Raw genomic sequence first — 142,456 nt, 5'->3', positions numbered from 1 at the left:
TACAGGCGCAAGACACAAAATTACAAAAAAAGACACAAAATGACAGAAAAGGACACAAAATTACTTAAAAAGGACACAAAATCACCAAAAAATACACAGAATTACCAAAAAAGACACAAAAGTATTTTTAAAAAGACCCAAGATTATTAAAAAGACACACAATTATTAAAACAAGACAGAAAATTATCTCCATGTGCATCAGGATATCGTGTGGGGAAGTTGTGGAAATAACGCTGCAGAGTTCTGCTTTTTTTCAGTTTGATTCAGAACCATGTTTATCAGTGCAGCTTGTTGTTTGTGTGTGTTTGATAAAATGCTGCAGTTGTTGTCGTCAACATGTTTGATATCAGTTCAGTTTGACTGATTATTTGTTGGTCAGTCTGAGGCTTTGACTCATTGTGGAGAAATAAAAAGACTGAAGTCAGATGGATTTTCTCTGATTGGACAAAATAATTCTTGACTGAATTTAATTTAGTGGACAGTCACATCCCACTCACACACACTCATATTTATATTAACGTCAATCAAGAATGTGTGTGTGTGTGTGTGTGTGTGTGTGTGTGTGGTTGTTAGAAACAGAGACGTTAGAGTGTAACAGGACTGAACACATGCTGAGCAGATGAAATCACCACTAATCCAACTGTAAATCTGTCTGAGAGAACAACAGATCCAGACTGAACCAGGAGAACATTACAGGAACATTACAGGAACATTACAGGAACATTACAGGAACATTACAGGAACATGATCTCTGAGAGGAGGAAGGTGCATTCAGAGGTAGAAGAATCTTATAGATCAGGGGTCTCAAACTCAAGATACCTGGGGGCCGCTGGAGGCAGTATCAGAATCACCAAAAAAAGACACAAAATGACAGAAAATAGATACAAAATGACCAAAAGAGACACAAAATGACAAAAAAAAAACTAAATTACTTAAAAAAAGACACAAAATGATAAAAAAAAAGACACAAAATGACCAAAAAAGACACAAAATTATTTAAAAAGTCACAAAATTATTAAAAAAAGACACTAAATTATTTTTAAAAAGACACAAAATGACCCAAAAAGACACAAAAAAGACACAAAATTACTAAAAAAGACACAGAATTACCAAAAAAGACACTAAATTATTTTTAAAAAGACACAAAATGACCCAAAAAGACACAAAAAAGACACAAATTACTAAAAAAGACAAAAAATGATTACACAATTACTAAAAAAAAGACACAGAATTACCAAAAAAGTCACAAAATTATTTAAAAAGTCACAAAATTATTAAAAAAAGTCACTAAATTATTTTTAAAAAGACACAAAATGACCCAAAAAGACACAAAAAAGACACAAATTACTAAAAAAAGACAAAAAATGATTACACAATTACTAAAAAAAAGACACAGAATTACCAAAAAAGTCACAAAATTATTTAAAAAGTCACAGAATTATTTAAAAAAGACACAAAATGATCAATAAAAGTAATTAAAGGGACCTTCCACACATAACAGGGTAAAGTGCCATTCATATAAAACTCACATTAAATATTTCATATCAAGGTGGGGGCTCTAAAGAGACGTAACGGGCTGGCCTTTGTCCCTGAATGCAGACGAAGTCCCTGTAGGTGAGTTATGTAATGACGCTGTCCAACAGGAACCAGATGAGGCTTTAACACTGAACAGACCGCCAGACGTATGGAAGCTCAGCAGGGACAAACACACATCTCACGCTTCGTTTCCACTTTTCAAACAGCTTCCAGTCTGAACTTCAGTTTCTCTGATTCTGAAGTCTAAACAGTCTTTTACCGGCCGTTCCTCGTCTATTTTTTATGTTTCTTTTGGCCATTTTATGTACTTTTGGCAACCTTTTGTTGGTCATTTGTGTATTTTTCTGATCATTTTGGGTTTTTTGGTCATTTTATATCTTTCTTTGGGTTTATTTTATGCGTTTTTAGCTAATTTTGTGTCTTTTCTTGGTCATTTGGTGCCTTTTGTGTTTCTTTTGGTCATTTTATGGACTTTTCTGGTCATTTTGTGTTTTTTTTAGTCAATATATGTCTCTTTTGATTATTTGGTGTCTTTTTGACCTTTTCTGGTCATTTGTTGTTGTTTTTTGTTATTTCGTGCCTTCTTGTGTTTCTTTTGGTAAGTTGATGTATTTTTTTTAATTTTGTGTCTTTTTCTGGTCATTTTGAGTTTTTTGGGAGGATTTTATATCTTTCTTTGGTCATTTTGTGTCTTTTTATGGGTTATTTGGTGCCTTTGGGGGGTAATTTTTTTGTCTTTGTTTGGTTATTTGGTGCCTCTTATGTATTTTTTTGATCAATTTGTGTCTTTCTTTGGTCATTCTGTGTCTCTTTTGGTTATTTGGTGCCTTTCTTTCTTTCTTTTTTGGGGTTTTTGGGTCATTTTATATCTTTCTTTTGTCCTTTTATGTATTTTTTGCATGAATTTGTGTCTTTTTAGGGTAATTTTTGGTCTTTTTTTTGTCATTTGGTTCATTTTTGTGTCTATTTTGGTCATTTTATGTGTTTTTGGAAACTTTTTATCTTTATTTTGGTCATTGAAGTCTTTTTCTGGTCATTCTGTGTCTCTTTTGGTTATTTGGTGCCTTTTTTGGGTCTTTTTCTGGTCATTTTGCGTCTGTTGGAGTTTGTTGGAAACTAAATGTACCGTTAATTATCGGTGTTGATTGAAAACGTGACAGCTCTCCAGCCTCATTTACAGACACGAGTCTCCAGAAGTCAAAGTGATTCACTCGTTAAATACAAACCTAAGGAACGTGTGATTCATGTGTGAAAACTTCATGTTTTTGTTAAATAGATTCATTCATTTCCTTTTAAATTCCACTAAATTGACTTGACTTAACACAAAAGTAAGATGGAAGTGATGTGAAGCCGTCAGCTGTGAGTCTGATAAGAGAGAAGCTTGAGGGGAAACTCTGTTTACAGTCCAGCAGCAACAAGATAACAGATCAATGATTGAAATCAGATTTATCTTCAGGTCAAACAGAGACAGGAACGCTCACTAACAGACTCTTTATCCTCCTAAAGATTCTCTCAGAAACTGTAAAAACAGCCGTTATCTTCACAGTCTGAACTCTCCGACGGTCCTTTAACGCAGCTATTCTCAACCTTGGGGTCCCAATTGATTTCTGGGGGTCGCCAAATCATTCTGGAAGTCAGCTCTGTCTCCACTGTGTTAAAGTGTTCATGTGTTAATGTGTTTTAGCCTTTTTGGTCACTTAATGTCTTTTTTTGGGGTAATTTTGTGACTTTTTTGGTCATTTTATGTCTTTTTAGTCAATTTGTGTCTTTTTGGTCATTTTGTTTCCTTTTTTTGGTCATTTTGTTTCTTTTTTTTGGTCATTTTGTTTCTTTTTTGGTTGATCTGAACTGTGCGTGTGAGATTGTGTTCAGTGAGTGGGGGTCGCGGACAACATGCATGTTAAATTGGGGGTCGCGACTCAAAAAGGTTGAGAACTACTGTATTAGTGGATCATTGGGTACGAAAGTTTCTGTTATAAAAAGTGACCGTTACTTGTGTTGAATGGTAAATGTTCCTGCACTTATTTAACTCTTTTCTAGTCTTTGCGACCACTCAAAGCTCTTCACACTACAGACTGACTCATTCACCCGTTCACACATTCATCCTGGTGGCAGAGGCTACCCTAACGCTGCCTCCTGCCACCAGCAGGAATTCATTCACACACCGATGAACACAGCATCGGGAGCCATTTGGGGTTCAGTATCTTGCTCAAGGATACTTCAACATGTAGCTGCTATGGTCGGGGATCGAACCACCAACCCTCCGATCACTGGGCGACCGCTCTACCAACTGAGCCACAGCCACCCCTAAATGTTGATATTAGTGTCAGAATCTCTTTATTTTAAATACATTTATTCTAAAATTTGTTTCTTTTTTTGTTAATTTAATGTCTTTTTTGGTCATTTTTTACGTCTTTTTGAAATGGTGTGTCTTTTTCTGTAATATTTTGTGTCTTTTTTTGTCATTTTCTGCCTTTTTTTGTCATTTTTACATCTTTTTGGGTCATTTTCTGTCTTTCTTCGGACATTTTGTGTCTTTTTCTGTAATTTGGTGTCTTTTTTGTCATTTTGTGTCTTTTTTTTGTCATTTTTACATCTTTTTGGGTCATTTTCTATCTTTCTTCGGACATTTTGTGTCTTTTTCTGTAATATTTTGTGTCTTTTTTGTCATTTTCTGTCTTTTTTTGTCATTTTTACATCTTTTTGGGTCATTTTCTGTCTTTCTTCGGACATTTTGTGTCTTTTTCTGTAATTTGGTGTCTTTTTTGTCATTTTGTGTCTTTTTTTGTCATTTTTACGTCTTTTTGGGTCATTTTCTGTCTTTCTTTGGAAATGTCTTTTTTTTGGTGATGTTATGTCATTTCTTTTGGTCATCTTTTTTTGTGTGGGAACTTGGAAAAATGTTAATTTTAATAAATTCAGTTTTATTCCAATCTTTTAAAATATGTTTCTGTCATTCTAACTGTTATTCTGCTCAAAGACTGTTTGACTTGTTCTGGTTGATTCCACAGAGCTGCAGGATTTATAGAGATTATAGAGATTTTATATATTACAGAGAAAAATGTAGAAAGATAAAAACACCCTGAAATCAAATATTATTGTATTACAAGTAAGAATTCAGGTAATTATCAGTTTGTTCAGGACATTTTTGACATTCAGTCTGTCAACTTTTGAACGGTTTAACTACTTTATTGCAGCTGTAAACTCTTATTTTCAGAATATGTTTTAGTTTTGTGGAGTTTGGTGAGTGATGAACTTCCATACATGACTCTGACTGCAGCTTTTATCTCCCAACAGCAGAAACTGAAACAGCTTGACAGAGAAAGAGAGAAAACTCTTCAAAAGAGCCTGAAGAACAAAAGAAGAAGAAGAAAGTGAAGCATGGAGGATGGGAGAGTCTCCATGTGTTTCACATCTAGAACGATGTGAAGAACTCCGACTGAGAGGAAGAACCAACTGTTAGAGCAGCGTTCTGAGCTTCAGCTTACACTCTCTGCTTTATGCTCATTTTCTATCTTTCTTTGGTCATTTTTTGTCCTTTTTTGGCCTATTTTATGCATTTTTGGGGTATTTTTTTGTTGTCTTTTTTGTCATTTGGTGCCTTTTTGTGTCTCTGTTTTAGTCATTTATGTATTTTTTTGGTCACTCTATGTCTCTTTTGGTTATTTTGTCCATATTTTGTGTCTCTCTGGTCATTTTATGTATTATTCTGGTCATTTGGGGTTTTTTTTGGCCATTTTATATCATTCTTTGGTCAATTTGTTGTTGTTTTTTTGTCATTTGGTGCCTTTTTGTGTCTCTTTTTTAGTCATTTATGTATTTTTTTGGTCATTCTATGTCTCTTTTGGTTATTTTGTCCATATTTTGTGTCTCTTTTGGTCATTTTATGTATTTTTGGTAATTCTGTGTCTTTTTTCTGTTCATTTTATCTATTATTCTGGTCATTTGGGGGTTTTTTTTGGCCATTTTATATCATTCTTTGGTCAATTTGTTGTTGTTTTTAGGTTATTTGGTGCCTTTTTTGCATAATTTTATGTCTTTTTGTGGTAATTTTTGTGTCTCTTTTGGTCATTTTGTGTATTTTTGGTAATTTTGTGTCCTCTTTTTAGTCACTTAGGACTTTTTCTGGTCATTTTGTGTCTTTTGTTGGTAATTTTGTTTTGTTTTTGATCATTTTATATCATTCTTTGGTCATTTTTGTGACTTTTCTGGGTTATTTAGTGACTTTTTTTGCGTAATCTTATGTATTTTTGTGGTATTTTTTGTCATTTGATGGCTTTTTTTGTGTCTCTTTTGGTCATTTTATGTATTTTTCTGGCCATTTTGTGTCTTTTGTTGGTCATCTGAGTCTCTTTTTTGTTATTTGGTGCCTTTTAAGGTCTTTTTCTGGTGATTTTATGTATTTTTCTGGTCATTTGGGTTTTTTTGGTCAGCTTATATCATTCTTTTGTCATTTTTGGTTATTTTGTGCGTATTTTGTGGTAATTTTTTGTCTTTTTTATGGTCATTTATGCATTTTTCTGGTCATTTGTGTTTTTTTGTTGGTAATTTTTATCTTCTTTTGTCATTTTGTAATTTGATGTCATTTTGGGGTAATCTTTTGTCTCTGTGAGCTTAAAATCTTTGCTTTGTAATACAAAAAAGTCACAAAACAGAATGCATCAATTTCAAAATGCATAATCACAAAAAAATAAATTCAGCATCAGTTTGAACATCAAATTACGATATTAAATGTAAAATATCTCGTCTTTGTTCTGCATTCAATTAAACGTCAAACTCACAAAGTCAGTTTTTATTTGCGTCCCAAATCCTTTTTTACTTGCGGTTGTTAGTTGTTTGTATAAAGTTGAAACAATTAGTCAGTTGAGTGACAGAAAAATTATTTTTCTAACTAAACAATCATTTTTTTAAAAACTTTTAAAGCAAAAAAGCCAAAACAAGCGGAACATGTGCTGCTTGGAGCTGCTCAGAAATGATGATTTACTGAACATCTTTGAATTTTTTTGGACATTTATTCCTCCACAGACAGCAGGAAATACCATCTAAAACTGAAAAACTGCCAGAAACAGACTTATGTAACATATAATGATCAATAATTAAAGTGCAGCAGCCACATGTTTTACTGAAGCTCCTTCAAAGTAAAGTTCAACTGCACCAACGTGCAATAAAACATGAATCTATAAACTTGTTTTACACCTTAAATAGACTCTCAACAGTAAAATATTCTGCACTTAGTTTGTAATTACTCGATTATTTCCATTTTACAACACTTCACACTTCACACTTTACCCCTTATCATCTGTCAGCTGCAGACACTCTGCACACTCTGCATGCAAAACATGTGATAAACTCTTAAAAATATGCACCAACATTTATGCACAAAGTCAAAACCAAAACTATTCATACGTGCAAATCAACATTAAATTAAACACGTTTTTTGCAGCGTAGACGGACAAACACACACAAGCTCCAACAGGAGAAACAGACTGAAACAGCTGGATCTGATCCCTTAACTGGTGTTTTTACTACATTAATGAAGCATCCAGGTGAGTTACAGTGTTCAGGTATCAGCAGGTAACACGTCTCTCGCTCTAACAAACTCCCTGACACACTTCCTGCTCTCTGTTTTAGTTCATTCATGCAGAGTGAAGAGTGAAGAGACTTACAGGTCTACTGCTCCGCGTCCGTCCCTCTGCAGCTCAGCACTAGACTCCTGCAGCCATGTAGGGAGGTGCAGCTGGCTCCTGCAGGAGGCACCTCCCCTCCCAGCCCGCCACTCCTCCCACCTCCTGCAGCCTCCTCCTGCAGCCTGCAGCACAAACACACAGACAGCTTTCTGTATCTGGTCATTAACCTCTTGACTCGTCTCATCCTGCATCTATTTAAACTTTTAAAACCACTTTTAAACCATGTTGGTGTCAGAGAGAGGAGGAAGAATAATTAAAAAAACATTTTTAGTCCTCATTACAAGTTGTGTTTTATACATATATATTAAAATGAAGCATTGAAAAAAAAAAAAAAATAAATAACAATAATTGTAGATTTTTAAACGTCTACTTCTCCGGCATAATTTCACCTAGAGACTCCATTTAAACTTTAAACAGTAGACACAAGTCTTGTGTATCGGTGTATTAATCCACGTTTTGATAGGTCATATAGTTTTTTATCAATCCCTGTTCAATGACCATGATCATTTTTGGAGAAATTCTGAGATTATAATGGGTGTGTATTGCACGGAATATTCGTGTCACAGTGTGTGACATCATCACCAGAGTATAGAGGGAGAGAAAAAACTGTCAAAAAATAAATTTGTAAACTGCGCTCCAGGCCGCAAATTCCACTCTACAGAAATAATTTATACATAGAAACGTAGGAAAATTAGTCTTCTCCCTCACAATCCTCTGGTAAAGCTGTCAGAGTTATAGTTTGGGCGTAGGACGCACAGATGATCCACCAACACCACCAACAGCCTCATTGGCTCCCATATTAAAAACGCAGGAAGACTTCTGTAGGAAATCATATTTTACAGTTTCTCAGATCGCTCTTACAAAGCTATTTCTTAATTTTTCTTCACAAAAACCATATGTAGACGTTCAGGAAGAACTCAGGACGCTCAAAGTGAAGTCGGATCAATGATAGGTATTATGGTTTTGCCAAAAATGCTTTCTGTTCGAGGCCAGAAATTCCAGTCTGTCCACCTCTGGCTGCTGTCACTGTTCCAGGACATTCTACAGCTGCAGTTAATTCTATTGATTGCTCTGCTCTGATTGGTCGGCACCAAACCCTTTGATCCTTTCATCCTTTGATGTATCTCTCACAGAAAGAGAGAACCAGACAGACAGACAGACAGACAGACAGGTAACTTTATGTGATTACAGTTACACACACATGCGTAAGCGCGCACACTCCTCCAGATACACATGTTTCACACACACACACACACACACACACACACACACACACACACACACACACACACACGCACGCACACACAGACACACACCGGCAGTAGCACCCATGGCCCTTTCAGAATTTCCCCAGAGGATTTTTATTTATTTATTATTATTTCAAAGGTTTTTAGGTCTTACATTTTAAATGTATTTTTTATTTTTTAAAGATTTTTTGGTAAAAATTGTTTGAGGTCCATAACTTTTTATTTATTTATTTTAAAGGTTTTTAGGTCTTACATTATTTTATATATATTTAAAAGGATTTTTAGGTGCTCAACATTTTATTTTATTTTATTTTTTTAAGGTTTTTAGATCTTACATTCTTCCAGTCGGGCCAGTGTGTGTGAAGCTCCTCGCTGTGTATAAAAAGCTCTTCCTTCTCCTGTTTTAATCAGTGAATCTCATGTTATCAGTTGATCCTGAAGGAAACGCCCCTCGTTGGGCTCTTGGTGCCCTGTGCGAGGCCACACCCTGTCCAGGGGCCCACAGGAAACTGGTCCTGGACCAGTCTCACTGCAGATAACAAACACTGTTCAGGTCCTCCGGATATTTATCTGTCCTCAGGATTTACATCACAATTATTCACAGCAGGAGAACAACATTAACCCTCTGAACGCTGGAACAGGTCGTCTTTAAAGGTCGCAACTAGTTCATCTTTTACCATAGAAATAAACTGTAAAGACAGACATTAAGGTCAGTTAACGCATCATCAGTTATGAATGTTTCAGTTATAAAAAGTGACCAAAACTTGTGTTAAATGTTGATATTTGTGTCAGAATGTCTTTATTCTCCATGTGTCATTTAAAATAAAGCGTTTACACAGAGCAGAGAGGAGAGGACAGGAGAGGCTGGAAACATGACAATTGTTCAATATGTACAATACGTGGACTTTTTTTGTTGGGTAATTTCACGTCTTGTTTCGGTAATATTTGGGTAATTTTGTGTCTTTTTTGTCATTTTGAGTCTTTTTTGGTAATTTCTGTAAATTTTGTGTTGTTTTTTTTAAATTAACGTTGTTTTTGAGGTAATTTTGCAATTCTCTTTTTCGTCAATTTGTATCTTTTAGGGTAATTTTTGGAAATTTTGTATCTTTTTCGGAAATTTTGTCGGTCATGAGACAAATATTCACTGAGAATCTGTTTACACAGAGCAGAGAGGAGAGGACAGGAGAGGCTGTTTACACAGAGCAGAGAGGAGAGGACAGGAGAGGCTGTTTACACAGAGCAGAGAGGAGAGGACAGGAGAGGCTGTTTACACAGAGCAGAGAGGAGAGGACAGGAGAGGCTGTTTACACAGAGCAGAGAGGAGAGGACAGGAGAGGCTGGAAACATGACAATACTTCAATATGTAAACTATGTGGATTTTTTTTGAGTAATTTCACGTCTTGTTTTGGTACTTTTGTGTCTTTTTGGGGAAATATTGTGTATTTTTTGGCCATTTTACATCTTTTTTGTTATTTTACATCTTGGATCGGTAATTTTGAGTGTTTTCTTGTAAATTTTTGTAAATTTTGTGGTTTTATAAAAAAATTACGTCTTTTTTGTGGTAATTTTGCAACTTTTTTGTCATAGTAACTTACTCTTCTTTACTGTTATTTGACGGAAAGTGTTTGGAAACTTTTGCTGTTTTTATGCGGTAAAACATGTAAAAGAAAATCTGATCATATCAGAGTGTTTTTACATACGAACATGTCTGGAGGAATTTAAACATGTTATAAAACAGATGTTTGAGCTGCTGGGAACAGAGTGTGTGTGTGTGTGTGTGTGTGTGTGTGTGTGTGTTTATTTTGGCAGAATGAACAGACATTGTGGCTGATATCTAGAGATGTGAACATACAGGATTCTTTATGGAAGAGTGTTTGGATTAGAGAGGAGGAGGAGGAGGAGAGAGAGAGGAGGAGGAGGAGGAGAGGAAGAGTTACAACAGAAAATGTGACGAGTGAAAGATTTAATCCTTTAGAGGTTTTAGAGTCAGAGGGTCGCCGGTTCGAATCCCGGTCTGACAGGTCAACCACTGAAGTAAAGCTTTATAGATAAATATAAAACACTGTTTTACCTGATAAATATTATATTTATTGTCAGCTCAGTGCTTCTTATCATCACATCAGACAGTGTTACTCTGTATCACCTTATCTTGATATCTGTATTAATCACAATATAAAGCCAATGACAGACGATCAATGACTGAATGGAGCTCCAGCTGGCTGTGAGTCAGAGGTCGTTTCTCCTCCACGTCTGATAAACAAACTGGGAAATCTCCATTTACAGTAATATCTGCATCCATGTTTCAGCTGTGAATCACCTCACTGACAGTCAAAACAACCTCCAGATCACTTCCTGCTGAGTCAGCCAGCAGAAACATCTGTCCTGATGTTTCTATCAAAGACCACAGAGGGTTAAAAACCAGGAGCATCTTCAGCTCCTCCTTCAGTCTGAGGAGCAGCTCAGTTAGAGGAGGAGGTCAACTCTCTGGAGTCCATGAAACTTCCAAGTATCGGCTTGATACTCTCTATATATTTGATATTAACATAAAAAACTAGATGTTATCCTCATTTTACGTCTTATCTGTAATATGTGCAACGTGTGCTGAGATTTGCAACATTTAAAAATTATTTACTGAGCATGATTGTGTTTTGTACGACGGCGTATTAGGGCCAAGTATGAAAAAAAAATATTAATATGGATCAGGTGGAAGGGGGTAATATTTTTAGAAAAAACTTGAAAATTCACAAGATAAAAGTGGCCGATCTATGAGAAAAAACTTGCAAATTAACAAGATTAAAGTGGCAAATCTGCGATAAAAATGTCACAGATTTAGGAGAAAAAAAGGGGCAATTTTTTTTCCATACGTAGTTTTGAAAGTAAAGAAAAAGTATTTCTTTAATTCAGTTTTTAGTTTTTATTGATCTCCTTTGAGTTTACAGAGTATTTCTTGTAAATGTAACACTATAATCCCAAAATATCAATTTCCCCCCACAATTTTACCACTTTGATCTCTGAGATTTTAATTACTTTTTTTTAAAAACTACTTTTCAAAAAGAATTCTTGGAAATTTACCTACCACTTTAATTTGGGAGCATTTCTATGTTTTTTGTCTTGCAAATGTATAACTTTATAATCTCAGATAATATTCAAGTTATTCTCTTGTAAATATGTGAGTATACTCACATAGAGGATACTCTATAGCAGAAAGTCTTCCAGCTGGTTCTGAGCTTCACTTATCAAACAAACGTGAAAGATTAAAAACCATGAAGTGGTTCAACAGTTTGGTCTAACAGCAGCCAACACTGTCGGCTGGCTGAGGGGTCAAAGGTCAGCTCATCGTCAGGTTATAGGAGCGAGCTCACAGAATGACATCATGTGAATTTATAACTTTTACAGCTTCATATGCAGTAAAACATCATTCTCTGACGTCAGAAACGTTTGTTACAGTGAAGAAAAACTGATTATTAACACATGTTCACACAGTAAAAACCTCAACAACAGTTTAATGGATAACAGTACAGTGTGTGTGTGTGTGTGTGTGTGTGTGTGTGTGTGTGTGTGTGTGTGTGTGTGTGTGTGTGTGTGCCCCCAGACCCCCTAGAGCAGGGGTGTCAAACTCAAATACACAGTGGGCCAAAATTTTAAACTTGGACAAAGTCGCGGGCCAACATTGATATTTATTGAAAAAATGGACCTAAACAAGTTCAAACGAAATGGAACAAGCAAAGCTTGATATAACTTAATATTGCAAACATGCAAAATCAAATATCAAATAAAACAAACAAACAAACACATCAATGGCATTCATTTCTTGAATAAAATTTAAATAAAAATCGTATGTCCCTTTATTTTATATGCGGCCTTCTTTAAATTTCTTTAAAAATCTGGGATTTGTAGTATTATTTGCGCTGTGTAATACCGGCTGGCCAGCTCTGGTTGTCATTTGGTATTTCCTCGCGGGCCAAATATAATTATACTGCGGGCCAAATTTGGCCCACGGGCCAGAGTTTGACACCCCTGCCCTAGATGGTTCTGTGCCCCCCCCCAGACTCTCATGAAGTCATATAAAACACTGGCATAATATCACGATATTTTGCATGGCAATAATATATTGATTCCTTCAGTTAGCTCTGTGGCAATAATGTGTGTGTGCTAACAGGCTAACAGTTAGCTCTGTAGCAATAGTGTGTGTGTGCTAACAGGCTAACAGTTAGCTCTGTAGCAGTACAGTGTGTGTGTGCTAACAGGCTAACAGCTAGCTCTGTAGCAGTAGTGTGTGTGTGCTAACAGGCTAACAGCTAGCTCTGTAGCAGTACAGTGTGTATGTGCTAACAGGCAAACAGTTAGCTCTGTAGCAGTACAGTGTGTATGTGATCACAGGCTAACAGTTAGCTCTGTAGCAGTAGTGTGTGTGTGTGTGCTAACAGGCTAACAGTTAGCTCTGTAGAAATAGTGTGTGTGTGCTAACAGGCTAACAGTTAGCTCTGTAGCAGTAGTGTGTGTGTGCTAACAGGCTAACAGTTAGCTCTGTAGCAGTACAGTGTGTGTGTGCTAACAGGCTAACAGTTAGCTCTGTGAAATAGTGTGTGTGTGCTAACAGGCTAACAGTTAGCTCTGTAGCAGTACAGTGTGTATGTGCTAACAGGCTAACAGTTAGCTCTGTAGCAGTACAGTGTGTATGTGATAACAGGCTAACAGTTAGCTCTGTAGCAGTAGTGTGTGTGTGCTAACAGGCAAACAGTTAGCTCTGTAGCAGTACAGTGTGTATGTGATCACAGGCTAACAGTTAGCTCTGTAGTAGTAGTGTGTGTGTGCCAACAGGCTAACAGTTAGCTCTGTAGCAGTAGTGTGTGTGTGCTCACAGGCTAACAGTTAGCTCTGTAGCAGTACAGTGTGTGTGTGCTAACAGGCTAACAGTTAGCTCTGTAGAAATAGTGTGTGTGTGCTAACAGGCTAACAGTTAGCTCTGTAGCAGTACAGTGTGTGTGTGCTAACAGGCTAACAGTTAGCTCTGTAGCAGTACAGTGTGTATGTGTTAACAGGCTAACAGTTAGCTCTGTAGCAGTACAGTGTGTATGTGCTAACAGGCTAACAGTTAGCTCTGTAGCAGTACAGTGTATATGTGATAACAGGCTAACAGTTAGCTCTGTAGCAGTAGTGTGTGTGTGCTAACAGGCTAACAGTTAGCTCTGTAGCAGTAGTGTGTGTGTGCTAACAGGCTAACAGTTAGCTCTGTAGCAGTACAGTGTGTATGTGCTAACAGGCTAACAGTTAGCTCTGTAGCAGTACAGTGTGTGTGTGCTGCAGCAGGATGTGTTGAACACATCACTAAACTAACAAACCGTGGCTGGTCCATGAACACAGAGAGATGAACAGAGGATGAATCTGTGATCGTTGAAGCAGCCTGCAGTCAGACTCTGGACCGACATGCTCAGCGTTCTGTCCAAACCTCACATGAAGCCATGAAGTTCTGCCTCATAAACAATCATTAAAGCTAACAGACTGATAAATGGTCTCTCCTGGAGGACAGAGAGGCCACCGGGACCGGGTCCCGTCTGTCTCCTGCAGATGTTTGGTTTCTCTGCCAACCAGGAAACATGGAGCAGCTCAGACAGGCTGAAGGATTATAATAAACCGGCCCAAAGCCTCTTTATTTTAACATTTAATTTAGGATTTAACTGTCTTATGAGACATCACTCACATCCTGCAAGAGGAGGAGGATTCTCAACAACTTAAATCTAAAATAAATATAAAGACCTTTATAAGACCGTTATGAATCCATTTTACAGCCACACAGACAAAAAAAAGTATTCTGTATTAATATGAGAGAGAGAGTCCCAGAATAACTTAAATCACCAATTGTGGCCCTAATGACGATATTTTGTGGCCCCCACCTTGATATGAAAGTTTAATGTGAGTTTTATATGAATGGCACTTTACCATGTTGTGTGTGGAAGGTCCCTTTAATTACTGTTTTTGGTCATTTTGTGTCTTTTTAAAATAATTTTGTGTCTTTTTAAAATAATTTTGTGACTTTTTAAATAATTTTGGTAATTTTGTAATAATTTTGCGTCTTTTTTTAGTAATTTTGTGTCTCTTTTGGTCATTTTGTATCTTTTTTCTGTCATTTTGTGTCTTTTTATTATCATTTGTGTCTTTTTTAAGTAATTTAGTTTTTTCTGTCATTTTGTGTCTTGTTTTGGTCATTTTGTTTATTTTTTTTGAAGTAATTTAGTTTTTTCTGTCATTTTGTGTCTTTTTTGTGTAATTTTGTGTCTTTTTAAAAATATTTTTGTGTCTTTTTTTAAATAATTTTAAATTTAGTGTTTTTTTCAGTCATTTTGTGTCTTTTTTATTTTAGTAATTTTGTCTTTTTTGGTCATTTTGTGTCTTTTTTTGGTCGTTTTGTGTCTTTTTTTTGGTATTTTTGTGTCTTTTTTTTGGTCATTTTGATACTGCCTCCAGCAGCCCCCAGGTAATTAGAGTTTGAGACCCCTGACTTAAAGTGAATTATTTTATTCATATTACCAGGCCAGAATAACTTGTAAAGTGTATAAATGTATTCCAACTACCAGTCTCGTTAACTCTTCACCTCTTCACAGCCACTCGACCTTTTTATTGCTGCTCTCCTGTAATGATGTTCAAGTTTATTCTCTCTGAGTCTCAGTGGAGTTTCTCTTAGTAACACTTCAATTGATTTGGTATTACAAAAATGTCCATTTCCTGCCAACTGTTGGGCTTCGTTGGCAGGAACTCTGACTGTGTGTGTGTGTGTGTGTGTAGTGCTGTCTCTTCTTCTTCTCAATAAAACTAACAGTTTACAGTCTCCTTCGACAATCTGAGGCTCAGAATCCGCCTTTTTTAACCCTCCAATGGATAGAAAAATAGCAATTTTTACTACTTTTCTCATGTTTTTTCTTGTATATTTACCACTTTATTCTTTTCTTGCAAATTTATAATTTAATCATCAATAAATGTGTGACTTTTTCTTTTAAATTAGACACTTTAATCTAAGAGAATATTCATTTTTTTTACCCCACGAATTTACAGCTTTTATCTCAGAGAATGTCTGCGGATTCCTCGCAATTTTGTGATTTTTTTTTTCTACTTTTCCATTTTTTTGTCTTGTATATTAATCACTTTAATCTCAAACTTTTTTTTCTTGCAAATGTATGACTATCATCTCAGATAATCAAGTTTTTTCTTATACATTTTCCACTTTAATCTCAGATAATTTCTATGTTTTTTCCTTGCAAATTTATAATTTCATAATCAATACATTTGTGAGTCTTTCTTGTAAATTAGAGTCTTTAATCTCAGAGAATATCCATTTCCCCCCACCACAAATTTTCCACTTTTATCTCTGAGAATGTCTGCAGTTTTCTCGCAATTTTGTGACTTTTTTTCTACTTTTTTCTTGTATATTAACCACTTTAATCTTTTTTTTTTTATTGTGAATGTATAACTTTTATAATCCCAGATAATATTCAAGTTTTTTCTTAGAAATTTGACACGTGAATCTCATAAAATATGTAAGAATTATGAACCAGACAAACAGAGAAACCATGTATGAGGGTTTTTCTGCAGTCTTTGTGAAAGCTGATGAAAGTGACCCACCTCCCTCCTGGGAACTTCTGGGCCCTCCCATTGGCTCGGGGAGCGGGGTCCTCGGGGCTGCTGGTGGACCGTCTCAGAGCAGAACTGATCTGTGTCGCAGATTATATAATTTTCCCCATTTCACTTTTTCACAACTGTAAAACAATGAAACTAGAATCACACAGCAGTTTTTTGTAACAACATTTAAAACTTGAGTACAATTTCAGAAAAGTGTTGTTTCAGTACATTACTTTTGGTCTATTTGTGGTCCGAGGAGTCAGAGACTGGAGAACTCTTTTTGGTTTCCTGCGAGCAGCTTTCACCAGGATCCCTCTTTAAAATATCCAGTTTCCTTTATACTTCCATGGAGTTACTGCGGAGAGCTCAGTGACTGGAAAACACTCATAAGAGATCCTAGTTTTTAGGAAATTTTATTACTGTAACTGCCAATTTTTGAGAAGAGAAGCCCTGACCCAACATTTCCTCTTAGGACATGTGTGATCAGGCATTTAAAATAAAAAAGTTAAGTTGAATTATTAAGAATGGTTGTTTTTTAAAGCAATCTAAGCACTGACAGGTGGGAAAACAGTACCAAATTGCCCCCAAAATACCCACTTTATACACTTTAGTTGTAGAATTACAAACGTCCCTAAGGAGCATTTAGGAAGCCATCTTTTAGCTTGGAGGCTAATGTGGCTAATTGATCGTTCGCAAAACTCCTCCCCCTAATGCTCCTCGTCCAATCATAGCCTTCGCAACCGTTACTAAGAGAAGAAGGTCCGTCAAGCTTTGAGCTCTGAGCAACAAGGTGAACCGGTCTGTTCACAAGGTGAACCGGTCTGACCAGGTACCCTCAGAGTTCAGAGGGAGGAGTCAATTTTTCCCCTTTTCCAAAACTCAAAAATCAACTCCAATTTAATATCTCAGAAATCAAGAGACTCACATAGGTCTGCTCCGAGTTAAGCTGCTAGCTAGCTAACGATTGTCTAGTTGTTAGCTGAGATAACCCAAACCGGATTTAACAGCTGTGGTTCCTGTCAACTAGTTTTCTTACCACTACTAGTGCAGAACAAATCCAACAAACTGAAATGAATCACCATCTGTAAAATGAGCACGCGAAGCTAGCTAGCAATGTTGCTAGGAGCTTAACATAATACAAGGCTGTACAGAGCTAATAGCTAGCATCACTGTATCCCACATTGGCCGGCTATTGGCTAACAGTCTATCAAGTGTTCACATTAACTTCTAATATAAATGATCATGTTGTGTTTCCAGTTAACTATAGAGACTGTATCCCAAATTAGACACATCTGCAATGCCGCACTTTCCGGTGTTTTCACAGTCATTTCAAATAAAATCGCCACCACCAGTGTAGGTATAATTGATTTTTACATATTTACCAATCTACGTGTGAAATTTCATTTATGTACATGTAGATTTACATGTCTAATTACAATATGAAAGTAACTTTGATGAGAGAAAGCATTAAGAAAGCTGTGACACTCAGGCTACGATCTTAAAAGTCCATCTGTATTTTTACTGTTCTGTATTTTATTCTGAAGGACAGAAGTGTGGTCCGGGTGTGTTGATTACGATGGTTGATAACGGTGATATTTATTTGGCTTACCCAGAAACATCCAATTTACCCCGAAAAACTCAGCAGCCCCCATTGTTTTATTGTTTGTATTATTGTTTTATTGTTTTATTGTTTTACAGCGAGGAGATCCAAGTGTCCGATTTGGGATACAGTTAGCACACAGCTAATTCACCGTCGTTAGCGTTCTTTAGCCGACTCTGGTAAACCCGAGGCTAACGTACACGGTTAAAATAATATATGGTTCGAAAGATAAGAAGTTAGTTTCACACCATTTCATTAATTGGAAGCATAATATGATCATTTATATTAGCAGTTAATGTGAAATTTTGATAGAACCTTAGCCGAACGGTGTCCGATTTGGGAACCAGTTACGCTAAGTAGTGTGAAACTAGAGTCTAACTTCTTATCTTTCAAACCGTATAATTTTTTAACCGTGTACGTTAGCCTCGGGTTTAGCAGAGTCGGCTAAAGGACGCTAACGCCAGTGAATGAGCCTAGCGATATCATCGTAAAACAACAATGAGCTGCTGATTGTTTCTGGGTAATAATAAATATATAATAACACACCTGGTCCGGTTCAGTATTCATTCAGTCCTTCAAAATAAGTCACAGATCAGTTAAATCACAGATGCACTCTGTAGCACCAGTGCTATAAGCAGAAAGAGTTCATGTACAGCCCTGTACTGTATATATCAATGTTGAACATAAAGTCTAGGCCATTATTAACCTATTTTATTTGGATCTTTTTAGCATTTTGTGAATGGGCAGCCGACCTCACAGAGGTATTAAAAGTAAGTAAAAAGGTAGTAAAAACACTCGCTAACACATCGCCGGTCAGCTCCATGGCTACTGAAAGTCCTGGAAGCTTGTCGGACATAGCAACAGTAACTAAGGGGGCGGAGGTTTTTCCAACGGTCAATTAGCACCGCTGACATTATCAGCTAACATTAGCAGCTAACATTAGCATTAGCTTGTTTGTTGCTGTTAGCTGCTTAGCTACAGCAGCTCACCAACTGTATCAGGAAAACACACACAAAAAATGAATTTCAGATGATTTCAATACTACAATACGATAAATAGCATAACACCACAGCCGCTTCATGTCATCAGTCAACATTAGACTGTTAGCCTGTAGCTTAAGTTAGCCACAGTTGCTAATGTAGCTTGTTGCTAGGCAGATTTAGCTGCTAAACTAGCCTTATCCGTTCACCAATCTCCATTAAAATACCAGAGGTTTAATGTTGGATTTGTCACCAGTGAAGCTAAACACACAGCAGAACATTTCTCAACATGTTTTTTTTGTTGTTGCCCTTTTTCATAAATCGGCATACATCCAGTACAAAATGCACTGTCGAAACGCCTACATCGTCCTTTCACTGCACCTGTCTCCATTTAAAAAAACAATGATTTAATGTTGGATGTCTCAACAGTGTAGCCATACACAGAGCAGAATAGTTTTTGGCAGCTTTTTTGATTCATTATGACCCTTTCCATAAACTGGCATACATCCAGTACTAAAAAAACAGTTTGAAACACCTGTAGCATTTCAGTGCACCAATCTCCATTTAAAAAGCGGTGGTTTACCATTTGTCTTCTCAACAGTGATGCTACACACATAGCAGAACAATTTTTGGTAGCTCTTTTGATTAATTATGACCTTTTTCATAAATCGGCATACATCCAGTACATAAAAAACAATTCTGATTGAAATTGTTCATTAGATTAGATTATTATCAACAAACTATATGTACTTAAGTAAATTAACAAAAAAGTAACCGAACTAAATGTACTTATTCAGTGGTGGAAAGTAACTAAGTACATTTACTCAGGTACTGTACTTGTAATTTACTTCAGTATTTCCATTTTATGTAACTTTTTACTTCTACTTCACTACGTTTTAAGGCAAATATTGTACTTTTTACTCCACTACATTTAGCTTTAGTGACTTTTCAGGTCGAGATTCAACATAAAAACATGAACAATTTAAAATGATTGGACTTGTTTTCAAAATTAAATCTTATAAAAGTATATTAAGTGATTAAATGTGCCCTGCCACACATAAAAGCATCAGTACAAATAATCCTATAATATATTTAGAATATATAAATCAATCTGAGTGGGTCCATTCTGCATAACGAGTACTTTTACTTTAGATACTTTAAATACATTTTCTGATACTTTTGTACTTTTACTTCAGTAAGTTTTGAATGCAGGACTTTTACTGTAGTGGAGCCTTTTCACAGTGTGTATTAGTACTTTTACTTCAGTAAGAGATCTGAATACTTCTGTTCTGAAGTCCGGATACCTGCAGCAGACTTTCTAATTTAAGGAATTGGCGCCACCTTGTGGCAGACAGACAGCACTACAGGGTTCAGCTGTCACTGGTTACTTTGGTGAAACATCATTTTTAAGTCTATTGTCTATTGTTGTATTGAATTGTCAAGAGATTAACTTTGCAGTGATGACCGGTTAGAACAATCCTTGATATAAATCATGTGAATGTTTGTGATGGACAGACGACGGCAGACAAGTCTTCAGTTTTAGTGTTATCTGAAAATGTACGTTTTAATCAGAAACAAGTTAAAAACAGTATAAAATGATAGTTTGTTGCAGCAGAAATGTTTCTAATTCCAGATATACCATGTGACCTGAATTTCAATACTCCTGTTTTCATTTGTTTTTGTTTTGGCTACAGTTTATCTAGTTTCAAAAAATAGCACCTGAACTCATCAAGAATGATGAGAAAAAAACCTGAAAGAAGAAGTTCAGGTCCCTGTGGAGCCCCAGCCAAGACCAGCAGAAGGTGGAATCAACAGCCAAAAAAACCCCCCAAAACCCAGCTTAAAGTGGATTTCTTCTAAAATATGGTTATCTTTTTAAGGAAAAACTACAACGGCGTATAAGGGCCAAGTATGAAAAAAATTGATAATAATAGGGATCCAGGGGAAGGGGGTAATATTTTGAGAAAAAACTCACAAATTTACAGATTTATGAGAAAAAAAGTCTGAAAAATAGTGTTTTGTCTTTGTCAAGGAAACCTGAACAGAAAAAAAGTGGCAGATTTGCCAATTTTAATCTCATATACCTGCAACCTTTTTTTTGTAGATTTGAAAAAAAAAAATCTCACAAATCTGCAACTTTTTTCTCGCACATTTGCCACTTTAAATCTTGTAAATCTGTGACTTTTTTTGTAGCAGATTTGTCAATTTTAATCTTGTAAATCTGCGACTTTTTTCAGCAAATTTGCCACTTTTAATCTCGTAGACTTTTTTTCTCGTAGATTTGTCACTTTAATCTCTTAAAGTCTCTTTTCTCAAAATATTCCCCCCTTCCCGGATCCGTATTTACGCCGCTGTAAAAAACTCTACATGCATGTTCAAGGAAAGGAAGTGGAGGCAGCTTCTGATGCTGTTTTGGTTTGCAGTCTGCAGGTGAATAGTGTCATTTTTCACGATGAAACTTCCTCAGTTTGTTATTCACATTAAGACAATATTTTTCTGCATTTGCAAGTTTTCTGAAATTGTATTTTTGATATGCAAATGAGGTATGAACTCATCAAATATGCATTCATTTGACTGAATTTATAGTCAAATCTACAGTCACGGAAAAAATGATTAGACCATTGCTTTCTTCAGTTTCCTATTCATTTTATTGTCTGGTTCAACTAAAGGTACATTTGTTTTGACAAATATAATAATAACTACAAAAATAGCTAATAAGAGTTTAATTTAAAAGCTGATATCTAGATATTTAACATGGTTTTATTGATAATAACCAACATCGTGTTAAAGCTCTTAAATTAACCTCTTATCAGCTATTTTTGTTGTTATCAAACAAATGTACCTTTAGTTGTACCAGGCATTAAAATGAACAAGAAATTGAAGAAAAAAATGGTCTAATAATTCTTCCACGACTGTATATCACCATGAAACTTCCCCAGTTTTTGCATTTGCAAGTTTTCTGAAATTGTATGTTTAGATATGCAAATGAGGTATGAACTCATTAAATATGAGTTCATTTGCACAATATTTCCAGGACATAAGGATAACTTTGACTGAATTTATCGTCAAATATGCACCCAAAAGTTTTCTAAAAGAAGACATGTTATGGGAGGAAAAAATAGCCCAAAACTTTAAAAAACTGACCAGTGCATGAAAAAACAAAACAACCTGTAGACTCTCGCCTCGGTACTTTTCCGTGAAGATGCATGTGTGTTTCTGGAACATTTTTCAGATTCTCGTTCATTGTAAACCAGCAGGCCGGCGACGCAGCCCCGCCACACCTCCTCTTCTTCTCCATGCTCCTCTTCCTCCTCTGGCTCCTCGTCCTCCTGCTACGGCTGCTAATCCACTCGTGGTTGGACAGATTTTCTCACATTCTCCTTTAGTCTCAAATTGGTTTTGGTTGCCGCCGCAGCCGCTGTACCAGAAGGGAGAGCAGCGGCCCTTATTCCTGTCGAAGGACCACTTGACGGAGTAGTTCCTGCAGCTGCCGGACTCCACGGGGAGGAGACAGACGGCTGGACGGAGACAGAGAGAGACATGATTACATTATTACATGTCATTTCGCTGACTTTTGTCCAAAGCGACTTACAATAAGTGCATTCAACTTGGTAGTACTAGCCTCAGACCACAGGAACACAGGAAGTGTATAAGTTTTAAGAGCCAACTGTAACCGCGACAGGAGTGATTTATAAGTGTAACGCAATGTGCTAAAGAAGATGAGGGTTGTTGTTTTTTGTTGTTTTTTAATATTAGCGACCATGACTTAACCGAGGTATTGTTGGAAGATGTCCAGGCTGTCTGAGGTCCTGGTGTTGGTAGGGAGCTCCTTCCACCATTTGGGAGCCAGGACAGAGAAAAGTCTGGAGGTGGTTTTGAGGCGAGTTGACCCTCGCTGGGTGGGGGTCTCCAGCTGTTTGGCTGATGCAGAGCGTAGAGGACGGGTAGGGGTGTAGAGTTGGACCAGGTCCTGGATGTAAGCTGGACCTGAACCGTTAGCAGCAGAGTACGCCAGAGGAGGGAGGGAGGAGGTGCTGGTTGAAGACCAATGGAGCAGCTGCATTCTGGATGAGTTGTAGAGGTCGGAGGGCTTTGGCAGCAGACCTGCCATGAGGGAGCTGCAGTAGTCCAAGCGTGACTATCTCTCTCTCTGTAATTACTCCTCCTGCTCATTCTGGCCAGGAAGGCCAACTGTTCTACTTGTTGTTACTGTTGTTTTATTGATTTTATTGCTATGGTTATGGTATTGGCATCAACCTGCCAAAGGGACTAAAGATGGAAATTAGCCGTTGGCTATAATCTTGCATATTTACATGTATATGTTCAATAATATGTATTGTCCCTGTTTTAAATAAATAAACTCAACTCAACTCAAATGACCAGGACCACGACCAGGACCTGGACCAGGACCTGAGCTGCCTTCTGGGTGAGAAACGGGCGGATTCTCCTGATGTTTTGCAGCAAGAATCTGCAAGATCTGGTGGTGGCGGTGATGTTTGTTGAGAGGGTCAGTTGGTTGTCGAGAGCCCCACCAAGGTTTTTAGCGTCACGGTGGAGGAACCACTGTGTTCTGGACAGTGATGTGGAGGTCAGAGGTCAGAGCCCTTCCCTGGGAGGTAGAGTAGCTCAGTCTTTTCCAGGTTGAGTTTGAGGTGGTGTGAGGACATCCACTGGGAGATGTCGGCCAGACATGCAGAGATACGTGCTGTTGCATGTGTTTCGGACTGGGGAGATGAGGAGGATTAGCTGGGTGTCGTCGGCATAGCTATGATAGGAGAAGCCATGCGAGTGGATGAGGGAGCCAAGGGAGTTGATGTAAACTGAGAAAAGGAGTGGACCAAGGACAGAGCCTTGAGGGACCCCGGTGGTGAGTGGACAGGGTTCTGAAACAGAACCCCTCTAAGTTACAGAGGAGGTGCGGTCCTTGAGATAGGACTAGAGCAGAGACAAGGTGGAGCCAGATACTCCCAGGTGGAGAAGGGTGGAGATGAGGATCTGATGATCAACAGAAAGGTCCAGTAGAACCACCACAGAAGAAGAGAGGCCACCTTCGCCTTGTGAAGCTGTTCAGTCGCAGCGAGAAGGGCAGTCTCTGTTGAGTGGCCCTTCTTGAAACCAGACTGGTGAGGGTCAAGGAGGTTGTGCCCATGCAGATAGGAGGACAGCTGATTGAAGATAGCCCGTTCCAGAGTTTTGGAGAGGAACGGCAGGAGAGAGACGGGTCGGTAGTTGTCCACTAAGGATGGGTCGAGGGTAGATCTCTTTAGGAGAGGATTCACCCTAGCTTCCTTCAGAGAGTTAGGAAAGCAGCCAGTAGTCAAGGAAGTGTTGATTAGATGGGAAGGGGTGTGTGTGTGTGTGTAAAACAACAGAAATGATCAGAGCGGTTCTGTTCTTTTCTTTTCTTACATTTCGGGTTGGAGCTGGTCAGTGGCGGCTCCGTCAGGATGTCTGGGTCTGTCAGAGACGAAGGACAACAGAAAAAAATTGTACGATTAATAAGCTGTTTTTTGAAAAAATTGGCACCACAAAAATGTTTAGAAAATCACCTGAATTATTATTCAATTTTTGTGTGTGTTTGTGTTTGTGTGTGTGTGTGTGTGTGTGTGTGTGTGTGTGAACAGATAATTTCTTTAAAAATACAGATAATTTACAGTTAATATCTGTTTTTTTAATACATATATCTGGAGAATAACTAAAGTTTCTTTAATTTTATTATGACGGCAACTTTTTATGTCAGACCTATTATGGTTTTTTAACGTTTCTTTAAAAAAAAAAAATTACATTAAATTTAAAGTTCTACTGTAAGAAAATAGAGAGTTGCCTTAAGTTTACATTCAGCAATATGCTGTGTATGCTGTGCCCATTATATTAATTTACAGATTTCTACTTTTATTTTATGGTTAAAATTTGAAATAAAAGTAATTTATCTTTTTTTATGGCATTTGCACTTTGCACAAAAAAACAGGAAAAACCCTGTAAAATAATAAAGAAAATGATTGTGTTTTCTTTTTTACCTGTTAAAAAGGAGAGTTATTTTCCAAAAATGTACTGTATTATTTTACAGTTTTATTTGTTTTTTTAAATCATAAGGAAGCTGTAAAAAGTCTGTCAGAAAACATTTAACTGCATATAAAAGTAAAACAAGAAAAAAACACATTCTACAGAAATATATTTATATATATTTAAATACAGATATTTACTGTATATTATCTGTATTTTAAAGAAAAAAAATCTGTAATATAACTTACGAACATGGGATGAAAACGAACAGCTTCCGGAGTTCAGTAGAACAACAGAAATGATCAGATCGGTTCGGTTCGGTTCTTACCTTTAGAGTTGAAGCTGGTCGGCTTCGGCTCCGTCAGGATGTTGGGATCTGTCAGAGACGACAACAGGATTAGATTAGATTTTATTGTCCCCAGGGGGAAATTCATTTTCACAGTACTGTACATTTTAACATATACCACAGACGATCAGACTATTTCACCAGCAGCAATCTGTCTGATCTTCCTGAGGTTTTATAACAATTGTTTACTGACTTCACACCCAGCTAAGTTTCCTGTCACAGTGATCTGAACGTCACCAAACACCACAGAGAGTTTTTATAGACAACCTGGATTAATAAAAACTCTAAATATCTGTTTGATGTACAGTTTGTACTCCTCCCCCGAACGCTCCTCGTCCAATCCTACCTTAGCAACCAATACTAAGAGAAAAAGGTCCGTCAAGCTTTGAGCTCTGAGCAACAAGGTGAACCAGTCTGACACCAGGTAACTCAGAGTTCAAATCGAGGAGTCGATTTTTCCCCTTTTCCAAAACTCAAAAAACGAGGAGTGTTGCTCGCCGTGGATTAAACAGTGTGGTAGAGCCCACTCCAACTTAAAATCTCAGAGATCAACAGACTCACAAATGTCTGCTCCAAGTTAAGATGCTAGCAAACATGAGCTAACTAACGATGGTAGCTGCTAGATGAGATAACCCAAACCCAATTTAACAGCTATGGTTCCTGTCAACTAGTATTCTTACCACTACTAGTGCAGAACTAGTCCAACAAACTGATGTTAATGATACCATCAGTAAAATGTGCACGTTAAGCTAGCTAGCAATGTTGCTAGGAGCTTAACATAATAAAGGGCTGTACAGGGCTAATAGCTAGCGTCACTGTATCCCACATCAGCTGACTATTAGCTAACGTTCTGTCAAACTTTGACATTAACTACTAATATAAATGACCATGTTGTGTTTCCAATTAATAAAGTGGTGTTTTATCTTTGAATCTTTTTAACCATGTACGTTAGCCTCGGGTTTACAAGAGTCAGCTAAAGGACGCTAACGCCAGTGAATTAGCCGTGTGCTAACTGTATCCCAAATTGGACACTTGGATCTCACTGTGTGTGTGTGTGTTTATCTGTGTGTGTGTGCGTGTGTGTGCGTATGTGTGTGTGTGAGTGTGTGTGTGCTACCTTTAGCTGCTGAGAGGAAACTCTGCTCTCGCCCTCCGACCAGCAAAGTGTCGATGACATTGTGCTGTTCGATCTGAGTCTGTCTCTGCTCAGGAAAGCTCGAGTCGCCCAACTCGAGGAAGTCAGCTGACCCCTGACTGGACACACACACAAACACACACGCACTCTCACTGACTCACCATTTCATATTTTTTCATGGAATCATTTTTCTAAGATTTCTTTCCTGCCAGATCACCATTAGCTTCGTCTCATTTTACCAACATGTCACAGTAAAACAATGTTTTTTAAGTGGGATATATGGGCAGAATGGCCATAGACTCCAAAGGATTAACTTGTGTGTAAATCTGTAGAAAATCCTATTTACCCGTTTGTTTCCTCTGGTTCAACCAGATCGCCGCACGTCCGTTTCGTAGCAGGAGGAGGATACGTGTTAATCCCCTCTGAAACAAACAGATACATTCACACAGTGATGGACAGGTATTTACATTTTAAAATACTCCACAACAAGTAAAAAAGTACACAAGCATTTTTCAGTAAAACAAACAAACAAAGTGTCAAAAGTGAAAGTACTCATGAGGCAGAATGTGATGTCATAACATGTGATATTATAATGTCATATTAAAGGATTGTTGTTATTATAACAGATGGTTCATGATGTTTAACTAACTTGTTTTGAAGGATGATTTTATATTTTGTGTGAAATCTTTACACCAGGAAAAAGTTTCCGTAGCTGTCGAATAAATATTTAACAAAAAATGTAATGTCCTTCTGGAAAGTTGAATTATAGAAGTCAAAGTACAAACATGAAAATTTACTTTTTTAAGTTTCTTGCTGCTTAGAAACAATACAAACGACTTAAAATATTACTTCTAGCGAGTTCATTTTGTCAAGGAAAGTAGGAAATGTTTTTTACCTAAAAAACATTTCCTACTTTCTATGAGCAAAAGAAATCTAAGGATGATTTATTATATTGTATGTTTTGAAGAGAAAGCTCTGAGGACAGACAGAGTCTCTGTGAGTCTGTGTGAGTGTGGTCTTACTGCCGAGGGCGGAGAGGAAGACCCTGAAGAAGCGCTGTGTGTAGCCCTGCTCGTCGGCCTTCAGTCGGTCCACGTGGATCAGGTGCTGCTGCAGAGGCAGACTGGCCAGCTCCTCCACCTGCACCCGGTCGTAGCGCTCGCCGACCGTCACCACGAACAGCGCCACGCCCTCACACTTGGCCTTCTGGGAGATGTAGCGCAGCTTGGCTCGGTCCTCGTGGGCCGTCTTGGTCCCCACCACGGTCAGCATGGCCTTCCTCTTGCGGGGCTGGCCGGCCTTCAGGAGCACCTCCTTCAGGGTGTACTCCAGTGTCCGGCCCAGCGCCGAGGAGCCGTCCTGCTTCGTCATGTTCCGGATCAGGTGCCTCCTCATCTGGTTGTGGTTCTGGTAGTGTCCGAATCCGAACTCCACCTTGACGGCCTGGGTGCCGCTCTGCTGGACCACGGCCACCCGGGCCTGGCTGCCGGCCCTGCGGGGCTGCGGGCTCACGGCCAGCTGCTCCACCACGGAGCCCAGCAGCTCCTGTACGCCGGTGTACTCATCAGCCTTCACCTCCCTGGAGCTGTCCAGCACCATGACCAGGTCCAGATCCACCTCCTGAGGCGGCAGAGGGTTCGGGATGGCAGGGCACATCTCTGAACTCCTGCAGGGGTCTGAACAAACAACAATAATCACAGAGAAGTCAATGAGCTTGGTTTAACTAGCAAACATTTCTTACAACAATGAGGAACTTCTGATTTAAACTTGGAAGAAGCCTTGTCCAACTCTCTGGTAAAGGTCAAACAAACTGAGACACAGAACGCTCCGGATATACAGACTGGCTGGTAGCTCCCATGTTTCAGAAAAGGACTCTGGAGAAGGAGGCTCCAGCTTCTGCTGACGTACTGAAAAAATGACTTTTCGGCGATTGTGGATCTCCAAAAAAGCAATGCAGAGTTTGTCTTTATCGTAAAACAATTGTCTTACTTTTGCACGGATACTGCGATGGTTCTTCAGGGTTCATGTTCTTTGTGTTTGGGGAGGATCCTGATGGTGTGTTGGCTGGTCCTGCAGGAATAAGGAGCTGGAGCCATTTGGGGACTCTGCTTGAAAATGGCGTATTGCAGCCTTGCAGGTTTGGAGTGCCCCAAGCGAAGCTGGAGTATCCTGGGGTCTTGGGGTCAGCAGTGATGTTAAAGGTCTTCTTGGCATGTCCAACTGGTATTAGGTCTGAGTTCACCAGAAAAAAGCTGGGAAACATTGCAGGGAAGAAGGACGCCTTGAATACTTGATGGATGGATCCAGTAAGTCGAGAGGGAGGGTTAGACCAAGAGTGTTTCTTGTCTCCAATTTAGTTTTAATTTTCTTGGACAGAACCTGGTTCAGGTAAGTGTCAGTAACGTTTTTCTGCCAACTGACCTCTAGTGTGCACAGGAACAAGTGGGTGGTTAGAAGTCTCTGGTGTGCTTGAAACAAAATAATTGTTGGTCCGATGGTGTTTAAGACTGAAGACTTCCTTCTTGAAGACATTCATGGTGTTGCATTTCGTTGACACCAAAAATTAATTGAAGTTGTAGGTTAAGAATCATAAAAGAAGAAGAAGTTCAATCCCTGCTTGCTTTCACACCTCTAACCTCGACAAAGATTGATTTTGAAAAGCCGTAAAAATGATCACTCTGCCACTCTGATCTTAAAGTTGGAAAGATGTGGGAGAGAAGATTTCAAGAAGCATCTGCTTGATCTGACAAAGCACTTTGTTCAAAGCACAGAAACCCTGCAGACAACTCACATTTAAATACTATTACTGATGCCTATTAATGGGTGCTTACCATAACAGATGATGCAGTTCTGGACCTTCTTCAGGTCAGCGGCCTGGTCCTTCCCAAGCACCGTGAACACGGAGTTCCTCGAGTCGTCGAGCTGAGGAGAAGCAGCAGCTGTTGTTAGTTATCCATCTCCAGACTGAAAAGTACATCATTTCTTGTCTGTGTTCTCCAAGATTATGATTTATTTGTCAGTGAAGACACATTTTTGACACCAGATGGTAATTTTAACTGAACAGGAAGACTTGAAGGATGTTGGAATTAAGCTCTGTGTTTGAAGGCCAAACAAGCTGCCAAAAACTCCCTTTTGCTGCTATCAACGACTTCTAGTATTTGTTCTCTGATTCTGAGGAACAGAAGCACAGCTTTCACCTGTAAACGTGGAGAAACACAAAGTGATTATCTTGGAGGGCGAACATGTTGTGCGGTCTGATATTTGGGTTTAAAAACTGTCCTGGCGTCTGAAGTTTGAGGCGATCGGTCAGTTGATTGACACTTCTGACAGCGTCTGGTGTTCTGATGAACAAAACGTACCTCAATCGCTCGCTGGACAGACGCAGCGTTCCTCAGGGAGATGACCGCCGAGTTGATGCTGTTCGCGCGGTACTCCATCACGGCTGTGACCACGTCAGAACCGTCCTGCGACTGCCCGTTGGAGAAGAAGACGGCCACCTTCCTCATCAGAAGTCCCGCTCGGACGCGCTTGAAGACGTTCTGACCCACGAAGCGCATGGCGGCGCCCAGCTGGCGCCGCTTGGCCGTCCTCTCCAGGGCGATGTTCTTCACGGCTTCGATCAGCTGGTTCTTGCGGCGGTAGTCCTGGAAGCGGATCAGGTACTTGGTGTCCTCGCTGAAACCCACCACAGCGACGCGAGCGCCAGTCGGACAGTTGCTCTCGGAGATGGTGATGTCGTCCAGCAGGGACAGCAGGGCGGAGCGCTGCCGCTCGAAGGCCACCGGGGTCACGTCCTCCGACATGTCCAGGCCGAACACCAGCTCCGTGGGGAAGGCCGGGCACTGCAATTCACCTGCAGGAGGTAGTGAGGAGAAACAAACTCAGAATGGGAATAAAAAGGAATTCATGTATAAACACTTTTCCGAGTGCCCACAAGTGTCACGATGAAAAACAAACACAAAATTTCCCAAAAAGGCACAAAATGACCCAAAAAATATGTAAAGTGACCAAAAAAGACACAAAATGGCCAAAAAAATATGTAAAGTGACCAAAAAAGACACAAAATGACCAAAAGAGGTACTAAGTGAACAAAGAAGACACAAAATGACCAAAAAATACGTAAAGTGACCAAAAAAGACACAAAATGACCAAAAAAGGCATAACATGACCAAAGAAGACACAAAATGACTAAAAAAAGGTATCAAGTGACCAAAGAAGAAACACAATTAACAAAAAGGACCCAAAAATGACGTAAAATAACCAAAACTGTGACGTCAAACTAAAAAAAGGTTAAAAGGTGAATTAACTTGTTCTCTTTTGTTTTGTTTCATACTCACCAAACTGTGAGTGACAGAAAATGAGATATACAAACCTCGGTAACAAGCTGTGTGGAGGAGAAAAAACATGTTCAATTTTAGTTTGCAGATACATTCTGCCATTTATTTAGATTTATTTTACACATTTGACTTGTAAAGATGAAAAAAAATGACATTGTAAAAGAGTATTTATGAAGTATTTGATAACTTTTTTTCACAGAAACAGAACACTGAGAGAAATAAGAAAGTGAGAAATAAATGAAGACTCACCACAATTCTCTCTGATTTTGGTGATCAGCAGGCACTCCTGAGATCAATAAAATATGTTGTTTATTCATATTTTTCATAACAACTTTAATGATAAATGCAAAAATAAATATTGAGCACCTAAAAATAAAAAAATATATAAACTAATGAAAGACCTAAAAACCTTTAATATAAATATATGAATAAATGAATAAAAGTCTGAAAAACATCTAAAACAATGAAAAATAAATGTAACAATCTAAAAAAATGTATCAATCATGCAAATATTATTATTATTATTATTATTATTAATAATAATAATTATAGATATATCATAAGATACATTATTTGACTCACCTTGCCTCTGACTCCAGGAGGACCTTTGGGACCCTGATCGAGGAAAAGGAAGATTATTAGTTATTTATCATTTTCTCCACAAAAGTCTGTCTGATGCTTCTTCAGGTCTGTCTGCAGATACACGAGAAAATTACTGTTAAAATGATTAAAATAACAAAGCTCAGCTGACTGCCGCTACTACAGCATACAAATAAACTCAAAATAGGAACAAAATGGAATTTATATATCAACACTTTTATGAGTGCCCACTAGTGTTTCATGATCAGGTAAAAAAACAAACTAAAAACTAAAAAAGAAGACACAAAATGACAAAAAAATACACAAAATGACAAAAAAAAAGACACAAAATGACAAAAAGGACACAAAATGAATAATATTAATAACAGCTGACTACCACTACTACAGCAGTGTGTAAAAACAAACTGAACTTTTAAGTATAATTAATGTCATTATTGGTACAAAAGCATGCTGAAATAACTCCAACATGATGCTGATGTGGAAAAAGTCTGAATTGGTGCTTTGTCAGGTATGTCTGCAAGAACACAAGAAAACTGCTGTTAAAATGACTGTTTTCTGAATGGAATCTGGTTGAATCATAGCTCTGCTGAGCCGGAGATTCTTCTCAGGGACCGTTTTTAGTTTAATACTGAGATGAAGTGTCCTGAGGTCACCTTGCGTCCTGGAGGTCCAGGTTCTCCCGGCACGCCCGGCCCTCCTGGCCCACCTGAGTTTCCCTGCAGAAATAAAAAAAGACACAGATGAAGCAAAAAAAACCCAATGGATAAGAAAATAGGAAATAAAAAGCACATGGTGGTATGCAGAGACTCACCCCTCGACCTCGGTTCCCTTTACCTCCTGGATATCCTTTGGTTCCTTCCTGACCAGCCTCGCCCTGAACACACCACAACAAACTGTTCACATACAACCACAAACTATTCACATCCAACAACAAACTGTTCACATCCATCAACAAATTGTTCACATCCAACAAACTGTTCACATCCAACAAACTGTTTACATCCAACAACAAACTGTTCACATACAACCACAAACTATTCACATCCAACAACAAACTGTTCACATCCTTAACAACAAATTGTTCACATCCAACAAACTGTTCACATACAACAACTGTTCACATCCAACAACAAACTGTTCACATACAACAACTGTTCACATCCAACAACAACTGTTCACATCCAACAACAAACTGTTCACATCCAACAACAAACTTTTCACATCCAACAACAAACTGTTCACATCCAACAACAAACTGCTCACATCCAACAACAAACTGTTCACATCCAACAAACTTTTCACATCCAACAAACTTTTCACATCCAACAACAAACTGTTCACATCCAACAAACTGTTCACATCCAACAAACTGTTCACATCCAACAACAAACTGTTCACATCCAACAAACTGTTCACATCCAACAACAAACTGTTCACATCCAACAAACTGTTCACATCCAACAACAAACTGTTCACATCCAACAAACTGTTCACATCCAACCACAAACTGTTCACATCCAACAAACTGTTCACATCCAACAACAAACTGTTCACATCCAACAAACTTTTCACTTCCAACAAACTTTTCACATCCAACAACAAACTGTTCACATCCAACAAACTGTTCACATCCAACAAACTGTTCACATCCAACAACAAACTGTTCACATCCAACAAACTGTTCACATCCAACAACAAACTGTTCACATCCAACAAATTGTTCACATCCAACAACAAACTGTTCACATCCAACAAACTGTTCACATCCAACAAATTGTTCACATCCAACAACAAACTGTTCACATCCAACAAACTGTTCACATCCAACCACAAACTGTTCACATCCAACAAACTGTTCACATCCAACAACAAACTGTTCACATCCAACAACAAACTGTTCACATCCAACAAACTTTTCACATCCAACAAACTGTTCACATCCAACAAACTGTTCACATCCAACAACAAACTGTTCACATCCAACAAACTGTTCACATTCAACAACAAACTCTTGGAGGTTTGATTCAGGATGGACTCACCCGTAACCCAGGGTAACCAGGGAAACCAGGATCTCCCTGCAAAGAGAAGCAATAATCAGACTTTGGATAAAATCCCCCGACATCAAGATGATAAGTGTCTATAATAATAATAATAATAATAATAATAATAATAATAATAATAATAATAATGATAATAATAATAATATGTGTTATATGTTGCATTTGTGCAGTATAAAAATACATTATAAAATAATTCAGTTCCAGAATTTGAACCCTTTCAAAGCTTTTTTGAATAAATAAATAAAAATAATAAAAAATAAATTATATAATAAAAATAATTTTAAAAACCATGATGAACAAATATGTGTTTGTTTTATTCAGAATATTTTTTGTAAACTTGTTCAGAATTTGCTCCAAATTTGGATGGATAATGTTGAAAGTTTAATAATTTAGTTTATTCTCTTAAACTTTCAGAAGATTTCAGCAAAAATCACGTTCAGTAAATCAATAAATTCAAGTCTTGAAAACCTAAAAATTTTGAAAAAAATCATAGAAATATATCATATATATAAATATATATATATATATATATATATATATATATATATAGCTTTTCCACATAGACAGTTTTAGACAGACAGTTTTATTTACTTAATAATAATGTTTTCTTATGAATAAATTAAGGATTTAAGGATAATTAAATAAATTAAATATTGAACACACTGACATCTTTTTAAAACTTTATAAAATAAAGAAAGATCTAAAAACTTTTGAATAAATACATAATAAATGAAACGGAAAGTTTTATATCTTCAGTTTGCTGACTATTATTATATTATATTGTATTATTCTCTTAAACTTTGAGAAGATTTTCTGAAGAATTCACTCTGTGTTTCTCAATTTTTTTTTCGATTATTTTCGGCATATTTAGTTAAACATTGCTCTAAATGTGGATGGAGGTGTTGTCAGCTGTACCTTGGGCCCGTCGGGCCCCTGAGGGCCGTATCCGTCTCTCCCGTCCTGACCCTGAAACACAGATGCACCGAAGCTTAAACAACAGTTTTTATTGAGAAACGCAGCTGATGTTCAGCTTCTTACCGGCATCCCTCGAGGTCCCAGTGGTCCCTTAGCACCTTTAACCCCCGGCTCTCCTGGTTGGCCCTTCAACAACAACAACAACAACTCAAACAACAACAACAAAGGGTAAAAATAAAACAAAAAAAGACACAAACTACAAAAAAATACAGAAAGATTAAAAAGAAAAAAGTAAAATGACCAAAAGGACAAAAAGTATAGTTAGTTTAGTAATAGTTTTCTCCAAAAATTGAAGTATCATCATGTTTCCAGCCTCTCCTGTCCTCTCCTCTCTGCTCTGTGTAAACAGCCTCTCCTGTCCTCTCCTCTCTGCTCTGTGTAAACAGCCTCTCCTGTCCTCTCCCCTCTGCTCTGTGTAAACAGCCTCTCCTGTCCTCTCCTCTCAGCTCTGTGTAAACAGCCTCTCCTGTCCTCTCCTCTCTGCTCTGTGTAAACAGCCTCTCCTGTCCTCTCCTCTCTGCTCTGTGTAAACAGCCTCTCCTGTCCGCTCCTCTCTGCTCTGTGTAAACAGCCTCTCCTGTCCTAAAGAGAATCCGACACAAATATCAACATTTAACACAAGTTTTTGTCACTTTTTATAAAAGGAAACTTACGTAACTGATGATCCGTTCAAGGACCGTCGGAAAGTTCAAACTCTGACAAGTTCAAACGCCTGTTTTTAAAGTTTATATCTAAGATAAACGAACGATTTGTGACGATCTTTTAAAGAAAACACACCTTTGGTTCCGAGGGTTGAATATATCTTAAGTTATTAATCAGACCAGCAGCAACGATAATTCTCTAACTTCTCTAATCATGACAGGAAGTGATGTCACAACCTTCTGTCCGTTGGGGCCGCGGCGCCCGAGCGAGCCCTGGTCTCCGGGTGATCCCGCTCCTCCCTGCAGGGACACGATTCATAATCAGAGGAAAGATTCATCAGCTTCAACTGCTGCACACAAACATCAAGTATTTTAATGGTTATTTTACATTTGACGTTATGGGACTAATAATCTGTTCTTAATCTGAATAAAGTCTGAATAAAAAGGTGAACTAAATAAATAATAAAGATTATTTTATCTGAAGACAATATTTTCTTTAGTGTGCTAATAAAATCAACTGTTTCTTCATCTATAAAACCCCCAAAAAAACATTCACCAAAAATTGTATTTTTATTAAAAAACAAGAATGAATTTCAATAAGATTCCAAGCACTCGTATGTGAGCTTTATATATTTTATACATATTAATGTGAATTTATTCTAATACAATAAATGTTATTCTATATTAAAGTTAAGCAACATTGATGTCAAAATGACCTTCAAAGTGTAAAAGATGTTCATCAGTTTTACATCAAATTGTTTGTTCAGTAGTTTGCAGAATGTAAAATATATATATTTATATATATAAATAACTAAAATGTTTAATAAACTGAACTAAATAAATTAAAAAATAATTCTTTTTTATATTTTTCTATTGGAAATAAATTAAAATAAGACCATAAACCTTTAAGGATAATTAAATAAATAAAATGTTGAGCACATTGAAATCTTTAAAAAATAAAAAAATAAAAATTATTAAAAAGAATTTAAAATATGAATAATAATAATGTGAGCAAAATAAAGTCCTAAAAATCTCTTAAAATAAATAAATAAAAAAGGACACGTTTTAAAAAATATATAAATCAAAAACAAACAAACAAAAAAAGTATAAATATATATATAAATATATATACTTTTTGTGTATGTATGTGTATATATATATATATATATACTATATATATACCATATATGTATGTATATATACTATATATAGTATATATAGTATATATATGTATATACGATATATATACTATATATACATATATAAATATTATATACTATATATACTGTATATATATATATGTATAAATATATAGTTTATACATATATACATATATATATATGTATATATATATATGTAATGTGTGTGTGTGTGTGTGTATATATGGCTTTCGATGATAACTTTTAACTGATCCAAGATTTTAATGATAAATAAATTAAAAACCTGAAAAGATAATTAAATACAGACAATACATAAAATGTTGAGCTCATAGAAATCTTTTTAAAAAAATATGTAAACTAATGAAAAACCTAAAAAACCCTTTAAAAATAAATATATAAATGAATGAAAAAAAGTCTCAGGTCACTTTATTACACAATATTTTTATGATGCCAAAAAAAATCAATAAAAACCCATGTTGTTAAACTGAGCTGATAATTGGGCCTGCAGTGAAGTTTTTTTACACTTTCTCAGATCATAAATAATGAAGCTGTGAGGTCGGCTCACACACACACACACATACACACACACACACACTGAGCTGTGATTACAAACAGATGCAGCATGAGATCATAAAATGAAACCAAACTAATGTTCTGTGGGAGGAAAGATAATGACTGTAACGAGCGCTGAACTGAAAACAATCGTTCCTGTTCATGTTTTCTCTTAATGATCCGTGTTGTTGTTGTTACGGTTAATGAGCCGGACACAAATCTAACATCTGAGAGGTCAAATAAGGTCTCATTTCCTTATAATTTATACTTTATATATTTTACCTTATGTCCTGTTTATAATGGCCCATAAATCACTGTAAAAACTCACTGTTAAAAATCACTGTTATTTTACAGAAATTTACTGTATTATTTAACAAGGTTTTTCATATTTTTCTACATTATTAGTTATTACAAATATTAACTACAAAGTAAAAGTTGGTCTTCTTTTTTTTTTTTTACAGTACTATTCGTTTCTTATTGGCCTTAAATGTTAAATTACAGTGAATTATAAGCAAAAAAAACCCAAATACACATCAAGTTGCTGAATGTAAAATGAAGGAAACTTTTAGTTTTTTGACAGTAAAACTTTACATTTAATATAGATTTTTTTTTTATTCAAGAAATCGTTAAAAAAATTGGTAAAAAGTCACCATCATATTACAGTAAAAATTAACTTTAATTATGCTACACATTTTAATTACAGATATTAACCGTATGTTATCTAAAATTTTGAAGAAATTATCTGTAAAATAATTTAAATGTGAATTTATTTTAATAGAATATGTAAAATAACGGTTGTTTACGTTTTCTTTGCCTTCTATTTTTTTTTAAACATTTTTTTTTACACTGTGTGTATAGTATAAAATAATTGATTATGTGACATGTTAATATACAAGTACTTTTTTGCAATTTTCTATATATAATTGAATAAAATCTGCAGGCTTTTTTTAGTTGTAGAGCAGCTTTAACCCTTTGATGCACAACATTTTTTTGTTGAATTTTTATGTTCTATATCTTTGCAATAAATTATTTTCATCATTCAGTATTCCAGGCTTTCCTCAATTAGTTTGTTTTTGATCATCATACATCCTAATTTTATGTTTTCCTTTATTCATTTTTTAATAAAATCCCTTTTCGTGTCCCTACTCTTCTAATGCACAACATGGGTCAAAAATGACCCATATCCATTTTTTTTTAGCTAAGTAGCTTGCTAAGCTCACTATTTGGCTAACTTCTTGGCTAAGTATTTAGCTAAGTAGCTTGCTAAACTAACTACTTATCTAACTTCTTGGCTAAGTATTTAGCTAAGTAGCTTGCTAAGCTAACTACTTAGCTAACTTCTTGGCTAAGTATTTGGCTAAGTAGCTTGCTAAGCTAACTACTTAGCTAACTTCTTGGCTAAGTAGTTAGCTAAGTAGCTTGCTAAGCTAACTACTTAGCTAACTTCTTGGCTAAGTAGTTGCAAGCTACTTTGATCTGTTGTTCAAAAACCAGATATTTAAAGAATACTTGGAATATTCAATCATTAAATAAGTTGATATCAAAAGATAGAGCACAGAAACACACAGCAGCATTAAATAACATGGGGAATGAATGAGGGTCATTTTTGACCATGTTGTGCATCAAAGGGTTAAAACAGATCCGGACCGGACCGGCCTTCTTCGAACCTGCATTCTCTCTAACGACCAGCAGGGGGCGCAGGGTACCGACCTGAGGTCCTGGAAAACCGTTGATTCCTTTGGGTCCAAGGTCCCCGTTTCCTCCTCTGCGTCCCTGCAGAGACACACAAGACACCAGCGTTATTTTCTCACAATGTTTCCAAAAAAACCTCCCCAAAACATTCTATTTCAGCTCATTTCTATCTTTTTTTTACGTCTTTTTTGGTAATTTTGTGTCTTTTTTTGGTAGATTTGTGATTATTTTGGTAATGTTTGTTTTGTTTTTGTAATTAAGTGTCTTTTTTGGTAATTTTGTGTCGTTTTCTGGTAGTTTTGTCTTTTTCTATTTGTGTCTTATTTTGGTAATTTTGTTGTTTTTTGTAATTTTTCTGTCTTTTTTGTTATTTAAAAACGTTGAAATGAACCGAAAATGCCTGAAAAACCTGAAAACCTGAAATAGTCCAACCAAATGTTCAGTGTGAACTTACTAAAAGAAGACACGAAATGACCAAAAAAAGTCATAAAAGAGCAACAAGACATAACATTACATAAAAAAGACCAAAAAAATCCCCCAAACTTTCTATGTCAGCTCATTTCTATCTTCTCCATGACTCTTTGACATCAGTTTTAAATGAGTTTATCGATGTTGTTGGCGGTATGGGAAGTGTCAAAGTATTTCCTGGAAGCACATAAAGAGAGCAATTTTCTCCCAATGCACCACAAGTATGCTGCTGAGAGTGAACAAATAAAAGATGTTTTGTGTTTCCTGAGCGGTAAAAGATCAACCAAAGTATTTGGGGACGGACCAAGTGGAACACATGGAGCAAAACAAGAGCTTCAGAAAGACGAACATGAGAAGGAAAACAGAATATGTTTGAACATATTTAGGAACCTTTTATAGTTTTGGTGAAAGGTTGCCCCCAGGCGGCAACCTGCAGTCCTTCAGACCTCCAGCAGGGGGCGCCACCTCCGGTCCTCTCTATCTCTAACAACCTGAGACAACTTCTCACCTCGTTTATTATCTCTGAAAACATTCTGGTCTCAGTCTCTAGTTTCAAGTCTTCTAAAGACAATCTGATGTTACTGTGTAAATAATGGCCCCATCTAGTCCTGTTTTTTGGTAGTTTTGTGTCTTCTTTTGTAATTTTCGTTTTCTTTTTTGATTATTATAATTTTTTTTTGTTGTGTTTGTGTCATTTTTGTAATTAAGTGTCTTTTTTGGTAATTTTGTGTCTTTTTCTGGTAGTTTTGTCTTTTTCTATTTGTGTCTTATTTTGGTTATTTTGTTGTTTTTTGTAATTTTTGTGTCTTTTTTTTGGTAATTTTGTGTCTTTTTTGGCATATTTGTGATTGTCTATTTGTGTCTTATTTGGGTAATTTTGTTGTTTTTTTGTAATTTTTGTGTCTTCTTTTGTAATTAAGTGTCTTTTTTATTTTTGGGGGGTTTTTTTGGTTGTGTTTGTGTCATTTTTGTAATTAAGTGTCTTTTTTGGTAATTTTGTGTCTTTTTCTGGTAGTTTTGTCTTTTTCTATTTGTGTCTTATTTTGGTTATTTTGTTGTTTTTTTGTAATTTTTGTGTCTTTTTTCATAATTTTTTCAATTTTTTATATATTTTTGCGTCTTTTTTTGGTAATTTTGTGTCTTTTTCTGGTAGTTTTGTGATTTTTTGTGTAATTTTTGTGTCTTTTTTTGTAATTTTTGTGTATATTTAAGATATTTTTGTCATGGCAACGTGGATATCTAAACTCAATTTTGAGCCTTTCATTGTTTTAACTTCATCACGGTTTATTTAAAAATTGTCTTGTTCACGATCACTTTCTCCGATCAGTAACATATATATTTAGCTTTAACTGTTGAAAGCAGATCTGGACGGGTGTGTCTAAACATAAACTACGTCCATTATTTATAGAAGAAGAAGAAGAAGAAGAAGAGTGGAGGGAGCGAAGGATCCATCAGTCCTCTGTAGAGTTCTTGTGACATGTGAAGAGTCTCTGAGCGGATGTTGATGATGGAGAATCCTTCAGTGCAGCTGTTTGACAATCCTCCGCTGCTTTCAATCAGATTGTTCTCATTCTGGAGTATGAAGCTGTTTACTCGAGTCGTCCTCGGCCTCCTGGTGTTTAGATGATCCCCTGAACTATTCCTCAAGTGCGTTTCTGTCGGAGAGTTATTGGTCTCCTGTTATTTGGATTACTGGCTGTGAACAAACTAATTTTATGGACTCTTATTGGGCCGCTCCAAGTTATTGGCTCGTTAAAGAGCCTCATGTTTACACTTGGGTTTAAAACGCCTCTTGGACGAAATGGTTCCCAAACTTCTACATGACTTCTACATGACTTGAGACTTGTTGGTCTGGACTTGAGACTTGTCGGTCTTGACTTGGGTCATGATTTGAGTCTGTCTGTCTTGACTTGGGACATGACTTGAGACTTCTCGGTCTTAAATTGCCAAAGAATCCGCATATACATACAGGATCCAGCACCTGTGTTGTTGGTCAGGAAGCCCCGCCCCCTGGCCCCGCCCCCTGACTGAGAGGTTCCTGGTTGGAGACCAGCAGAGTCTTGTGTCGCTCTGGAACCAGTTTTCCCAACAGAGAGCCGGTTTCTGTGGCTGACAAACACCAAGAACTGGTTCCAGATGAGATTCTGGCTCTGAACCCTCCAACTGCCTCCGTCCAAAATGGGTAATTAACTCGGCCTCGTTGTTAAAGTTTTGGATTTGGACTCAGCTGAACTCTGCAGAGTCTCTCTCTGCTCCTGTCTCATTACCAAACAAGTCGTCTTCTGGACAAGAAAAAGACCTGAAATGAAATGATGGATCCGTCCATCACGTGTGTGAAGACATCAACGCAAATGAATCATGTTGTTGTCCATATTAGACTCCAGAGGTGTGACTCGAGTCACATGACTTGGACTCGAGTCAGACTCGAGTCATGAATTGAGATGCAAGAAATGTAAAGAGATTTGCAACTTGACTTGGACTAATAACTTTTGACTTGTGACTTTGGACTTGAAAAGACTTGTCGGTATGGACTTGGGACTTGACTCGAGACTTGTTGTTCTTGAATTGGGACTTGACTCGAGACTTGTTGTTCTTGAATTGGGACTTGACTCGAGACTTGTTGTTCTTGAATTGGGACTTGACTCGGGACTTGTTGGTCTTGAATTGGGTTTTGACTTGGGTCGTGACTCGGAATTGCCTGTGTTGACTTGGGACTTGACTTGAGAATTGAGAATACTCTCAGCGGGTCTCATTGAGTCTCAGCGAGTCGACAGGAGGATTATTGGCTCTGAGGTGCCGTCATGTTTTAACACACACACACACACACAGACACACACACACACACACACACACACACACACACACACTTTTCTGTTCCAGTGAGCAGCTCCGATGAAATTCTGTGGAAGCCTGTGGAGCTTCCAGCAGTCGTCACGTGCAGACAGCCGGACCCTCTGACTCCTCTGACTCTACTCCTCCTCTCCTCCTCTCCTCCACTCCTCCTCTGACTCTATTATTAAACACTCGTTGTGATTCGTCCCTCGTTGCTCCTGATTAACAACATCTGGATGTTTGTCAGCTGCTGCAGCTGTTTCACTTTCTGCCGAGTCGCCTCCAAACTTCATCACACTGGATCTCAAAGAAAGACTAGAGAGTGAATTCAGTGGTGGGAGAAGTATTCAGATCCTTTACTGCAGTAAAAGTACTAATACCTCACTTTGAACTTACTCCACTACAGTAAAAGTCCTGCATTTAAAACTTACTGAAGTAAAAGTATAAAAGTATCAAAATTTGTTAAAGTATTAGAAGTAAAAGTACTCGTTATGCAGAATGGAGCCACTCAGGTTGTCAAATATACTTCAAATATATTATTCGTTTATTATTCGACTCGAGACAAGCCTGTCTTGACTTGAGACTTGTTGGTCTTGACTCGAAACTTGCCAGTCTTGACTTGGGACTTGACCTGAGACTTGCCAGCCTTGAATTGGGACTTGACTTGGTCTTGACTCGAGATTTGTCGATCTTGACTTGGGACTTATTGACGGAGTTATGTAAGCAGTGGTTTATTTTCATGTTAACGACTAAACATGTTGTCATGTGGTTTAGATCATGTAAATGTTTTTATGTGGCTGCATGGTGGCGTAGTGGTTAACGCTCTCGCCTCACAGCCAGAGGGCTGGTTCTCCCCGGTTCAAAGCTTTAGCTGCAGGTTTAATTGGTGAATAAATTGGCCCATAGGAGTGAATGAGAGCGTGATTGTCTGGAGACCTGCTGGGATCGGCTCCCAAGTGCGGTTAACAAGAGAGTGGAGTACAGGTATAAAGTTACATTACATTAAATGGAAATACTCAAGTAAATTACAAGTACAAGTACTAAAGTAGAGTACTTGAGTAAATGTACTTAGCCACTTATTCCAGAAGGACGCTGAAAGCTGAAATAAACCATGAAGCAGAGCTGAAAATAGAGAAAAGGTAATAATTTGTCCTGGAAATCTGAAGGTTTTATTTAATTTCTATCCTGATGAGCGACGGGGGATCTCAGGAGAAATAAAGGAGTTTTATTTCATGTATCTGTGTTCTTTTTCTGTCTTTGTGTTGTTCTTTCTGAAGTCCCCTCATCTGCCACTAAACCAACACACAGGAAGACTCGGACAGATCACTCACCTGAGGACCTGAAGCACCTGGGCTGCCGGGAAGTCCTGGATCTCCTGGTCTCCCAGGTGCACCCTACACACACACACACACACACACACACACACAGACACACACACACACACACACACACACACACACACAGACGGTTCAGAGAGAGTTCCTCAGGTTGTGACAGAACCACAATAAAGTTAATAATACTAATACTACTAATAAAAATAATAAAAATAGTAATAATAATAATAATAATAATATTAATAATAATAATAATGATAATAATAATAATAATGATGATGATGATGATGATGATAATAATAATAATAATAATAATAATGCTAATAATAATAATAATAATAAAGTATCTGGTACCTTCTGCCCCGCGGCGCCTCGTCTTCCATCTGGACCCTGAAACAGTTAAAGATATTTAATGAATCGTTTATAATTCAATGACGACACAAACAGAACGACAACAACCTGCATGTTTATCTGAAGAGTCTGACTTCTGTTCAGGCTGAGGCTACAAACTTTAAACTTTAAGGACGTATTCAAATTCATCAGATATAACATTTAATAATCAGAGGTCAGAGGTCAGAGGTCTCACCGGGTTCCCGTCGCCGCCCTCGCTCCCCGCCTCCCCGTCCACGCCAGCTAAACCCTGCAGGAGGAAAACATTATCATAATAAAAATAATAATAATAGTAATAAGAAAAACAATAATAGTAAAAATAACAATAATAACAATAATAATAATAATAATAATAATAATAATAATAATAATAATAATAATAATAATAATAATAATAATAATTATTCATATTATTATTATTATAGTAATAAGAATAATAGTAAAAAATAAATAATAATAATAAAGATTTTCAGCAGTGTGACAAATAAGTTATTTTCCGGATATTTACTGCATTATTTTACAGGTTTTTCTTGGGTTTTTTTCTACATAAGTGCAAATGCCCCAGCTTGTTTTTAATTTTTTTTTTTTTTTTTACAGTATTATTAAATTGCTTAATGGTCATAGTGAATGTCATAGAGCTGAATGTAAAATTAAAGCAACTTTCTATTTGAACTTCTGAATTTAATGTAAAACATTTTTTAAATTCTGCTTGTGTCTGTCTCGAACTCTTTTAAATAAAGTTCTGACTGAATAAACTACAGCTCCCAGAATGCTTTGTGCTCTGAACTTTTGCCCGCTGTGAGCTGTGAGTCTGAACCGCTGTCCCTGATTGGATGGTTCTCCCCGCAGTGCATTCTGGGACTTGAAGTAGGTCCAGTGTATGGTGGTTCTTACCGGTAGACCCGGATTCCCGGGGTCTCCTTTGGCTCCGGGGACGCTGTTATCGGCCCCCGACTCACCCTGGAACACAAAGAGTATATATAGACAAAGAGTATATATATATATATATATACAGTATGTAGATCGATCTAGAAATGTATGGATCTATATCGGAAAATTACATTAAATACCGATTTATAATCTAAAAATCAATTTTTAAAAAAGATTTCACAAACAGACCGGGAGCCGTGATACAGACAGACAGACAGTCAGACAGACAGACAGACAGACAGACAGACAGACAGACAGACAGACAGACAGTCAGACAGACATAGTCCTGATTCACCAGTTAACATGTGGTAAATACGTCTGAAACACAAATAGAGCTGATATTAGTGTGATTTAAACACACGCACACATTAGCGGGATGTCAGCCAAAATCAAAGGAAACCTCGGACTCACCGGATCTCCTCTCAGTCCTCGCTCTCCTTTAAGCCCCGCCTCCCCTCTGTTACCCGGGCTACCCTGAGGAGGACAGTTCAACCTGTCAATCACCCAGCTGGAGGTCAGAGGTCAACGCCTCCCAGCTGATAAAAACTTATTCTACTGAAGGACACAGAACAACTATCCGTAGAAATAACAAAAATGTTTATTTCTATACATTATTTTACTTAAATAAATGTTAAACCAATTTAAAAATAATAATAATAATAAAATATAATAATAATAATAATAATAATAATAATAATAAAATAATTAAAAATAAATAACTAAATAATAATAATGATAATAAAATATATAAAATTTACTGGGTTTCCTGGATCTCCTCTGATTCCTCGAGCTCCTTCGAGTCCCGACAATCCCTGTAAACAAACAACAAACACAGATTATTATTATTATTATTATTGTTATTATTATTATACGCTGTCATGTTATACTCATATTATCACATTGTGCTTATGTAAACTATATCTTACATCCGATATTAAATGATGTTATACTGTTTTATTAGTTTCGTGAGTTTTTTCCTTAACTATAATAACCTTTGTACTACCCTGTGCAAAGACAATAAAGGCTTCTGATTCTGATTTCATTATTAAAACATGTATATTATATAAAATATGCACATTTACAAACAGCAGCATAACGGCGGATCTTTAAGTTCAGAGATGTTTCTTTTCTTCTGTCTGTTTATCTTTTTTTTTTAATAAATACACAAAATTACAAAAAAAGACAGAAAATTATTAGAAAAAGACACAAAATTACAAAAAAAAGGACACAAAATGACTAAAAAAAGACACAAAATTACTAAAAAAGTCACAAAATTACAAAAAGACATAAAACTACTAAAAAAGATACATAATTACTAAAAAAAAGAGACAAAATGACTAAAAAAAGACACATTATTACAATAAGACACAAAATTACAAAATTACCTAAAAAAGACACAAAATTACTAAAAAAAGACAAAAATTACAAAAAGACACAAAATTACAGAAAAACTAAATTACTAAAAAAAGACACAAAATTACTAAAAAAAGACACAAAATTACTAAAAAAAGACGGAACATTTACAAACAGCAGCGTTTGTTTGTAACGTGGGATCTTTAAGTTCAGGTCTGTTTCTTTTCTTCTGTCTGTTTATCTTTTTGAATATGAGGATGTTAAAACATTCAGCGCTGCCTGAAGTGATTCATGTGTTTATGGATGTTGGTACTTGTTCTCCGTTGACTCCGTCCAGGCCGTCCTCGCCGTCTTCTCCCTGCACAGACAAACAGCCGTTAACACGTTAAATATTTGTCTTTCTCGTCACGTTGTGGGGTCGATGAACTCGGAGACGCTCACCCTGCTGCCGGAGACGCCGCGCCCGCCCTGCAGGGACACGGACACGTTAGAAACAGCATCACACAACAACACTATCATATATACATTTATATATTTATATCTTTAAACGGAAGCAGAATTATATTATTATATAGCAATTAGCACAAGCTGAAAAATTAAAGGTATTTTTGTAGAATATGACACAAAAAAACAGGATTTAATGAAAACATATTGTCTTTAAATAAAATTAAAATATATATATATATATATATATGATATAGTATAAAATAAATTAAAGCAATATAACATAATATAAAATTATAAAATATATCAATATACAATTAAATTAAACAATATAAAATGAAACAATACAAGATAGTTTAAAAGTAATTAAAGCAATATAATATAATATTGTTTAATATAAATTAAAGCAATATAGTATAATATAAAATAATATAATATAATATACAATTAAATTAAATTAAACAATATAAAATAAAACAATGTAATATATGTATAATATACATTCAAATATAATACAATTAAAATTAAATGAAACAATACAATATAGTTTAACAGTAATTAAAGCAATATGATATAATACTGTATAAAATAAATTAAAATAATGTAATAAAATATAGTATAGAATAAATTAACGCAATATAATATATTATAAAATAATATATTATTACCTTGACTCCTCTGGCTCCAGGACAGCCCTGGATGCCCTGAGGTCCACTCGGCCCCGGATGTCCTCGCTCTCCCTGCAACAACCAGACCAAGTGAGTCCACAACAACAAAGTAAACTAGAACATGTCCTCTGGGTAAATCCTGAAAGGGCCACGGGGGCTACTGCCGGTGTGTGTACACTATGATGAGATTCTTCAGAGATTTATAACAATTAATACTAGTAATGTTATGATAGTATATAATATACAAGGAGCACACCTACAACAAGCATTCCTTTACAAGTATTTATTTATACAGCAACCTATGACCTTTAACCTCAACATGTGTGTGTGTGTGTGTGTGTGCGTGAGTGTGAAGCATGTGTATCTGGAGGAGTGTGCATGTGTGTGTGTATCTGTAACTGTAATCACATCAAAGGATCAAAGGCAATCAGAGCAGAGCAATCAACAGAATTAACAGCCACCAACTGCCAATGTGCCGGAACAGTGACAGCAGCGAGAGGTGGACAGTCTGGAATTTCTGGCCTCGAACAGAAAGCATTTTTGGCAAAACCATAATACCTATCATTGATCCGACTTCACTTTGAGCTTCCTGAGTTCTTCCTGAACGTCTACATATGTTTTTTGTGAAGAAAAATTTAAAAATAGCTTTGTTAGAACGATCTAAAAAAACTGTTAAATCTCAGACAGCTCAGAAATCTTCCTGCGTTTTTAATATGGGAGCCAATGAGGCTGTTGGTGGTGTTGGTGGATCATCTGTGCGTCCTACGCCCAAACTATAACTCTGACAGCTTTACCAGAGGATTGTGAGGGAGAAGACTAATTTTCCTACGTTTCTATGTAAAGATTATTTCTGTAGAGTGGAATTTGCGGCCTGGAGCGCAGTTTTCAAATTTATTTTTTGACAGTTTTACCTCTCCCTCTACACTCTGAGCGATGACATCACACACTGTGACACGAACATTCCGTGCAATACACACCCATTATAATCTCAGAATTTCTCCAAAAATGATCATGGTCATTGAACAGGGATTGATAAAAAACTATATGACCTATTGAAACGTGGATTAATACACCGATACACAAGACTTGTGTCTACTGTTTAAAGTTTAAATGGAGTCTCTAGGTGAAATTATGCCGGAGAAGTCGACCTTTAAAAATCTCCAATTATTGTTCTTTTTCGCTCATTTTTTTCAGCCGTCCCATTCACTTCAATGCAAAATTTTGGGCAGTTTTTCGTGACTTATGTCGCCTAAGTCACGAAAAAAGAGTAAGAGAAAAGTAATAGCACACCGATCCCGATCAAACCGCACATTTTGATATATAATTTGAGAGTTTCAAAGAGTTGTAGGACTAGTAGCGGGACGAAATTGAGTCCAGAAGAGGAAGAAGAAAAAATCCACAGTATAACAGTAGTGCGATTGCCGCGTGGCCCTAAATATATAATGAATAATTTCATGACGGGGTTACATATGTTGTGTTTCCTCACAGTGAGGACAAATAAAGACTAAAGGACTCACAGAGACGCCCTCCTCTCCCGGGAAGCCCTGCTGACCCTTCACTCCAGACGAACCCTGAAAACACACAACGAGACGACGACGTCAACAAACATGAAGCCAAAGACTCAAAGGTCACAAAAATGAAACTAAACTTTGTGTCTGAACTTCAGAGCGTTCCCCTCCTGTTCTCTCACCGCAGGGGTCTCAAAGTCAGAAAAACAACTAAATTACTTAAAAAAAGACAAAATGACCAAAAAAAGACACAAAATTTATAGAAAAAGACACAAAATTACCAAAAAAAGACACAAAATTACTTTAAAAAAGACACAAAATTTCTAAAAAAAGATACAAAATTACCAAAAAAGATACAAAATTAATAAAAAAACACGAAATTCCTTAAAAACAGACACAAAATGACAAAAAATACACAAAATTATTAGAAAAAGACACATAATTTCCAAAAACACACAAAATTACTTAAAAAAGACACAAAATTACTAAAAAAAGATACAAAATTACCAGAAAAAGACACAAAATTATTAGAAAAAGACACAAAATTACCAAAAAAGACACAAAATTACCAAAAAAGACACAAAATTGCCAAAAAATACAGAAAATTACTAAAAATGACACAAAATTATTAGAAAAATACACAAAATTACAGAAAAATACACACAAAATGACATTACATAACAAACCATCTGAATGCTTTAAATTATTAAAGAGAAAAGTCAAAATGTTATTAAAGATTAACCGAGAATGCACAGAAATGGGCTTGGTGTTATTACAGGGGTCTTTTAAAAAAAATCATTTTACAACAAATTAAATTGTCGCTGCTTTAGGTTGCACACACATAACACACATTTACAAATATTGAAATTAAAATACAAAGACAATATATTTTGATGTCAAACTTCTTTTTCTTTTGTATTGATTGTTCCTCTCACCTTTCCTCCCGAGCCCCCCCGAGGTCCGAGGATGCCTTCATGTCCCGAACATTTGCAGTTGACGCCGCAGCACTCCTTGTCCGACACGGCGTCCTGCAGAGACACAATCACACCAGACATTTACTGAGACAGCTTTTATTTTGAAAGACAGCCTTGTTCTGGGTTTCCTGTTGAGACACACTTACATGTCATGCTTTTATTATTCTAAACATTGAAGATATAGTGACTTTATGGGGCTTTTATTGTACTAAACTATTAGATCTACTTGGTTTGGTGGGCTTTTATTTTGAAAGACAGCCTTGTTCAGGGTTTCCTGTTGAGACACACTTACATGTCATGCTTTTATTATTCTAAACATTGAAGATATAGTGACTTTATGGGGCTTTTATTGTACTAAACTATTAGATCTACTTGGTTTGGTGGGCTTTTATTTTGAAAGACAGCCTTGTTCTGTGTTTCCTGTTGGGCTTCAGTTACATCTCATGCTTTTATTATTCTAAACATTGAAGATATAGTGACTTTATGGGGCTTTTATTGTACTAAACTATTAGATCTACTTGGTTTGGTGGGCTTTTATTTTGAAAGACAGCCTTGTTCTGGGTTTCCTGTTGAGACACAGTTACATGTCATGCTTTTATTATTTTAAACTGTGAAGATATAGTGACTTTATGGGACTTTTTTTTATACTTAACGAGTAGATCTACTTGCTTTGTTGGGCGTTTATTTTGAAAGACAGCCTTGTTCTGGGTTTCCTGTTAAGCCACAGTTACATCTCATGCTTTTATTCTACTAAACTGTGGGATGTAGTGACCTTTGGGGCTTTTATTATACTAACCTATTATATCTGGGGCTTTTATTTTGAAAGACAGCCCTGTTCAGGGTTTCCTGTTGAGCCACAGTTACATCTCAGGCTTTTATTCTACTAAACTGTGAGTTATAGTCACTTTGTGGGGCTTTTATTTTGAAGGCGTGGCTCATCTTGCTGGCCGGTTGCTATGGTGATGAGTGCAGCATTACAGCACACACACTATCAGCTGATAACAGCCGAGAAAACAATCTAACGGAGAGCACACCTCTCAAACTACTGCTCATTTTTCAAAAACTGTGAGTCCAAACAACAAAATATTGGTCTCATCAGAAAGATAAGGATCTCCTGGACGCGTTGATGTAGGTTTCATGTCTGCAGTTTAAAAAATTTGAGCTACATCGTAGGTCAGAAAAGTGGCCTTTTCTGTTTCTTTTAGCAATTTCTGGACCCAGTTAACATTAGCCTCTATGGGACCGTTGGATGGAGTTGCTGTCACGTTCAGGCGCACTGAGCAAAATCTGTAAATCCGACTCGTTCCAGAGTGGGATGTCTGCGACCAGCACGGATTTCTCTACAATCTGGCCAAGAAATGATTTAGAAAGAGTGAAAGTTGTGGGAAGGAGGCCAGGTTGTTTAAAAAAAGAAGTGATAATTTCCCAGCCTCTCTCCACTCTGACTGTGACATCATCCACTCTAGCTCTGAAAGTTCCGTGCAACACACACCCATTATAAACTCTGAAAAAAATCATAAAACTTTAACTGCGATTTCGTAAAAAACCGTGCCAGTGATCAAAATGCCCATTTAGCCCAATATAGGTGGGGGTCTTGTGACCCATTTAAACTTTAAGTACAGCGAATGGGCACAGCCTCAAAGTGAAGTGTTTTTGAGCTCTCTTCCCATTCATTTGAATGGGATTTTTAGCAATGTTTTTCTGTGATTTGTTACAAAAATGGCGAGGCAAAACAGTGTGATAAATACAAAGCACACTTTTCCTGACCATTACGCATGTTGCATGAGGAGTAGCATACCAAAATTCCCGGGAAGATGAAGAATAAGAAACAAGTATGACGCAGAGAAGAGAAGTTTCTTTTACAGTTTCTTTTTTTTACGATAAGCGCTGGATTTTTGGTGATCAATTCACCTATGGCTAAGCCACACCCCCAAACGCGATGAGCCAATCACAGTGGGCATAGCTAACTCAATACACTCGGACATTCTCTGCTTCCACATCCATTGAAATGCATTGGAGTTAGTCAGTTTTCAGTCGTTTTTTATGTGTTTTTTCTTGAGATTTTAAGTTTAAAATGGTCAAACGGTGTGCATGGGGTACATGCAACTCTGACACAACATCTCCTCATTAATGACTGGAGACAAATCCAGCGACTCCGTCTTAACGAGCGCTAACCGTTAGCGGCAGTTAGCTACAGTTAGCTCTGTAGCAGTACATTGTGTATGTGCTAACAGGCTAACAGTTAGCTCTGTAGCAGTACAGTGTGTATGTGCTAACAGGCTAACAGTTAGCTCTGTAGCAGTACAGTGTGTATGTGCTAACAGGCTAACAGTTAGCTCTGTAGCAGTACAGTGTGTATGTGCTGCTGCTGCAGCAGGTGTTAGCTTAGCGATCTCTGTTTGTTTACAACAAGCAGCAGAATGAGCGGTGTCAGTGGGGTGAAAAGACGAGTGGAAACCTCTAACCTGTTAATGAAGGCCCTTTTGGTGACTTCCAGATGATATTTCATTTTTCTGTCTCCAAAAATGATTAACTGCCTCCTGTGAAATTTCTCCGACTGTCATAGCTGCCATAGCGCCCGTCACCGGATGTTGACAGTTTGTCTGAGTGAGTGGAGGGGGCGGGGCTTAGCCATAGGGGAATTAAAGAAATGGTGTGGTTGTCATGTCATTCTAATTGTGTTATTCTTCACAAAGACATGTTCAACCCTTAATAGGGCACTCATTGAAATTCTTGCAAATTCCAAATTTCAACCCTAGAGAATATTGGAGGATATTACATAATGCCAGAATGTGTAATGTGTAATGTGTGAAATAACATACAGACCCGCTGCTTTTTCCACTCTTTTTTTTCTCGTAAATCTGCAACTTTTTTCGCACAGATTTGCCACTTTAAATCTCTTAAATCTGCAACTTTTTTTCTTGTAGATTTGCCACTTTAATCTAGTAAATATGCCGTCATAGTCAAGTTCTCCTGGTACAAGTCATTGAAGAATAACTCTGTTTGTACGACTGTTTCTTGCAGATCTTTTTTCTAAATCTTTCATTTTTACATTGGAAGTCAAGGTCAATAAAGTGAATGTTATTATATTATTATCATACTGATTGATTGGTCAGATGTCATGGGGTCACCGTCTGTGATGTAGTCTGATCTTTGCTGATTAGCTGGAAGAAATCCATGTGGTTCTACGACCAAACAGAGAGACATGGGGACCCCATTTATCATTTCATATCATTTTATCCACTGAAGTGACCAAATGCGGTTCTTCGCCTGATAAAGGGTTAAGTAGTTCCTACTTCTTGCCATGATTGTGCTGATTCCATAGAGCTGCAGGACTTATAGATTTATATAGATTTTAATTGTTGCAGTGGAAAAACAAGGCCACAGTTAGTTTTAGGACCTACAAACATCCCACAGAGCACTTCAAGGACTTACGACGAGTTTGAGGATTTCACTGCCGACTCTCGACGTGCCGATGGTGAGAGGAGGCACGTATCTGAATCCTCGTCCGAACTCGACCATCTGTAGCTGGGCGGGGTCGCTCACGCCCTCCAGCGCCACCATCAGCAGAGCGCTGACCCCTGCACGCAGAAACACATCACAACTCCACTGAAGTCGACAGACTCGTACTGAGATCAGGAGCTAGAAAAGAGCATTTCTGCTTCACAAGATTTGTGCACGACACTTTTTTTTTTAATGGAGCAAAGCCAAAAGCAAGGAGGGAGGGATGGAAAAAGGAAGCAAGGATGAAGGAAGAATACCAGAAGTGAAGGAAGAGCTGAATGAAATGAACAATTACAGAGCAAAGAGAAGATGAAGAACATTGGAGAGATTTTACAAGTCAACTTGTGTTTTGTTAACCCTCTGGAGTCCACGAAAGGGCTGGAGCACGACTTCTTCATGACGTCAAAAAAAGACACAAAAATGACCAAAAAAAGAAACAACAGACACAAAATGACCAAAAACGACACAAAATGACCAAAAAAGACACAAAAAAAGACACAAAATAACTAAAAAAAGACACAACAGGCACAAAATGACCAAAAAAGACACAAAATAACTAAAAAAAAAGACACAACAGGCACAAAATGACCAAAAAAGACACAAAAAAGACACAAAAAAAGACACAAAAAAGACACGAAAAGGATTCAAAAATGGACAAAATAGTCCAATAACTCCAGAGTTAATTGCCATTTGAATGCAGTGACTTGTTGGGATGCATCCATATTTACCAATCCAAGTTTTACACTTTGCACAAATATAATGATACAAATATATGTTTTGTGTATGTCCAGGAGCAATAGTTGCAATAAGAGTCTCGCCACTTAAAAAAAACTGTTTTGTGAAGTGTTGAATTTACACTGGGGGAACCCTTTTTCTCTTTTGAATTCCAAAAGATTACACAAACTCTGTGTTTACCAGACTCCCGCAGCAGCTTTGATGCGTCCGTCAACTTCGTTACATCCTCATCAAGTCCATCTGAGAAGATCACCAGCACCTGACCGACCACATCAGATGTAATAGATGTTATTTTTGATTGTTTAATGACTATCAATACATTCCAGCAGATCCACAAACACTTTAGAGGCTCACCCTTCATTTATCACTTGGGGAAATTATAACAAAATGTTAGTTCCACTCTTACCTTCACAGTGGCTCTGGACTTGGCCTTGAACAACGCTTTAAAGGAGTTCAGCGTGGCGGTGTTGAAGTAGGAAGGTTGTGACATCCGCAGGGTCAGGACTTTGTTCACCACGTCCTCGCTGTAGGCTTCAAAGTTTGTGTCATATAAGAAATTTCCATCACGAGCCGACACTAGGTAGGCGATGTTGGGCATGACGGGCGTGGAGCCGGTGCAGCACAGGCCTTGCACCACCGAGACGTAGTGGGCGATGCCCGGCAGGAAGTTCTGGAGCTGGGTGTGGCCGCTGATCAGCGTCTCACCGGGAGCTCCGGTTCTTTTGGAAATATCGAATCCCATGGCGATATCAATGGTGCAGTCTGTAGCAGGGAGAAACACGCCTTAGCCTTCAGGCCACGTTTATACATAGCAGGGTATTTAGAGAAACAAATATTTCCCCCCTCTGTTTTCAAAAAAGTTGTCATCAACCCACATAAATAAGCCGTCGAACGCCATTATAACTATGCCAAACCTCTGGGTGGCAGTGTAAGGAGATGGATAATGGCATGCAAGCCAATCAGAATCCTCAGAATCAACAACAACGAATAACACGAGTGACTTCCTGTTCCTTTCAAAACAACGAGATAGAATGAGCGTGAGAACCTAAAACCCCTTTTCTCCCAGTTGACACGACAACACAAAACCGGAGTTTTCCAAATTTCAAATTGTGTTGAATATCTAGCATTTTTTTGGTATTGCTCATTTTTCTCTGCCCAGCTTCATTTGTTGAAAAGGCTCTATTGTACACAGGTAATAGCTGGGGGAGATATGCACTGTATAGATTAGCTACATCAGATTGCATTACAGAAGAGACAAGGGGGTTATATTTCAGTGTTTCAACTTGGCTTTGTCATTTTGACTATGCATGTATACAAATCATAATCTGTTTTGAAGAAGTGGACGTAGTCACCAGGATGTCACTTATTGGGTTTTGGACTACGGTTTTAAAACCTTGAGTTTCGTATTTTGGTGAAAACCAGCTTGGTTTTTTGGAACCAGTGGCAAGTGACAATATTCTGAAAAAGAGGGTGAAGCTGGGCAGAAGGATGTTAAGTTACTAGCTAACATTAGCGCTAGGTAGCCTGCACGGTAAAGTGTATTAAAATGAACAGCTGAACACTAACCTTCATGACCTAAAAATACTGGAAAGCGTTAAAGTTTGAAGATGAGTTAGTGTGCAGTAATAGCAAACCTCTATAACAAGGTAGCCCTGCCCTAAACCATACCCTGCTTTAAATTTTATTTTAATTACTCTAAATGGGACCATAATTTACTAAATGATTCTCCCAGTTGACACGACAACAGATAACCAGAGTTTTCCAAATTCTCCACTTTGCCCGGAGTTTTTAGAAATAATTGTTTTTTTCGTGTAAATGAGAGGCCAACCCACATGGAAATATCAGCGTTTTCCCTTCGTGTAAACGGGGTGTCAGACACAGAGGAATATGGCGGGAAAGAAGAGAGAAAGTTTTCAACTCACTAGTAGATACAGGGGATGTCGGTACTGGCGGGGTTGGTGCGGTTGCCGGGGTTGGCGCGGTTGGCAGGATTGGAGGCTCTGTAGGCACTACCACATTGGCGTCGTCACAAAGTTTGTGATAGACGTTTTGCTTGATAGCGTCCAAGCCGTTGAAGTCCCTCACAGTGAACATTTTCTTTGGGGAGCCGACGATCTGCAGGAGCTGCAAGTCGTGAATGTCTCCAATGGCGATGGCGAACACCTCGATGTTCAGACTCCTGAGATCGTCGGCTGCGTCCTCCACGTCATCGTGAGAACCGCCGTCCGTGATCAACAAAAGTTTCTTGGGGACATTAGTGCGGCTGCCCTTCGAAGGCTCAAAGTAAATCTTCATGTGATCCAAGGCCCGTCCGATGTAGGTGTCTATACCGGTGTGGACCACCCCGCGGATATGCTTGGTCAACTCCTCCTTCTGGAAGTACTTGTCAAGGAAAAACTCATCGTGAGGTGCATCGCTGAACTGTGCAAGTCCAACATGCACAAACTCTTGACTGATATTAAAGTAGTCCACGAAGTCTGCTGTAAAGTCTTTCATGATTTTGTGTTGGTCTTGGTTGATGCTGCTAGACCTGTCGAGTAGGAAGACCAAGTCGGCCTTCTCACATTCTGCCAAAGCAAAGCAAGAGAAAGACATTTGTCCACATTACTAATAAACACATGCAGTGAAAACATCAGGATCGCCTAATTCATGTTATGTATTACTGTTACTTGAAAGTATCTTTAACCCGTTGATGCACAACATGGGTCTAAAGTGACCCGACTAACTTTTTACATTCTATATATTTGCAATAAATTTATTTCATCATTCAGTATTGCAGGTTTTCCTCAAATAACTTGTTTTTGATCATTATACATCCTAATTTAATATATAACATAATTTTTTGTTTTCATTTCTTCTTTTTTAATAAAACACCCTTTTTTTTATCACTACGCTTCTAATGCACAAGGTGATTTCTGACCCATGTTGTGCATTAGAAGGTGTTTATATGTTGTCACCAATTTAAAACCTGACAAAGAAGACACAAATATAAACTATCCTATTTTGTTAAATTGGTGTTTTTCCAATGGAAAATATTATTTGGTGGCTCTAATAAGTCTCAAATGTTAAAATATGTGATTTTCCAATGTAATCTGGTGGTTCTAACAACTCTTTTAAAGTTAAACCTTCAAAATAAGACAAACATAGTTACACATATACTCACATTGTTAATTCAGTGAATCACTTTTTGTATCACTACGCTTCTAATGCACAAGGTCATTTTAGACCCATGTGTGTAAACTTGATGTAATAATACAAAAACTATTTTTCTTCATAAAATATGAAAGGAAAAATGGATATAATCAGTTGTAAAATATATATATATATATATATATTCAAACACACCGCAGCATGAAATAACATGGGAAATGAATGCAGGTCATTTTTGATCCATGTTGTGCATTAGAAGGTGTTTATATGTTGTGCATCAAGTTTAGAAGTTGTGGGACACATTTTTACACTTTAAACATCCTAAATTTAGAAGCACTGTTGATGGAAGCACCACAAAATCTTACTTGACTTCGTGGGGTTGCAGAGGGCATCAGACATGTTCGCGTACAGATTTTCCAGAGCGTCAAAATCCTCTACCACGAAAACTCTGGAACTGTCGTCACCAGCAATGGTCAGCAGCTCTTCATGGTTAGCGTCTTTCACTCCGACACTGAGGACGATGACCCCATTATCTCGTAGTGCATCAGAATGCTCCTTTAAGATGTAAGGGTTGGTTGCCTCCCCATCTGTGATCACCACAAGAATCTGCGGCACCTTCTTCCGGCCGCCATGTTCAGTGTTAAAATACGGTAATGTGAATTCTAAGGCCTCGCCTGTGTGGGTGTCACCTTCTGGTGGCTTGTCTTTTGGAATTGCTGCAAGAACTGATCGTTTGGAGTCGTGGTCTTTTAGTTCAAAATGGGACATGGACTTATCCGAGTATGAAATGAGCCCGAAGCGAGTGTGGTCCTTGCCCACCGTGGTTTGGCTCACCACTGACTCGATAAACTTCCGCATGCTGTTGTACTCTCCAGAGTCTATGGATTTGGAGCTGTCCATCAGGAAGATAATGTCAGCTTTTTTGATCAAACATTCTGGTTAAAGAGAAAAGACAAAGAGTAAAAAAAGGGTTATCAGGGAAAGTGAGAACTGAGATTCTCATGAACTTAACTTAACTTACAAACACAAACACAATTTGTTTAGGCCAGCTGAGCACAAACACTAGTCACATGCTGGTCACTCATCCATCCTATAGTTAGCTGGGTTTGTTGAAGAACTCAAACCACAGAGAAACATGTTCGACCTGAGAGACCACCCCTAAACTTTCTTCAGCTTTCATCCTTTCTAAGGAAGGCTACTGGTCATTTGGTCCAGGTCTGGAGCTAAACAAGTTATATTCCTACTGGTTTCAATAAACATTTGATGTATTCCTCCTCTTAGTTGAACAATTATTGTTTGCAAAAGGAACTAAAGACATGCTCCGAATACCTGTAAATGTGAATGAATTATACTTTGGTTCTCATGGTTTTGCTTCATTTAAATCTGGGGTCTCAAACTCAAATTCCCTGCAGGCCGCTGGAGGCAGTATCAAAATGACCAAAATAAAAAAAGACACAAAATTACAAAAAAAAAAAAAGACACAAAATGACAGAAAAAAACAAAAATACTAAAAAAAGACAGAATTACCAAAAAAGACACAAAATTATTAAAAAGGACACAAAATTATTTTAAAAAGACACAAAAGGACAGTAAAAAACGAAGTTACTTAAAAAAGAAACAAAATGACCAAAAAAGACACAAAATGACAGAAAAAAAACGAAATTACTTAAAGAAGACACAAAATGACCCAAAAAAGACACAAAATTACCAAAAAAAAGTAATTAAAGGGACCTTCCACACACAACACGGTAAAGTGCCACTTATATAAAACTCACATTAAACTTTCATATCAAGGTGGGGGCCACAAAACATCGTCACGAGGGCCACAATTGGCCCGCGAGTTTGAGACCCATGGTTTAAATGGACTGAATGATTAAATTGTGGAGAATCTGACCAAACTCAATGTGTAGCATGTCCTTGTATGTAACTCTATCTCTTTATGCATGGCTCTTACCTTTCTCACACAACTTCACCAGCACCCTACTCTCCAAGTCCTCAAGTGCATTAAAGTCCTTTTCGCTAAACGTCCTGTCCGATGAGCCGCTGATCTCTACCAGCTGGCTTATCTTGGCATTCCTCACTCCGATGGAGTAGATGACCACTCCCTTTTTCCTCAGAGCCTCAGCGGGACCTTTGACCTCATCTTGGGCCTCGCCGTCTGTGATCACTATCAGCCTCTGAGTCACACCGGCACGCCCTCCTTCCGCTGCATCGAAGTAGCGCGACACCTCTCCGATGGCCTTTCCTGTTAGCGTGTTTTTATCCAACTGCTCCATGGCGTCAATGGCTTTAGTCATGTCAGCCACGCTGCTGTACTTGTTGAGGGGGAACTCCAGTTTATAGTCGGTGCTGTACTGCATGACACCGAAGTGCACCTTGTCCTGCCCAACGGCGGACTTGCTGATGACGGATTTCATGAACTCTTTCATTGTCTTGAATTCCTCCGTGGAGATGCTGGAGGAGCTGTCAGCTAAGAAAAAGATGTCACCCTTTAAGTCTTTGCAGGCTGTGGAGACAGAAAATAGAGTTATTAATGTGGTGTTCCCATTTACCCCCCATCATCAGGTATCATTGAGTTTGCAGGCAATAAGATAAGATCAACCTGATCAAATTTACGTGAAATGACCACAACCTCTTAACACAGAACTGTAAATAAATATACCGGAAATGCCGGAAGTGAAGCCACAGAAGATAAGTTTTTAAAAAACTGATTCAAAACCGTGAGCCACGGAAGTTACGTAAAAAGTTGTTTACTTTCCCAACAAAAGAATTCCCAACTACAGCGGGAATTCTCCAAGGTGACACGCTTGCACCTTTCTTGTTCGTCATCGTGGTGGACTATGCTCTGCGGCAATCAGTGGACAACATCAGAGACCACGGCCTCATGGTTGGAAGGAGATCTGGTCGCCAGAGCGAGAAATATGTGACTGACCTCGACTATGCGGATGATGTCGCCCTGACCGCAGAACACACATCATCTGCCCAGACTCTGCTCATCCCATTTGAAGAGGCTGCTGCCAAAGTAGGACTCAAGCTAAATTCCAAGAAAACAGAATGCATGCTGATGAATGAGGACCCTACCCACCCTATCACATCAATGGATGGATCACACATCAAGGAAGTCAAGGACTTTAAATATCTTGGTTCATATGTGGCTGACAGCAGAAAGGACTTTCTAGCCAGAAAGGGACAAGCCTGGAATGCCTGCAACAAACTCCTCGGAGTCTGGCAGTCCGGCATTTCAACCTCCATCAAGATCTCTTTCTTCAGGGCCTGTGTTGAAAGCATCCTGCTATATGGTGCTTAGACCTGGACTATGAAGAAGGAACTAGCTAACCTGCTAACGACAACTATAGCACGTCGAAGAGCGTTCTTTGCTGGTCACTGCTATCGTGCCAAGGATCAAGTAATATCCGACATCCTGCTATGGCGGCTCCCCCAATCGTCCAGAGGTACCAGGCCTCTTAATATCCTGACACAATCTCCAGGGACACAGGACTTACATTCCAGGAACTGGGAGCAGCAATGGCCGACAGGACCCGATGGAAAGACGTGGCATCTAGGATCTCGACGACAGTCGAAGGATGATGATGTTTACTTTCGATTGCACACGGGACATGAACCCTTTTCTTCTGGGCACCCTTGATATTGTTTCAGTGCAGGTGTTCAGTGTTAAGAAGTCGTGGTCATTTCACATAATTCTGAGAGATCAGGCTGGACAAGATACAACGGCTGTGATCTTTTCAAAGCATTTGCAAGCATATGTTACAAGTGTGTACCAAACTTAAGAATCTTAATCTTAATAACTGACTTTCTTCTTTTTATCTCTGTGGCTCTGTCTGGCTTCTACATCTCGACCCTACAGACTCTGTTGTGATAAAACCTTCTCAATAACTTACAAACAACTATAAAATCCAGTCCCACCACAGTCCCAAGGATAGTAAAATTAACGTTTCTTAACATTAAAGTATACACTTAACAGAAAAACACCATTTTGGTCGCAGTCAGCCTTATTTTTTTGTTTGTGTTTAGCGTTGTGCATCTGGAGAGCTTTCAGGCCATTATTTGGACATTTTAACTGGAAACTTTAACGGGAAATTCTGACTTCCAGCATTGACTGGAACTCACCATCACTGTAATTTGGTTTCTCCAGTATTCATTATATTTACCAGTGCTCCCTCTTCTAATGGAATTACAGGGGTTTTAGCTATACCCTCTGCAGTTTGAAATCTACACTCTTCAGCCTCTTGACTGGCCTTTTCTGATTAGCTGGTGTTCTGATTAGAAATATTAAATAAAAAAATCATAGTAGCATTGAGAAAACAGACAACCCGATCTTACTTCCCCTGTCTATTTGCTAAATATGCATTTCAGAGTCAAGCCTTATTAACTTGCTCTTACCGTCTTCAGAGCAGATGTCCGTGGTGATGTCACTGTTGATGGATTTCAAGGCATCAAAATTATTGACATGGACAGCCTTCTTGGGGTCGCCGGCGATGTTTTGCAGCTCCTCCAGCTTTGAATCTTTCACCCCGATGGCGTAGATGATGACACCTTGTTTCCTCAGTTCTTCTGCAGGAGCCTTGACATCATCATCAGATTCTCCGTCTGTGATGACGATCAGATACTCGGGGACTCGGTGACCACGAGTGGCTCTGGCGTCCTTAAAACGTGGCAGCATGAATGTGAGTGCATCTCCCGTCATGGTCCCACCTCCAGCGTGATGAATAGCTTTGACGGCGTCTTCCAATGACTTGGTGTCTCGGTGGTCATCCAGACCAAATACGTCTGTTGTTGTGGTTGCATATTTCACGAGCCCCATGCGGACATGTTCTGGCCCGATGATGAAGGTATTTAAAATCTTGATGATGAAGCTCTGCATTTCTTTGAAGTCTAAATTCTTAATGCTACCTGAATCGTCCATCAGGAAGAAGATGTCGGCTTCGTCCTTTCGTAAACATGCTGGAGAGAAAAAAGCAAAGACAAGATTTCGTTTTCTGCACATGAATATATTCAAACACAAGGAATGGTTTTAGTAAAGGCTCAAATTAAAAGATTAGCTACTAAAGAAGCAACAAGTATAATTTTACATCTCCAGAGCACAAACAAACGGTTTAGCAGTCTGTTGGTTTATCACCAATAGACCAGGCTTATTTCAGTGAAATGACTGAGGTCATTTGGATACATGAAGCAAATTCAATGTATTTCAAAGTGCTTGGTGCTTGGGTTGGGGCAGTGTAAAGAAAGCATTGGACTTGAAAGGTGTACCTGATCAGCTTCAGCTTTTACCAGTAATTACCAGTTTTACATAAAATCAAACCGGTTCAAAGCTCAAAACTGGAAATTGACCCAACTCTGCATGGTACAATATTGAATTTTCTGTATGGAACAATGAGTCAGGTGTACTGAAATGAGCCTGGCTTGTTGGAAAGTTGCTAAATGTTGTTTTTAGGTTTGATCGAAATGAACCATTGGCCCACAGCCATTCTTACACTCTCATTACATTCATTAAATTATCACATCACAACATAAATACTAATGCAATCTTTACATTTTTTACTTTCTGTGTTTTCAGAAGTTTTTTCAGAAGTTTTTTATATAACCAAAGAAGACTATCGATAAACACTATTTCAAACCTTCTTTGGTGTCCTCTTCCGTCGTTTTGTCCGTCACCGCTTCGTAAATGATGTTCTCACACAGGATTTTCTGCAGGTTCTGCTTCAGGGGCTTCAGCTTGGTGAAACTTTCCACGTTAAAAACATGACGATCACTGGGATGTGAAGCCATCTCGACTAGTTCGCTCTGACTTGCGCCTCTGATTCCTACGCTGTAAATGGTGACCCCAGCTCGGCGGAGAGCAACCGCCGCCTCGCTCACGTTGTCCTGGGATTTACCGTCGGTGATCACCACCGCCACCTGCTGGACACCCTTCTCTTTTCTGCTGCCCGTGTCCTTGTTAAAGATTTCTTTTAAAGTGTAGTTTAGGGCCGCTCCGGTCTGCGTGCCCCCTCCGTTGTAAGGCAGCAGGTTGATGAAGTTGAGGATTTCTGTCTTGTTGTTGAACGTGTTGAAGTAGGCCCATGCCCTGGGATTGTTATCATACGTAACAATTCCCACTCTGACTCTCGCCGGACTGACATCCAGGCTGCTCACCACCGAGTGCAGGAAAGCGCGCACCAGCAGGAAGTTGGGTCTTTCGATGCTTCCGGACTCGTCGACGATGAACGCGATGTCGGCCACGTTGGCTCCTGTGCAATCTGTGAGAGCAGTGCAGTGATAATTAATTAACCTGAGCCATCTGCTACTTAACCATCCAAATGTATTTTACAGGAATACTAATGATAATTATCTAGGCAAGCTGGAGATTTTCAACAGTAGCCCTGTGTCCAATGAATTTCAATGCGCATTTTGAAGATTCTCATGAGAAAAAGCTTGAAGGAAACATCAAAACTCGAATAAGCGGAATATGGAAACTTTTTCTGAATAAATACTGATGTAGGGAACATTAACTCACATGACTGATCAGCTGTTTCCTCTGAAGACATATTTTCTCTCATGGTGGCCAAAGTTGTCCGATTAGCAACCTCTTTTTTAAATTATTTTTTCCTGTCTTGCTCAATCTTTTCTTCTTCTTCTCCTGTTTACTGACGGATTAGCCTACAGCAAGACATTACACGGCCATCTGCTGACCAAAGTATGTTACTGCAGCTTGGTATAATCACTCTAAACCAGCTGATGGAAACTCACTGATTCGATTTAAGGGACTCACGGCTATAAAAACTAAATATAAAATAGTTTAAAAGATTATTTGTTTTTTAGAATGGACTTTACATTAAACTCTCACTTCAACAGCATTCAAAATTAAGTCAGAAGGATTTTTAGTAAGAATGACATTCACTTCCAGACGTGAAATAAAAAAAAAATAAAAATAAAAATTAACAATTCTTTGGGTGGCGGAGTGCCCAAACCAATGACTGATGATGTTTCTCACCGTCAGTGATGGCGTCTGGTCTCTCAGTCTCGATGATATCCTTCATAAAAAGTACTTTGGGATCAGGATATGCATACCGAGTACTGGCAAATTGGTAAATGTCGTTCATGTTTCCACCTGCGTTCGCGCCAACAAGAGTTACCCCTGCCTCACTTAACAAGTGAGAAATCTGAGACACGGGATCATCAGAGCCTCTTCCAGTCACGACAACAAGGAACTGTCGGGCACGCTGGTGTGCACGGCCCCCCTGCTCAATGTTGAAATACAGATCTTTGGCCTTCTGCAGAGCATCGCCCAGATTACTCGGTCGGTTGCGTTGCGGACGGATGCGGAAATTCCTGACAGCATTCAGGGTTTCTTGTTTAGTTTGAAAAGCATTGAGCAAAAATTCCACTGTGGTAGATTGACCATACTGCGCCAAACCGATACGGTGGGCGGAGTATCCGACGTTGAGTCGATTGATCAGTTTGATGAGGTCAGACCTAAACATGGAGAACTGTCCCTGAGGCATGTTGCTGTCCACCAGGAAGAAGACATCTGCAAACGTCTCCTCCAAAGCTGAAAAGATCAAAACAAACATTGTTACGTCAGAAAGCTCCACTCTTACCCCTTTTCGACCAAAGCAGTTTCAAGGCCGGTTCGGAGCCAATGCTGTGTGGTTCACAGTTGGTTAAACCTGCGAACCAGCTCTGAACTTATTTGCTTTTCCACAGGCTCTAGAGCAGGGGTCTCAAACTCAAATTACCTGGGGGCCGCTGGAGGCAGTATCAAAGTGACCAAAAAAGACACAAAATTATTTAAAAAAAACACAAAATGACCAAAAGAAGACACAAAATTACTAAAAAAGACACAAAATTATTTAAAAAAGACACAATTTTTTTTTTAAAAAGACAAAGAATTACCAAAAACAGACACAAAATTATTTTAAAAAGACACAAAATTATTAAAAAAGACACACAATTATTAAAAAAGACACAAAATTATTAAAAAGACACAAAATTACCAAAAAAAAGAGACAAAATTACCAAAAACAGTAATTAAGGGGACTTTCCACACACAACACGGTAATGTGCCATTCATATAAAACTCACATTAAACTTTAATTTCAAGGTGGGGGCCACAAAATATAATTACGAGGGCCGCAATTGGCCCACGGGCCGCGAGTTTGAGACCCATGCTCTAGAGCCATGTCATCGCGTCACTGTTTGCGTCTGTATATGTCTCTTCCCTCTCGGCAAGTATAATAACAGCAGACTACATGTTTTGGTCTTGCTCGCCTGCTAACGTTAGCACGCTAGCGATCGCCAGCTAACATTAGCATGCTAGCTAGCCCATATTAATCACACTGCAGTTAAACAAATCAAATGCATGAATGAGACACGCTTTAGTTGGTCTCTCTCAACAGCACCGAGTGGAACCAGTTTTCCCGGCCAGGAACCGGTTCTTTGCCAGTGGAAAACCAAAAAACCAGTTCGTAATTGGGCAATTTAAAGTAACAGACATACAGTTGAGGCATTGATAATGTGGTAAATGACTATTAAAGCTGGAAACGGCAGATTTTCTTATGAAAAATCTATTATATATTGTCCTGTGTTCCAGTGGCACATTGTGTTAATCCACATTTATAATGTTGAAAGGCTAATAGATGATTAAAACACCTGAGCATTATGAAAACTGTTTTGTGCTGATTTGAGCTTTGGTTGTCGAGAGGTTAAGTTAAAGATTTGTACAGGTTGAAATTATTTCTACCCATGTCAATGTCTTTACTATATTTTCTATTAATTTTGTAACTCATTTTATGAATAAAATTGTTTATTTTCATGGAAGACAACACAGACATTTTCTGTGTGACCCCAAACTTCAGTACTTTTACTTGTAGAAGAGTAATTTCACAGTGCGATATTAATACTTTTACTGAAATAAAAGATCTTAATACTTTTTTTACAACATTGACCCATCCACATTTTTTTCTGTGATTTCTCAGAAATGGAATTGACATAAACCAAATGAAAATGTTTGTGTGCAGCAGGTTGTAACAGTAAACTGATAAAGTAACGTAGACTGAAGGGGGAGGAAGCCAGGATCAATATCTGGTTAAAGCCCTTTACATACTCCACAAGAACAGAGAAATTTGTTCTTGTTCTCGAGGTGGCAAGACCAAGAAAAAAGTTATTTCTGGCCAGGACATTTCACATTTTACGAGAAACTCCAGTGCAGAATTCCTGGGAAGTCATCACAGGGCCCTCCCACTGCAGCATACGTCTCATTCAATTCAAATTTATGACAAATCAAACTATAAATCCTGGACACCACACAAGAACAAAGTTGTGCCCAGATGATGTGTCAAGAACAGAAAGATGTGTTCTCTCTCCCACGGCTGCAAGAACAAAATGACGTCATCCTGTTCTTGCAGCCCTCGGAGAGAGAGAACACATTTCTCTGTTCTTGCGGAGTTTGTATTTTACAGATAGTTAACCCTTAATAGGACACTCATTGAAATATTTGCAAATTCTAAATTTCAACCCTAGAGAATATTACATACAGCCAGAATGTATAAAAAAAACAACATACAGACTTTTTTCGCACACATTTGCCAGTTTAAATCTCTTAAATCAGCAACTTTTTTTCTTGTAGATTTGCCACTTTAATCTAGTAAATATGCCGTCATAGTCAAGTTCTCCTCATACAAGTCATTAAAGAATAACTCTGTCTGGGGCAGTCCGTGGCCTAGAGGTTAAGAATGCTCTTGAGCAAGGCACCTAACCCCCCCGCACAGCTCCCCGGGCGCAGTAATGTGCTGCCCACTGTTCCTTGCATGGTGTGTTCACTTGTGTGTAAAAAAAAAAGAAAAAGGATGTGTTAAATGCAGAGGTTGAATTTCCTCATTGTGGGATTAATAAAAGTAATGAATCTTATTTGTACGACTGTTTCTTGCAGATCTTTTTTTCTAAATTTTTCATTTTTACATTGGAGGTCAAGGTGAATAAAGTTAATATTATTATATTATTATTATACTGATTGATTGGTCAGATGTCATGGTGTCACTGTCTGTGACGTAGCCTGATCTTTGCTGATTAGCTGGAAGAAATCCATGTGGTTCTACGACCACACAGAGAGACATGGGGACCCACTGAAGTTACCAAATACGGTTCTTCGTCTGATAAAGGGTGAATATTTTATTGTAGATATGAGGTCATAAGCTACCTCATGACCGTTGTGCTCTTCCAATGAACGGCGCCTGGCTCTGCCCCCCGTTGGCCCAAGGCAATCTAGACTCTTTGCATTTCTTGTTCCCCGCTGGTGGAACCACTACCAGTTCCTACCAGAGCAGGGGCGTCCCTCTCTACCTTTAAAAACTCCTGAAGACCTTCAGACCATAATTCTACTCCTTAAAGAATTGTCGCTAGCACTTATTGATGCACTAATAGCTCTTACTGCACTATACCTTGATTGTTTGCTTTTTTTCTTCCTGTAATTCGCTTTGGATAAAAGCGTCTGCTAAATGACTAAATGTAAATGTAGATGTGACGGATGAACCCTTACCTTGCCTCTGATCCACCACAGACTCACAAACCGTTTTCAGCAGACTGTCCTTCAGCCTATCCAGAGCCTGGTAGTTGTCGATGTGGTACGTGAAGCGCTTCGGAGGCTTGTTGGCGATGGACTTGATCTGATCTAGGTTGACCGGTCCAACCCCGACGCCGAACACGATGGCCCCTTGCTCCCTCAGTTTCTGGGCAGGTTTCTCCACCTCGTCCGTCGACTCTCCGTCTGTGATGACCACCGCGATCTGAGGCACCCGCTTGCTGGCTCGGCTCCCTGCCACCTCCGTGAAGTACTCGTCCAGGAGGAACTGCATGGCCTTGCCCGTGTTCGTATCTCCTAGACGGTAGGGAATCCTTTCCAGGGCAGACAGCAGGGACTTCTTGTCCTTGTGGTCCTTCAGCAGGAACTCTTTGTGAGGGTCGTTGCTGTACTGAGCCAGGCCGACCTGCACTTTGTCAGGGCCGATGTCGAGGTCTTTGACGAAGTCGCGGAGAAAAGTCCGGACCTCCTGAAAGTTAGTGGCCCCGATGCTGGTGGAGCCGTCGACCAGGAAGACGATGTCGGCCACGGTGGCATTCTTACAATCTGGACAGGAGAATAAACAAATAAACAAAATAGGTCAATGTGTGATGAGCGTGTCTATGTTCCCCCCTCTTAGTATGAGTCTGGGGAACATAGGACCCTTTTTCCCTGCTTTTCCCAAAAAGGTTCTTCAGGATCAGGCTACATGATGCTAACTTCAGGGTCAGGCTACATGATGCTAACTTCAGGATCAGACTACATGATGCTAACTTCAGGATCAGACTACATGATGCTAACTTCAGGGTCAGGCTACATGATGCTAACTTCAGGGTCAGGCTACATGATGCTAACTTCAGGATCAGACTACATGATGCTAACTTCAGGATCAGGCTACATGATGCTTACTTCAGGGTCAGGCTACATGATGCTAACTTCAGGATCAGACTACATGATGCTAACTTCAGGATCAGACTACATGATGCTAACTTCAGGGTCAGGCTACATGATGCTAACTTCAGGGTCAGGCTACATGATGCTAACTTCAGGGTCAGGCTACATGATGCTAACTTCAGGGTCAGGCTACATGATGCTAACTTCAGGGTCAGGCTACATGATGCTAACTTCAGGGTCAGGCTACATGATGCTAACTTCAGGGTCAGGCTACATGATGCTAACTTCAGGGTCAGGCTACATGATGCTAACTTCAGGGTCAGGCTACATGATGCTAACTTCAGGGTCAGGCTACATGATGCTAACTTCAGGGTCAGGCTACATGATGCTAACTTCAGGGTCAGGCTACATGATGCTAACTTCAGGGTCAGGCTACATGATGCTAACTTCAGGGTCAGGCTACATGATGCTAACTTCAGGGTTGGACTACAAAAAATGCATGATTTAATTTGCTCTCTATATGTCACAAACTGAATTAAATAAACATTGTTTAACTGAGCTGTGTGATGAAAGAAAGTGAAATATATTTGTCTTGTGTATTATTTTTACTTATTTTCCTAAACTGTTGAAATGGTGAAAACTCATTAAACATTTGATGCACTTTCTTGTTTTCTTGTCTTCACATGTTTCATTAAACACCCACCTGCTGTCTGAGCGGCGATGGCGGAGGAACACGCTGCGATGATGAAGAGGCCGAAGAGGAAACCCGTTGTCCCCTTCATGCTGGGACGACTCTACTGTTTCTCTCTTCTACAACACAAACAACAGGACTTCATGTCATTTATTGGTGTGCAGATGTGGGATTCTAGAGGGAGATTTCACCGTTTTCATCCATTCTCGATATTAAAACAATGACCTAATTCAGCACCAAATGTGTGGACCATGTGGTATCAACACAAGAATTTGCTGCAACAACTTCTGAGACATATTTGAACTTGAGAACAGACGTCCTGCAAAACGGCCACGCCGCTAAAAACCCTTATGCACTTTCACTATTTGAATAAACTGATTAATTACGTGATTTTTATTGCAGATTTATGACCAGAACAACGTGACACTCATCTCAGATTAATCTTCAGCTTCCAGCTGATGAACACCTGCTGTCTCCTAGTCTGACTCTGTCTCCTAGTCCTTGACTCTGTCTCCTAGTCTGACTCTGTCTCCTAGTCTGACTCTGTCTCCTAGTCCTTGACTCTGTCTCCTAGTCTGACTCTGTCTCCTAGTCCTTGACTCTGTCTCCTAGTCCTTGACTCTGTCTCCTAGTCTGACTCTGTCTCCTAGTCCTTGACTCTGTCTCCTAGTCCTTGACTCTGTCTCCTAGTCTGACTCTGTCTCCTAGTCCTTGACTCTGTCTCCTAGTCCTTGACTCTGTCTCCTAGTCTGACTCTGTCTCCTAGTCCTTGACTCTGTCTCCTAGTCCTTGACTCTGTCTCCTAGTCTGACTCTGTCTCCTAGTCCTTGACTCTGTCTCCTAGTCCTTGACTCTGTCTCCTAGTCTGACTCTGTCTCCTAGTCCTTGACTCTGTCTCCTAGTCCTTGACTCTGTCTCCTAGTCTGACTCTGTCTCCTAGTCTGACTCTGTCTCCTAGTCTGACTCTGTCTCCTAGTCTGACTCTGTCTCCTAGTCCTTGACTCTGTCTCCCCCTGAACACACATTCATTAAGTTAAAAAGACATTAAAATGAGCGGTGGAGCGGAAGAAGTAAACAACAATCAGGAACTGTTACTTCACTTCCAGCCTGCTGCTTTGGATCTGTGGAACAGCTAATCCACAACAGAACGAGTCTGAATAAACCGAGACAGCTGCTCTCAACAGATTATTAGAGCCGCGGGGCTTCACACCGAGCACTGTTGTTATACTGTGGATTTTTTCTTCTTCCTCTTACGGACACAATTTGTCTGCTAATTATATATCAAAACGTGCAGTTTGATCGGGATCGGTGTGCTATTACTTTTCTCTACGGAATACGAATGCCCAAAATTTTGCATTGAAATGAATGGGACGGCCGAAAACAAATGAGCGAAAAAATAGAGTGGTGTTGCCAGAACTTTACCGTAATAAACACGGTGCAACTTTTTCTAATATTACGGTAAAATGATATTAACACTGTTGATTTCATGTTTAAGATTAACATTTTATTCCATATTTTACCGTATAAAATAAAAAGTTTTTCCATCAAAAGAAACGCTGTTCTGCCATATAATTGACAAGAAAATACTTTATAAATGCTGCATGAATTAAAGATTTTACCATTAAATATTACAGTATATTTCTGTTAGAGATATGGTGTTTAGTACATTTAACAGTGAGAAAAAGTATTTTTACAAAAAATAAATGCAAAAATTACAGTGATGGCTTGTACATATATATATATATATATTACAGTATATTTTTGCTACAAACATGGTGCCAGAGTATTTTACAGTGAAGTAATGTATTTCTAACTAAAATAAAAATGTTTAAAAAAATCCTGTTTTGTCTGATATAAACATTTACAGTGTTTCATTGTTACTGAAACTGAATTAAGTCATTTATTATTTTACGTCTTTTACTGTCATGGTTTAACAGTTTTTCACCATAAAATCTACAGACATTTTTTACAGTGTAAAAACAACATAATTAAATCTTATAATAGTATATTTAATAGTTTAAATAAGTCCTGTCTTTACAAAATAAAACACTGCTTCCATAACAGCATCAATACAAATAATCTAATAATATATTTAGAATATATAAAACAATCTGCATAACGAGTACTTTTACTTTTAAAAAAACTCTTGATTTGTTGTACGATTCTTTGATCTAAAAACACATTTTTGCGAGTCTTGGCATGTTTTCTTTACAAAATTAAACAAAATCAACAACATTTCCCCATTTATCACAACCAGAAATGATAAAAACAGTTTTTTTTTTTTTTTTTTTTACAGATTTTCATATTTCAGGTTCTCCTGAAATGGATCAAATGTGTTTAAAGCTTCTGACAGAAAAAATAAATAAAAAATCCATATTTCATCAAAATCACTGAGCTAAATTAGTGTTTCCTTCTGGTGGTAAATCACTGCAGTAAAGTAATCTGATTACTTCTTCCATCTCTGATTCAGCAGGAGAGAAACATGAGGAGTTACTCACAGATCTGCTGCTGCGTCTCCTCCCATCCACAACTCCACTCCACTGATGCTCCCAGCTGCAGGAGGAGCAGGAGCAAGGACCTGACTCCTCCTCCTCCTCCTCTTACTCCTCCCACAGCATTCTGCAGGAGAAACAGGGAGGAAGGACTCTCTCTCTTCTTCTCTCTTCTCCTCCTTTTCCTCCTCCTTCTCCTCCTTTCTCTCTCTTCTCCTCCTTTCTCCTCCCCCTCCTATTCCTCATCCTCCTCTCTCCTCCTTTTCCTCCTCTCCTCCCCCACCTCCTCCTCCTTTTCCTCCTCTTCTCTCCTCCTTTCTCTCTTTTCTCCTTCTCCTCCTCCTCCTCTTCCTTTCTCCTCCCCCTTTTCCTCCTTCTCCTCCTCCTTCTTCTCCTTTCTCCTCCTTTTCCTCCTCTTCTCTCCCTCCTCCTCCTGCTCCTCCTGCTCCTCCTCCCACAGCATTCTGCAGGAGAGAAACTTTAACTTTTCTTAATGTTGTGATTGAATCAGATTTGGCTTCAGACAAACATTTCAGAGGAATCTCTCTCTTCCTCTCCCTCCTCCTCCTCCTCCTCCCCCCCCCTCTCTCTATCTCTCTCCCTCCTCCTCCTCCTCCTCCTCCTCCTCCTCCTCCTCCTCCTCCTCCTCCTCCTCCTCCTCCTCCTCCTCCTCCCACAGCATTCTACAGGAAACTCTAACTTTTCTTAATGTGATTAAATCACATTTGGCTTCAGACAAACATTTCAGAGGAATCTGGGAGTCAGAGAGACTTTTTTCTGTTTTTTCTTGAACCTTTCCAAAGCAGGAAGACAGATTTCTGTGGTTACATAAGTGTCTCATAAATCATCCACTAAGTCGGTGAAAGTGCTTCTCATGTTCTCAGTTCTTTTTTATTCACTATTTATCTGTTCGGTGATGCATCATAAACTCACTTCTATCTGTATATATTACTGTATAGTTACAGCTATTCTTCGAATTGCAGGACAAATTATATATCAAAACGTGCGGTTTGATCGGGATTGGTGTGCTATTACTTTTCTCTACAGAATACAAATTTTTTTGCGAAGTAAGTTGCGAAAAACTGCCCAAAATTTTGCATTGAAATGAATGGGACGGACGACAAAAAATGAGCGAAAAAGAACAATCATTGGAGATTTTTAAACGTCTACTTCTCTGGCATAATTTCACCTAGAGACTCCATTTAAACTTTAAACAGTAGACACAAGTCTTGTGTATCGGTGTATTAATCCACGTTTCGATAGGTCATATAGTTTTTTATCAATCCCTGTTCAATGACCATGATCATTTGATCAGTGTAGAGGGAGAGGAAAAATTGTCAAAAAATAAGACAATCCTCTGGTAAAGCTGTCAGAGTTATAGTTTGGGCGTAGGACGCACAGATGATCCACCAACACCACCAACAGCCTCATTGGCTCCCATATTAAAAACGCAGGAAGATTTCTGTAGAAAAGCATATTTAACAGTTTTTTTAGATCGCTCTAACAAAGCTATTTCTTAATTTTTCTTAAAAAAAAACAAAACATATGTAGACGTTCAGGAAGAACTCAGGACGCTCAAAGTGAAGTCGGATCAATGATAGGTATTATGGTTTTGCCAAAAATGCTTTCTGTTCGAGGCCAGAAATTCCAGTCTGTCCACCTCTGGCTGCTGTCACTGTGCTGGAACATTCTACAGCGGCAGTTAATTCTGTTGATTGCTCTGTTCTGATTGCCTTTGATCTTTGCTCTGATTACAGTTACAGATACACGCACACACACATGCGCGTAAGCGTGCACACTCCTCAAGATACACGTGCTTCTTTTCTAGTTATCAATTATTGACCTCGTCAAGGCTGTAATAACCTCACCCTAAATATTCCACTTTGCACCTTATTTTGGAAAATATTGCATATTTTGTGTTTTTGCCCTTGAGAAAATCAGGGGTTCTTATGACAAAAAGGGCAATAAAACAAAAAATTGAAAGTTTAAAAAAAAAAAAAACTATATCTATGCTAGGTCTGACGCTGCTTAAAGGTTTGATGTGGTGAAAGTGAAAAAAAAAAAGTATAAATCACATTTTAATGACACTTGAATGAGAGGGAGCGTTTCGGGACCTTAAGGTGTGAAGTGTGAGGTGATTTTAAAGAGACTCTGGCTGTTACATGATCTGGACGTCATACTGAGGCCTTTCAGAAAAGAGACTTGAAAGTAACAATAAAAAATACCACTTGTAACATAAAATATACTCCAGTTATTAGAATGTATGGTTCAGGCTGTGCTTTTAGGAACCTTATAAGTGATGTTCTGTTAGTTTGTAAATTAGATAAAGAGTTGAACCAAGAGTTGGACATTATTTGTTTAAATTTTAGTTTGTTTTGTCTGTTGTTTCTGTAAGCTCATAGGTGCTGAATCCTTTTTTTCTTGGGAGCTTTTCATCTGAGCCAAGAGCTCGCTAATTGATTGATTCATCTTTGTATAGTGCTTTGGTTATTTGTCAGCCCCGTACAGCCTCTGTCTGTTATATTGTCTTGTGTAAGAGCGTTCTCTCTCTCTCTGGGTAAATAAACACTTGACTTTAACCAGAACTGCCCGTGTTCATTCCACCTCATTTCCTATCCCAATATCATGTTGCTGCTCTCCAAAACCAGCCGGCTCGTAGCTCTGCAAATCTGCAAACTAAACATTTTAGTCCAAATAATGTTGCAACACAGATTTTGTATTTATGAAAAGGGAAGAAACCACCAGTGTCTTTAGTGTTAGTATAACTATTGATCCTAAAATATGAAACCTTTCTCTTCTAGCTTTATTTTGAAAGTGTAAACTACGGTGGCCCTGAGAGCTCACAGCTGTCTGTCTGTCTGTCTGTCAGTCTGTCTGTCTCTCTGGATAATGTTGATCTTCTGTTCTTGTGGTTTTTCCCTGAACTTCTCTGGAAGCCTGGACCTGGTTCAGTTCCTCCAGTTGGTCTGTCCAGAGTTCCCTGTCTCCCTCTGAGCCGTCTGCTGTGAATCAGCTGTTACTGACCACATTTACTTAACTACATTAAGAATTTTACATTCAAAAAGTCAATCAGTTGTCCTTTTTCATGCACAAACATTTTGTGACATTCTCAACTGTGCAGATTTGCTGCTTCCCTATTATCATTATCATTATCAATCGTGTTTTTGAGGCTTTATCATATTCAAAAACTCACCAAACTTGGCACATAATTCAATCCCGCTGAAAATTCACATATTTCATTGGTTTCAGAAATGGGCGTGGCTTAATGACCTACTAGCGCCCCCTAGAATTGAGCCCCTTAAACAGGTTTGTCATAGAGGCACGAAATTTGGTCCATCCATGTATCATGGGAAGACGCACCAAAAAGTCTCAAGAAGCCATACCCAAATACGAACAGGAAGTCGGCCATCTTGGATCGAAAATGGCGTTTTTTTTCACACTTTCCACGCCGCATACTTTAACAAACTCCTCCTACAGATTTAATCCGATCGACTTCAGACTTGGTCAGTACCATCACAAGGCCTTTGACATCAAACTCTATTGAAAGCTTTGCAGACCGACACACTATGGGGGCGTGGCATGGCGGCAAAATATGGCGTTTTTTCCAAAAAAACGAGACTGTATAACTTGACCATACATTGTCCAATCTGCCTCAAACTTGTCATGCATGATGATGGTCCATCACTGAACCATTCTACATAACAATATTTCATAAAGTCCCGCCCTTTTTTATAAGCCACGCCCCCTTTTCCCAAGCAATGAACCGTTTGTCGTAGAGACTTGTATGAGGTGTCAGTGGACTCGGCAGAGAGTCCTTGATTACCTCGCCCCCGCAAAGATCGGTGGACTTTACTTTGCAGATCTGTATTAGTCATCCAAAATAAACATCAACTAATGAACAATAATGTGTGCGCAATCCGAACTAAATACTATCAACCTGTTGGGGCTGGTAAGAGGTCCAAACACATTGCTGTATACTGCGTTCGGTAGCTGCGAGCTAACATTAGCTAACAATTAAAGTTGTTTGAATCCAGTCGTCAACCTCCGGGTCTGAGCAGGGAGGTAACCAGGAAGTCTCCAGCAGGGGGCGCTGACGGCTGCAGAAGCACTTGGGTCCATTCACTTCAATACAAAATGAGAAAACTTCTCTCTTGATTTATTAGCTCAGAAATGTTTTTTAGGACAACACTATGGTCTCAATCACTAGTAAAACACCTTCTTCAAGATAATCTGATGTTAATAGTGTAAACAAAAATAAATAAATAATATTAATAACCATGACGTTACACTGCTGGATATAAGCACTCAGAAATTCATAAAGCTGTTTAGTGATAAGTTAAAAACACCATAAAGCTTTTGTCTCCTAGTCTCTGACTCTGTCTCCTGTTCCTGACTCTCCTAGTCCTCCGAGTCCTCCTAGTCTTTGACCTGCAGAGATTTGAACCTCTGTCCTCTAGCTGTCTGATGACTTGTGTTGACTAGTTCAGGTCTGATCAGCTGTTCTCAGGTCTTCTACAGTAGAAAAGGTGAAACATTAAATCTCTAGTCTGCAGGACTCGGAGCAGTGAGACCTGCTGAGTTCATGTTCACTACTTTAAAAGTTTCAGACCATTAAAACTCTCCAGACAGCCGAGCTTATCTGCTCTGGGAGTTTTTCCAGAATGTAACTGTTGTTTTACCCTCCCAGTGATAGTAGATATAGAATACGACGGATTGTTTACTGTAAATCTCCTCCGTTTCTATTATTTCTGAAGTGATTCGTCATTAATGCATTGTGCTTTACAAGTTGAAACAGATGTTGGAGATCTAAACTCTGAACACACTGGGGAGAGAGTGTGAGTGTGTGTGTGAGTGTGTGTGTGTGTGTGTGTGTGTGTGTGAGTGTGAGTGTGTGTGTGTGTGTGTGAGTGTGAGTGTGAGAGTGTGTGTGTGAGTGTGAGTGTGTGTGTGAGTGTGTGTGTGTGTGTGTGTGTGTGTGTGTTGGCCTCTGGGAGCAGGTTTTGGGGGATTTCTGGAAGCTGTGAGAAAATTCTGAGGAAAAGGAGTGAGCGTATTCTGTCACATAAAGAGAATCCAATGAACACAGAAACCTTTTTTTTTTTTTTTTAGAAAATGTCAACGTGTCTTTTTTCAGCAGCTCTGATCATTATTAATGTATTTATTGTACATAAGTTGCTTCAGAGCTCGGGCCCTAGCTCTTACTGAATGGTCTTTAATGTTAAATTACAGTGATTTATATGTGAAATACAGAAGAAAACAAACACATTTCCTTACAGTAAAACTTCAAATTTAATGTGAAAGAAATCATTAAAAAATTGTAAAAATAGTCTGGCAGCAAAATTTTCCAAATATTTACCATAAAACTTACTTTACTAACTTTACTTTTAAAAGTAAAAAAAAAAAACTGTAGTTATTAGGGCCACCGGGCAATCGCACCAAGCACTGGTCCCATACAGCAATAGCTGTAGGCCTTGTTTGATCGGGATCGGTGTGCTATTACTTTTCTCTACAGAATATGAATTTTTTGCGACGTAAGTCGCAGGTAAAGCTGTCAGAGTTATAGTTTGGGCGTAAGACGCACAGATGATCCACCAACACCACCAACAGCCTCATTGGCTCCCATATTAAAAACGCAGGAAGATTTCTGTAGAAAAGCACATTTTACAGTTTTTCAGATCGCTCTAACAAAGCTATTTCTTCATTTTTCTTCACAAAAAACATATGTAGACGTTCAGGAAGAACTCGGGACGCTCAAAGTGAAGTCGGATCAATGATCAATGGTATTATGGTTTTGCCAAAAATGCTTTCTTTTCGAGGCCAGAAATTCCAGTCTGTCCACCTCTGGCTGCTGTCACTGTTCAGGAACATTCTACAGCGGCAGTTAATTCTGTTGATTGCTTTGATCTGAGTGGTCGACCACTATGCCTTTGATGCTTTGATGTGATTACAGTTACAGAAACACACACACACACACACACACACACAGGTAACTTTATGCGATTTTCGTTACACACACACACAAATGCGCACACTCCTCCAGATACACATGTTTCACACACACACACACACACACACACACACACATTTTGAGGTTAAAGGTCATAGGTTGCTGTATAAATAAATACTTGTAAAGGAATGCTTGTTGTAGGTGTGCTCCTTGTATATTATATAGTATCATAACATTACTAGTATTAATTGTTACAAATCTCTGAAGAATCTCATCATAGTGTAAACACACCGGCAGTAGCCCCCGTGGCCCTTTCACTATTTACCCAGAGGAAATGTTCTAGTATTGAACACTGCTGTACATTTCATTAGTATTTGGTAGCTTTGCCTTTAAACTGTGTGACCTGGCTCACATGTTTTCCTTCCACAAGCTTCTCACAGTAGTTGGCACACGAGTTTTGGTCCATTCCTCCTGACAGAAGTGGTGGAACTGAACCAAGTCCCCCTCAGGCCTCTCCAGCTCTGCCCAGCACGTTTCCAGTAGGACTGGGATCAGTTCTTTGTGATGGTAAACACTGACTTGTTGTCCTGAAGCCACTCGGCAACCAGTCTGGCACTTTGTTTCGGGTCTTTGTCCATGTGGACGAGCCGCCAGCTTTGACCTCCTGGCTGAGGTCTGCAGATGTTGCATCACTATTTCCATATATTTTTCTCTCCTCGTGATGCCATCAGCTGTGTGAAGAGCACCAGCTCCTCCTGCAGCAGAACAACCAGCAACACGGTGTCCTTTATTTCACTGCTAGGATCTAAAAACCAGATCAAACAGTAAATCTAAAGGTCTAAAACCAGATCAAACAGTAAATCTAAAGGTCTAAAACCAGATCAAACAGTAAATCTAAAGGTCTAAAACCAGATCAAACAGTAAATCTAAAGGTCTAAAACCAGATCAAACAGTAAATCTGAGGGAAATGATCTTGCTGCATGGACACTCTTAAAACAAGATAAATTATCTAGCACTTCTAAATCTAAAGTGTTTTTTTTTTCTTTTTATCTTGGTAAGAAACTAATAATTGTCAGTGCACTCTGACTCAAAAAAGACACAAAAAGACCAAAAAAGCAAAAAAGAATCAAAAAGGGGTAAAATGACCAAAAAAGACATAAAAACACAAAAAACACAACAAAAAAAGACGCAGAAAGACCAAAAGAAAAGACAAAAAAACCACCAAAAAAAGACTAAGAAGTTTTTTTTTACCTTGTAAGAACCAAATAATCATCAGGTCACTCTGCTCGGGCCAGTTCATCACTGCTGGCAGCTTTAATTTATCTGGTTTTAAGAGAAACATTTATTATTCTAAGTGTTCAACATGCTTATTTCTAGATTTAATAATCTTAATTTAATAAATCTTGTCAAGGTAAATTATCTGTCCATGCAGCAAGATCATTTCCCTCAGATTTACTGTTTGATCTGGTTTTAGACCTTTAGATTTACTGTTTGATCTGGTTTTAGACCTTTAGATTTACTGTTTGATCTGGTTTTAGACCTTTAGATTTACTGTTTGATCTGGTTTTAGACCTTTAGATTTACTGTTTGATCTGGTTTTAGACCTTTAGATTTACTGTTTGATCTGGTTTTAGACCTTTAGATTTACTGTTTGATCTGGTTTTAGACCTTTAGATTTACTGTTTATCTGGTTTTAGACCTTTAGATTTACTGTTTGATCTGGTTTTAGACCTTTAGATTTACTGTTTGATCTGGTTTTAGACCTTTAGATTTACTGTTTGATCTGGTTTTAGACCTTTAGATTTACTGTTTGATCTGGTTTTAGACCTTTAGATTTACTGTTTATCTGGTTTTAGACCTTTAGATTTACTGTTTGATCTGGTTTTAGACCTTTAGATTTACTGTTTGATCTGGTTTTAGACCTTTAGATTTACTGTTTATCTGGTTTTAGACCTTTAGATTTACTGTTTGATCTGGTTTTAGACCTTTAGATTTACTGTTTATCTGGTTTTAGACCTTTAGATTTACTGTTTATCTGGTTTTAGACCTTTAGATTTACTGTTTGATCTGGTTTTAGACCTTTAGATTTACTGTTTATCTGGTTTTAGACCTTTAGATTTACTGTTTGATCTGGTTTTAGACCTTTAGATTTACTGTTTATCTGGTTTTAGACCTTGTTTCAGTGTTCTGAGGCTGCAGCTTCCCTCTTTGTCCTCCAAACACAACAATGATCATTGTGGCCAAACAGTTTGATTTCAGTCTTGTCAGACCACAAGAACCAAGAACCAAAACACAAGAACCAAGTCACAAGTCATCATGTCTCCAAACAATCAGCTCTTTGTCTCTGTGTGTCTTTGCAAACTGTAATCTGGCTGTTTAATGTTTGTTTTGGAGGAACAGATTCTTCCTGGTAGAGAAACCTTCAGTCTTTAAATTATATTTATATATATATATATATATATATATATATATATATATATATATATATATATATGTATATATATATATATATATATATATATATATAATGCATTAAATTATAAAATGATTGTACTTTGTTTTGTGTAAAATCATCTAAATAAATATTAAAACACAGTTTAAATGCATAATAACATATCAAAGCAGTTTGAAATAAAATCAATATCTAAATTGCTAGATATCTAATAAAAGTAAAAAAATTAAAATATTTAAATTATTATTATTTTTTAATTTTTAAATAAATACATGCATTTTAATGAATATTAAAGCATCTTAAAATAATGAAATAAATACTTTTTAAGGATTAAATAATAATTTTTTAGCTCCTCCACATACATATAATAATAATACTAATAATAATAATAATAATAATAATATTTATATATTTTGTCCTACAGGAGGCGCCACATCACATAAATTCTAGTGAAGAAATTTAATGAAACTGTTTGACTTTCTGATCAGCTGCTTTTATTTCTGTCACTTCATCCATCAGACCAGCAGGAGGCGCCACCACACAGCCTTTTATTATTATTATTATTATTATTATGTATTTATTTCAAGAAAATAACTGTATTATTTTACAGGGTTTTTCTTGTTTTTTCTACAAGAGTAAATTCCATAAAAACAATAATAATAATATATCAATAAAAAACAAAAACATAAAATACATTTTTTTAAAATGTAAAATAAAAAAAATAAAAAAATATATAAATATTGCTTTTATTTACAAATATTATTTATCAAATAAAAGTTGACATCTGTAAATTAATATAATGGGACACTATAGATTTAATTTAATTTTTTTTTTTTTTTTTTTTTACAGGTATTACTTGGTTTTTTAATTAATGGTCTTTAATGTTAAATTACAATGAATTCTATGTAAAATACAGAAAATATACATCATATTATCATATTACTGAAGGTTTAAATAAGGAAACTTTGTTTATTTTACAGTAAAACTTTACATTTCATGTAAAAGAAATCATTAAAAAATTGAATGAAAAAAACAGGAAGCATCAAATGAAAGTTTTTTTTAAAAGTGTTTCTTTAGTTATTAGTCATTATTTAATTATTCTACATATAAATCTATTTCATATGGATATTATCTGTATATTATAAGTATTCTTAAAATAAATAATTTGTAAAATAAATAACAGTTTTAACTCTTATTTGATGTTCAGTGTTTGAAAAGTTGCTGCCAGACTTTAATTTTTTTTACATTAATTTATTTTTTTACTGTCAGAAAACATAAAGTTTCCTTCATGTTTCATTCAGCATCATGTCATTTTTGTATTTTTCTTTTCATATAATTTGCTGTAATTTAACATTCAACACCATTAAACTATTGAACAACATTTTTTTTTTTAAATCTATAATGTCCAATTATATTAATTTACATATTTCGATTTTTATTTTATGGTTAATATTTGTAATAAAAATAAATACATTTTTTAAAATTTTATTTGTACTCAAAAAATTGTCGAAAAAATTGTAAAATCATGTAAAATAATACAGTAGATTTCTGGATTTTTCTAAATTTGTATTTTTACTGTGTAGACTCATTATTGTTTCCATTACTGGCTTCAGATTTTTATTATTTATTGTTTTTTTTAACTGTTTTGTTTTATTTATTTTCTAACAGTGCACTGTTCATAGAAATCTATTGGATTTGTTTATTTATTTACATATTTTTAAATGTATTCTTGTTTTATTTACCATTTTATTTATTCATTCATGTCCAGTTTTTATTACATTTTATGTAATATTTTTTTTATTTTCTTCATTTTAGCATGCACTTATTCTTTTTATTATTATTATTTACATATTTCTAAATGTATTTTTGTTTTATTTCTTTATGTCCTGTTTATTTATTACGTTTAATTTAACAATTATTTAATTTTATACATTTTAGCAAGCATTTATTCTTTTTAAAAAATTATTATTTACATATTTCTAAATGCATTCTTGTTTTATGTATTTGCATCCTGTTTATCAGTTTTACAGAAAGTGTTTAATCTGGACATTTATCCTGCAGGTGGCGCTAACAGGTGCAGCTCCTCTGGGGGGCGGGACCTTGGTGATGTAGGGGGGCGTGGTCAGAGTGGATAAGCCCCGCCCCCTGCTGGATAAAGCTGCTGTGTGTGTGTGTGTGTGTGTGAGACAGTCTGAGCTGCAGCTTCAAACACTTTATCAGCATTTTATGGATTTTTAATTATAATTAAATGTAAAATGAGTCAGAAAGTTTTCATCATGGCGACTTCTGAGTTTATTATCAAGAGTTCAGAGAGAAACACGACGGGAGCCACAGACTGGACACAGGTACCTGTTATTATTATTATTATTATTATTATTATTATTATTATTATTAATGCACAGACACGTGAACTGCACTTTGTAACTTTGTAGCTCATTTGATGAACTTTTAATATTTTACAGGATGAATCAATTAAAAAACAAATAATTTAAGTAATAATTCATATTAATCAATAAAGGACATGAGAGATATGGTGAACAAGAAAATAATGCATAATTGCATTAAATATGTTCTTGTTTTATTGACCTTTTTATTTATTTATTATTGTCAAGTTTTTTTATTATATTTTATTTAATAATTATTTCATTTAATCAATTTGTTTATTTATTAATTTACATATTTTTAAATGTGTTCTTGTTTCATTCATTCATTTATTTATCCATACCCAGTTTTTATGACATTTTATTTAATAATTATTTTTATTTTATTCATTTTAGCAAGCATTTATTCTTTTTGTAAAATGATTATATATATATATATATATATATATATATATATATATATATATATATATATATACATATTTCTAAATGTATATGTATTCTTCTTTTATTTATTTATGTCCTGTTTATTTATTACTTTTAATTTTAACAGATTATTCTTCTTTTTATTCCAGGACTTATTAATTATTTTTTAATTCATTTATTTATTTTCTATTAATGTTATGTACTAATTTTCTATTTTTATTTTGTATTTACTTTTGTTGTTCTGTTGTTTGTCTCAAAGTGTCACAAGACACATATTTTTTAACCATGTGACAATTAATTATGAATTTAAATTATTGCATAAAAGTAGAAGCATAAAAAGATTAAAACGTGAATCCTCAAACAGAAATAAATCAGTTTAAATGCAAATAAAGGAGATAAAAAGTGAAAGACTTCTAGTGATATATTTCGAGGATCAAAGAGATGTTTTAACTGTCAGAAAGCTGCAGATGTTTGTGTTTTATACTTTATGAACGTTGATAGTTTCACATGTTGACGCCTCAACGTTCAGCTTCTGAAACATGAAAACAAACTGAAGTTGGTTTCAGTCTGACGGGTTTTTATGTCTCCACTCGTCTCTATTTTTAACACTTTCACTATCAAACATCTGCAGCAGAAATAATAATGACAAACAATAACCAAAAAAGACAAAAGAGCAAGAAAAGACAAAAAATCACAAAAGAGCAACAAAAGGAAAAAAAGACAAAAAAAATAGACAAAAAAAAGACCAAATAGGCCAAAAATTACAAAAAATAAAAGACCAAAAAAAGGGAAAAAAGTCATAAAAGAGCAAAAAAAAAGACGCAAAAATATTCAAAAAGACCAAAAAGACACAAAATTACAGACAAAAAAAGATACGCAATTACCAAACAATTACCCCAAAAAATCATAAAAGAGCAACAAAAGACAAAATAATTACCAAATAAAAAATAGCAAGAAAAATGACCAAAAACAACGAACTCGATGCTTCAAACATCTACAAACCAACGTCACCATGACGACGTTATTATTTACATCCAGTCTGTGGTTTTCAGTTGAGCTTTAGTCTTTAGTTAAATCTTGTTTTCATGATTAACTCTCAAAGGTTTCATGTGTTTGTTTGTTTGTTTGTGTTTGTTTGTTTGTTTGTTTGTTTGTTTGTTTGTTTGTTTGTTTGTTTGTTTGTTTGGTCTTTGTTTCCTCTGTGTTGAACTGACCTTTGACCTGCAGGTGTACGAGGCGGTGCGATGGATCCAGGTCGTCATGGCGACGCTCAGGTCAGTACCAGTAAATATGTTTATTTTTAATGATTCTCCTGTATTTATGTGTCCAAATAGAACAAATAAGTTCATTTACTAAAGTTCTGTTCTAAAGTACAGTTTTAAAGTACTTGGGCTTTATTTGAGTATTTCCATTTTATGTCACTTTTTACTTCTACTTCACTACTTTTAGTTGCAAAAAGTTGCAAAAAGTTGAGAAAAAAGTCAAAAGGAAGCGAAAAAAGTCACAAAAACTTGTAATGCAGAAAACAAAATGTCTGAATGTAAATAACAAACTGATGAAGTTTCATCCTGATAACTCTAAGTTTATAAAACGACCCTATTCACCTCAAATCAACCAACAAAGGGTTAATCAGTTTCTGCTTCAGTTAGTAACTGGAGTTCTCTCACAGGAAGGAGGTCAGGGGTCAAAGGTCACTGCACCCAAATAATAGCAGAGAGAAAGTTCCAGCCAGCATGAAATAATCTGATTAGAGCTCCTTTATTCTTTTTCTGAGGGACGGTTTGAGTTTGTTGTCAGATGTAATAATAATTTAGTACTTTTGTGTCTTTTTTGGTAATTTTGTGTCTTTTTATAATAACTTTGTGTCTTTATAATAACTTTGTGTCTTTTTTGGTCATTTTGTGTCTTTTTATAACAACTTTGTGTCTTTTTATAATAATTTTGTGTCTTTTTATAATAACTTTTGGTCTTTTTATAATAATTTTGTGTCTTTTTATAATAACTTTGTGTCTTTTTATAATAATTTTGTGTCTTTTTATAACAACTTTGTGTCTTTTTATAACAACTTTGTGTCTTTTTATAATAATTTTGTGTCTTTTTATAATAATTTTGTGTCTTTTTATAATAATTTTGTGTCTTTTTATAACAACTTTGTGTCTTTTTATAATAATTTTGTGTCTTTTTATAATAACTTTGTGTCTTTTTACAATAATTTTGTGTCTTTTTATAATAATTTTGTGTCTTTTTATAATAACTTTGTGTCTTTTTACAATAATTTTGTGTCTTTTTATAATAATTTTGTGTCTTTTTTTGGTCAGTTTGTGTCTTTTTTCAATAATCTTTGAACAGTTTTCCCTGATAATAAAGATTATTGCTGTGTTTACTTGTGGCAGCGTTCTGGGTTCAGGCTCCATCATCGTGTGTGTGACGTCACAGAGACTCAGCAGGACGCCAGAGGTCAGACCATGATTTCACTCTTTGTTTTTTAAATGTTCCTGCAGTTAAATATGAGCTGATGTGTTTTATTTTGAACTTCAGATGTTCAGAATAACTTCAAAACATCACAAACAGTCATTATATTTGACACTTTGTGCAGAAAATCACCCTTTCTACACGTTTGTGTTCATGTTTGGATTCACAGTTTTTCTTTCTGTATCTTCACCTCTGATGATATTTCATTCAAACATTCCTTTTGGCTTTTTCTGACATAGTTCTGATTTATTAAAGTTTTGTTTTCTGACATACTTTTCCACAGTAATTGAACGCTTTATTAAGAATATTTTCACCTCTTCACCTTCAGTCAGACTTTTTTAGGTTTCTACAGGAGTTGAAGCTGTAATCTGAGCTCTCTAAAGTCACCAGACTCCACTGAAAAAAACAGTAATTTAACGTCTGAGAACAAAGGAGTTTCTGATCTCAGCTGCCTTGATTTGTTAGTTTATTATTAGAGCCTCGGGTCTTCACACCAAGCACTACTGTTATACTGTGGATTTCTTCTTCTTCCTCTTCCGGACGCAATTTCGTCCCGCTACTAGTCCTACAACTTGAAGAGTTGCAGGACAAATTATATATCAAAACGTGCGGTTTGATCGGGATCGGTGTGCTATTACTTTTCTCTACAGAATATGAATTTTTCACAACGTAAGTCGCAAAAAACTGCCCAAAATTTTGCATTGAAATGAATGGGACGGGCAACAAAAAATGAGGGAAAAAGAACAATAATTGGAGATTTTTAAACGTCTACTTCTCCGGCATAATTTCACCTAGAGACTCCATTTAAACTTTAAACAGCAGACACAAGTCTTGTGTATCGGTGTATTAATCCACGTTTCGATAGGTCATATAGTTTTTTATCAATCCCTGTTCAATGACCATGATCATTGTTGGAGAAATTCTGAGATTATAATGGGTGTGTATTGCACGGAATGTTCATGTCACAGTGTGTGACATCATCACCAGAGTGTAGAGGGAGAGAAAAAACTGTCAAAAAATAAATTTGAAAATTCCACTCTACAGAAATAATTTATACATAGAAACGTAAGAAAATTTGTCTTCTCCCTCACAATCCTCTGGTAAAGCTGTCAGAGTTATAGTTTGGGCGTAGGACGCACAGATGATCCACCAATACCACCAACAGCCTCATTGGCTCCCATATTAAAAACGCAGGAAGATTTCTGTAGAAAAGCATATTTAACAGTTTTTCAGATCGCTCTAACAAAGATATTTTTAAATTTTTCTTTAAAAAAAATCATATGTAGACGTTCAGGAAGAACTCAGGACGCTCAAAGTGAAGTCGGATCAATGATAGGTATTATGGTTTTGCCAAAAATGCTTTCTGTTCGAGGCCAGAAATTCCAGTCTGTCCACCTCTGGCTGCTGTCACTGTGCCGTAACATTCTACAGCGGCAGTTAACTCTATTGATTGCTCTGCTCTGATTGGTCGACCACAAAGCCTTTGATCCTTTGAGCTCAGAGTACAGCTTCAACTCCTGTAAAAACCTAAAAACAACTGACTGACGACAAGGTGAAGAGGTAAAAATATTGTAAATATAGCGCGCAGAATTTGTAACAAGGTGTGTGTGTGTGTGTGTGTGTGTGTGTGTGTGTGTGTGTGTAGCTGCAGCCTCTCCTCCTCCTCAGTGTTTCCGACATGTTTCTGTCTCTCTGCTGGCTGATCGGAGCGGCTCTCTTCTCTCAACACCACAACACACACTGCTACTACCTACACACTGTGGAGCAGGTACACACACACACACACACACACACACACACACACACACACACACACAATGCCTCTATTCCATCTGAATCATTGCATATTTTAATGAATTATTGTAAAGGAGAATAAGGATTCTTCTATGTTTTATTTCAGGCTCTTATTTTGACAGTCTTCTTGTTAATTCTGTGGTGGATTCTGCCAACACATCCATGTGCTTTTATTTTGAAGGCGGGTCTAACGCGTTCTTACCGTAACGCCATACGTGAATCAGAACTACTCTAATTAGAATAAATAAATATATGTTGAAATAAATATGGAGACAATACATTAAGAAATAAAAGCTGATTATCAAACAGGATCTAAATTAAAAATTAAATATATATTGGAATAAAATCATTTTAATAAATATTATAAAAAATACAAAATAATGTTGGAACATTAGTGCACATCGACTCTACTGAAAACTACTAAATATATAAATAATATTTAAAAAATAATAAAGAAATAAGTAAAGTATATTCAAGATTTATTAATAAATATTAGTAATTTTTCTCGATTATTTGTTTTCATAATCGTTTGAATACAAATTCAGAAAATGATAAAATATGTATTGTATTTATTAAAAACATGAACACAATATTTCACCTTTTGTTTCTAGTTTGAGTTCTTTCACACGTCAAGATGAGTCTAACTTTCCTTTTTACTCACAAATATTTAATATTTAATATTTAATAAAGAAAGAGTTCATCAGCAGGTCAGATGGAGGTTTTTTCAGTTTTTTTTGGGGAACTTTTTGTTCTTTTTTTCTTTTGTTGTCAGATAATTTAGGAGTTCCTCTTCTAAAAATACACAAACATGTTTCCTTAAAAAACAACTGAAATAAGGAACTCTGGTGAAGCTGGTCAGCGTCCTGCTGAGCCACGGCGACGGTAACCACGGCGACAGAAACCACAGCGACGGTACCCACGGCGACACGTTACAACTGGAAAATCTCAACTTCCTCCTGAAGCTTTAATGGAAAGTTTGTGATTAAATAACTGCCAACTGTCCGTGTGGTCAACATGTTTTCATATCCTGAAATCATTTATTATAAAGGTAACAATGAATCAATAAACATAAATGAAACAGGAATAAATAGATATGATAACAAATAGACAAATATATGAAATCATTTGAAAAATCTGAAATAAAAACAATGAAAAAAAAAATACATACAAAACAGGAAAAAAATAAATGTGATAATAAATAGATAAATGAGTAAAATTATTTAAAAAAAATTGATATAAAAAAGAAATAAAATAAACATTAATAAAATAGGACTAGATAAATGCGATAAATTCTGATATAAAAACGAAAATGAAAATGATGAAATGAACATAAATACAAAATTAATAAACAACAAGATAATAAATAAATAAACAAACAAAATAATTTAAAAAATTGGAAATAAAAACGAAAATGAAAAAGGAAATGATAAATAAAAGTTGATAATTCAGGAGGACATACATTAATAAATATCTTAAATTTATTTCTACATTTTTAATCACCTATATTTATTTATTAGCCTATTTCTCTGTCTTTATCCTATTTATTTATTTATTACATTTTATTACATAATTGTTTGTATATTTCATAATTTACTTATTTTGGAATTTATTTTAGCATGTATTTATTCTTGTATATATTTATTTACATTTTTTATTAATCACTTTATGTATTTAATAATTCATTCATATCATATTTATTTATTATATTTTATTCAATCATTTTTTTATTTATCTCAGGTGTACTTTTTTTAATTTAAGAATGTTTTATTTTTCTATATATTTGTGTTTTATCTATGCATATATATGTGTGTATGCATTATTATTATTATTATTATTAGACCTCAATGGAATCAGTGCGAGAAGAAATATTATTGTTGGTAAAATAAGATTTGAATGCTAAAACATAAAAACCTCAATGATAAATAAATAAAACAATGGAGCCGCCTTTTAAACAGACACAATAAAGTCACACAGATGGACTCAAGTATAATAATAATAATAATAATAATAATAATAAATGTTTTAGTGTGATTAATAAATGTGTCACATGAGTTTGTTCCTCAAACGAACTTTTGAGGAAGTTTCAGTGACTTTAAACACATTTCAGCTTCTAACAAACTCCAAACAAACATCACATTGTTTACTTACATTCAGCTTTTCACCTCAGAAAACAAACAAACAAACAAACAAAAACACAAACAGACGAGCTGTCAGTCAACCAGCTGCAGCCACTTTCAAATCTGTGTAAGCCCCGCCCACCTGCTGTCTGATTGGACGGTAGAGGTGTCAGTTAATGTTTTAAACAAATAGAAATAATGTTTAAATTAAATGTATTATTATGAATAAATACATACTGAAATAAATTGAAATAATAAGTTAATCCTGTAATAAAATAATATTAAATAAAATGTAATGAACAGGACATGAGTAAATAACTAAATAAAACATAAATAAATAAGAAAAAATAAAATAAAATTTTGCACCTCCTAGTACAGTGGAAGTGCAAAATTTTATTTAATTTTTTCTTGTACAGTGGAGGTGCAAAATGTTAATTTATTTTTTCTTATTTATTTATGTTTTATTTAGTTATTTACTCATGTCCTGTTCATTACATTTTATTTAATATTATTTTATTACAGGATTAACTTATTATTTAAATGTATTTCAGCATGAGAAAAATTAATATAATTGTTTTAATTTAATTGTATAAATTTATATATATATATGTTTAAATAATGTATACAATTAAATTAAATAGTTTTGAAATAGTTTTTAGTACAGTATATATATATAAATTTATACAATTAAAAAAAATTATATTAATTTTATAAAATAATATAATTTTATAATATTTTTTTTAAATAAAATTTAATTTTATAAATGTATATATATATACATTTATAAAATAAAATTTTATAAAAATATATTAGTAAAGAATATTAATTTTATAAAATGTAATTTATTTGATCAAATTTAATTATATATATATATATATATTTATACATTCATAAAATTACATTTAATAAAATAATAATAATTTTATAAAATTAATATTTAAAAAAAAATGTAAATTATAAAATCCAAACAAATATGATTAAATATGTTGTAGTGAACTGCCTAAACATATGTTCAACATTTTTGTTAAACAACATTGAACATAATATTCCCTCAGTAATAATGGTCCCGTAGACCAGAAGGGAGCAGAACGTGATGTGGGTCAGTCTGGGATGAACTAGAGTTACAAACATTCCTGACCTAGATGTTTTGTTAGATGTTCTGTTAGATGTTCTGTTAGATGTTTTGTTAGATGTTTTGTTGGATGTTTTGTTGGATGTTTTGTTGGATGTTTTGTTAGATGTTCTGTTAGATGTTTTGTTGGATGTTTTGTTGGATGTTTTGTTGGATGTTTTGTTGGATGCTTTGTTGGATGTTCTGTTAGATGTTTTGTTGGATGTTCTGTTGGATGTTTTGTTGGATGTTTTGTTGGATGCTTTGTTGGATGTTCTGTTAGATGTTTTGTTGGATGTTCTGTTGGATGTTTTGTTGGATGTTTTGTGGGATGTTTTGTTGGATGTTCTGTTGTGAGGCAGCGAGGCGACACATGAACTTGTCTGACTGTTTGTGTCCCGACAGATTCTCTACGTGGCGTCCTTCTTCTACACGCTCAACTACGTCTTCAACCTTTACGCCTCCATCAGAGAGAAGTTCTACAGCTGTAAGAGTGGATCCTCCGTCCAGGTAGAACACCTGAGCTCTACAGTCACCTCACAGCCAGACATCCTGTCTTCATGCTCCTAATGAGACAAAATACAACTGTTACTTTAACCCTCTGAACCCCAAACAGCCGTTTCCTTTACATCCTCCTCTCTGTGTCCTCGTGTTTCACTGTTAATATATAAAATCTATAATCTATAAATCTATATAATATATATTAATATATATATAATATATATAATCTATCTATAAAGTCCTGCAGCTCAATCAGAACAACTCAAACAGTCTTTGTGCAGAATAAGACAGTTAGAATGACAGAAACATATTTTTAAAAGATTGGAATAAAACTGAATTTATATTTTATATTATATTTTCCAAGTTCCCACAACATCACCAAAAAAGACATTTCTAAAGAAAGACAGAAGACGAAAAAACGACCAAAAAAGACAGAAAATTACCCCAAAAAAAGACATTAAGTTACAAAAAAAGACACAAAATGTCCAAAGAAAGGCAGAAATTGACCCAAAAAGATGTAAAAATTACAAGAAAAGACAAAAAAAGACATTAAGTTACAAAAAAAGACCAAAGAAAGACAGAAAATGATCGAAAAAATACATAAAATTACCAAAAAGAACTACATCAAATGACCAAAACTTCAACACATGTAGAGATTCTGACACTAATATCAACATTTAAAGGTAACGGTAAGTAACAGTCACTTTTTATAAACAACGGTCCATTCAAGGACTGTCAGAAAGTTGATACTCTGACGATAACTCCTGTTTTAACAGTTTATTTCTCCATTAAACTGTTTTTATTGTAGATGATGAGGTTCAGAGGGTTAGATGAAAAACAATTGAGACAATATTGTGTTTTGATGTTGTTGCCATCATAGTGCGACACTGACTTAAAGGAATAGTTTGTAATTTTCAGTAATCACCTGTTTTCTGTCTTGCTGAGATTCTGGGACTTCTTTAGCCTCAGCTCTGTTTCTTCTCTGTCCAGGTCTCTAACAGAGTGACCTCCGCCGGTAAAACCACCGCGCTGCTCTCAGGGTGAGAACCTTCAAGGTCCTGTCAGCCTGTCTGTGTGTGTCTGTTTGTGTCTGTGTGTGTCTGTGTGTGTGTGTTACTGACCTGTGTGTGTGTGTGTGTTACTGACCTGTGTGTGTGTGTGTGTGTGTGTGTGTGTCTGCAGGCTGGTCCCGGTGCTGCTGATGACTCCTGTGTTCATTCAGGGAAACATCAGCCAATGTCAGACCAACTTCAGCGAGCCTTACAGGTGAGGACCCTCAGGTGTTCCACCATCACCTTCACCTTCTGGGTTCTTGTCTCTTTATGGACATTTTGAGTCTCTTTGTCACATTTGTTTTGCCTCTTTATGGACATTTTGGAGCTGTATTTTCCTCTTTCTGTTCATTTTGAGTCTTTTGCAGTTGTTTTGGTCTCTTTCTGGTCATTTTGCGTGTCTTTGTAGCTGTTTGTAGTTCTTTTGTGTCTCTTTGTATTGGTTCTGTATACCTTTGTGGTAGTTTTGTGTATCTGTAATTGTTTTCTGAATCGTGCAGCTGTTTTTTTTTCCTCTTTATGCATCTTGCGGCTGTTTTTGTGTATTTCTGGACATTTTGTGGTTTTTGGAGATCTTTTTTGTCTTATTCTGAATATTATGTCTTTTGTAGCTGTTTTTGACACTTTTTGGTCATTTTGAGTCCTTTGCAGCTGTTTTTATGTCTCTTTCTTGACATTTTGTGTCTCTTTGTAGCTGCTCTTTTTGTCTCTTTTTGGACATTTTGAGTCTTTTGTAGCAGTTTTTTTGTCTCTTTCTTGTCTTAGTTTTTACAGTTTTACAGCAGTTTTTGTCTATTTGTATCTGTTTTTGGTCTCGTTCTGATCATTTTGAGTCTTTTGTAGCTGTTTTTTGTCTCTCCGTAACGTTTTGTGGTCCGTGTTCTGACCCTTGCGGTGCACCGTGCCCACCCAGGTGTCTGCTGATGCACACCGGAGCGTTGTTTCCTACCTCGGAGCAGCAGCAGCCAATCAGAGCCTGCAGCCTGCTGCACAGCTACCGCATCGCCGTCTTCCTCGCCACCTTCCTCCTCACACTCGTCAGCATCATCGTGAGTCACAGGAAACGTCAGAAATCATATGAACAGGGCTGAAAATAATGATTAATTACATTATTTATGAGTCGTTTTGACAATAAAATGTCAGAAAATATGAAAACCAGCTCGGTGAAATACCTCGGAGCCCAAAGTGTCGTCTTCATCTGTTCGAAAAGACAAAAATATTCAGTTTATTATCAAGTACGACAAAGAAAAGCATCAAATCTCACATTTAAGAAGCACAAAACCAGCAAATGTTGCTTGTTTTGTTCTCTTGGGGTCATTTTTTAAGTTTAACCTGAGGTCCTATAATAATTATCTGATAAAACATGAATGTTGCATTAAAATCACAATTTCTGATCCTACGTCTGTTACAGCATCAAACCATCAATTCTGTTATATCAATCCTTCAATTTATGCAGAAAATAATTCACTTTTATTTGTATTTTTCAGGAAAAACAACAATGGCAATATGTAAACAAACATTTAAAAGGTTGAATTTTGAAGAAAAATGAATATGTAAACATAAAAATATCCTTTTTTCATAAAAAACAAAAACAAGGGATTAAAACCAAAATAAATAAATAATATTAAAAAGTAGTATTTATTATTTCAGTTTTAGTTTGGGGTGAATTTTCATCCTGTTATTATAATAAAAAAAAATTAAAAATTAAATAAAATAAAAGATAAAATAAAAAAATAATTAAAAATAAATGAATAAATGAATAAATAAATAAATGAATAAATAAATAAATAAATAAATGTGGTATTATGTTAACAAAACTGACATTTAAAGGGTTAAAAATTCAGAAAATTCATAAATATTTTGTCGTCATGATCGGAACTTATTTTGGTTAAATATTAAATTCCATAAAAGTGGAAAACAACATAATATAAATGTTAATAGTGATATTATTATTATTAATGTGTGATATTTGTGTGCAGGTTCTCGTGGTTAAAGCTCGCCGTATCTACCGGCGGGTGGTGACATCACACGGTTACCTCGGCAACGAGCAGCGGGCGTCCTTCAGCCTGATGGACCGGAGGATGCTGCTCTACCCGCTGGTCTTCTTCCTCTGCTGGGGGCCAGGTGAGCCCCGCCTCCTGCTCTCTGATTGGCTGTGGTGACTGAAGGGGGCGGGCTCTGACTCTCTACCTGTTGTTGTTGTTGTTGTTGTTTTCAGCCGTCGGTCTGGTTCTCCTGCGGACCCTGAAGCCCTCCGCGGGTCAGGACAGGGCCGGGGTCGCCCTCTACATATCTCAGGTCAGTCTGCAGGAACCCCAGACCCCCAGACCCCCAGACCTCCAGACCTCTAGACCCCCAGACCCCCAGACCTCTAGACCTCCAGACCCCCAGACCTCTAGACCCCCAGACCTCTAGACCTCCAGACCTCTAGACCTCTAGACCCCCAGACCTCTAGACCTCTAGACCCCCAGACCTCTAGACCCCCAGACCCCCAGACCTCCAGACCCCCAGACCTCCAGGCCTCCAGACCCCCAGACCCTCAGACCTCTAGACCTCCAGACCTCTAGACCCCCAGACCTGTAGACCTCTAGACCCCTAGACCCCCAGACCTCTAGACCTCTAGACCCCCAGACTCCCAGACCTCTAGACCCCCAGAACCCCAGACCTCCTGACCCCCAGACCTCCTGACCCCCAGACCTCTAGACCCCCAGACCCCCAGACCTCTAGACCCCTAAACCCTCAGACTCCCAGACCTCTAGACCTCTAGACCCCTAGACCCCCAGACCTCCAGACCCCCAGCTCTTTGTGGTGGTTTTGTTTCTTTTTGTGGTGGTTTTGTGTCTCTTTTTAGTTGTCTTGTGCCTCTGTGTGGTAGTTTTGTGTCTATAGTTGTTTTGTGTTTCTTTGTGGTGGTTTTGTGTCTCTTTTGTTGTTATAAAACTTGTAAATCACCTTGACTGAAGCTTTAAAATGTTCAGCAAACATAATCTGTCTCCTGTCTCCTGTCTCCTGTCTCTTATCTCCTGTCTCCTATCTCCTATCTCCTGTCTCCTGTCTCCTGTCTCCTATCTCCTGTCTCCTGTCTCCTGTCTCCTATCTCCTGTCTCCTGTCTCCTGTCTCCTGTCTCCTGTCTCCTATCTCCTGTCTCCTCAGGCGTTCCTCTCGGCCTCTCAGGGTTTCCTCAACAGTCTGGTCTACGGATGGACTCGGGCTCCTCTCCGTCAGGCCGGCAGGAGGGTTTTATCTCGGGACGTGGACACGCAGACGCCTCTACTGAGAGCACAGAAGAAGAAAAGCTACCAAACCCTCCGCACCGGCTGAGGGACACGAGGGACACGAGGGACACGAGGGACACGAGGGACACGAGGGACACGAGGGACGGACTGAAAGTGTAACCTGAGCCGGTGTTTGAGTCTCAACTTTCACTCTCCGTCGGAGGGAAACCCCGCGGCTGCGTGTCTGCGGAGCGGCGACACTTCCTCCTCTGAGTCTGAACCACTGAGGCGAGAAAAAAGAGAAGAAGAAGAAGCGCGGGGAGAAACAGCGACGCACAAAACAGGATTTGAAAGAGACGAAGCTGTGATGAAAAGATGAAACACAGCTGCTGGCTGTAACCTTTCCATGAGGACAATCATATTATTATTATGTTATTATTTCATCAGCTAAAGCAGAAGCTTTATAATCTGTCACAGCACTAAAAATAATAAACATGCATTTAACTCATTGCTGTTGTTTGAGTGTGCAAAAAAAATCCCTAGAAATCTGTAAAAAAAAAAGTGTTTTTGTCTTTTTTTTTGTTTTAAAAACACAACATCATAATTTGTAAACAAACCAGGATGTAAAGAGCTAAAATTCTGAAAATAAATGAATATTTGGGAGTTTGTTAAAATGTTTATTCAGTGAAAGTGGAAATTAATATTAAAATGTAGTATTTTATTGCATTTTTGTCCCTGAAAAATAACAGATGTGGAGAGGGAAAAAAAGGAAAACAAAATAAAAATTTAAAGAAAATACATTTTGTTTCTGAACATTGTGAATAAAATCAGAAAAGCAACAAAAAAAATGTTTTGTCTCTTTTTTTAATTGATAAAAAAGGGACATTGTGTAAACAAACTGATATTTGAAGGGTTGAAAATGTAGAAAATTCATGTATATTTTGTCGTTATGATCAGGACTGATGGTTCCACCTTAAAATCATTTTAATGTTTCATATTAAAGCCTCATGACGTCCCAGTTTGGTATCCAGAAAATACACAGTTTCTCTATTTTAAGGTAAGATCAGAACTTAAAGTGCATTTTATTGTTAATCTCCACAGTGAAGCGTCCTGTTAGTTTATACCAGAGCTCCTCCAGAATAAAACTAGTGATGAAACAACCTGAAGAGTTACAGGAGCCTTCAAACGCCTCAACCTGCAGGAGGAGGAGTTACTCCTCTCTGACTAACCACAAACCTCTCCTCCTCCTCCTCCCTCTCCTCCTCTTCCTCCTGCTCCTCCTCCTCCTCCTGCTGCTCCTCTTCCTCCTCCTTTCTCTCCTCCTCCCTCTCCTCCTTTCTCTCCTCCTCCTCCTCCTCTTCCTCCTGCTCCTCCTTTCTCTCCTCCTCCCCCTCCTCCTCCTGCTCCTCCTCCTCTCCTCTCCCCCCCTCCCCCTCCTCCTCCTCTCACCTCCTCCTCTCCTCTCTCCTCCCCCCCTCCTCCTCCTCCCCCCCTCCCCCTCCTCCTCCTCTCTCTCTCCTCCTCTCCTTTTACTTTCCTCCTCCTCCTCCTCCTCTCCTCTCTCCTCCCCCTCCTCCTCCTCCTCCTCCTCCTCTCCTCTCTCCTCCTCCTCCTCCCCCTCCTCTCTCTGCTCCTCCTCCTCTCTCTGCTCCTCCTCCTCCCCTCTCCTCCTCCTGCTCCTCCTCCTCCTCCTCCTGCTCCTCCTCCTCCAGCAGAACAATAACTTCCTCTATAATAGTGAAGTTCATATAAAGTTGCGTCTCATAAATCAAAACTGAAATCAGATTAAATTAAATGTCAACTTCTCTAAAGAACACAAAGAATAATGTGAGTGGTTGAATTATTAAAGAGAACAAACAGAAGCAGAAACCCCCTGAGAGAGGAACATGAGGAACATGAGGAACATGATAAACATTTATATTTCCAAGTTTTACCAACTTCAATCACTGTTTTAGGCCAAAAAATACAAGTTGGCTTTCTTGCAGTGTTCATGTGCTTTTAAACGGTGACGTATTAATGATGATGGCTGTTATTTCTTCTGTTGGGTTAAAGACGTGAGCTACTGAACTACAGAGACAAATCAGATGCAAAGAGACTGAAGAGACGACAGAGAGAGACTCAAAGAGACAAAAATAACAAGAAAGAGACTCAAAACAGCTGCAGAGAGAGAAAACGTCCATTCTGTGGCTCCAGTTTCATGAGAATCGAGCCTGTAGTCTTTCACTAAAATAAAAGCACCACAAACAAAAAAAAACTGAAAAAAACCCTCCTTGGCAGAAAGAGACTCCAAACAATCACAAAGAGACAAAATCAGGACAAAGAGACACACAAACAACTTCAAAGAGACACACAACAACCACAGAAGACACAAAACTGCAAAGAGACAAACGACTATAAATACTTGTAAAACTAATTACAAAGACACACAAACACCAGAAAATAATGCCAAACAACCACAAAGAGACACAAAATAACCACCAAAAGTCAATTTACAAGACAACAAACATCTCAAAACAGACGCCAAAGAACCAGAGACACAAAATAACTACAAAGAGACACAAAACTGTGAAGAGACACAATATGACTACAAAGACACAAAACAACCATTAAAAGTCTTAAAACACATTACAAAGACACACAAACATCTAAAACAGATGCAAAACAACCAGAAAGACATAAATAACTACAAAGAGACATAAAATGACTACGAAGACGCACAAACCACAAAATGTCTCAAAACAAATTACAAAGACAACACAAACAACCACAAAGAGACACAAAACTGTGAAGAGACACAATATGAACACAAAGAGATTGTTTGTGTCTCTTTATGTTGAAAGATTTAACTTGTTAGAGCTTCAGTGAGCAGCCGGATACAGAAAGAGTTTAATTATCTGATAAAAAACTAAAACTATGATAACAATAAATCTGCCTTTCACTGTAACTGTTTTAATGTTTTTAATGTGTTTTCTCTCTACTCTGTTTTATGTTTTCTCTGTTTTATGTTTTCTCTGTTTTGTGTTTTCTCTGTTTTATGTTTTCTCTGTTTTGTGTTTTCTCTGTTTTGTGTTTTCTCTGTTTTATGTTTTATGTTTTGTGTTTTCTCTGTTTTGTGTTTTCTCTGTTTCGTGTTTTCTCTGTTTTGTGTTTTCTCTGTTTTGTATTTTCTCTGTTTTATGTTTTATGTTTTGTGTTTTCTCTGTTTTGTGTTTTCTCTGTTTTATGTTTTATGTTTTGTGTTTTCTCTGTTTTGTGTTTTCTCTGTTTTGTGTTTTCTCTGTTTCGTGTTTTCTCTGTTTTGTGTTTTCTCTGTTTTGTATTTTCTCTGTTTTATGTTTTATGTTTTGTGTTTTCTCTGTTTTGTGTTTTCTCTGTTTTGTGTTTTCTCTGTTTTATGTTTTCTGTTTTGTGTTTTCTCTGTTTTATGTTTTCTCTGTTGTGTGTTTTCTCTGTTTTATGTTTTCTGTTTTCTGTTTTCTCTGTTTCGTGTTTTCTCTGTTTTATGTTTTCTCTGTTTTATGTTTTCTCTGTTTTATGTTTTCTCTGTTTCGTGTTTTCTCTGTTTTATGTTTTCTCTGTTTTGTGTTTTCTCTGTTTTATGTTTTCTCTGTTTTATGTTTTCTCTATTGTGTGTTTTCTCTGTTTTGTGTTTTCTCTGTTTTATGTTTTCTCTGTTTTGTGTTTTCTCTGTTTTGTGTTTTCTCTATTGTGTGTTTTCTCTGTATTCTCGACATCATTGTAAATGAGGCGTTGCCCTCAATGATTCCTCGAGAAAATAAATAAAGAATAAATGAAAAATGAAATGAAAATCTGAAGTTTAAAGTGAGTGAGGGTCCAGAGAGCTGTTCTCTCTCAGAGCTGCTGTTAGTTACATAATGTTGCGTAACATGTTTGACACTCAGACATCAGCGGTGACATCATCACCACCACCGATTACACTCACACAGCCTCCCACTGTTCTGGTGGGGAGCCGTGACGGAGAGAGAGAAGCTCCACGCCACCACAACACAGGAACACACAAGAACACACAGGAACACACAAGAACACACAGGAACACACCACAACACACAGGAACACACAAGAACACACAAGAACACACAAGAACAGACAAGAACACACAGGAACACACAAGAACACACAGGAACACACAGGAACACACAGGAACACACAGGAACACACAGGAACACACAGGAACACACAGGAACACACCAGCCGGGAGGAAGATTTTACTGAATCCTTCATAATATTCAACCCACAGATACGTTTCTCTCAAAGAAAAACTAAACATTCACTTTATGAATATGTCAGATCACATCAGACTGATTCTCATCAACATGGTGCAGCTCATAGTAATAATCAAAGAGCATTGAATACATATTTAATTTGATCCTTTATAACATGGGTCTCAAACTCGCGGCCCGCGGGCCAATTGCGGCCCTCGAGATGATATTTTGTGGCCCCCACCTTGATATGAAAGTTTAATGTGAGTTTTATATGAATGTTGTGTGTTGAAGGTCCCTTTGTTGCTCCAGCTGGAGCTTTGTTTACCTTGTTTCTATGACGACGTTAACAAAAAGAAAGGCAGCTGCTACCGGAGCGTTTATTATCTGCCGTGTTGTTGTTACTGGAAGAAGTTGAAATGTGATGTAATGTAATTTTGTGTCTTTTGTTTTTTAGTAATTTTGTGTCTTTTTTTTTGTTGTAATTTTGTGTTTTTTTTTTGGTAATTTTGTGGGGTTTTTTGTGGTAATTTTGTGTCTTTTTCTAAAAAAATTGTGTATTTTTAAGTAATTTTGTGTATTTTTTGGGTCATTTTGTGTCTTTTTTAAGTAATTTTGTGTTTTTTCAGTCATTTTGTGTCTTTTTTTGGTCATTTTGATACTGCGGCCCCCAGGTAATTTGAGTTTGAGACCCCTGCTTTATAACAAATACAATCTAAAGTCACTGTTTAATATAAATTTATCATCTTTTCTTAAATAATTTTAAGGTATTTTATGACATTTTTAGAGACACTGTGAGCAAATTCATTACTGTAACACATTCTTAAATAAAAAAAACAAAAACAACGAAAGGTTTTTTCTTTTTTTTCTTTGGCAAGCACTTAAATATATTAATATATTTTATTAAAATATACACATATTTTAATTCAAAACGATTCTATCACTACCGTAACATTTAACCATTTATCATCAATTTTCATTCAGATTTTGTTCTTTATACATTGTTAAAAACATTGTTTGATTATATTCTGTTAAATTATACATTTTTAAACAAATGTATATTTATTTTTATAAAGTTTATTAAATATTTATTGTATATAAGTGTGGGAGAAACATGACATTTTTATCTGATCATGAATTTGTGAATCAAAAATATGTTCAAAAATATAGAAAATGTTATTTTGACACAAAACGATGAATTGTGCCTTATTATGGAGATATTGTTCATTCATATAAAAGTGAAATATATTTAGTTTAATAAAGTTTGTCCTTATAATCTTCACAGACAGAACTTAGACTGGCTTCAGGAGAATAAACCATAAAGATTCTCAAGAAAATTGAGGATTATTTTGTCAGGGTGAAATTAATAAAAGTAACATTTATCAGAAAAAAACGCAACAAATGTGTAGAAGCAATATAGACATTAAAAAAGTAGAAATATGATTAAAAGGAGATGAAAACTGCTGCATAAAAGTATTCATCCCTCTTTGATGTTTCACCTTTTTGTTGCTTTTACACATGAAATCATGATTTTCACTTTGATATTAAAGAGGTTTTTTTTGCAAATTCTTTTTTAAAAAGGCCAAATTATATCGACCATGATTTCATGTGTAAAATCAACAAAAGGGTGAAACATCAAAGGGGGAAGAATACTTTTGCAAGCTGCTGGACACACATTTAACCCTTTATCAGGCAAAGAACTATATTTGGTAACTTCAGGTAATATTTTGGGAAAAAAGTTGCAAATTGACTAGATTAAAGTGGCAAATCTACAAGAAAAAGTTCGCAGATTTACGAGAAAAAAAGTGGGAAAACAACAACTTTTTTCTCCCAGATTCACCACTTTAAATCTCATAAATCTGCATATTTTTTTCTCGTAGATTTGCCACTTTAATTTCGTAAACTTTTTTCTCAAAATATTATTTTCATATGTTTTTTTTTTACACATTCTGTCAGTATGTAATATTCTCTAGGGTTGAAATTTGGAATTGCAAGTATTTCAATGAGTGTCCTATTAAGGGTTAAAGTGTGATTTAGTTTTGAACTGGTGACCACCAGGTGGACTACTTATAATGTAACTCATATACTTATATAACTTGATATTTATCACAGTGGTTAATTACACAAGAGACAGTTGAGGAGATTTTAAATCGTGACATTCTGAGATGCTTCATGCAGGTTTTAGAAAAGTACCTTTACATATATTTTTAACTTAGTGTAAAGGCGCCACCTAGTGTCCAGATATGAACCAAGTCTAGTTTACTTTGTTTCATCAAACAACAGACCCAAGATACATGTTAACTCTCTGAGTTTTGTTCTGTTTCCTCCATGTCTGACTCTTTCCATCCTGCCTGGATTCACCTTAAAACATGTTTAAATACCATGTTGGTATATTTTTCACCTATATGACCTGATAATAATAATAATAGATTTTTTTTATTCTGACTTACTGGATCAACATTTAGAACCAAAAAGAAACAAAGAAAAACCAACATAAATGTGATCTTGTGATTGTGTGTGATCCTGTCATCAACTCTGGTTTTTATTCTAGTGGGACTCTGTTTGATTTGGCTCTTTGTGTTTAGAGTAATATAACAATTTTAGTTATTTTGTGTCTTTTTTAGTCATTTTGTGTCTGTTTTTAGTCATTTTGTGTATTCTGTGTTATTTCTGTCATTCTGTCTTCTCATTTTGTGTCTTTTTTGGTGATTTTGTGTCTTTTTTAGTTCTTTAGTCCAACATAAAATGGGATTTTGAATGTTTTTTTACTGTCAAAACACGTATCATGCTCAATAAAAAAATTGAAATGTTGTCTTTCTGTCTTTTTTTTAAAAGTTATTTTGTGTCTTTTTTAGTTATTTTGTGTCTTTTTTTAGTTGTTTTGTGTCTTTTTTTGTTGTTTTGTGTCCTTTTTTGTTATTTTGTGTCTTTTATAGTCATTTTGTGTCTTTTTTAAGTTATTTTGTGTCTTTTTTTTGTTATTTTGTGTCTTTTTTTAGTTATTTTGTGTCTTTTTTTTAGTTATTTTGTGTTTTTTTGTAGTTATTTTGTGTCTTTTTTAGTCATTTTGTGTCTTTTTTTGTTATTTTGTGTCTTTTTTAGTTATTTTGTGTCTTTTTTGGTCATTTTGTGTCTTCTGTGTTTTTTTTTGGTCATTCTGTCTTCTCATTTTGTGTCTTTTTTGGTGATTTTGTGTCTATTTGTGTGTGTCAGTGGTAAATGTATCATTTGTTGGTCGTATTTCGGCTAATAATCGGTTATAATCTATTTTATCACCACACAAGGATTTGGCTAATGTTATTTTAATGGATGTAAAATGTCGCCATCTGTTGGTGAATTTAATCTATGACAGGCAGCTTTGGAGGAGATATTAGTTTATAAATATTAATAGAAATGAGTGTATTTGCAGCTCCTCACAGCAAAAATAAGAGCTTTGTAATGATGATGCACCAGAAAAACTTCCAGTTCAAACAAGGAGACATAAAATAAGATATGAGACAAACCTCAGTCTGTCTGATTCCAGTAAGCATTCCCACCTTTTCCCTCATGTTTGGTGTTACTCGAGTTTGAAATGTTTTGTTTTTGGACTTTGACTTATGTGGGAGATATTACAGGCTCATTATACGGCAAAACTTCTCATTTAAAGTAGAGTTGTTCCGATTCCGATTTACAAGAAGACTGTCAAAATAAGAGCACATGGATGTGTTAGCAGAGTCCACCACAGAATTTACAAGAAGACTGTCAAAATAAGAGCACATGGATGTGTTAGCAGAGTCCACCACAGAATTTACAAGAAGACTGTCAAAATAAGAGCACATGGATGTATTAGCAGAGTCCACCACAGAATTTACAAGAAGACTGTCAAAATAAGAGCACATGGATGTGTTAGCAGAGTCCACCACAGAATTTACAAGAAGACTGTCAAAATATGAAGCCTTAAATAAATAAGAAGAACCCTTATTCTCCTTTCCAATAATTCTTTAAAATATGCAATAATTAAGATGGAATAGTGGCATTAGAATGTGAGAGAGGCACCAAATTTAGTCTTTTAGGGCAAAAAGGGGGAGTATGCCCCCGGACACCCAGATTTATTTATTTAAGTTGCTGTTGCAATTATTGTTTTGTATACTGTTTTATTTAAAAGTAAATGGCTTGAATCTGCTGTATTTATTCCTGTTTTCAAAGGGTTTAACCTGAGCCAGAACCACAATGATAATCATATCACAGTCATGCAGGTGGAGGATGATATTTTTTTTATAACATACTGGTATTGGATCAGTACTCGGTATAGGCCGATACCCACAGAACAAGTATTGTGCAGGGAAAAAATGGTATCGGTACATCTCTAATTTAAAGATGACTAGCACTTTTAACAGCTCTAACGGAGATTCATCACCACAGTTTCTTCTCTTCTGCTTCAGCTCAACTTCAGCTCTCTGGACAGACGTGGATCCACCTCACGGAGAGCAGCGATCAGAACTGAACTGGCTTCAGCTCCCTTACATCGCACCGTGTCGATCACGTCTCGTGCTTTGTCTAGTTGGGGTTTTGATGCGGCGGACTGCATTTCACCATAACTTATCACACCACGCTCATAAAGTTTATCCAAGAGAAGGTTCAGATTCGCATCAGACACTCTTTTAACAAACTCCGTCCGGACAGCTCCGCCCAGTTTCTGGTCAGCTGGGACTCTGTCCTCTGCTGGGACTCTGTCCTCTGCTGGGACTCTGTCCTCTGCTGGGACTCTGTCCTCTGATGGGACTCTGTCCTCTGCTGGGACATTTCTCTGTCCAACTTCCCCTCTTGGACCTGGAAGATAACCAGGAAATAAATCTTGTGTTATATAACCAACAATCACTTTACAGTTTTGTTGTTGAGGACTCTGTTTTAAAGTTTGTCTATCTGCTCTGTAAGTCACTTCCTGTGTTCTCCTTTGAAGGAAAATAAACATTTATCCTGTCTTTATATTCCTCAACATTACCAGGAGTGGATTATTGTTCAGTTAATGAAGCAATAATGTGCTGCAATGCAGCCTACATAACAATATGAGAATGTTCATAAGAGCAGATATACATATCTGTGATACAATGTGTCACAGGTCTGAACTGTGACATCAGGTGGCGTGCTGCTGCAGGAGGCTGAAGTCTTTACCTGTCACGGGCACTAGACGTTTCCAGACTACGTTCCCCTCTTGGTCCTGGACCTTCACAGTCACTTTCCTTGTGTTTGTAGTGAGGAAAACTTCAAACGTTGGAGGGAAAAATAGTCCACAACTCGACTCAAATGGTGCACACTGAAAACCAGAAACAACAAGTAATCTTTTTTATCTGGTTCTTCCCTGATTGAGAATCTACTTGTAGCCGAAACTGTATTCAGGATCATTCTAATGTGACTTGACTCACCTCCGGCTGTATATGGAAGCCCTCAGGTTCACAGTGGACACTGTAACTTTGACCGAAGCTCAGATGACACTTGGAGGAGATCCTGATGAACTCAAGACCTCCTTGTTGGGCGACAACCTTCAGTAACGAAACATTTCATTAGTTTAGTTCCTGCTGAGATAGTCGAGGCAATTTTATCCATAGTATCAACTAAAACGTCTTTATGAGGATGTACTGGAAGGAGATTAATGAAACAGACAGACAAAATGGATGAGAGTAGACAGTCACGTGGCATAGTTCAAACTATGTACTTTGTTCATCTATGTTCCATTTTAAACTGATTTCAAGGAAGTTAGGAAGTTCTTCTTTCCCTCTGTACTCTAGTGATGATGTCATCCACTCTAGCCTCTCCATAGGGTAACATTGGGGGAATTTTCTTGGCATGTTTTTGTCAAAATAATTTGAAACCCGTTTGAGGAAACCCGTTTCAGGAAACCCTTAGAAAAGTCATAGCACACTTGTCATGGCCGAGCCTGTTGATGTGATACCTTTTTGGTGTATGTGCGACCAAAACTCTGGGAGGAGTAGTCGACCGAAAAAAAAAAACACCAAAGAAATGGAAGAATAGCAACCTAGGAATAAGCCCGGTGAATAATATATAGTGTGCTTTATCAAGCACACAAAATAACTCTTTGTGCAAAAAGCTGTTAATTACAACATCAGTTTACCTCTTGCACAGGGATGTTTTCCTGCAGCAGTAATAAGTCGAGTATTCGATCCTCTTCATACGGAGGTCGGAGGAACAGCAGAACGTGGCCCTTTATTGGCAGTGAGATGTTCAGAAACCTATTGACGATATCCCAGATCAGGCCGAAGACGGAGAGGTGAGGGACCTTCACAACCACATGAGTGTCTGTGATCTCCAGAGGCTCCAAGATGCTCATTCCATCATCAGTGATGTGGACGACAGACAGCAGGCCGTCAAAGGGCAACGCTGTGAAAGCAGAACAGGTTCATCTTTACCCAATTCACTTTGAACCACTGGAGTTTACAGTTAAAATAGATTTGTACCTGTTATTTCTTGAGTTTATTTTATAACATGCCATCCATGTATTTACCTTCCTTTGTTTCACAGTGTGGAAGGTGGAGCTGAAGGACAGCAGAGTCCTCAGAACTCTTGATATCGAACAGCAGCCCTGCAGCCTGCTTGCCAGCTGATTGGAGGAGGCTCTGATCCCATTGGACAGCCCTGTACTGCAGCTCCGCCTCCTGAGCCATAACAAACACCAGTCCAGTCAAATCACACTGGAACACACCTGGACCAGGACACATGAACCTGTAGGACACAGAAGGGAGGAATTCATATAACAAGCATCTATAGTTGGTCACATGATCTGCTTTCACTGACAGCTGTTCATGAGCAGTGCAGGGAAACAGATTGAGGTGTTTGAGGTGGTGCATTCACCATCTGGCGGTTGTTAAATGAATAGAGGCCAGATCGGGGCTTCCAATTTTTGCTGGATTGGGAGGGGTATGTGTCAGAGAATAGGTCAGTGGACCCTGACCTCCTCAGAGTTTTATGTCCAGTACCTGAATAAGTCTGGTACATTACATTACATTACATGTTATTTAGCTGACGCTTTTGTCCAAAGCGACTTACAATAAGTACATTCAAACTGAAGGTACTAGACTTAGACCACAGGCATACCACCACACGCTCACAAGACGAGGCGGCACATAAGGTACACTTGATTACTATAGAATTACTTCTGTAATTCAGTCATGTTCAGCTAGCGTCCATGTCTGATCTGTGAGTCTGTTTGTCCACGTCTGTACTGTTTGTTGACGAGCTCTCCACAGACAACAGAGTCTTGTGTAAAGTGTGAATAGTATTTTGTTATTTTATAGGATTACCTGTATGAAGCTCCAGATGTAAGTTCAGGTGAGAAGGATAATGGAGCCTTGAGTTAAGAAAGACAAATATAGTTATTTTAATAGAAATTAGGTTAGATTCAAGTCATGATTCCTCTGCCTCCGTTTGCTTGGTTTAAAATAATCGCATTTTATATAAATATACTTCACACTGTGAAACTGATCCTCTCTCACCTTTCTGTCACCCTCATGCAGGTTTGTTTTCACATCCAGTTTGTCATCAGAGTCATCTGATGGAGAGAAGAGGTGAAAGAGAAGATGAATAATGAAAGCTAGAATGAGCTGAGAGCTTTAACTGACAAAATTCTAGATTATTTCCCCACAACAAAAAGTGGAATATGACATATATAATGATACTTTTGTATAGGGACATGTTCATTTTAAAATCAGATTCTAATGTACAGCAGCTTGATGAATGTGGGACAATACTCACTTTGTTTTGGTTTCTCAGCTCTGATCAACCTGCCCATTTCCACCCTGTGGAGATGAACACAATCCCAAAAAATATGGATCAATATTAAAGAATTGTTCTTTCTTTGAGTCAGCCAGCTTCAGAGTCCTGAGACGAGCCGACTGATCTCACACTTTACATCACAATAATGTCATGCTGTTAGTCCAACCAAACGCTGAACAAGACATTTTTAATGAACTAAAAGTTGAAATAAAGTCATTAAGTTAAAATACACTGTGAAAGGCTCAAAGTTATGAGACCAAACCGGTAGCTTCATATATATATATATATATATATATATATATATATATATATATATATATATATATATATATATATATATATATATTGACACGTTGCCGTAGATACGCATTTTTTGCTTCTCTTCTGACAGCTCGTCTTGTTAGTGACCTGTCAATCAAAGGTAGCCACGACCCAAATTATACAATTCCTTTTCTTTTCTTTTCTTCTAAATGGGGCCATTATTTACACTATTAACATCAAATTGTCTTGATGATTTTTTACTAGTGATTGAGACCATAGTGTTGTCCTAAAAAAATTCTGAGGTAATAAATCAAGTGAGAAGTTTTCTCATTTTGTATTGAAATGAATGGACCCAAATGCTTTTGCAGCTGCCGCCAGCGCCCCCTATAGGAATTTTCAGTAGAATGCAGCTTAAGGCACTTGGTTTGCCTCACTGCTCAGACCCGGAGGTTCCTACTTGGTTACACATTAACCTCCCTGTGTTTATTCAACACTGCTGAACCAGTATGAACTGATTCAGTCCTCTTACTGACCTCAGAGTCTCCAGTCTGCTGTTTGGATTCTTCACGTGATCAGAGAGCAGCTCTACTCCTGAATCCTGCAGCTCGTTGAAGCTTAGGTCCAGCTCTCTCAGATGGGAGGGGTTGGACTTCAGAGCTGAGGCCAGAGAAGCACAGCTGATCTCTGACAAACTGCAGCGCTTCAATCTGAATAAAGAATAAACAATGTAGATAAAATCCATTTAGTATCCAATCAGATATGTTCAAGTTTTTAAATGTGCAGCTCAACATTATTATGTTCTATTTAAAGAGTTTTTCCTTACAAAAAATAGAATAACTTTGTCATTCTGTTATTGTGGATAATCATCATTAAGCCACTTTCAATGTTTTATTATTTGTGAAAACACATTGAAATTAATGGAAACAAAAGTAATATATTTCTACTTCAGCAAAAAAACTTGAACTGATAATGCAAACTAAAGGAAATGTATAACTCTACATATGTATATAGATTTGGTACAATTGTTAATCAAACAAACAAAATGTGCAGCAGTAACAGAGAGTCAGCGAACTAACCCCAGATCCTCCAGTCTGCAGTTTGGACTCTCCAGAAAATCACACAGCAGCTTCACTCCTGAATCCTGCAGCTTGTTGTTACCCAGATCCAGCTCTCTCAGATGGGAGGAGTTGGACTTCAGAGCTGAGGCCAGAGAAGCACAGCTGATCTCTGACAAATTGCAGTGCCACAATCTGAATATAGAATAAATGATGAAGATAAAAATCTATTTATTATCCAATCAGATTTGTTCAGGTTTTAAATTTGCAGCTCAACATTATTATGTTATAATCAAAGAGCTTTTCCCTTAAATTAGTAGAAATATTTTTCTATCTGGTATTGCAGATCATCAGAATTTCAACTAATTTTATTGTCTGTGAAAACACACTGATATTAACGGAAACAAAAATAATGTATTTCTGCTCCAGCAAAGAAATTTCATCACTTTAAACAAATATGAGTTCAGATGATCTTTTATATACAGATGTCAGCATTTACTCAACATTATAAAAATACATTTACTTTAAAAACTAGCAGTTGACATTTTCTAATTTTTTTGCAGGGGATGTCTTTTTAGAATAAGCTAAAAAAAATTAAAACGCAAACTAAAGGAAATGTATAACTATGAATTTGAATAACAACTATATTTTAGCATTAAATAAATATAATTTGGGTAAAACAGCTTTTACATACTGCTGTATTAACCATTACAGAAACATAAAAAATATTTTGGTAATTACTAATGCTGTTAATTTAGAACAGCTGTGGCATAAACCGCTGCACTGACACATTTGTTAAGCACTATATATATAGTATTCAATAATAAAAATACATTTTATTTGTAATGCACTTTACATTAGAGGAAATCTCAAAGTGCTATATAGATTAGTTTAAATTGATTATTAAACATAATGTACAGCAGTAACAGAGAGTCAGTGAACTGACCCCAGAGTCTTCAGTCTGCAGTTTGGATTCTCCAGAAAATCACACAGATGCTTCACTCCTGAATCCTGCAGCTTGTTGTCATTCAGCTCCAGCTCTCTCAGATGGGAGGGGTTGGACTTCAGAGCTGAGGCCAGAGAAGCACAGCTGAGCTCTGACAAATTGCAGAGACTCAATCTGAATGAAGAATAAATTACGTAGATAAAAATCAATTTCTTATCCAATCAGATCTGTTCAGGTTTTAAATGTGCTGCTCAACATCATTATGTTCTATTCAAAGAGCTTTTCGCTAAAATTAGCAGAATAAATTTGTCTTTCTGTTATTGTGGATCATCATAATATCAGCTTTTGATTTTATTATTTGTGAAACACATTAAAATGTATGGAAATATATGTCTGCTCGAACAAAGAAACTTCATCACTTTAAAACAAATATGAGTTCAGAGGAGCTTTTGAATACAGATGTGACCATTTGCTTAACATTACAAAAATACATTTACCTCCACAACTAGCATTTGACATTAACCACATTTTCTTTCAGAAGACACATTTTTAGAACAAGCTAAAAAAAGGAAAAAAAACACAAACTAAAGTAAGTGTATAACTCTATGAATGTAGGTTACATAATATGTACATAGATTAAGTACAGTCGTTAAATAAACATATAAGATGTACAGCAGCAACAGACAGTCAGTGAACTGACCTCAGAGTCTCCAGTCTGCAGTGTGGACTCTCCAGAAAATCACACAGCAGCTTCACTCCTGAATCCTGCAGCTTGTTGTGACTCAGCTCCAGCTCTCTCAGATGGGAGGGGTTGGACTTCAGAGCTGAGGCCAGAGAAGCAGCGCGGATATCTGACATTTTGCTCCACCTCAATCTGAATAAAGAAAAAATTATGGAGATAAAAATCCATTTGTTATCCAATCAGATCTGTTGAGATTTTATTGTTTTAAGATATTTTTTGGCTATTTTTGGGCTTTATTGGTAAGGACAGAGTGAAGGGGGAGACAGAGGGAAAGACATGCAGGAAAGGGCTCCGAGTTGGATTCCAACCCGGGCCGCCTGCTTACGAGGAAGGTGCCTCTATGGTACGCGCAACACCATGTGTGCCACCCCCAGATCTGTTCAGGTTTTGAATGTGCAGCTCAACATTATAATGTTCGAATCAAAAAGCTTTTCCCTAAAATGAGCAGAGTGACTTTCATTCAGATCTTCATCATTCTTATTCCCTCACACACTCTTCAGCTTCACCAGTACTCATTTTGACTGACTGATGGGCCACGATGTGATTATGTGAAAGCTCAAAAAAGGTCATTTCAAACATTTACTCTCTCAATTATTTAATATTCAGCCACCTGGAAAGAGAAAACAATGTATGAAACTACACAGCTGCAGTCAGTGAACTGACCTCAGAGTCTCCACTTTACAGTTTGGACTTTGAAGTCCATCACACAGATGCTTCACTCCCGAATCCTCCAGGATGTTGATCAGGTCCAGCTCTCTCAGATGGGAGGGGTTGGACTTCAGAACTGAGGCCAGAACTTCACAGTGAGTGTCTGATAGATTGCAGTAAGAAAGCCTGTCAGGACACATATATTGGAAAGAATGTAACTATGAAAGTTGACAATTTATGTTGACTTCATGCATTTGATGACAAAACAGTTTGACATGTCCTGTTGATGAACATTTGCTCTTTTCATCAGAGGTTCAGCTAATCTAAAATCACTGTGTATTTCTCATCCTTCTCTCTCTCTCATACCTGCAGACCTGTAAGCTTTGTTTTGATTTCATCTTGCTGATAAGCGGAGCCTATGCGGAAGTACCAAAAACTGCAATTCCTCACAGCTTAAAGCTGGCCTCAGAAGGGAGCAAGTTAGATTGACCCTCATGTTAAAATGTCCAATTTTACTGTATTACTGTATACTTCTCAAAAGTCAATTTCGCCCTCCATGACAACTTTTTATTACCTCACTCATTTAAGTTTTGAAATTATGTATAAATAAGGGCATCCAAGCTTTGAGTGACAGATGACAGAGCTGTCCATCACCAGCCGCTAGCTGTCTGTAGCTGCTAAACAAATTACTTTTGGTCATGGCATTTTACACATTCTTCTATGTGACAATTTTCAAAAAAGCAGGTTTCACATATGAAGAACTATTCTGATTTATCAAGTTAATCACATCTGGACTTACTGCGCCTTTCTGCAGTTCCTCAAAGCTGGAATCAGTCTCAGTTTTCCCTGATCTGATGTGTTGTACTTCTCCAGGTCCAACTCATCCAGAACCTCCTCTGACATCTGCATCATGTAGGCCAGAGCTGAGCACTGGATCTCAGAGAGTTCCTTCTTTGATCTGTTCTCTGACTTCAGGAACTCTTGGATCTCCTGATGTACTGAGAGGTCGTTCATCTCCGTCAGACAGTGGAAGATGTTGATGCTTCTGTCAGGAGAGATCTCATCAGTGTTCATCTCCTTTAGGTTCTTAATAGCTTTCTGGATGATTCCTGGACTGTTGTCTGTCTGACCCAGCAGGCCTCCTAACAGTCTCTGGTTGGACTCCTGAGAGAGGCCATGAAGGAACCGGACAAACAGGTCCAGGTGGCCATTTTGACTTTCTAGGGATTTCTCCATGGCTTTCTTCAAGAAGTAATCCAGGGATGGGCCTTTCCCCAGGAATTTCCTTTTGATCTTCTTCAGGAATGAGGGACCTTTGCCATCACTGCTGTCATTGTCCCAGTCTGTCCCAAAGAAAGCCCTCAGTACCTCTGTGTTCCTGGTGGTGTAACAGTGGAACAGGTAGACTGCAGCCAGAAACTCCTGAATGCTCAGATGAACGAAGCAGTAGACTGTTTTCTGGAAGATCACACTCTCTCTTTTGAAGATCTCTGTACAAACTCCTGAGTACACCGAGGCCTCTGTGACATCCAGACCACAGCGCTCCAGGTCATCTTGGTAGAACATGATGTTTCCTTCCTGCAGCTGTTCAAACGCCAGCCTCCCCAGCTTCAGAAGAACTTCTCTGTCAGCCTCCATCAGCTCCTGTGGACTCGTCTCATGTCCCTCAGCATACTTCTGCTTCTTCTTCCTGGTCTGAACCAGCAGGAAGTGTGAGTACAGGTCAGTCAGGGTCTTGGGCAGCTCTCCTCTCTGCTCTGTAGTCAACATGTGGTCCAGAACTGTAGCAGTGATCCAGCAGAAGACTGGGATCAGACACATGATGTGGAGGCTCCTGGATGTCTGGATGTGTGAGATGATTCTGCTGGAGCGCTCTTCATCACTGACCCTCCTCCTGAAGTACTCCTCCTTCTGGGCGTCAGTGAAGCCTCGTACTTCTGTCACCCTGTCGACACACTCAGGAGGGATCTGATTGGCCGCCGCGGGTCGGGAAGTTATCCAGACGAGAGCCGAGGGAAGCAGATTCCCCTCGATGAGGTTTGTCAGCAGCATGTTGACTGATGACTTCTGTGTGACATCAGACACAACCTCCTTGTTGGTGAAATCCAGAGAAAGTCTGCTTTCATCCAGGCCGTCAAAGATGAACAGAAGTTTAGAGACGGCCAGCTTCTCTGCTGGGACCTTCTGTAATGTTGGATGGAAAACATGGAGCAGCTCCAGAAGACTGTACTGCTCATCTCTGATCAAGTTCAGCTCCCTGAACGAAAGCAGAACCACCACACTGACATCTTGGTTCTCCAAACCCTCTGCCCAGTCCAGACTGAACTTCTGCACCAAGAAGGTTTTTCCAACGCCAGCGACACCGTTCGTCAGAACCACTCTGATGTGTCCCTGTTGGTCAGGTAAGGCTTTAAAGATGTCCTGGCACTTGATTGGAGCATCGTGGACGGTCTTTTTCTTGGAAGCTGTCTCCAGCTGCCTCACCTCATGTTGGGTATTAACCTCCTCACTCTGTCCCTCTGTGATGTAGAGCTCAGTGTAGATCCTGTTGAGGAGGGTTCCACTTCCTGTTGCATCACTTCCTTCAGTCACATGTTCACATCTTCTCTTCAGACTGATCTTATGTTCATCTAAAACCTCCTGCCGACCACCAGCTGCCGAAAGAGAAGGAACATTTTTAAGTTTTTGAGGATCTGTAGGGAAAAAAAACAAGAAAAGAAGGAAAGGGTTTTAAACGTAATGATTTTTATGAAAATATTTTATGTTTCTCCTCCAAGAATTGCCACCTTATCGCTGTGGATGGGTTTGTGTGCTCCAGTGATCCTGGGAGCTGTGTTGTCAGGAGCAGTAGCTCCTGGTAGGGTCTCCCAAGGCAAAGTGGTCCCAGGGGAGGGGCCAGACTAAGAGCGATTCAAAGACTCCTATGAAGAGGATCTTAGGACATCGGTGTACCTCGCCCGGCACGGGTAAACCGCGGCCCCCTCCTGGAGCCAGACCCAGGAGGGGAGCACGCAGGCAAGCGACTGGTGGCCAGGCTCTCACTGGGGCGGTTTGCAGCCAAGTGCGAAGCGGTTGAGAGTCAGCACCTTCAAGTCTGAGGCCATGGTTCTCTAGGTGAAAACGGTGGACTGCCCCCTCTGGTTGGGGAGAGGTACTGCCCCCTGTGGGTGGAAAGAGGTACTGCCCCCTGTGGGTGGAGACAGGTACTGCCCCCTCTGGGTGGAGGGAAACTGCCCCCTCTGGGTGGAGACAGGTACTACCCCCTCTGGGTGGAGAGAGGTACTGCCTCAAGAGAAGGAGTTCCAGTATCTGGGGGTCTTGTTCAGCAGTGAGGGTAGAACGGAGCGTGAGATGGACAGGCGGTTTGGTGCAGCGTCAGCAGTGATGCGGGCGTTGTACCGGACTGTCGTGGTGAAGAAGGAGCTGAGCCTGAAGGCAAAGCTCTCGATTTACCGCTCCATCTACCTTCCAACCCTCACCTATGGTCATGAGCTCAGATTTGGGCATCTGGTAAGGATCCTCCCGGGCGCCTCCCGTTAGAGGAGTTCCGGGTCCAACTGGTAGGAGGCCCCGGGGAAGACCCGAACACGGTGGAGGGATTATATCTCTCGCCTGGCCTGGGAACGCCTCGGGGTCCAGGAGGAGCTGGACCTTGTAGCTTGGGAGAGGGACGTCTGGAAGGCCTTGCTTAGCCTGCTGCCCCCGTGACCCGGCCCCGGATAAGCGGAAGAAAATGGATGGATGGATGTTTACGCTAAACAACATCATCAGACAGGTTAGGGTTACAGGGTACAGTCTTACCTTGAACAGTGCTGGTCTCACTGGCTGACTGCATTCCAGCTCTTGTTCTGGATCTTTCTCCACACTGGGGACAGGAGGAGGCTCCTGGTGAAGCAGACTGGTCCCAGTAGGAGGTGATGCACCGTCTGCAGAACCAGTGTCCACAGCTGGTAGAGACCGGATCCTTCAGGATGTCCTGACACAAAGCACAACAGGATGGCTGCTCCTCCTCACAACCATGACTCCTCTTCCTCTCTCTGTGGAGAGAAAAACATTATTTACAACTCTACTACGTTATTAGTAAACAGTGCTCTAATTCTGTTTTATTGGTCATTTTGTGACTTTTAAAAAAATAATTTTGTGTGTTTTTTTGGTATTTTGTGTCTTTTTTGTAATTTTGTGTCTTTTTTAAGTACTTTGATTTTTTTCAGTCATTTTGTGTCTTTTTTAAGTACTTTGATTTTTTTCAGTCATTTTGTGTCTTCTTTGTAATTTTGTGTCTTTTTTTAAAAGTAATTTTGTGTCTTTTTTTGTAATTTTGTGTCTTTTTTCTGTCATGTTGTGTCTTTTTGGTCATTTTGTGTTGTTTTTAGTCTTTTTAGTCTTTTTTGGTCATTTTGTGTCTTTTTTGGTCAGTTTGTGGATTTTTTTGGGTCATTTTGTGTCTTTTTTGGTCAATTTGTGGATTTTTTTGGGTCATTTTGTGTCTTTTTTTAGTCACTTTGTGTCTTTGTTTTTGGTCGTTTGGGTCTTTTTTAGTCCTTTAGTCCAACATAAAATGTGATTTTAAATATTTTTTTTTTACTTTCAAAACACTACAGAGGGTTAATGTTGATTTAAATATAAACCTATTTCAAAAACTGTCCCATTTTGATTAAACTTCAAAAGTTTAATTAAAAATGTGTATTTTCTAGTTATCAAAATGATAAACTTTAACTGTATTCTACTGTTTCTTTACCTTATGCACAACTGGGTCTCTTTATTGTATCTTTATTTCTATTTTATTTTTACAGTGTCCTACTGCGTTTGTAGTGGAGATGTACTGCCTTAAGTGTACTCTATTTCATCACGTAAGCACATTGTATAATTAACCTGTTCAGATAAAATGCTATAAATGTTATAAACCTTTGAACTTGTTCATGTACTTTGTACCTGACGGGGTGAGTAAAGTCACCACTAAACACACTGCTGCTGTTCTTAACTGAGCTCAGGTCATTATACAAGACCAGAGTAGACTAGATAACATCAGAAAATATTAAAAACAGAAACATCTGTAACACTTTACAATAATCAACCAAGTAATGTTTATAGATGATGATGATTAAACATCTGTTTACCATTGATAAATTATGGTTATTGTAAAGTGTTAAAGAATCGTCTTCAGTTTTCAGTAGAAACCGCCTCTTACTTTGTGTCTGAGGGTCCTTTACTCTGGTCTGTCTTCATAGAGGGACAGCTGGAGACTGGAGACTCTGATCTGTCCTCTTCTTCTTCTAAATCACTCATCTTCAAGTAACACTGGAAACACACATACACAGTAGTCAAGGTTTTGGTTGTTGTTGCATAAGTGTAATTAAAAACCCCAGCAGCCGGCTGTAACAGCGACAGCTTCACCCACTCTAAGAATCCACAACTCTCTGTTGTTTGTTCAAGGTGAAGTCATGAAAAGAAACTGTTGGCTGTTAAGTGGCTCAGAAAACCAGGAAAAGAAAAGTGTAAATAATCTGAAAATGTCAGCTTGGAGCACCGTATTTATCTGACAAAGTTAAAACAGACTAAAATCAGTAGATGAATCAATATGAAACTATATTCACTCACCAGCCTCAGACAGCCTGGTTCCTCCTTCTGGTAATCTGGTAGTAAAACTTCTAACCTTCACGTTTCCCTCACCTGTGTGTTAGCCCCGCCCACCAGGGACACATGAGACGTCCTAAACAGCAGCAGATCACAGCCATCAAGTGTTTTCTCTCTGAAGCCAGTTACCTGTTTAATAAACACCTGAACATGAAGCTGCATTCTGTATAAATACTGTAAATCAGGGGTCTCAAACTCTAATTACTTGGCGGCCGCTGCAGGCAGAATCAGAATGACCAAAAAAGACACAAAATTACAACAACAAAAAAAAAAGACAAAAAATAACTAAAAAAAGACTCAAAATTACCAAAAAAGAAATTTTTTTAAAAAAAGGACAGAAAAAGCTAAATTACATAAAAGACATAAAATGACCAAAAAACACACCAAATGACAGAAAAAACCCAAAATTACTTAATTATTAAAAAGACAAAAAGTTACTAATCAAAGACAAAATTACCAAAAAAGTCATCAAAGGGACCTTCCACACACAACACGGTAAAGTGCCATTCATATAAAACTCACATTAAACTTTCATATCAATCATGTTACGAAGGCCGCAATTGGCCCGTGGACCGCCAGTTTGAGCCCCCTGGTCTCTTTAACAGACGGCGAGGCTGATCACAGATTTACTGATGTAATGATGACGACAGCACAACCAAAATAACAGTCAGAGTGAAAGTGTTAAAGAAATGTATTCAGTGAGCTCAACACAACAAACTAAGGCTCTGAGAAGGTGAGGGAGGATGGGACATGAGGCTGGACCACAGAAAAGAAACAAATAACTAAACCAAAGATGAACTACATGAGTGAGATAATATCAAACGTGTTTGATATGATCTCAAGTCTCAGTGAAGTAACACAATCACCAACCAATAGATGAGCGGGGAAAGGTCCTGGTTCAGACTGGTTCCAGACCGGCCAGTAAAACCAGTAAAAGCACTTCCACTGGAAAAAGGAACATCACAATAATGCCTCAATAAAAATATAGTGATGTCATATATTTACGGCCACAAGCAGGATTTTGGGGGCGCTGTTTCTTAGTAAAGAGAACAGTAAGGAGACCCAGTTAAAATGTATAAATAAATCTATACATAAATAAGTCATAAATAATGGATGATTAATGTGTGATTAACTAAATGAAAGTTGATAGAGCTGATAAATATAATTATTCAATTAAACACATTATAATTAAATAGGACATAAATGTATGTCATGAATTAATTTCTAAATGTTCCTTTCCTTTATTCTTCCTTTTATGTATTTTTACTGTAAAATAGTAACTTTTCATGTGATGAAAACAGAAACACTTTTTCAGCTTTGTGAGGGGCATTTTGTGGCGTTTTCTCTTCTTTTTTGTTGTTGTTGTTGCTGTTGTTGTTGTTGTTGTTTTCTTTTTCAACACAAACCACTGCACACACTAAAATTGCATTGTAGGTAAAAGATGCTGAAGGAAATCTAGTTGTAGTCTTGTGAATAGTTCCCTGCGGTCAGGGCTGCCCCTCACCAAAATGGGGCCCTAAGCGAAAAAATGTCTTCAGTTACAAATATAATACTAATGTGTATATTATATTAGTAGTATCTACTATAATCCATTATAATGCAAACTACAACCACTAATACTGGCAGTACTACTACTTCTATACTTATACTAATATTAAAAAACCCTATTGCTATTGCTATTTATTATTACTATTATTGTCATTATTATCATCATTATTATTATTATTATTATTATTATATAGGCTACAACTACACTCCTAATAAAACATATTAATTCAGTACCAAACAAACTGATATTTCAAAATGTAGCTACATTCAAATTTAGTTCCTTCTGTCAACAAAAGTATCAAAAACACTCATTTCTATTAATATTTATCTCTAATGTCTCCTCCAAAGCTGCCTGTCATAGATTAAATTCACCAACAGATGGCGACATTTTACATCCATTACAATAACATTAGCCAAATCCTTGTGTGGTGATAAAACAGATTATAAACTTTAGCCGAAATACGACCAACAACTGATACATTAACCACTGCCTTACAACAGAGGTGAATGTATATACAGACAAAGGTGAAAACAAGATATTTAATAAATGGAAAATGACTTTCATGTCCAGACCACAGTCACATCTAGACATCTAGACTCCAGCTGAAAGGACTGGAGCAGCAGCAGGAGCTGTACATGGAGCTTTAGTGCTGCTTATGCCACAAAGTTTTACATTTTACTAGTGCTGGGCCGTTAACACCATTAACAGCGTTAACTCTTCTCTCTCTTCTCCTGCCTCAGATTCACAGTCTTTGTAGAGTCTGTTAGAAAAATTGCATGAGGCAACCTTGAAAATTGATAATCTGTCACCAACAGAAAAAACCTCACCATTTTTCTGCTCAGATCGTTGATGGGGGAAATGAAGAGCTGGAGACGTCCAAGTTCTCAGTTTAACAAAGTTTTATTACAATACGTCAAAAAAATTGCATTTTACAGAGATCTCCGGGTTCAAAAACTCATGTCCCTGATACAAACAGACGGGTTTCAGTTGGTGAAGTCTGAACCACGTCTCTCTCCCTGAACCCATTAAAATACTAACATTTGTTTACAAAACATGCTGGTCGATTTCCTCCAGGAAGTCCCGCCCTCTTGATCGCTTATTCGCCAGTTTTAATCAATACAAAATGACAGGTCATGCCACCTGGTTGCTTGCTGCCCCGGACAAGGCCATCCTGACCTGGCTTCTTCTCCAGAACAAACAACAAAAACCTCCTGCCTTGTTATGTCTTACAGAGATATCATGTCTTACAGAGCCAAAGGATTTTCACTGTCTCACATAGATTCTAAAAGTCTAAAAAATATGAAACAGACAATGAAATATATGTAGTCAAAATTAACACACAAACATAATCATTGTATCAAAATCATATTGCCTGATTTAATATAAATGCATAGAGATATTTACCAAGGCTGACCTGATAGTCAGACAACAGGGACAGACACAGAGACAGACAACAGAGAAGCAGAAATCAAGCATAAAATCATTTACCAATATAGAAAATAATCAATTATTTTAACGTAACGTTCTTTGATAAAAGTCTCAGTGTGAGACTAGGCTGGGACTAGAAACTCTAAACTCTTGTCTCTAGATGTGAGCTGATAGTTTTCCAGGAGTCTTTCCAAATCTTTTCAAAGTCTTCTGATGTTTACAGGGAGCATCACTTATTGTCCTCAACCTCCTAACACATGCCTCTGTTTACAATCAGGCTTTAACTCACAGACCAACAGCACAGGCAGGTAACAGACAAGGAGCAACCAGAGAAAGGGGGAGAACACTCAACGAGCTTGATATATATAGTGGCACCAACTGATGATTGGTCGGCTTGGAGAGAAAGCAGGAGAGGAGGAGGAAGGAGGAAACACACAAACACCCATAGCAGTTTGCCTCTGCCGGAATCTCACAGCTATGCTCCCTAAACATCAGAAGACTTTTAAACATTTTTGTAAAAGACTGGTGTAAAACTCTGGTGTCCCACCTGGTCCCATCTAAAGACATCTAGTGTTCAGAGTTTCTAGTCTCACTCTGAGGTTTTAGACAGACAATCTATTTACAGACTACAACTAGATTCTTTGAGCAGTTTTTCCATCATCTCTTAGTAAAAACTGACAAAATGTAGTAGAAGCAGCTTTTGGCTCCAGCTGCTTTACTGTGTGACTCAGTGGTTTGTGTTAAAAAACAACAACAACAACAACAAGACGCCACTAAATGCCCCTCACGAAGCTGAAAAAGTGTTTCTGTTTTTATCACATGAAAAGTTGATTATTTTACAGTAAAAATAGATAAAAGGAAGAATAAAGGAAAGGAACATTTAAAAATGAATTCATCATAAACATTTATGTCCTATTTAATTATAATGTGTTTAACTGAATAATTATATTTATCAGCTCTATCAACTTTCATTTAGTTCATCAAACATTAATCATCCATTATTTATGACTTATTTATGTCTACATTTATTGGTACATTTTAACTGGCTGTATAATGTTGATATTGACATAAAATGACAGTCTGAAGAATGACCAGGACTGATGAAAACTGCATGACAGATGGAATTATTTTACATTTTTACATGTCAGACACTTTGACAGCATGTAGCTGTGTATTAACTGGTGCCCCGACAGAAAGGGAGGAACGTTAATGTTTGTCTGCCTAGAGACAACAGCAAAAACATCTGATTGGATAACAGCTTTCAGGACAGTAACCCTTTCATGTCTGCAGCACACTTGATTTAAACTGAGGCTAAAATAAGAATAATGGCTGCATTTAAGATATGATATGTGATATTTATAAAGCTGGTGTCTGAACACACAGAAGAGGTAGAGGGAGACAAATATTGACCAAAAAAGATGCAAAATGACCAAAAATAGATGTAAAAATGACCCAAAAATGACACAAAATTATTGAAATAGACACAAATTGACTAAAAAAGACACAAAGTAACCAAAAATAGATGTAAAAATGACAAAAAAATGACACAAAATTATTGAAAGACACAACTTGACCAAAAGAGACGTGAAATGACCAAAAATAGATGTAAAAATGACCAAAAAAGACACAAAATGACCAAAAATAGATGTAAAAATTACCAAAAAATGACACAAAATTGTTGAAATAGACACAGATTGACCAAAAAAGATGCAAAATGACCAAAAATAGATGTAAAGATGACTAAAAAAGACAAAAAATTACAAAAATAGATTAAACATTGTTTTCTGAATGCTTCACAGATTTATTTCAATGTTGCTTTCATGTGATGACACAACAGAGAAGTCAGATGCAGAATCTCATTATTTGGTACATGCAGTAAATCACAGTGTAGCCAATAAGGAGTCAGACAGCAGCTGAAGGATCCTCACAGTGTGAAGAGGAGGGAGCCACTGAAGGTGCTGAAGTTGTCTGTATTGTCATAGAGATGATAGCGTGATGGGAGAACGAGGTGGATTTCATCTCCTGCCATCAGCTCCAAGACAACAGAGTTAGTCAAGTATTCAGTCCCAAACTCTTCCTTAGTCTCCCCATTCCACATGATCCTCTGGTTGTTCTTGAACACCTGTACACCCATGAGACCTGGTTGGTGACCACACAGACTGAACTGGAAGTAGTAGACCCCTCTGACTGGAGCTGTGAAGAAACCTACAGAGCAGAAAATAAAAACTGTAACAAATGTAGATTAACATGAGTAAACATGTTGATGTGAGCTGCAGTAAATTACCTGTAGATGGATTGTAAGCATCGCCGATGTTGGTGAAGACTTTGCTGTATTTCAGTGTGGTATCTGTGTCGAATGGTCCAACATATCCGTCATTAGTCAGAGCTGTGTAAAAGGCCACCTTCCTCTCTGTTAACAAGACAAAGTCAGTGTAAGTCATTATATATGTAGTGTGTGTGTGTGTGTGTGTGTGTGTGAGTGAGTGAGTGAGTGAGTGAGTGAGTGTGTGTGTGTGTGTGTGTGTGTGTGTGTGAGAGAGAGTGTGTGAGTGTACAATCACCCAAAAGAGAGAATAAACCATACTAGAGAATGCTAGATGTAAATGACTAAACCTCCTGAAGACCTTCAGAGAGCATCTTCTCTCGTAGCACCACACGATAATTCTGCTCCTCAAAGAATTGTCACTAGCACTTATTGATGCACTAATAGCTCTTATTGCACTAGACCTTGATTGTTTGCTTTTACTCTTCCTGTAAGTCGCTTTGGATGAAAGCGTCTGCTAAATTTACATGAAATGTAAATGTAAATGTAGATGCTGAATAGCTGAATAGCTTCACTGTCATGATGGTGTGAATGTGTCAGAAGAAGTTCAAGTAGAAATAGTAAGAAAAGTGGGATTGGGTGGAATCAACATTAATATATGAAAAGTTAAATAATAGTGATAATTTATTCAAAATGTGGAATACTTTGAAGTTCATCAAAGAGTTGACATAGCACTGACATGGTAACTTCAAAGGGTAACATAATGTTAAAGTAGAAGGAAAAGAGAACTGGTGATGAAACACAACAGTAGTATGTAGAGACAGAGGTCCCAAAACAGATTGGGAGCAATGCATCAATCAGAAATAGAGAATAAATGATGGAGATCTATCAATGTTTGGTAATACTAATAACACATGATGAATAGTTTAAAAACCAACAAACCATAGCTCTCTATGGACTTTGTATTGACAGAAGGAGCCTCCTCAACAATTTCATCCGCTAGCAAAAAAACAGGAAAGATGGTGGTGATGTTTGTCAGTGAAATACCTGCGTTCTCTGTTTCTAGGTCACTTGTTTTGCTCTCGGTGGCAGTCAGTCGAGTTTCAAGAGACTTCAGGTCTGCAGCTTGGACTGAAAAACAGAAGAAGTTTGATTAGTTGTTCATATTTATTGTAAGTTCATCAGAGCACTGACACACTTCATCACCTGCATTTTCTCTCTCCAGCATCTCGATCTTGGTCTTGCTGATGAGAAGTTGACTCTCACTGTTGCTCAGTCTGGTCTGCAGCTCTGGAGTTGATGCAATGACAGTGAATTACAGAGCAGCACGCTGTTAACATGCACAACACATTATTTACAGCAGGTTGAGCCTCATTTTCACTCAGAAACACACTGAAAACTGCTGTAAATATTCATGACAACTTAAAAGTTGTGAACCTTGTCTGCAATAAAACAGAGCTGATCCTTTGTGAAATAAAGAAAACTTTACAAAGACAGAAAATGTTCAAACTGATAAACTTTTGTTTCTCCAAGTTTCTGTCTGTTTTATTTGTTTTCTACAGCGTCCCAACTTTAATGTACATGAAACCTTATACAGCTTCAAATATTGTGGTAAAAAACAAACAAAAAAAACCCATCATGCTTGTCAGTGAAATACCTGCGTTCTCTGTTTCTATGTCATTTGTTTTGCTCTCGGTGGCAGTCAGTCGAGTTTCTTGCACTGGAAGACAGAAATTTAATAGATCCTCATGTCCATGTTCATATAGATTTCTCCTAAACATTTATTGTGGAGCTCTCAGTCAGTTCATCAGAGCACTGACACACTTCATCACCTGCATTTTCTCTCTCCAGCTAGTCGGTCCTGAACTTGCTGATGACAAACTGCTGTAAATATCCCTGACAACTTAACAGATTCACTGTTTTCTAAAACAGAGCTGATCTTTGTGAAATATATTTAATAAAGACAACTAACCCAAACCCTAACCCAAAGACAGAAAATGTTCAAACTGATAAACTTTTGTTTCTCTAAGTTTCTTTCAGTTTTATTTATTTGCCAAAGCGTCCCAAATTTATTATATATGAAACATTTAACAGCTTCAAATATTGTGGTTAAAAAACATGATGTTTGTCAGTGAAATACCTGCGTTCTCTGTTTCTAGGTCACTGGTTTTGCTCTCGGTGGCAGTCAGTCGAGTTTCTTGAACTGAAAAATAGAAGTTTGATTGTGATTGTGAATTATTACATGACCACAGTTAAACACAGATAGATCCTCATGTCCATGTTCATATTGATTTCTCCTAAACATTTATTGTGGAGCTCTCAGTCAGTTCATCAGAGCACTGACACACTTCACCACCTGCATTTTCTCTCTCCAGCTGGTCGGTCCTGAACTTGCTGATGAGAATTTCATCCTCACTGTTGCTCAGTCTGGTCTGCAGGTCTGGAGTTGATGCAATGACAGTGAATTACAGAGCAGCACGCTGTTAACATGCACAACACATTATTTACAGCAGTTTGACCCTCATTTTACCTCAGAAATACACTGAAAACTGCTGTAAATATCCATGACAACTTAAAGACAACATGAACAGTAATCAGTGTGTACCTGAGTTCTCTTTCTGCAGCAGATCCACATGCAGGTTGAGCTCCACCACCATGTCTCTCAGAGCCCTCATCTCCGCCCAGATGTCAGCTGTGGTTGTCTTTGTGGTCTCCGTCTCCTGAAGCTCCCCCTGAGCTCCTGACCCACACAGAGCCAGCAGCAGCAGCAGCAAACCAACAGCCCTCATTGTTCAGTTCACACGTCTTCACAAAGGTGCAGAGGTCCAGTCGGCCCGCCTTATATCCTCTCCAGACTCCAAGGATCCTGTTTGGGATGACGTGTTCTAGTTTGGCCTCAGATGACCCGATATGATCTGTGTGCAGGTGAGAAGATACCAGCTGCTGCAGGCTGCTGGAACACTTTGACCATGAACGCCTCCCATGCATACAGCGTGTTTATTAACACACACACAGACACACACTTCGTCATCACGCTGAGGCCTTTTAGCTTGACTGATGGTTATCAGCTTCTCTTCACTTTATCTCACTACTGACCTCATTCTCTAGAAAAACCCCTCTGGTACAACATTGGGACATCTTTGACATCTGATATTATCATGTCTGAATCATTCATAAATACTCAGTTTGGACAATAAAAACTGTTGTCAGGGGTCAAAGGTCAGATAGTCAAACATTAACTGTCAGTGATTCTGAGGTAGAAACCCTCCTGCAGCATCTGAGTGACTCACATCTTAAAGCTTTTATTTCCACTGCTGGATAAACTTTATTTTATAAAAACATTTTATACATTAGAATCCACTTTCTCCTTCCTTGTTGTTATTTAGTTGTTTTATTTTCCAGAGGAAACAGAAAAGAAGCATCAAGTTGTGCAGGTGAGATTAAAGGTAGAAATGAGTGAAGGTTTGTTTCCACTGCTGATTCTATCAAACAATCATTGACAGTATTCTGGAGGAGGAGGAGGAGGAGGAGGAGGAGCAACAATCATTGACAGTATTCTGGAGGAGGAGGAGGAGGAGGAGCAACAATCATTGACAGTATTCTGGAGGACGTCCAGCTGTAAAACCTTCAGCAGCGTGTTTCCTGCTGACACACATTTTGTGTTTGATGAAGATAGAACAAGTCAAAGCTGAGATAAACTCAAATATATTTAGAATAAAACATAAAACTAGATCTTCTCCTCATTTCACCTCTTCATGTTAGATTTGGAGACAACATTTACAACTCTTCACTGAGAGTAAAATAACATCATTTATCAACAGAAATGTTTCCATTATAGTCTGTTGATACATATTAGAGCATAATGTGTCCAGAAATGACAGAAAGTCGTCTCATGCTCCGTATTAAAATAATTAATATAAATCTCTGGTATGTTTTTGGTCCTCAGACATTATTTGGTTTCTATCAAAATGTTAAATTAATGACAGTGACTCAAACTGAATATTTTTTTATTATTATTATTATTATTATTATTATTACTGTCATATATTGATGTGAATCATAATAAACCACTGTGTGTTTACATGTAGTACATGTGCTGATGTCTGTTACATCTGTCAACTATTGTGTTTTTATTGTTGAAAGATAAAAAGAGATTCAATAAAAAATGTGTCTCTCTCCCCTCCTCCTCCTGACTCCTCTCCCTGACTCCTTCTCCTCCTCCTGACCTTTACTCCTCCTCATACTTGAGTCACGATACGATTTTATCCCGATACTTGAGTCACGATACGATTTTATCCCGATACTTGAGTCACGATACGATTTTATCCCGATACTTGAGTCACGATACGATTGTATCCCGATACTTGAGTGACGATACGATTTTATCCTGATACTTGAGTCAAGATACGATTTTATCCCGATACTTGAGTCACGATACGATTTTATCCCAATACTTGAGTCACGATACGATTTTATCCCGATACTTGAGTCACGATACGAGACGCAAAATGACCAAAAATAGATGTGAAGATGTGTGAACACACAGAAGAGGTAGAGGGAGACAGTGAATGAGGAGAGGAACCGTCAGGGAGAACAAAGTGGACAATCACAGGGATTAAACATTGTTTTCTGAATGCTTCATAGATTTATTTCAATGTTGCTTTCATGTGATGACACAACAGAGAAGTCAGATGCAGAGTCTCATTATTTGGTACATGCAGTAAATCACAGTGTAGCCAATAAGGAGTCAGACAGCAGCTGAAGGATCCTCACAGTGTGAAGAGGAGGGAGCCACTGAAGGTGTTGTGGTTGTCTGTATTGTCATAGAGAGAAAAGCCGTCTGAGAGAACGAGGTGGATTTCATCTCCTGCCATCAGCTCCAAGACAACAGAGTTAGTCAAGTATTCAGTCCCAAACTCTTCCTTAGTCTCCCCATTCCACATGATCCTCTGGTTGTTCTTGAACACCTCTACACCCATGCGACCTGCTTGGCGACCACCCATAGTGAACTGGAAGTAGTAGACCCCTCTGACTGGAGCTGTGAAGAAACCTACAGAGCAGAAAATAAAAACTGTAACAAATGTAGATTAACATGAGTAAACATGTTGATGTGAGCTGCAGTAAATTACCTGTAGATGGATTGTAAGCATCGCCGACGTTGGTGAAGACTCTGCTGTATTTCAGTGTGGTGTCTGTCTTGAATGGTCCAACATATCCGTCATCAGTCAGACCTGTGTAAAAGGCCACCTTCCTCTCTGTTAACAGGACAAAGTCAGTGTAAGTCATTATATATGTAGTGTGTGTGTGTGTGTGTGAGTGTGTGTGAGTTTACAACGACCCAAAGCAGAGATTAAACTATACTAGAGAATGCTAGATGCTGAATAGCTTCACTGTCATGATGGTGTGAATGTGTCCGAAGAAGTTCAAGTAGGAACAGTTAGAAAAGTGGGATTGGGTGGAATTAACTTTTATATATGAAAAGTTAACTAATACTGATAATTTATTCAAAATGTGGAATACTTTCAAGTTCATCAAAGAGTTGACATAGCACTGACATGGTGGCTTGAAAGGGTAAAATAATGTTAAAGTAGAAGGAAAAGAGAACTGGTGATGAAACACAATAGTAGTATGTAGAGACAGAGGTCCCAAAACAGATTGGGAGCAATGCATCAATCAGAAATAGAGAAAAAATTAGATCTATCAATGTTTGGTTATACTAATAACACAGAATGAATACTTTAAAAACCAACAAACCATAGCTCTCTATGGACTTTGTATTGACAGAAGGAGCCTCATCAACAATTTCATCCGCTAGCAAAAAATCTGAAAAGATGGTGGTGATGTTTGTCAGTGAAATACCTGCATTCTCTGTTTCTAGGTCACTGGTTTTGCTCTCGGTGGCAGTCAGTCGAGTTTCCAGAGACATCAGGTCTGCAGCTTGGACTGAAAAACAGAAGAAGCTTGATTTGTTGTTCATATTTATTGTAAGTTCATCAGTTAACTGACACACTTCATCACCTGCATTTTCTCTCTCCAGCTGGTCGGTCCTGGACTCACTGCTGCTCAGTCTGGTCTGCAGCTCTGGTGTTGATGCAATGACAGTGAATTACAGAGCAACACGCTGTTAACATGCACAACACATTATTAACAGCAGGTTGAGCCTCATTTTACCTCAGAAATACACTGAAAACTGCTGTAAATATCCATGACAACTTAAAGACAACATGAACAGTAATCAGTGTGTACCTGAGTTCTCTCTCTGCAGCAGATCCACCATTTCTCTCAGAGCCCTCACCTCCGCCCAGATGTCAGGTGTGGTTGTCTTTGTGGTCTCCGTCTCCTGAAGCTCCCCCTGAGCTCCTGACCCACACAGAGCCAGCAGCAGCAGCAGCAAACCAACAGCCCTCATTGTTCAGTTCACACGTCTTCACAAAGGTGCAGAGGTCCAGTCGGCCCGCCTTATATCCTCTCCAGACTCCAAGGATCCTGTTTGGGATGACGTGTTCTAGTTTGGCCTCAGATGACCCGATATGATCTGTGTGCAGGTGAGAAGATACCAGCTGCTGCAGGCTGCTGGAACACTTTGACCATGAACGCCTCTCATGCAGTCCCAGTTATGCATACAGCGTGTTTATTAACACACACACAGACACACACTTCGTCATCACGCTGAGGCCTTTTGGCTTGACTGATGGTTATCAGCTTCTCTTCACTCTGTCTCTCTACTGACCTCATTCTCTAGAAAAATTCTCCACTGGTACAACATTGGGACATCTTTGACATCTGACATTATCATGTCTGAATCATTCATAAATACTCAGTTCGGACAATAAAAACTGTAGTCAGGGGTCAAAGGTCAGATAGTCAAACATTAAGTGATTGTGAGGTAGAAACCCTCCTGCAGCATCTGAGTAACTCACATCTTAAAGCTTTTATTTCCACTGCTGAATAAACTTTATTTTATGAAAACATTTTAGTTGTGCAGGTGAGATTAAAGGTAGAAATGAGTGAAGGTTTGTTTCCACTGCTAATTCTATCAAACAATCATTGACAGTATTCTGGAGGAGGAGGAGGAGGAGGAGGAGGAGAGGAGGAGCAGGAGGAGGAGGAACAATCATTAACAGTATTCTGGAGGAGGAGGAGGAGGAGGAGGAGAGGAGGAGGAGGAGAGGAGGAGGAGGAGGAGGAGGAGCAGGAGGAGGAGGAACAATCATTGACAGTATTCTGAGGAGGAGGAGGAGGAGGAGGAGGAGGAGGAGGAGGAGGAGGAGGAGGAGCAGGAGGAGGAGGAACAATCATTGACAGTATTCTGGAGGAGGAGGAGCAACAATCATTGACAGTATTCTGGAGCAGGAGGAGGAGGAGGAGGAGGAGCAGGAGGAGGAGGAGAGGAGGAGGAGGAGGAGCAACAATCATTAAGAGTATTCTGGAGGAGGAGGAGGAGAAGAGGAGGAGGAGGAGGAGGAGCAGGAGGAGGAGGAGGAGGAGCAACAATCATTGACAGTATTCTGGAGGAGGAGGAGGAGGAGGGGGAGGAGGAGGAGGAGGAGCAACAATCATTGACAGTATTCTGGAGGAGGAGGAGGAAAGAGGAGGAGGAGGAGGAGCAACAATCATTGACAGTATTCTGGAGGAGGAGGAGGAGGAGGAGGAGCAACAATCATTGACAGTATTCTGGAGGAGGAGGAGGAAGAGGAGGAGGAGGAGGAGGAGGAGGAGGAGGAGAGGAGGAGCAGGAGGAGGAGCAGGAGGAGGAGGAGGAGGAGGAGGAGGAGGAGGAGCAACAATCATTGACAGTATTCTGGAGGGGAGGAGGAGGAGAGGAGGAGGAGGAGCAACAATCATTAACAGTATTCTGGAGGGACGTCCAGCTGTAAAACCTTCAGCAGCGTGTTTCCTGCTGACACACACTTTGTGTTTGATGAAGATAGAACAAGTCAAAGCTGAGATAAACTCAAATATATTTAGAATAAAACATAAAACTAGATCTTCTCCTCATTTCACCTCTTCATGTTAGATTTGGAGACAACATTTACAATTCTTCACTGAAGTAAAATAACATCATTTATCAACAGAAATGTTTCCATTATAGTCTGCTGATACATATTAGAGCATAATGTGTCCAGAAATGACAGAAAGTCGTCTCATGCTCCGTATTAAAATAATTAATATAAATAACTGGTTTGTTTTGGTCCTCAGACATTATTTGGTTTCTATCAAAAACAAAAAACCTACAATGTGAGAACAATCTTTTATTATCAGAAATTATAAATGATAAAATAACAGAGACTCAAACTGAATATATTGTATTATTATTATTATTATTATTATTATTATTACTGTCATATATTGATGTGAATCATAATAAAACCACTGTGTGTTTACATGTAGTACATGTGCTGATGTCTGTTACATCTGTCAACTATTGTGTTTTTATTGTTGAAGGATAAAAAGAGATTCACTAAAAAATGTGTCTCTCTCCTCCTCCTCCTCCTGACCTTTACTCCTCCTACACAACATTTACCAACATCTACAATTCTAGTGTAAAATAACATCATTTCATAAACAGATTTGATGTTTTTTTGTGTTCTAAATGTTGATCCCAGTGAGTCAAAGTGATCAATAATGATCAGGTCATAGAGGTGAGGCTGTCAAGGGAGTAAAACATTCCAACGTCTATAAATCACACATATAGAATAAGTAGATGTAATATTACTGATAAACTGTGATACAGATGGATAAAACATGGATACAGAGTCCTGACTGATCAGTCTGTCGCCTGTTTGATCTCAGTTTGATTCAACAGAAACATGAAACTGAAATTTAATCATTTCGTTAAAATTATCACCTGTAATCACACACACGATTTTATCCCGATACTTGAGTCACTGTACGATTTTATCCTGATACTTGTGAGTCACGATACGATTTTATCCCGATACTTGAGTCACGATACGATTTTATCCAGATACTTGAGTCACAATACGATTTTATCACGATACTTGAGTCACGTTACGATTTTATCCCGATACTTGAGTCACGATACGATTTTATCCCGTTAGACCGAGTCGCTGGATTTGTCCCAGTCATTGATGAGGAGATGTTGATTCTCTTCCGGTTATATCACTTGATTACGGGTGAATTCGCGAGATCTCGTGCGCCCTCGGGACTCCGCTGTCCACAACAGCTGGACACAGACGGATCCGGTGCGTGTTGACAGACTGCGGAGATACGCAGCCGTTGCGGACGGACCCGTTTCGTAGTCGTCGCATCCAGTGGAATTCCGGGGTTAGATGCACGAAAACGACGCAAGTGAGGAAAACGAGGATGTAAATGAGAGACGTGAGGAGGAGCTGCAGTAGTTCCAGTCCGTCTGCCAGCCTCTCCCTGTGTCAGGATGTGATGAGAAGCGCTGTACAACAGAAAAGTTCCCCCAGGTTCTCTTTCTACTCGTCAGATCAAGCACACCAGTGTGCTGCATTAAAGGCCTGAATGCTGTTCCGGCTGTGAAACACATGTTTAATGAAAAATCTTTGTTGTTATTGTTGCGTTTTGATTCCAGTTGTTGCTCTCACATTCACATGACTGGCTGTCAGCAGGACTTGGCTGTATAGTCTGACTGGCTCGCTGGTCGGTCCCTCCTCAGGATTCATGTTTGAGCTCGTCTCACAGTTTTGTGAAACGCTGCCATCTGGTGGTGGGTGGTGGACCCATCAGACCAACATATAGACCATGCTATGGGTTCTTCTATAGTGTTTAACTCAGGTGGGACAGTGTCAGCTGGCCTGAGGTCAGAGGAGAGGATCAGGATCATGGTGAGTTTAAAACGATTACACATTATTATGAATTACCACATAACAGTATTATCAGGAGTTAAATGCTGCTTACATAAATGCATCGTCTAAGTACTTTTTGATGCTTTTGTACTTTTACTTCAGTATGTTTTGAATGCAGGACTTTTACTGTAGTGGAGTAATTTCACAGTTTAGTATTCGTGCTTTTACTGCAGTAAAGATCTGAATACTTCTCTGGTTGTCATGGATCCTGTCCAGCTGACAGTGACGGCTGGTGACACATTTATTAAATCAACAGTGAGTGTTTAATGAGCACATGTTGGTTTATTATTGATGGTGACTCTTTAACAAATATATTTAATATGTAATATTATATTTAAGATGCTCTGAAAGGAAAACCTGCAGCCTGAGCCGGATCAAACTGTCGTGTTCTGTCAGGTCAAGTTATTGTTTTTGTTAATGGAGTCTGGCAGCTTTAACTCTGTGTCCCTGTTAACTGTTGGTGAAACTGTTGATCTGCTTTGGAGAATAAAAATCTGCTCTTCAGCCAAAGTAATGCCATTTTAAACAACACAGTGATGATATATTCATTATAGAAATAAACATTAAATATCTCTATATTTATATGTATTTCCATTAATCCAGTCCATGTTTAAAACAAGTTCTTCATGATAAAATAGTGCTGACTCTGCACTTTGACAGCATTGGAGGCGATCAGTTCGTGGCCTCAGATGAGCCGATATGATCTGTGTGCAGGTGAGAAGATAGCAGCTGCTGCAGGCTGCTGGAACACTTTGACCATGAACGCCTCTCATACAGTCACATTATTAATTATTAACACACACACACACACACACACACACACACACACACACACACACACACACACACTTGCTGTCAAACTCTCTGACATCTGATATGATCATTTCTGAATCATTCATAAATCCTCTTCACACTGTGAGGATCCTTCAGCTGCTGTCTGACTCCTTATTGGCTACACTGTGATTTACTGCATGTACCAAATAATGAGGTTCTGCATCTGACTTCTCTGTTGTGTCATCACATGAAAGCAACATTGAAATAAATCTGTGAAGCATTCAGAAAACAATGTTTAATCTCTTTTTGATTATATTTAGTCATTTTTAGTCATTTTACATCTATTTTTGGTCATTTTGCGTCTTTATTGGTCAATTTGTGTCTATTTCAATAATTTTGTGTCATTTTTTGATCATTTTTACATCTTTTTTTGGTCATTTTGCATATTTTTTGGTCAATATTTGTCTCCCTCTACCTCTTCTGTGTTCAGACACCAGCTTTATAAATATCATATTTCAGATCTTAAATGCAGCCATTATTGTTATTTTGGCCTCAGTTTAAATCAAGTGTGCTGCAGACATGAAAGGGTTACTGTCCTGAAAGCTGTTATCCAATCAGATGTTTTTGCTGTTGTCTCTAGGCAGACAAACATTAACGTCCTCCCTTTCTGTCGGGGCACCAGTTAATACACAGCTACATGCTGTCAAAGTGCAGAGTCAGCACTATTTTATCATGAAGAACTTGTTTAAACATGGACTGGATTAATGGAAATACATATAAATATGTAGAGATTTTTAATGTTTATTTCTATAATGAATATATCATCACTGTGTTGTTCAAATGGCATTACTTTGGCTGAAGAGCAGATTTTTATTTTCCAAAGCAGATCAACAGTTTCACCAACAGTTAACAGGGACACAGAGTTAAAGCTGCCAGACTCCATTAACAAAAACAATAACTTGACCTGACAGAACACGGCAGTTTGATCCGGCTCAGGCTGCAGGTTTTCCTTTCAGAGCATCTTAAATATAATATTACATATTAAATATATTTGTTAAACAGTCACCATCAATAATAAACCAACATGTGCTCATTAAACACTCACTGTTGATTAAATAAATGTGTCACCAGCCGTCACTGTCAGCTGGACAGGATCCATGACAACCAGAGAAGTATTCAGATCTTTACTGCAGTAAAAGCACGAATACTAAACTGTGAAATTACTCCACTACAGTAAAAGTCCTGCATTCAAAACATACTGAAGTAAAAGTAAAAAAGCATCAAAAAGTACTTAGATGATGCATTTATGTAAGCAGCATTTTAATTCCTTATATACTGTTATGTGGTAATTCATATTAATGTGTAATCGTTTTAAACTCACCATGATCCTGATCCTCTCCTCTGACCTCAGGCCAGCTGACACTGTCCCACCTGAGTTAAACACTATAGACCAGTAGTTCTCAACCTTTTTGAGTCGTGACCCCCAATCTAACATGCATGTTGTCCCCGTTGACCCCCGCTCACTTTACACAATCTCACAGTTCAGACAAATCAGATCAGACAAACTCAGTTGATACGACGAATTTTGAACAAATAATGAAGCAGACAACAACTAAAACATCTCTCTGTCCAAAATGACCCAAAAAATTACATAAATTAAGCAAAAAAAAGGACTCAAATTGACCACAAAATGACAAAAAATGACCACAAAAAGACACAAAATCGCCCTAAAAGGAAACAAAATGACCAAAAAAGACACAAATTGATCACAAAATTATTTAAAAAGACACAAAATGACCAAAAAAAGACACAAAATGATCAAAAAAAGACATAAAATGACCAAAAGAAGACACAAAATGACCCAAAAAAACCACAAAATGACTTGAAAAGACACAAAATTACCAAAAAAAACCCCACAAAATTACCCCAAAAAGACACAAAATGACTAAAAAACAAACCCACAAAATGATTAAAAAAAAAAAAAAAAAAGACATGAAATGACCAAAAAAGACTAAAACACATTAACACATGAACACTTTAACACAGTGAAGACAGAGCTGACTTCCAAAATGATTTGTCGACCCCCAGAAATCATCCCCAGGTTGAGAATAGCTGCTGTAGAAGAACCCATAGCATGGTCTATATGTTGGTCTGATGGGTCCACCACCCACCACCAGATGGCAGCGTTTCACAAAACTGTGAGACGAGCTCAAACATGAATCCTGAGGAGGGACCGACCAGCGAGCCAGTCAGACTATACAGCCAAGTCCTGCTGACAGCCAGTCATGTGAATGTGAGAGCAACAACTGGAATCAAAACGCAACAATAACAACAAAGATTTTAAAAAATGCAGTCAAACAGTTTAAATTGCAATATATTGTATCAATACTCACCATTTCACACAATGATTAAAATCGCAATCATATCATGACTCAAGTATCGAGAAAAAAAATCGTATCATGACTCAAGTATCAGGATAAAATCGTATCGTGGGGCCGATACGCTGATTCACAACTTCATTAGTATATTTCAGTTTCATGTTTCTGTTGAATCAAACTGAGATCAAACAGGCGACGGACTGATCAGTCAGGACTCTGTATCCATGTTTATCCATCTGTATCACAGTTTATCAGTAATATCTCATCTACTTATTCTATATTTGTGATTTCTAGATGTTGGAATGTTTTACTCCCTTTACAGCCTCACCTCTATGACCTGATCATTATCGATCACTTTGACTCACTGGATCAACATTTAGAACACAAAAAAACATCAAATCTGTTTATGAAATGATGTTATTTTACACTAGAATTGTAGATGTTGGTAAATGTTGTAGGAGGAGTAAAGGTCAGGAGGAGGAGGAGGAGGAGAGAGACATATTTTTTATTAAATCTCTTTTTATCTTTTAACAATAAAAACACAATATTTGACAGATGTAACAGACATCAGCACATGTACTACATGTAAACACACACAGTGGTTTATTATGATTCACATCAATATATGACAGTAATAATAATAATAATAAAATATATTCAGTTTGACTCATTGTCATTAATTTATCATTTATAACTTCTGATAATAAAAAGATTGTTCTCACTTTGCAGTTTTTTTTTTTGATAGAAACCAAATAATGTCTGAGGACCAAAAACATACCAGAGATTTATATTAATTATTTTAATACGGAGCATGAGACGACTTTCTGTCATTTCTGGACACATTATGCTCTAATATGTATCAACAGACTATAATGGAAACATTTCTGTTGATAAATGATGTTATTTTACTTCAGTGAAGAGTTGTAAATGTTGTCTCCAAATCTAACATGAAGAGGTGAAATGAGGAGAAGATCTAGTTTTATGTTTTATTCTAAATATATTTGAGTTTATCTCAGCTTTGACTTGTTCTATCTTCATCAAACACAAAGTGTGTGTCAGCAGGAAACACGCTGCTGAAGGTTTTACAGCTGGACGTCCTCCAGAATACTGTCAATGATTGTTGCTCCTCCTCCTCCTCCTCCTCCTCCTCCTCCTCCTCCTCCTCCTCCTCCTCTCCTCCTCCTCCTCCTCCTCCTCCTCCTCCTCCTCCTCCTCCTCCTCCTCCTCCTCCTGCTCCTCCTCCTCCTCCTCCAGAATACTGTCAATGATTGTTTGATAGAATCAGCAGTGGAAACAAACCTTCACTCATTTCTACCTTTAATCTCACCTGCACAACTTGATGCTTCTTTTCTGTTTTCTCTGAAAAATAAAACAACTAAATAACAACAAGGAAGGAGAAAGTGGATTCTAATGTATAAAATGTTTTATAAAATAAAGTTTATTCAGCAGTGGAAATAAAAGCTTTAAGATGTGAGTTACTCAGATGCTGCAGGAGGGTTTCTACCTCAGAATCACTTAATGTTTGCCTATCTGACCTTTGACCCCTGACTACAGTTTTTATTGTCCAAACTGAGTATTTATGAATGATTCAGACATGATAATGTCAGATGTCAAAGATGTCCCAATGTTGTACCAGAGGAGAGTTTTTCTAGAGAATGAGGTCAGTAGAGAGACAGAGTGAAGAGAAGCTGATAACCATCAGTCAAGCCAAAAGGCCTCAGCGTGATGACGAAGTGTGTGTCTGTGTGTGTGTTAATAAACACGCTGTATGCATAACTGGGACTGCATGAGAGGCGTTCATGGTCAAAGTGTTCCAGCAGCCTGCAGCAGCTGGTATCTTCTCACCTGCACACAGATCATATCGGGTCATCTGAGGCCAAACCAGAACACGTCATCCCAAACAGGATCCTTGGAGTCTGGAGAGGATATAAGGCGGGCCGACTGGACCTCTGCACCTTTGTGAAGACGTGTGAACTGAACAATGAGGGCTGTTGGTTTGCTGCTGCTGCTGCTGGCTCTGTGTGGGTCAGGAGCTCAGGGGGAGCTTCAGGAGACGGAGACCACAAAGACAACCACACCTGACATCTGGGCGGAGGTGAGGGCTCTGACAGACATGGTGGTGGAGCTCAACCTACATGTGGATCTGCTGCAGGGAGAGAACTCAGGTACAGACTGATATTTCTGAGGTAAAATGAGGGTCAAACTGCTGTAAATAATGTGTTGTGCATGTTAACAGCGTGCTGCTCTGTAATTCACTAATAAAGTCATTGCATCAACTCCAGACCTGCAGACCAGACTGAGCAGCAGTGAGAGTCAACTTCTCATCAGCAAGACCAAGATCGAGACGCTGGAGAGAGAAAATGCAGGTGATGAAGTGTGTCAGTGCACTGATGAACTTTACAATAAATATGAACAACAAATCAAACTTCTTCTGTTTTCCAGTTCAAGCTGCAGACCTGATGTCTCTGGAAGCTGGACTGACTGCCACCGTGAACAGAACCAGTGACCTAGAAACAGAGAACGCAGGTATTTCACTGACAAACATCACCACCATCTTTCCTGTTTTTTTGCTAGTGGATGAAATTGTGGAGGAGGCTCCTTCTGTCAATACAGAGTCCATAGAGAGCTATGGTTTGTTTGTTTTATGTTTTTTTTTTAAGTATTCATTATGTAGCAACAGTATAGCCAAACATGACTCATCATTTTCATTGCTCACCACACCTTATCAATAGATCTCCATCATTGTTTCTCTGTTTCTGATTGATGCTTTGCTCTCAAACTATATCACCAGTTCTACTTAACCATGACTCAGCACTTTTAGACAAAACAGGGTACGGTCAGAGAGCTGTAAATAATGTGTTGTGCATGTAAACAGTAGGGGAGCAGTGGTACAGGTAACCAATGGTACGGTCTGTACCTTGTTTTTTGGGCCATGATTTCGGTTCGGTTTCTATGTTTTGTGCACAAAGAGAAGAACTTATTTTCTTCCCAAATTATCTCTTTAATTTGCTTGTCAGCAAAAACTGCATATTGCAGTAAACAAATTCCAGTATGACTGGTGTGCTGAATAATAAAATGCTTCTCCACAGAGAGCCATGTCATCATGTCACTGTTTACGTCTGTTTATATTTCCGCCCTCTCAGTTGGTATAATAACAACAACAACAACAGATTACATTGTCTCTTTACAGATTTTGCTCCTGGCTCTGAGCCGACATTAGCAACCAAACATGACATGTACAACACATCTGTGCTGCTCACCTTGATGCTGTGGACAGAGATTACATTCTTATTAACACTGAACATGAGAAGTTAATGTTGGACTTCATTGTAAGCTAAGGTTAGCATGCTAGAGCTAGCCCGCTAACGTTAGCCTGCTAAAGTTAGCCTGCTAGCACGTATCAATCACATTGCAGTTAAACAAATCAAATGAATGATGCATGTTTTAGTTGGTCTCTCTTAACAGCACTGAGTTCGAACCATCACCAAAAGATGTAACTCGTAACTAACATTATTAACAAGTGACTTTTCAAAATGTGAAGCAAAAAGTAGCGTATAATCAGCAGGCCTGTCTACTGTGGCTGCACTATGAACCAGCTTCAGTTACAACAGAGTGAGAGTGGAGGCACAACAATGATTGGACATTACCTCTCACACACACACACATAGTGGCCTGTAAAGCATCAGTGAAAAATGAATTGCGAAACCGAAAACCTGCGGTCCATTAGGGCGTATTGTTCTGTGCAGAACGGTATTTTACGACGTACCGTTGCATCTCTAGTAAACAGCGTGCTCTGCTCTAGAATTCAATTCACTACAGGATCTTGTCACCAATCACAATCAAACTTCTTCTGTTTTTCAGTCCAAGCTGCAGACCTGATGTCTCTGGAAACTCGACTGACTGCCACCGAGAGCAAAACAAGTGACCTAGAAACAGAGAATGCAGGTATTTCACTGACAAACATCACCACCATCTTTCCTGATTTTTTGCTAGCAGATGAAATTGTTGAGGAGGCTCTTTCTGTCAATACAAAGTCCATATAGAGCTATGGTTTGTTTGTTTTTAAAATATTCATTCTGTGTTATTAGTATAATCAAACATTGATAGATCTCCATCATTTATTCTCTATTTCTGATTGATGCATTGCTCCCAATCTGTTTTGGGACCTCTGTTTCTACATACTACTATTGTACTATCACCAGTTCTCTTTTCCAGTTCTCTTTTCCTCCTACTTCAAGATTATGTTACCCTTTGAAGTCACCATGTCAGTGCTATGTCAACTCTTTGATGAACTTGAAAGGATTCCACATTTTGAATTAATTATCAGTATTATTTAAGTTTTTGCATGACAGTGAAGCTATTCAGTTATTCAGCATCTAGCATTCTCTAGTATGGTTTAATCTCTCCTTTGGGTGATTGTACACACACACACACACACACACACACACGCACTACAGATATAGACCAGGTGAAGTTTTTGATTTTTATTGGTGAAATGACGTAACAAACAAGGTGACATGAGAGACAAGTACACTCCACCATGTGGACCACAAGTAGAGACAGTAGACATACAGCGCAAACAACAACAAAGAAAAACATAAATGATAAACGATTTGCACAGAGGCATCACAGGTGTATGTGTACATGTGTGTGTGTGTGTGTGTGTGTGTATGTGGATGAGGGGCAGATGCTACGACATATATATAAAAATATATAACATGGCTCATTTATATGTATAACACAATGAAAATAAATAGGCAAACAAAGCAAGAAGCGCTAACGAGAGAAAACAAATAAACAAGAATAAATAAAATAACTAATTAAATAAATTTAAAAAATAAATAAATAATAATAATAATATTAAAAATAATAATAATAATTATATATATACCCACATACATGCATACATAAAAAAAATAAAAATAATAAACAACATATAATATATAATATAATATAATAACACAGGGAGGATGGGAGACATCACCACATAATATAGTTTGATGCGATATAGAACAACATCTTACACAATGACAAGATGTGCGAGATCATACACATAATTGTAATTGACCCAATATAAACCAACGCATCATGACAATGATAGCCACAACAACAACATACGTCACAGTGAGGGGGCGAGGCCAGACCAGAGCGTCAGGGGGGGCAGGCCAGGGGCCCCCAGACTGGCCCCGAGTAACACAGTCAGGCCTCCCAGCGGGAGGCAGGTAAGACAAAACAAGAGTTCTTTTTTTTTTTCTTTTTTTTTTGGACTGATTATGCCTTGGGTCGCAGCCGGACCCTGAGGCGGCTGCGACCCGTTGCCAATCTTGCTGTGGCCCTTCCTGGTGTGGGCAACTTCCAGACCCATGGGAGGAGGTCTGCCCGCTGAGGAGTGGGTTTATTTGGTTTTATTATTGTTATTTATTTATTTATTATTATTTTATTATCTTTGTTTGTTTGTTTTTGTTTTGTTTGAAAGAGTCCTTCTCGCCTGCCTCCATCCGAGGCCCCGCCATGCCCCAAGAGAACCGATCCGGACCCCTCACCTTCAACCCAGCTAGTCCCCCCCCCCTCAGGCGCCCGTACCCTGTCGCAACGGCGTCACCATCATGGGTGTTGTTAGAAGAGAATATTAATAATCATAATAATAATAATAATTAGATAAGTAAGATAAGAAGCTATAGTTGTGATGATTGCATAATAGGTAAATAGGATAAGTAATAATAAGTGTATTTATGCTGATATGATAATTGAATAGGATAAGGAACTTTAGTTATGTTGGTGGTATGGTAATAATATTAATAGCATCAACGGAGTTAACTATTATAATCATAATATTTAGCCGTAAGCTTATTCGTATTGATAAAATCAATAAATACAATTAACAAAATGAGGATAATAGGTATTACAATCAAAGTTACAGTAGTAATGAAAATAATGATGATAATATAGTAATTAAGTTAATTGTAATGGTAATGTAGGAAGAGCAAAAAAATAAAATAAACAAAACAAAACAAAAAAAGTAAGATATTTAAATCCGAATAACAAGAAACCAAGGAAGAAAGAAAACATATGCATATATATACCTATATACACACTTCCACACTCACATAAATAAATAAAAATGAAATAAATGTAAGTAAAGTAAATAAACAAATACTATATATATATTGATATATATATATACATGCATACATACGAAGACGAATGTGTGTGTGTGCGTGCGTGCGCGTTTGTAATTGTGATTTTTTTATTTTTTATTTTATTTGTATAATAATTTTATTTTTTATTTATTTAGTTTTTCCCTTTTCTTTTTTTCCTCTCTATATAAGAATGTGCAGTGTGTGCCGGTGTAGTTACCGGCCCAGAGAGGAGAGGAATGGGGACCATCTTTCTGTGAAAGCTGTTATTTTGTTGTTATTGTGGCCAGTGATTGTTTCCATAGAGATGTGTTCCAAGAGAAGGTTGATCCAGTGATTGATGTTTATTGAGTTTTTGGATTTCCAGTTTAGGAGAATTGTTTTCTTAGCGACAGTTACAGAAATGAGCAAGCTGTTCTTGTATTTGTTGGGTTGGTGATTACTGAAGTGTCTCCTAGTAAGCAGAGCTGTGGGGATGAAGGGATTCTGCAGTCCAATATGGAGGAGAGGTTTTCTGTGACACAGTTCCAAAAAGAGTAAACCGGTTGACAAGCCCAGAGTGCGTGAATGTAGTTATCTGTTGTTCCTGTTGTGCATTGTGTGCAAATGTCTGTGGTTGCTAATCCCATTTTGTGCATTTTGTATTGTGTGATGTGTATTCGATGAATGGTTTTGTATTGGATTAGCTGAAGGTTTGTATTGGATGTCATGGCAAATATATTTTTTATTTATGTCTATCCAAAAGTCTGATGAAGGAGAGATGTTCAGGTCAGTGTTCCAGTGGTCTATTGGGAGAGTTATTGAGTCATCTGAAGCTGATAATAGTCTGTATAGTTTGGAAGTTAATTTATTTAAATTTGTAAATAGTATTTTGTCGTGAATTATTTCAGAAGGTTCAAGTGGGTTGTCATTTATGTTTATTTTTGATTTGAGTATGGATTTAGTTGTGAGTAATTTAAAAATTGATGTCTGTCAATCCCGTGGTTCTGTATGAGGTCTTTAAAATCTTTAAATTGATTATTGTTAAAAAAGATGGCGGAGATGTGTGATACCTTGTTGTGCCCATGTGTTATAGTGAAGAGGATTGTTGTGGAGTTGAAAGTCAGGGTTGTGCCTTATTGGTGTGTATTTACATGGTGCTGGAGTGGAGTTGAAGATCTTAATGACTTTCCACCAGGTTGTCAGAGTAGTGGAGATTACTGTGTTTTTGAAGCAGGGATGTCGTTTGATGGTTGTATTTAGGAAAGGTAGATCTGAGAGTGAGATGTTTTGGCAATAGTGTTGTTCTAGGTCTGACCATGAGGTATTGTGGTTGGTTTGGTGGATCCATTTTGCTATGTATTGTGTTTGATTTGCGAGGTAGTAACGGTAAAAGTTTGGTGCATCGAGTCCGCCTTGGGATTTGCTTTTTTGTAAAGTAGATAGTTTAATTTTTGCTTTTTTATTTTTCCAGTAGAAATGAGTAATGATAGAGTCAATAGATTTAAACCAAATTATCTGTCGGGATGGTGGGTATCATTGAGAAAACGTAATTGATGTGGGGAAGTATTTTCATTTTGACTGTGGCAATTCGTCCTAATAGAGATAATGGTAGATTCATCCAGCGCTGGAGATCGTCTTCTATTGTTTTTAATAATGGATTGTAGTTGAGATGGAACAACTCTGACAGCCTGGGGGAGAAGTCAATACCTAAATATCTAATATTCCCAGTGTGAAGTGGAAGTGAGAAGTTTTGTCCTGCAGAATCCCAAGCATCTTCTGAGAGTGGTAATATAGTGGACTTGTTCCAGTTTATTGTATAGTTGGAGATTTTGGAAAATATGTTGATGAGATTGAAGGTTTCTGTTAGTGATGGTAGTGGGTCCTGTAGATACAATAAAATATCGTCTGCGTAGAGGCTTATTTTGTGCTGGTGGTTTGTGGTGTCAACTCCTTTGATGATTTTGTTATGACGTATAGTGGCAGCAAGTGGTTCTATAAAAATAGCGAATAAAGATGGAGAGAGTGGACATCCTTGTCTGGTGCCCCGGTGAAGTGTGAAGGTGTGTGACGTAATCCCGTTTGTGGTGACCGTAGCTTTAGGTGAGGTGTATAATGTTTTAATCCAATGGATGAACGACTCCCCAAAACCAAATCTGTACATTTTGTATTGTTTTGGTTTGAGTTTGTTGTGCAAGATTGATGATGTTGAATAGTCTTCGTGTATTGTCAGAGCCATGTCTTTTTTTAATAAATCCTGTCTGGTCGGGGTGTATTAAGGTG

The 142,456-nt window shown here is 37.7% G+C and overlaps 5 protein-coding genes across 5 annotated transcripts in view; 2 read left to right on the top strand and 3 right to left on the bottom strand.

The window, feature by feature from the left end:
- Positions 1-21,016: 21,016 nt before the first annotated feature.
- LOC131976033 (collagen alpha-6(VI) chain-like) lies at positions 21,017-71,123 on the bottom strand. The gene is made up of 41 exons (XM_059338908.1): positions 71,094-71,123; positions 68,608-68,714; positions 66,990-67,577; positions 63,447-64,004; positions 62,092-62,712; positions 60,857-61,417; positions 58,410-58,961; positions 56,821-57,390; positions 55,228-55,872; positions 53,712-54,067; positions 53,486-53,564; positions 52,502-52,647; positions 49,028-49,120; positions 48,102-48,155; positions 46,585-46,656; positions 45,914-45,940; positions 45,786-45,830; positions 44,878-44,931; positions 44,531-44,593; positions 44,084-44,149; positions 43,386-43,439; positions 43,154-43,189; positions 42,797-42,859; positions 38,184-38,246; positions 34,999-35,061; positions 34,184-34,246; positions 34,061-34,111; positions 33,125-33,160; positions 31,897-31,959; positions 31,739-31,801; positions 31,068-31,100; positions 30,735-30,771; positions 30,521-30,532; positions 29,508-30,001; positions 28,980-29,070; positions 27,171-27,824; positions 26,495-26,570; positions 26,131-26,267; positions 24,996-25,043; positions 24,074-24,121; positions 21,017-22,182 (listed from the first exon to the last, which is right to left on the bottom strand). The coding sequence occupies exons 2-41, from the start codon at positions 68,684-68,686 to the stop codon at positions 21,905-21,907; spliced, it is 7,692 nt and encodes a 2,563-aa protein (XP_059194891.1). The 5' UTR covers positions 68,687-68,714; positions 71,094-71,123; the 3' UTR covers positions 21,017-21,904.
- Positions 71,124-81,609: 10,486 nt separating this feature from the next.
- tmem116 (transmembrane protein 116) lies at positions 81,610-94,662 on the top strand. Its single transcript, XM_059338918.1, has 11 exons — positions 81,610-81,831; positions 83,521-83,567; positions 84,687-84,750; positions 86,411-86,533; positions 90,193-90,297; positions 91,279-91,328; positions 91,471-91,554; positions 92,254-92,389; positions 93,320-93,464; positions 93,559-93,638; positions 94,495-94,662. The coding sequence occupies exons 1-11, from the start codon at positions 81,742-81,744 to the stop codon at positions 94,660-94,662; spliced, it is 1,092 nt and encodes a 363-aa protein (XP_059194901.1). The 5' UTR covers positions 81,610-81,741.
- An 8,531-nt stretch (positions 94,663-103,193) lies between these two features.
- LOC131976132 (NLR family CARD domain-containing protein 3-like) lies at positions 103,194-115,481 on the bottom strand. Its single transcript, XM_059339052.1, has 15 exons — positions 115,384-115,481; positions 113,997-114,232; positions 110,995-112,849; positions 110,211-110,381; positions 109,506-109,679; positions 107,881-108,054; positions 107,338-107,511; positions 106,523-106,566; positions 106,264-106,319; positions 106,072-106,118; positions 105,276-105,493; positions 104,886-105,151; positions 104,179-104,295; positions 103,928-104,069; positions 103,194-103,585 (listed from the first exon to the last, which is right to left on the bottom strand). The coding sequence occupies exons 1-15, from the start codon at positions 115,479-115,481 to the stop codon at positions 103,194-103,196; spliced, it is 4,164 nt and encodes a 1,387-aa protein (XP_059195035.1).
- Positions 115,482-125,838: 10,357 nt separating this feature from the next.
- Positions 125,839-127,478, bottom strand: LOC131976129 (complement C1q-like protein 2). The gene is made up of 3 exons (XM_059339045.1): positions 127,316-127,478; positions 126,199-126,324; positions 125,839-126,119 (listed from the first exon to the last, which is right to left on the bottom strand). The coding sequence occupies exons 1-3, from the start codon at positions 127,476-127,478 to the stop codon at positions 125,839-125,841; spliced, it is 570 nt and encodes a 189-aa protein (XP_059195028.1).
- Positions 127,479-135,900: 8,422 nt separating this feature from the next.
- LOC131976039 (heavy metal-binding protein HIP-like) overlaps positions 135,901-142,456 on the top strand; it is a 9,333-nt gene continuing 2,777 nt past the window's right edge. Inside the window, exons 1-4 of the mRNA XM_059338916.1 lie at positions 135,901-136,222; positions 136,340-136,423; positions 136,500-136,583; positions 137,919-138,002. Coding sequence (XP_059194899.1) covers positions 136,039-136,222; positions 136,340-136,423; positions 136,500-136,583; positions 137,919-138,002 — 436 coding nt within the window. The 5' untranslated portion in view covers positions 135,901-136,038. The remainder of the gene's footprint in view (positions 136,223-136,339; positions 136,424-136,499; positions 136,584-137,918; positions 138,003-142,456) is intronic.

The sequence above is a fragment of the Centropristis striata genome, chromosome 8, assembly GCF_030273125.1.
Source record: "Centropristis striata isolate RG_2023a ecotype Rhode Island chromosome 8, C.striata_1.0, whole genome shotgun sequence".
NCBI classification, from domain to species: domain Eukaryota; kingdom Metazoa; phylum Chordata; class Actinopteri; order Perciformes; family Serranidae; genus Centropristis; species Centropristis striata.
Note: the sequence above shows the minus strand (reverse complement) of the source record. Positions and strands in the feature narration are given on the sequence as shown.

Bases quoted from the DNA above. Each gene is read 5' to 3' on its own strand.
- LOC131976033 (XM_059338908.1), bottom strand. From the start codon at position 68,686: ATGAAGGGGACAACGGGTTTCCTCTTCGGCCTCTTCATCATCGCAGCG. The intron at 67,578-68,607 runs GTGGGTGTTTAA...TCTCCTGTCCAG, and splicing joins CATCGCCGCTCAGACAGCAG to ATTGTAAGAATGCCACCGTG. The intron at 44,594-44,877 runs GTAAATTTTATA...TGTCCTCCTCAG, and splicing joins GAGGAGATCCAGGAAACCCA to GGTAGCCCGGGTAACAGAGG.
- tmem116 (XM_059338918.1), top strand. From the start codon at position 81,742: ATGAGTCAGAAAGTTTTCATCATGGCGACTTCTGAGTTTATTATCAAG. The intron at 90,298-91,278 runs GTAGAACACCTG...TTCTCTGTCCAG, and splicing joins AGAGTGGATCCTCCGTCCAG to GTCTCTAACAGAGTGACCTC. The intron at 93,465-93,558 runs GTGAGCCCCGCC...TGTTGTTTTCAG, and splicing joins CTTCCTCTGCTGGGGGCCAG to CCGTCGGTCTGGTTCTCCTG.
- LOC131976132 (XM_059339052.1), bottom strand. From the start codon at position 115,481: ATGAGTGATTTAGAAGAAGAAGAGGACAGATCAGAGTCTCCAGTCTCC. The intron at 114,233-115,383 runs GTAAGAGGCGGT...TTCTCTCCACAG, and splicing joins AAAGGACCCTCAGACACAAA to AGAGAGGAAGAGGAGTCATG. The intron at 108,055-109,505 runs GTCAGTTCACTG...TTCTATATTCAG, and splicing joins TGCAGACTGGAGACTCTGAG to ATTGTGGCACTGCAATTTGT.
- LOC131976129 (XM_059339045.1), bottom strand. From the start codon at position 127,478: ATGAGGGCTGTTGGTTTGCTGCTGCTGCTGCTGGCTCTGTGTGGGTCA. The intron at 126,325-127,315 runs GTACACACTGAT...TCCTGTTAACAG, and splicing joins GCTGCAGAGAGAGAACTCAG to AGAGGAAGGTGGCCTTTTAC. The intron at 126,120-126,198 runs GTAATTTACTGC...TCTGCTCTGTAG, and splicing joins TGCTTACAATCCATCTACAG to GTTTCTTCACAGCTCCAGTC.